At 32.6% G+C, this 144179-nt stretch overlaps 6 protein-coding genes, 1 non-coding gene and 4 pseudogenes across 11 annotated transcripts; 5 read left to right on the top strand and 6 right to left on the bottom strand.

Moving 5' to 3' along the window:
• Positions 1 to 21228: 21228 nt before the first annotated feature.
• LOC142619864 (trehalose-phosphate phosphatase A-like) lies at positions 21229 to 27663 on the top strand. Of its 3 annotated transcripts, XM_075793203.1 has the most exons (14): positions 21229 to 21366; positions 21595 to 21663; positions 24345 to 24391; positions 24483 to 24979; positions 25078 to 25218; positions 25330 to 25401; positions 25540 to 25665; positions 25792 to 25848; positions 25957 to 26058; positions 26190 to 26267; positions 26390 to 26459; positions 26564 to 26634; positions 26713 to 26805; positions 27186 to 27663. In XM_075793203.1, exons 4-14 carry the CDS (start codon positions 24686 to 24688, stop codon positions 27237 to 27239), a joined length of 1158 nt encoding a protein of 385 aa, XP_075649318.1. In that variant the 5' UTR covers positions 21229 to 21366; positions 21595 to 21663; positions 24345 to 24391; positions 24483 to 24685; the 3' UTR covers positions 27240 to 27663. The 3 variants fall into 3 exon arrangements, with proteins under 3 accessions (XP_075649318.1, XP_075649316.1, XP_075649317.1); XM_075793201.1 differs by having other exon boundaries at positions 25792 to 26058; XM_075793202.1 differs by lacking the exons at positions 21229 to 21366; positions 21595 to 21663 and adding an exon at positions 23754 to 23895 and having other exon boundaries at positions 25792 to 26058.
• Positions 27664 to 53555: 25892 nt separating this feature from the next.
• LOC142619556 (beta-fructofuranosidase, soluble isoenzyme I-like) lies at positions 53556 to 59558 on the top strand. Of its 2 annotated transcripts, XM_075792694.1 has the most exons (7): positions 53556 to 54103; positions 54359 to 54367; positions 56015 to 56871; positions 57506 to 57667; positions 57890 to 58113; positions 58566 to 58653; positions 59130 to 59558. In XM_075792694.1, exons 1-7 carry the CDS (start codon positions 53686 to 53688, stop codon positions 59355 to 59357), a joined length of 1986 nt encoding a protein of 661 aa, XP_075648809.1. In that variant the 5' UTR covers positions 53556 to 53685; the 3' UTR covers positions 59358 to 59558. The 2 variants fall into 2 exon arrangements, with proteins under 2 accessions (XP_075648809.1, XP_075648810.1); XM_075792695.1 differs by lacking the exons at positions 53556 to 54103; positions 54359 to 54367 and adding an exon at positions 54447 to 55640.
• Positions 59559 to 77686: 18128 nt separating this feature from the next.
• LOC142620286 (F-box/kelch-repeat protein At3g23880-like) lies at positions 77687 to 82696 on the bottom strand (annotated as a pseudogene).
• A 1775-nt stretch (positions 82697 to 84471) lies between these two features.
• Positions 84472 to 85529, top strand: LOC142618246 (putative carbohydrate esterase At4g34215). The gene is made up of 2 exons (XM_075791150.1): positions 84472 to 85120; positions 85266 to 85529. Exons 1-2 carry the CDS (start codon positions 84539 to 84541, stop codon positions 85473 to 85475), a joined length of 792 nt encoding a protein of 263 aa, XP_075647265.1. The 5' UTR covers positions 84472 to 84538; the 3' UTR covers positions 85476 to 85529.
• A 17793-nt stretch (positions 85530 to 103322) lies between these two features.
• TRNAC-GCA (transfer RNA cysteine (anticodon GCA)) lies at positions 103323 to 103394 on the top strand. Its single transcript has one exon. It is a non-coding gene; the product is annotated as a tRNA-Cys (tRNA).
• A 5232-nt stretch (positions 103395 to 108626) lies between these two features.
• LOC142618745 (monocopper oxidase-like protein SKS1) lies at positions 108627 to 113582 on the top strand. Its single transcript, XM_075791754.1, has 9 exons — positions 108627 to 109041; positions 110200 to 110309; positions 110411 to 110681; positions 110761 to 110899; positions 111435 to 111801; positions 112156 to 112521; positions 112604 to 112682; positions 112884 to 113083; positions 113180 to 113582. The coding sequence occupies exons 1-9, from the start codon at positions 108892 to 108894 to the stop codon at positions 113277 to 113279; spliced, it is 1782 nt and encodes a 593-aa protein (XP_075647869.1). The 5' UTR covers positions 108627 to 108891; the 3' UTR covers positions 113280 to 113582.
• A 2077-nt stretch (positions 113583 to 115659) lies between these two features.
• LOC142618454 (B3 domain-containing transcription factor VRN1-like) lies at positions 115660 to 117727 on the bottom strand. 2 transcript variants are annotated; one of them, XM_075791391.1, is made up of 3 exons: positions 117574 to 117727; positions 116144 to 116656; positions 115660 to 116038 (listed from the first exon to the last, which is right to left on the bottom strand). In XM_075791391.1, exons 1-3 carry the CDS (start codon positions 117700 to 117702, stop codon positions 115781 to 115783), a joined length of 900 nt encoding a protein of 299 aa, XP_075647506.1. In that variant the 5' UTR covers positions 117703 to 117727; the 3' UTR covers positions 115660 to 115780. The 2 variants fall into 2 exon arrangements, with proteins under 2 accessions (XP_075647506.1, XP_075647507.1); XM_075791392.1 differs by having other exon boundaries at positions 116144 to 116641.
• Positions 117728 to 121116: 3389 nt separating this feature from the next.
• Positions 121117 to 121828, bottom strand: LOC142619369 (B3 domain-containing protein At4g01580-like). Its single transcript, XM_075792452.1, has 2 exons — positions 121391 to 121828; positions 121117 to 121284 (listed from the first exon to the last, which is right to left on the bottom strand). The coding sequence occupies exons 1-2, from the start codon at positions 121826 to 121828 to the stop codon at positions 121117 to 121119; spliced, it is 606 nt and encodes a 201-aa protein (XP_075648567.1).
• Positions 121829 to 123676: 1848 nt separating this feature from the next.
• On the bottom strand, positions 123677 to 126296 carry LOC142620285 (B3 domain-containing transcription factor VRN1-like; annotated as a pseudogene).
• Positions 126297 to 126512: 216 nt separating this feature from the next.
• LOC142620284 (B3 domain-containing protein At4g01580-like) lies at positions 126513 to 128527 on the bottom strand (annotated as a pseudogene).
• A 651-nt stretch (positions 128528 to 129178) lies between these two features.
• Positions 129179 to 142857, bottom strand: LOC142620283 (B3 domain-containing transcription factor VRN1-like; annotated as a pseudogene).
• Between the last annotated feature and the right edge of the window lie 1322 nt (positions 142858 to 144179).

Raw genomic sequence — 144179 nt, 5'->3', positions numbered from 1 at the left:
ACAACCTCCACCACCTAAAGGAACAGGGATACTACTTAAAATCTAGGCATCCCGAAGTTAGATTAATCCAATGCCTCCCTGATTCCAACAAGAGTTTAAAAAAAGACTTCCTAATCATATCAGGGAAGTGGCACGATGGTCTTCCCTGTCCGACAATGGAGGGGAAACCAGGTGAAGTTTTGGATTCAACTGACCTAATAGTTACTCTTTTTTAAACTCGGGTTTATATATAGCAGTTACTTACTCTAACCTTATTTTTTCTTCTTAACGCCTTTGTAGACCCACACACAGCAGATCGCCATTCCCATCTTGTCGATTTCACACAATTAGATAGAAATACTACAGGCTGAAGTGTTTGTGCACTCAGACGGCCAACTCTGAGCAGCCCATTTGATCCTCGGCTATGATCCCATCTCCAAAGTTTTCTAGGCGCCGAAGTGTGTGATCAAAGCCAAGGACCCACGTCTACACCGAATAAGCGTTGCCGTTGAAGGCTTTCTGTTACCTGAGAGAGCTCCTATTCCTCAAGTTACCTTGGTTACCCAACCCATACAACCCCTACAACCCATACCAGGCGGTGTTCCCCTAGTCCCTATTCCAAATCAGCCTACAATTGGTGAAGTAACCTCTTCCCAACTTAATATAAAGGAAGAAGAAGAAGAGTTCATTGGGGTGTCAGATCCCTCCAAGGACGAATTTGAGGTCTTCGATCAACCCCTCTCCACTAAGGATCAAGATACTATCCTCAGCGATACCTTCGCAGCCTCCTCTCAAGGAGAAATTCACTACTCTGAGGAAATAGGTATCCAGCGCAAACCCAGACAGAAGTTGAAAGACCTAATGGAAGCTCCAGTAGGAGGCCAAGAGGTCCAGAAGGCTGCTCAGAATAAAAATGCCTTAAATGAAGCACAAAGGCCCTGAGAAATCTGCTCAATCAAAAACCCCTCTTCCCCCTCCTACCCAATCCCTACGCATTGATCCAACAGATCTTAAGTGAAAAAGGGATCAGCACAAGGGGAAAGAGGTAATCGAGGGAGAAAAAGACCTTCCCCTCAAAGATGTTGGGCCCGAGAAGGGAGCTAAGCATGCTCGCATAGCGCAGACAAGGTCAGAGAAACGAATCGAGACCCGTGAACTTGTGTCTACCCCCATCTGGGCTCCAAAAATGATGATGGATGATCACGCGGTTACTGCCAACGCATCCATCAGGAAGTCTGATGAAGGAACTGCTGAATGTGTGGTAGATGCGCTTGAGCAATCTCTCTTATGGCTTGAGGACATGCATGAATTAAGGATGATGAGAGATCAAAATGTCTTCATAACATTAAAAAAGGAGCTCGCTATGGTAAGAATCTTGCTTAATTATCTCTCGTTTCTTCCCTTTTTTACCCTTAAATTTTTTGTTTTAACCATCTTCCTATGTCTCGAATATTACTTGTAAACAGGTTGTTCAATCTGCTCATAGGGCTGAAGAGATTGCTATTAGTTCCTACAAAGCCTTAAGGAGTGAGGAGATAAGGTGTAGCAACATTTAGAAAACCCTTGAGGTATCAGAGAAAAAGCTACAATAGGTCACCACTCAAATGACCAAGGCAGAAAGTGACTGGAAAAGTGCCAAGGTGGCGATAAAGACGACCGAGAAACAAGTCGAGACCCAACGTTTGCAACTCCGCCAGGCCGACGAGGAAAAAGCAACGGCGAAAAAACAAATAGAGGATCTAAAGAAAAACCTAATGGAATCTGAGAAGGCTAGAGAGGAGGCCAACAAAGAAAAAGAAGAAGCTGTAACGGCCAAAGAAGAGGTAGTGGATAAGGCTGAGCAAGCCGGATACGAGGCCGGTGTGGCTGAGACAATGGAAGACCTCAAATCACAATTCTCGAAATTATGCAGAGACTATTGCCTCCAAGTATGGAATGAGGCACTCAGCCGAGCTGGGGTTGATGCCTCTTCTGCCCTCTGGGAGACAGAGAACGTCTATTATCCACCAGCTATCCGAGTCTCTGCTCCACTCAATGCCAATGATGTCACTATTAGCCAAAGGCCAGACGTTGAGCAGAGTAATGCAGCTGAAGACCCTGCCTCTACTGAAGGCTAGTCCAAGGAGGTTGAGCAACCTGAAGCCCCCAAAGAACATCCTAAACCAGTAGGAATGGCACATGAAGGTATCCAGCCTCTTGAAGCTCCTAAAGAGTCTTCCAAAGAAAAAGGGTCTGACCAGACACTAGAGCTTGTCCTAGCAACCATTCTCGTGATCCTTAAGGAAGATCCAAAAGACAAACGGACTAATTCTGACTCTTCGGCCCAACCTCAGCTTCCAAAAGATCCTAAAGGCCCTTTGAAGATAAAGCTGAAGCAATGACTGCTCTCCTCTTCTTTATTTTCTTTTTTTCCTTTGTTCTATGTAATTTTGATGACTTGAAAGTAATTGTACTTCCAAAGAAACTCGGATCAATGAAAAAGCAAGTTTATTTCTTTTACTTGATATTTGCTTTGTTATCTTGTTGATATTACCTGATGCTTGTTTACTACACCTAGAACAATAGTCTATTTCCTTTCATAAATTAATTAACAATTCTGAGGAAGAAATTTGGAATGAATTTAGGCAATAAATATGTTCAATATGCTTGTAAATGTATTAAGTGATGCTCATGGGCTTCTATCTATTTATCACTATACCTGGGGAGTCTTCAAGTTTTACAAGCAGAAGCGCAAACTTAGGCATGAGATACACGGATAAAAAGAGGTGATAACCTCCCCGAGGTAAATGATCTGAGGACCAGACACTTAATGAAATATCAATTTAGACGAGGTATATGGTCCGAGGAGCCTGGCATGACCAAGCTTCAGTTTGATACTTAGAAAAATGAACTAGAGTGCTAATTTTCCCAAAGTAGATGATCTGAGGACCAGATATAACTAAGGTTCTGTTCAACACTTAATAAAATATCAATTTAGGCGAGGTATGTGGTCTGAAGAGCCAAGTATGATCAAGCTTCAGTTTGATACTTAGAAAAATGAACTGAAGTGCTAATTTTCCCAAAGTAGATGATCCTAGGACCAGACATAACTAAGGTTCTGTTCAACATTTATTAAAATATCAATTTAGGCGAGGTATGTGGTCCAAAGAGCCAGGCATGACCAAGCTTCTGTTTGATACTTAGAAAAATGAACTAAAATGCTAATTTCTCCAAAGTAGATGATTCGAGGACTAGACATAACTAAGGTTCTGTTCAACACTTAATAAAATATCAATTTAGGCGAGGTATGTGGTTCGAAGAGCCAAGCATGCCCAAGCTTCAGTTTGATACTTAGAAAAATGAACTGAAGTGCTAATTTCCCCAAAGTAGTTGATCTGAGGACCAGACATAACTAAGGTTCTGTTCAACACTTAATAAAATATCAATTTAGGCGAGGTATATGGTCCGAAGAGCCAGGCATGACCAAGCTTTAGTTTGATATTTAGAAAAATGAACTGAATCAACGCAATATAGTGTTAATGGAAATGAAAATAACAGTAGTGCCTTTCATTTAATAATAGTACCTTCGTAAGTTATTTACATTCCAAGGACGTTATACAACATATTCATCTAGATCTTCAAGATTATCAGCCCCTATGCCCGCGACTAAGGTAATGCGATAAGGTCATTCCCAATTGAGCCCCAGCTTTCCCCATGCTGGGTTCTTTGTAGTGCCCAAAACTTTCCTCAGTACCAGATCCTAGGTGCAAGTAGCCGTAGCTTTACATGAGAATCATACCCCTGCTTGAATTTGTGTTGATAATAAGCTAGCTGAACCATGACATTCTCTCGTCGTTCCTCAACTAAGTCTAGGCTTTTTTCCAATAAATTGTCATTATTACCTGAAGTGAACGAGCTCGTCCTTAATGTTGGGAACCCAGTTTCTAGAGGTATTACAGCCTCGACTCCATAAGTCATAGAGAAGGGGGTTTCTCCTGTGAACCTTTGTGGTGTAGTTCGATATGTCCACAAGACAGGTGACAATTCTTCCACCCATTTTCCCTTAGCATCATCCAACCTTTTCTTGAGACCATTGACTATAACCTTATTGACCGCCTCAGCCTGCCCATTCCCTTGAGGATAAGCTGGAGTAGAATATCTATTCGTGATGCCCAGATCACAGCAATATTTTCTAAAGGCCTTACTATCAAATTGTAGGACGTTATCTGAAATGAGAGTATGAGGGGTTCCAAACCTAGTGACAATGTTTTTCCAGACAAACTTCTTCGCCTCCATATCCTTGATATTCGACAATGGCTCAGCTTCAACCCATTTAGTGAAATAATTTGTTCCAATGAGCAGCCACCTCCTATTCCCTGCTGCTTTCAGGAAAGGCCCCACGGCGTCTAACTCCCATCGAGCAAAAGGCCATGGACTAGATAGAGGATTAAGGACACTCCCTGACTGATGGCCATGGGAGTGAACCTCTAACATTGGTCGCATTTCCTTGCATAATCCTGTGCCGCTCGTTGCATATTTGGCCACCAATACCCTTGGGTAAGAGCTCTATGAGCTAAAGACCTCCCTCCTGTGTGACTACCGTAAATTCCTTCATGCAATTCTTCTAACAGTAACTCCGTTGCTTCTAGGTTTATACATAGCAAATATGGTCCTGAAAAAGAGCGCTTATACAATTTCTAGTCCTCGCAGAACCAAAACCGAGGTGCTTTTCTGCGTACCTTATCTGCTTCGGACTTTTTTTTGGGCAAGATATCATTTTTAAGGAATGCCACTATGGGATCCATACAACTAGGTCCCACCCGAATTTGATGAATTCGAATGGCGTTACTACTCGTCCCAGTAGGTTTCCACAGATCTTCAACAAGGATGACTCGAGGTAGGCACTGCGTCGAGGATGTTGCGAGTGTGGCCAAAGAGTTAGCATGGGTATTCCCACACCTGGATACATGTAATAAAGAAAAAGACTCAAATTTGGATTGTACATATCTGACATAGGTTAGGTATCCTTGCATTTTTGGATCTTTTGCCTCTAACTTCCCTTCCAGTTGGCCTACTACCAATTGTGAATCCGAGAACATTTGCACCACTTTTCCTCCATTCTATGAACCATGTTCATTCCGGCAAGTAGAGCTTCATATTCTGCCTCATTATTGGTGGCCGAGAACCCTAATCTCAGAGATTTCTCAAAAGTAATTCCCTCGGGGGACACTAAAACTAGCCCCACACCAGATCCTCTTTGATTTACTGCTCCATCAACATACACCTTCCATAACGAAGGTTCTTTGCACGAGATCATGCCAACTGATTTTTCATCCATACTTGATCCCTTAACATACCCTTCTACTGAGGGCTCAGCAAACTCCGCCACCAGATCCGCAATGACTTGTCCCTTCATAGAGGTGCGAGACATATACTTGATATCGAAAGCTCCTAAGATGGTGCCCCATTTGGCAATTCTTCCTGTGTAATTAGCACTCCTAAGTATAGATTTAAAAGGGATTTCAGTTAGATCAACAACTGTATGAGATTGAAAATAATGGGGAAGCCTACGCGTAGAGTGCACCATTGCCAGGATTGCTTTCTCCAATGGTAAATAATTCACCTCGACCTCATGTAGAGACTTGCTCACGTAATATACTGGCCTTTGTACATTATTATCATCCTGTATAAGAACCAGACTAATTGCATAATTAGCCACCGCAATATATGCGAATAGAACCTCACAAATCTTTGGTCGAGACATAACGGGTGGTCGTGAGAGATACTTCTTAAGTTGTTGAAAAGCCAAAGCACACTCCTCGGTCCATTCAAATCCCTTCCACTTATTCAACAACTAAAAGAAAGGCCTACATCTGTCCGCAGACCAAGAAATAAATCGGTTGAGGGCAGTAGTTATTCCTGTCAGCCTCTAAACCTCTTTAGGATTTCGAGGCGGGTGTAAGTTGTTAATGGCCTTGACCTGAGCTAGATTAACTTCAATTCCCCAGTGAGTTACCATATAACCTAAAAATTTGCCCAACCCCACACCAAAAGAACGTTTAGAGGCATTAAGTCGCAACTTGTACCTTGTCAGTGTTTGAAAAGTGTCACTCAGATCTTCCAGATGCGTGGAAACTGCTTTACTTTTCACCACCATGTCGTCCACATATACTTTGATAGTTTTTCCCAGTTGTGGCTTAAACATCCTAGTCATCATCTTCTGATAGGTAGCCCATGCGTTCTTCAAACCGAAAGACATTACCTTATAATGGTAATTTTCCGTAGGAGTGACAAATGCAGTTTTCTCCTAGTCCTCCACAGCTAAAGGTATTTGGTGATAATCTTGAAAAGTATCCAAAAAACTCATCCGAGGATGCCCAATAGTAGCATCCACCAACTGATCTATCCGAGGCATTAGGAAAGAATCTTTAGGACAAGCTTTATTCAAATCTGTGAAGTCCACGCATACTCTCCACTTCCCATTTTCTTTTTTACTACCACTGTATGAGCTAACCATTCAGGATAAAATACCTCTTTGATAGCACCCGCCTTTTTAAGTTTGAGCACCTCTTCCTTGACAGTCTCAGAATGCTCTTTAGAGGAGCGCCGAGGTGGTTGCCTCTTTGGTACTACCGCTGGATTGACATTCAAATGATAACAAATGAAACTCAAATCAACCCTGGGGGCTTCGTAAGCATTCCATGCAAACACATCCACATTTTTCTTCAAAAACGTAACCAGCTCCGCTTTCTCATCATATGGCAATTGAACTCCCACCTGAAAGAATTTCTTAGGGTCGTCGTCTATAAGAACCTTCTCTAGTTCCTCACATGCAGGTTCTTCTACCGATGGTACCCTGGTTGTGGCCAGAGACTTTGATTGCTATAACCTTCCGTCAGCCGAGGTCGAGGACTCTGGTTCAGGCTGATGCAGAATTGTAGTCGTCATGCACTGGCGAGCCATAGATTGACTTCCAAGCAGTTCCTCTACCTGATCCCCAGACGAAAATTTGATCTTGACATGCAAGGTTGAGGAAACGGCACCTAGAGCATGCAACCAAGGTCTTGCCACAATGGCCGTGTAGGGAGAATAGGCGTCTACCACAATGAAATCCACGTTTACTACCTCTGAGCTTGATTGCACAGGCAGCCTAATTTGCCCCTTTCGTACGACAGCTTTTCCCTCAAAGCTTATTAAGGGTGAATCATAAGCTGTAAGATCTTCAAGCTTTAAGTTCAACCCTTTAAACAGGTCAGGGTACATGATATCTGCACCACTACCCTGATCAACCATCACCCTACTCACATCGTAGTCCCCTATCCTTAGGGTAACAACCAAAGCATCATCATGTGGTTGGATAGTCCCGATCTTGTCTTCTTCTGAGAAACCTAAAACTGGTAGAATATTCGTTTTAATCCTCTTCGGCTAATCCCTAGATTCCTCGGCCAGTGTCCGAGCCACAGACATCACCTTGGAAGGATGTGAACCAGTTCTTCTAGGTGCAGCAAAAATAACATTGATCGTACCCAGAGGAGGCCTTGATGAAGTGCTACTCTGGTTTGCCTCCCCTGAGTGGTTTCCCTGCCCATTAGGCCAATATAAGAATTGCTTTAACCTTCCTTCTTTAACCAATTGCTTCAAATGGTTCCACAGAGTCCGACAATCTTCAGTGGTATGGCCCCTCTCCTGGTGATAATGGCAATGGAGGTTTTGGTTGCGTCTCAAAGGGTCTCCCGCCATTTTATTGGGCCACTTGAAGTATGACTCATGCCTGATTTTCTCTAACAGTTGTTGCACTGGTTCCTTAAAAACGGTGTTGACCACCTGTGGAGCGGTAGGACTAGCTTGCCTGGAAAAATCTCTCCCAGGCCTGTTATTGTTGTATCTGTCTGACCTGAAATCCCTCCTTTCCTGAGGGATAACCTTCGCCTTTCCTTTCCCTTGCTGCTGATCTTCCTCAACCTTTTTATATTCATCAATGTGATCCATGAGCCGACGTATGCTTCTGACAGGTTTTTTGGTCAAAGATTTCCTCAAGTCGTGCTCCGCAGGTAGACCGACCTTGAAGGTCCTTATCGCCACGTCATCAAAGTCCTCATCAATCTCATTGAACATCTCCCAATATCTGTTTGAGTATATTCTCAGGGTTTCCCCTTCTCTCATGGCCATGGACAATAATGAATCCAAGGGCTGAGGAACCCTACTGCATGTGATGAAACGAGAGCCAAACGCGCTAGTAAGTTCCTTGAAAGAATTGATAGAACCTGCCCTCAAGCCATCAAACCATCTCATTGCCACAAGTCCTAGGCTGGAAGGGAAGATCTTGCATATCAAAGTTTCATTTTTAGAATGTACAGCCATCCGCTGACTAAAATGACTCACATGCTCCACAGGATCTGTTCGGTCATTATAAATGGTGAACGCTGGTTGTGTGAAGCGCCGAGGGAGCCTCCCTTCTTCCAACTTGCGTGTGAAGGGTGATTTGGAGATTTGATGTAATGCCCTACCCATAGCATCATTTCCCAAACCCCTGGAAGAAGAATTTTTACCCTTCCGTCCATGCAGGTTGTCCTCTTCGTAGGAGAAAGATTCATCCGGGGGAGTCCTTGACCTCTGCCTGTAATTGTCATCCTCCGAGCCCTCAGAAGAGGGACCAAAGAAAGAAGAAGTTCGCCTTCGCCTCTCATCACGTAACTTCTTTTTGAGGTGATCAATTTCCTTCTGCATGGCCTTAGCATTTTCCTCGTGAGGAACTCTGCTTTTTCCTTGTGAATGACTTCTACTTCTGGTAGTGTGCGTAGTATGTACACTACCCTCCTGGTCTTCATCGTGCTCAAGATGCAAGGAATGATCCTCATGCTGGGACCCCACAGACTCCGCACGGTGTTGTGGTCCTGAACCTACCATAATATTAAACCTTTTAAAACACAAGATTCCCACGAACGGCGCCAATTGTAAGGACACAATTCAAGCCTAAACCCACAGTCTGAAAGGGATGGGCCTAGAAGGCCTATTTACAATAGAATTTGTAGAGAGTAAGCTTGCAATCTAGGTTCTATGATATTTGGATAACATGAAAATGATGGGCTTGGATCACAATGGTACACACAAGGAGTTGTTTATAAGAAAGAAATCTTCTCCTCGGACCCAAGCCGAGGATGGCTTATATTACTTCTTCCCAAGATAGATCACAACTATGGATAGTAAGGTCTACTATCTCTTTTTTCTCTTCATCTCTGATCCATCTTACTGATGGTCCCTTCTTTCTTTTATACTCCCTCATTCTTTTTCTCTTCATCTTCCACGTCATGGTTGCTGGTTTAGATACTTGTCCCATCTACCTCCCCTGAAGTCTTTGGAGGTAGGAACAAAGTTTCACACTGATGTTCAAGTCTCACTCTGATGTTCAAGTCTCACTTTCCCATTAATGCGGCCAGAATAGCAGTTGACAGAGTATTCAATGTGGGGGCGGTGGCAGCAGCTTTATCTCAGATATTCTACCGCCCTTCTTCTTATCCTCCACTTTCACCGTGTTTACCCTTACCTATAGGATTTTCTAGAACATAGCCTGTTGATGTTAACTAACATTTCTCTTACTTCGGCTTCACATAGCTGAGGTCAAAATCTTCCTCAGACTAACTTCTTGGGCATACTTGCTCAGACATTATCTCTCTTTTATTTAGTATTGCCTCTATGAGTTAACAGTCATACACCATCGGACAGTTCAGTGTCCTCGGACTGGGCTTTTAGCTCGAAGAATACTCCTAGGCCACCCCACACATATCTCCTGGGCACAATGCCCCTACAGGTGTGATTAAAGCAATCCCAAAAAGAATAAGACTATAAATTTTAAAAATTTTAGTAAAGCAGTATATCATAGTTCAATATGGTTAATTTATAATAAGTTATATTTTGACAATAATAATTATCTTATAGCTTTGTGAAGTTTATTCTTTTTAGACTAGAGTAACCATTCAATCTACTATTATAAGCACACAGAGATGAACCCTACTTTATCATTTGAAAGGCTTTTATGTGGGTTCCAGTTAACTTAACTGATAAAGTCTCTGATGATTGTATAAGAGATCTGAGGTTCAATCCCCGTCTACCATAAAAAATTGATTGGTATCTTAGTCTGATAATAAAGAGCTATCATTAAAAGCGGACTCCATAAGATGAAACTCTCTCAAAAAAATTTTTGAAAGGCCTTCATATATATATACACACACACATAAAGTTTGAAACCGTGGTCTTATAAATGTAGTCAAATACCCCAAAACCGACAGCAAAGCTAGATTGGCTGATACCAAGGGCCAACCATCTAAAGTAAACTATAATAGTTTTTTTTTTTTTTTATATTACATTTGTCTAATTTTGACAATTTAGCTTAACAAAATCTGTTAAAATCGTGATTACGAACTCTTCAACTTAAATGATATAGGAATGATATAGGACAAGTAGTCATTTATCAAACAAAAATAATAATTGCTAATAAAGGCAAACAAGAATATTAAATATTAAGTATATTTTCCATTTTACCATGCCTTCATTACTTCTTGCCTTTCACGACTCGTACTCAAAAGTAAAAAAATATAGAAAACTTGACCAAGATGTAGTCACTCATGGAATATTTGCGTAGGAAGAGTGAAAGGGTCTCTCTACTTGTCGTGAAAATTGGAGCAATATACAATTTGCGTAGATCATTTGATTATTTGTATGAGTTACCAATCATACTTTGGAATGACCCAAAAATTGGGCGGCAAAGAGCAAACTAAAACTAAAAAATGATGAAAATGTAAATCACTTTCAAGTTCTGCGCACTTATGGCTCTCTCTTTTTCCTCAATCCCATAAAAAAATAAGGGTATTTTAGTGTTTAACGTAACCTTAACACTCGTTAACAAGTGCCTATTTGTCTTCAATAAAAACAAGACATGGCTATTTAGTTTGTGTATAAATTATGTTTAGAGTTTATGGGTTAGACCCGAACCTGACGTATATTTTAAATGGGTCAATTGTGACCACCCGAATATGATACAAATCCATTTATAATCTATTTAAAAACAATTTATTTAGTTGAAATTGAATTTTTTTTGCTAAAAGTACTATAAATAAATATAAAAATTAGTTAAAATAGTACAGTGAGATTCATAAATGATACTAAAAAGTGCAGTGGGGCTTATGAATAGTAGCAAAAATAAGTTAAATAGTAAAATAAGCTGACTTTAAACTCTAATCCTAAATGCAACTTAAGTCTCAACCCATAACCTATAAATCTTGTATCGTGTCGTGTCGTGTCGTGTCAAATTCATGAGTCGTGTCCAATTTTAACACCCCTAGTTTAGACCAAATAAATGTATGGTAAACACCAAAATCGCATAAATCAAAATAAAAAAGAATCCACAAATCACAATATGTTAACGTGACATGAACATCAAAAAGGTGAGTGATTTAAGGGGGGCAAAAACATTATTTTTATAATTTTGTAATGATGCAATGCTTTTGAAGTTTAGGTAGCCCGACAAGTTGAACCTTCATCTTTCATGATATTATAAATGGTTCATGATAGCACTGTGTTTTATTTATTTATTATTATCATTGTTAATGTGCTATCTTTCTTTTATACCTTTTCAACTCTATAATTTGAACCATTATTTGCCTATTGGCAAAGATACATTTTATGCTTAGTTTATAAGGAATAGATTCTGTATATCTTAACGTGGGAAACATAACATATAGGCCGAGTCAAACTAAGACAATATAACTTAGAAGTAAAGACTTAAGAATACAACTTGAAATTTTCTTATTTAAATTAAAACCATGTAAAGTAGTTCAAAATTCAGTTAATACATAGTTAGCCTAAACTGCATTCCCCAACAATGGTCAATTTGTTGAAAGAAACATTATAGAATACTATTATATGCAATCTCACCTGAAAAATATGTGGGTCGTGTGATGAAAATTACACGTACTACACACACAGTAAAAGAGGCATCAACCTTGTCATAACTTTCTCAATTATTCTTTAGAATAAGCTTTTATAAAAAATGAAATAATAATAATAATAATAATAATAATAATAATAATAATAATAATTTGATATATAGGCTATTTTGAGAAAGTCCAGACATATCTCCATCATTCTTGATCTAATATTAATTAAAATAAATTAGTTACCTAACAATGTAACATTATTATAAATACCTTTATAGTTTTTTTGTTGGTGTAGTTAGATTCAATTTTAGTTCATGGTTCACAACAGACAAAATTTACCATTTGAACTAATTTAAACTTAGATAAGTACTTTGTACTTTTTTTTTTTTTTTTTGAAAAGAAGTACTTTGTACTTTGTAAGTTGACAGTCAATTTTTTATTTTATGAGTCATTTTTTCATATCCAAATTTTGGAGAAATTACATCAATTTAATTGATTATCTAGATATTAAATATGTATTTGGGATCCACTTATTTAACTGTCGTATGTCTTTTTTCTTCTATGTCAATTATCTAGATTCAGTATGCATTTGGGATCCTACGTCAATATTTGCTTTTTATGGTTAGCACGCTTGTGTTTAGCTCTAGTGTGGGTTTGGGATCCTACGTCAATATTTGCTTTTTTTGTTAGCATGCTTGCGTTTAGCTTATTATTTTGTAGTGCACATATAATTTTTGAGTCCCACGCACATTAGGTCAAGGCAACAGTAACATTATTGTCTCTTGTAATGGTAATATCACTATATATGGGTCCCAAATTTAATATATTTTTATTCCTCTTTTAGATTTTTTTTTAAAATTTTTACAAACGGACTCTTAAATTAACAAATGGAGTAACAAACAAGGTCTTAGTTTTTTAGAAAACAAATAACAAGGGCTTAATGTTATTGGAAAGACCTTGATCTATTTCAAGTTCCCTCCAAGGTCTCTCAACATGTGCTCCAACAAAATCCTAATCCGGATCATTTACTATAAAAACTGCTCCCATCTTTTGTGGAAAGGATAAATTGTGAACATAAAAACTCATCTTTGCTAGTAATAGCAAGGTTTTTTGCTTGTTATATCATAAGGATAAACAAAAGTGGGAATCAACCATCTTACATTCATATGATTTAGCATGATTGAATTAGTTTTAACCCACCCATAAAATAAAAAATAGATTTAACCAATATGATTTACATAGACTAATGTGAAGTTTCTTTAAATGTTTTTAACATAATTACAAATGGTTTATATGGGCCACGCCGTGGTTAATACTTAATAATGTTGGTTGAGGTGGTATCTGGTCTTGGATTAGGGCATACATACATATTGTGCAATGCCAAAATGCTAATTAATAATTTTTAATTCCAATTCCTAAATGACAGTGCTATGCTTATATTTTAATAAAATTGGTGTTGTAGAGATCTTCTCAAAAGATTGGTGTTTTAGAGAAATCTGCCTCGATCATAATTTCAGCTGCTAAAGTCACTACTTAAATGGATGGCTTAAGGTTGCCTTTGAGAACTTGGATATAGATTTTAAATTAATAGATTTCAAATTCATTGATTTTAAGAGTTATTTCAAATCTAATAAATTTCAAATAAATACCTTAAGGTTGTGTTTGAGAACTTAGATTTGAATTTTAAATTAATAGATTTCAAATCAAATCAATGGATTTTAAAAAATCTATTGATTTTATTAGGAGTTATTTCAAATTTAAGCATTTTGAAGGTTTAAAATCCTTAGTGGATTTGTTAAATCCAAATCCTTGACCTTTTTTAAACTTCCCAAATAAGTTATTTGGATTTTAATCACTCAAATTCAAATTCAAATCCAAATGCCCAAATCATGTCATCCAAATGCATCATAAGGGTATAGTTTATATATATATATTTTTAAAATTGGTAAAAAAGAAAAATGTAATTTAATTATTTAAAAACTTTTTATATTTTTAATAAAATATTAAAACTTTTTTTAAATATTCCATTACCAAAACACTCGTTTTCTGCGAACCAATTTTTTATTTACAAGAAAGGTTCAGGGCCTTTATAGTTTACGTAGCAAACATATAAACAACCATGTCAAAGTCAAACTTATTAGTTTATCTCCCTTCTTTAATGCTTGTTGGTTGTGTGTGTTTGTGTGTTTTTTTTTTTGCTTGTTGGTTGCGTTTCCACTGTCCAGAATACACTAGCAAACTGTGCATTAGCTCTTAAGCCAATTAAAGATACATAAATTCGGTAGCTGAAGGCATAGCTCTTGGTTGTTGTGTTAAGACTCTGATTCAGTCATAGATTTATTACACTCAACAACTTTCAGCCTTTTGAAAGTCATATACTATACAACTAGCCTAATAGAGTAATAGTCAAATGACACAATAATTTTATCATTTTAAATAATTATATTGATGTGATAAATTGCCAACAGAATAACTTCACTTTTATATGAACTCAAGTTACAAACATCATTGCCACCCACCAACAACAAAATGCCTCTTAAGCAATATCAGTAAAATAAAAAAAATTTTATTGTATCCTCAATTCCTCACAAGTCATACCTACTGATAAAAATAATGATATAATGGTATCATGCTACTTCATCAAAATAATTTTTGGTTGTTGAGGTATTTGTATCCACCTTGACGACTTGTGTGTTATACCAATATAAGTGATATTAGTATAGTGATATTAGACACAATATCACATCTACAAATTAAAAGTCATTGTAATAAGAAAGATGCTACGTTTACAATATTTTTACAACAAATTACAAGTGGTTAGCTGTTATTGGTTCAAAACACTAAGATTACTATTTTGCCCAAACAATAACAACAAAAAACAACTGCCACTTAGGATTTGTTGTAAACATATTGTGAAAATGTTATGGACATATCTTTTCTCTTGATAATAACTTAAAAGTGAGGGAAATTATTGTGTACTCTTGGAGTATCATAAATTTGTGTTTCCTCCTCTCACATGAATGGTGGGTCCCACTAATTAAATTCATGGTGGGACTCATCATTCATGTGAAAGGAGTATGCATTTATGGTATTTCGAGAATACCTAATAATTTTCATAAAAGTGATAAATTATTACATTAATAATTAGTTACAATAACATATAATTTTCAATTGCAAAAAATGTTTTAATACAAAACTGCCTTAAGAAAATTTGTTATAATAACTTAAATTGAAGAAATCGCTGTAATAACTTAGTACCAATTATTTTTTACAATCTATTACAATGAAAATTTCAAAGTAATAGTTTATTGCGATAAAAATATCATTTAATAACTAAATATGAATTATTTTATAATCTATTATAATAACAAGCATAAAACAAATATCTATTACAATAAAGATATCATAACAAAAACTTAAATTGTAAATACTACTACTAATCAAAAAATTTCAGATAACTATAAGTCTACAACTATTTCAGAATGTATGCATTTTTTCTTTCACTATAGAAATTGGTATGCAAGGCAATTTTACGCTTTTTGTGGAGCCCCCTTCTATGCAATAATAGAGCTGTTTTTCATTAAATAAAATAATTAAAACAAGTTGGATTTATTTATAACGGTTACACACTAATTAAATGAAATTCATTAACACAACTCTTTTTTTTGTACATTCACAACTTTTTTATACCTCATTTGTACTTATAGAGTTTATAAAACCTGATTTTTTAAAGTATAGTCGTACTTTTATTCAACTAAATGAAAATAGATTATACCAAACATACACAAAAATCGGTTGAACCAGTTCCTAGCCTGATGAACACCTACCCATTCCCCAATTCCTGTATTAAACCCACCTACCATTCCAATATATATATATATGTGCACAATAAACTGAGGGAACCAAACTAAATACATGTGATTTGTATGGAGCATAATATAGTAATAATAACAAAGGTGACCAACATATAAAGTGACGATTGAGCAATATAAATATATGTACTTCACCGCTTCACGTGAAACCATAAAAGACTATAAACAATGAAGCATAACTGTGCAACTTTGACGGGATGAATCAGTACCAAGGAAGTCAATTCCGTATCGGAGGCCGTACCGGTTTGGCCACTAGTACGATATATTTCAGATACCAATCAATACCGGTGTACCGTTTCGGGTTTACCGCTATTATATATATATATATATATATATATATATATATATATATATATATTATATACACACACCAAAATCTCTAGAACTATGTTTATAAGCATATAATATTTCACTTATATTATAGTAAATATAAAAATTTATCATAAAACATTACCTCAATTCTAAACAAATTATTCATAGTTTTAGACTTTAGTATCAATTAAAAGGAAAAAAAAAACACAATATAAAAAATAGAAAACTTAGTTATTCATTGCATACTAAGAAAACAAATAATACTAATAAGTTAATGTAAATAAGTTATCATTATGCCCTTACAAAAATTCAAAAATTACAAAACTTTAAAATAAAAAAAAAAAAACTTTTTTCTGTACCGGCCGGTACGCCCGGTATTACCCAAAATTGGCCGATATGGCTGGTATGCGACTGGTACGCCTGGTATTTTTTTCGGTACAAAATAGAAGTGTACCGGTACCGGTGCACTGGCCGGTACGGTATGTACCAGCCGCTACGGCCGGTACCGGTACGGTATCGACCACCTTGATCAGTACTCCTTCCAACCAATTTTCTCATAACTCACTATAATAAATAATAAAATTTTACCAGTATTTAGTTGAAAATTTGTATTGTAAATAATAAATAATTGGAAAAAATTTCTCTCCAAACTAATTTGGAGAGAAACCCTTTAAATTTTTCAAATATTTTTATATTGAGTGTAAAATTTAAAAATCTAACCGTTGGATTGCATGTTCTTATTATATTATTCATGCTTGCAAAATTTCAAGAAAATAAAAAATTAATTGCTAAGTCATCAAACAAATGTTAAAATTTCAAGTTTTTGTAATCTAAAATTTTGTATAAAAAATAAGTTCATTGATCAAATAGTAAATAAAATCAAATTTGAACGAAATTTGATATGCATGTTAAAAACATAAGGAACATGAAATTCAACGGTTAGATTTTCAAAATTTACACCTAAAAAAAAGATATATGATAAGTTTGAAGGATTTCTCTCCAAACTAGTTTGGAGAGAAACTTTGTTTTAAATAATTTCATGGTTTTGCGTTCTTCCTTGTCAATTTATCATCATTACTCACATTATGTTTCTACTTTATGTGAGTCACATGGTAAGAACTATGATATATGTAGGTTTCACTGAATTTCGCAGTGCAGTGTGAAATAATACAATTGAGCATCAAAATACAAAACTAGTGTGTCCTGAATAATTTTAATTAAGTCATTAAACATTAGTAATTGGTGTATCACATATTTCTTTCTAACTTTTTAAGGGAGAAGATTAAATCAAATATGGAAGATATATGTTTAACATTGAAAATGCAGTCACGTATAAGTCAGTTAAAAAAATGACTTATTTATTTGTTTTTGTTATTTCCTAATGCAATAAACAGAATATATTCCCCCTGAACAAAAACATAATAACAACAATAAAACCGAATAAATTCCCCCTAAATAGAAACATAATAACAATAGTTAACAAAAGTCATATTTATAACATTAATTATTACGGTTGTAGATGCATTAGGAAAGTTGAAAACACATTTGTAATATTTTTAGGCAAAAACATCATTTTAGTCCTTACATTTTAAGGTCACAATAAAATTTAGTCCCTTCCATTAACTTATTAATAGAAATGCTTTTGTGACAAACGGCTTACATAGCTAGCAGCATACATGGCTAGTAAAACAATAAAAATACATTTAATTATTATTTTAAAAAGCCACAAATTTAAAAAAAAAAATCACATCTAAAAAATAAAATAAAATAATTGAAGGGCGTGAACTAAAAAAATTTCACCAGACTTTCTTACACTTTCTTTGCAACCAAACACAACCTAAATTTCAAACCCAAATTTTTTTTTTTTTAATTCTTTTTAATTTTGTCCTCTTGTTTTTCTCATCTATGACTGAAACTCATTTTGTATTTCGTTTTCCATTTTGGTTGATATAATGGGTTGGTTTTGTTTTAGTTGTGAGAAATCTTTGATTTGTGCTCGGGTTTACGAAGTGGGTTTAGGCCTTTGGGTCACTGTTAGTATTTGTGTTTGCTTCTTCCTCACCTTCTTTGTCCGACCTTCTATGTTGTTGGAGACGTTGAGCTCTTGGGTTGGGTCCACTTGGTATTCTTTAAGCATATGGATGGTTTGGGTTTTTTGTTTGAATGACTTTTTCAGTGGGTTTTCTTATTTCTTTGATGTGGGTTTACAAATGAAAATATGAAATTTCTTTGGCTGGGTCCGGTTTGCAGAGAAGGTATTAGATGCTGACGGGTCATTTTAATTATAGTTTTAGTAGCCATTCTCATCATCAACTTTACCACCTGTATAAACCGTTTGTCATGTAAATATTTTTGTTAGTGATTTAACAGTAAGAATCAAATTAATTGTATATTAAACAAAATAGAGACTAAATTAACCGTTACCAAAATATAAGACCAAATTGGCTCTTACTTTAAAATATAGATACTAAAATAGTGTTTTGGCTGTATTTTATTTTTATTTTATTTTTTATAAAAAAGAAAAAAAAGCCCTTCCCAATAAAAAAGCTAACCAGTATAAAAAGCAAGTCTTGCTCTGACTTTGACCACGTTTTACGGGGTTGAAATGGAAGATTTCGCCGTGGGTTCCAAAACTAAACGAACCGTCACTGGGCCCCACCTACCCACTTAATTAATTAATATCACACGTACAGATCTAAAACAAAAAGGGCTTTAGTTTTTCTCAAACTTTGTTTTGGGTTCTTTGCTCATTTCCCATTTGTTTCTGATGTCACTTCACCAGTCAGCAATACATAGCATCTTTGACAATGTAAAATTAACAATGTCATCTCTCCCCTGTTCACCTAAAAAACCATTAAAGAAGGTTCCTATCTCCAACTCAGCTCTGTCCCACCAAATCTCCACAAGTCTACCCTGCATTCAATCTCTATAAAATAATCACAGCATAGTCACGTACGCTTGACGTGGTGACTACTCTATACATATAAATATTTATAAAGTATTGAACAGTAAGACTTGGGGATTAAGTTATTACAAGAGTACTTTATGTATGTACATTTAAATTAAATTATAGTAAAATTTTATCTCAGTTTAAAAAATAAGAAAATACTCCTATAAAATAAGTAAATATTAATACTTGAAAAAAAATCATAATTAACTTTTTTCCATTTTATGAAAAATAAAACTTTAAAGATTTGGGGTTTTTTTTTTTTAAAGAAAAGAAAAGGAAATTAAAAAGCAAAGAAAGGGACGTAGAGCCACTTGTGAAGGGTTGAAAAGGACGAAACAGTCAGACACATCCAACACGCATACGTGGGAGGGCCCTGTGAAAGACGTGTCCCAAGTCAGACCCGAGTCGATCACACGTGTCTTGACGCGCTTTGGCCTCCAATATTCCGCTCTGCCACGTCTACCTCCTCTTTCCAAGATACTCCCCCAAATTCAAAAAGTTACAGCAGCCCCCCCTTTCCTCTTATTATAATTGGTACTTTTGGCTTTATCATTAAAAACCTCCCAACCAATCAAAACTACCCATTTTCTTAATACTAGATATCAGTCAATTTCAACATGTCCACGTACTTCTTCTTTTTTTATTTTACTTTTTTTCCTTCTCACACGTGGGAAAACTAGAAAAAGTAATATTGGAGATACTCTCAGTTTTATTAGACCATAGTTATCAAAGACAAACCCAATACTTGGAGTTATGGGCTCAAAAATATAAAATTTTTTTTAGAGGTAATTATAATATGCTGTTGAGTTTCAATTTTTTCCTCCTTAGACTTTCAAGTATTTTGTATATGAAAAAGTATCAATTTAACTACAAGACATATGACAATTTTTTTAAAAAAAAAACTTCAAATAAGCATTCATTTATAAAATACTTGAAAGTTAATTTATAAAGTTAATTTTTTTTTGGGTGTCTTGCTGTTTAGCTACTTAGACCCTTTCTCTTTTTTCTTTTTTTTTTATTTTTTTTTTAAACTTTTTTTTGGTATCTTGTGTGTTGTTAGATGTGTGTGGGTGTTCACACTTAGACTAGTTAGAATCGGCTTATGAATTTTTTTTATTTTTTTATTTATTTTTTGTTTGCCTTGTGTGGGTTTGTTTTGAGGTGTTGTTTGGGCTTAAGTTTATTATTAGTAAATTTTGTTGTTGAGCTTGTTAAATTTATTTCAGATTTTAGATCAAAGAAAATTTTAATAGCCTTTAAAAAGATCAATAATATTGTTGAAAGGGGCAAAGTGCAAATTTATGGAAACAAATTGATAAAATTAATACACACACACATATATATATATATACACACACAAAAAAAAAATTGAAAAAATTTGGGGGCACTATCCCCACGCTCAAGTATAGTTCTGTCCTTGATTTTTATAAATTATTGTATTACTAGTAATAAAAAAATAATTTATACATTTATTTATACATAATAAAACTTAAATACAATTCACGACTACAAATAAGCTAAGAGTTTTGTAGTTCAATTCATATCTTTTTATATTTGCAAGGGGAACAGTCAAGATTCAAATCACTTGTTAATACAATTTATGATTATTAAAAATTAAAAACTTTTATTATTCAATTCATATATTTTTGTATTTCTAAACGAAATTCAAATTCACCTTATATTTCCAACATTTTTATCTATACATATACATTTAACCCTCTTAAAATGACTTTTAATATGACTTTATATAGGTGAAACGTATAAAACCACCTCAACTTATTGATACAATTTATTTTTGTAATTCAATTCGCATCTCCTTGTATTTCTAACGAAAACAACAAGATTCAAATTCACTTAGATATTTTCAACATTTTTGTCTATAAATTTACTATCTTCACATTACTTTTTATAGGTGAAAAGAATGAGGTCAGCTGAAAATAGTAGTAAACTGACAGTATCTAATAAGTTTCCTAAAGCAATGGGATTGAATTTATAAAAAAAAAAAAAAAAAAGACCAGAAAACTCTAACCACGCCCGGAAAACAGCGCGTGGGTTGTAAAAGACCGTGGAGATTTGGTGATGTTTCCCAATAGAACAACCAACCGCGCAGGCTGGCTCAGAGTCAGAGTTCCTTTGCAAACACGTATTTGTATTTTGTATTGTCAATTCCCTTCTCTATATATACTCCTCTCTCTATTTTAAGGTTTTCTTTCATTTTCCTCAATATTCTCTCTCTCACATACACACATTCATTGGTTTTGGCATCGATTTTGCGCTTGATTCTTGTTCCTCGTTCTCTGCGAATCAACTGGGTCTTTCTTCTACCACTCTCTTTCCTCAGGTTAAATGAATCTTTCTTTTTCTCTCTTTTGCTAGTTTGGTTTCAAAAGAAAAAAAAAAAAAAAAAAAACTTCTCTGTGAGAGAACCCATTAAACAAGATTGAGTTTTGTTTTTTTTTTTTGTCAACAAAAACTGCCTCAGCTGGTCTAATGCCTACGTGGGCATTGCTTGCTTTTTGTGGTCTTGGTTTGTATTGAAAAAAGTCTTGTTGTTTTTTGGGTTTTGAAGGGTTGAATATTTGCAATTTGGAGATTGGTGGGTTGGTTCTTGATTGGAGCTTCTTCTTTCTAAAGTCAGGTACGTTTGTGGGTTTTTGTGTGTGTGTGTGTGTGTGTGTTTATTTGAAGGGTCTCATTCAGTTTTCCACACAATGCTGTTTGGAATAGAGTTTGGTTACCTTTTTGTTGATTATGGGTTCTTTGCCTTTTTAAAGTTTTTATTTTTTTGAGCTAATGATAATATGGTTCTTGTTATTGTATTTTTTTTTTTTTTTTGTTTCAATGTTACTTTTGGTAAGGACATAGAATCTTGTTTGTTAGAATTTGGATTCTATGCGAATTTGATTTTGAATTAGACCCCAAGTTTAAATTTTTGATGAGAAATTATGAATTGGGTCCTTTTTGCTCTGGTTTTCCTTTATTTATTTATTTTTTCAAAAGTAGCTTTATCTTATTTCTGGGTATTTTGGGTTTCATTCTTTTCCTTATCCACGAACACAAATATTTGGTGTATGTGTGTATGTATTATTCTTTGGTCGCCTTGTATAATGAATGGTTAATTCAGTTTTTTTTTTTTTCAGTTCTGTCCTGCAATATTGTCGACATTGATTCTAATTAGTCTGCCTCATAGCTGTTTATAAAGTTGATGTGAAATCTTAGTTTGTTTTCATCTTTGATTTTTCTAGTCAAACTTTTTTGGCAACTACTGTTTGTTAATGGATCATATCGCGTCTATTCAATTCGACGTGGTGTTGAACTATTCTAAACCAGAAAAAAGAAAAAGAAAAAAAAAGAAACCGATCCTTATTCATAGATATATATATATATATATATATATATATATATATATATATATATATATATATATATATATATACGTGTACATATGATTTTTGACAAGTAATCCTTATTCATAATGGAAATATTGACCTTAAATTCACTAATTATTCTGTCATGCCAAGAAGATGACAGGGAAGATTGATCAATACATGGTTGCAAAAATAGTATTTTTAAAAAAATTTGGAAATTTTTGTGTTTCTTTCTGGTGGTCACAGTGGATATGGGGATAGCTACAGAAGGATGTGATGTCTGAATTTTTCAAAATTTTCTTTTGGCAGTTATGTTGGTTTATTTCATTGCAGAATCTTTATCTGCTGGGTCCATATGTTTAATTATTTCCTTGCTCTGCTTTGTAGGCCCATAATGTGTGGTTGCATATGGTATTGTTTCCTCTCCACTATGTGGGGTAGAACTTAGAAGAGCCTTTTATTGTATACAACTACCTCACCTATTGCCCATATTTTCTGTACCAAATATAGGTTCTCTGGACTGGTCTCTTTCACTGTAGAATATTTATATTTTTCTCTGCTATATATACTCACAATTTTCAATTTTCTAGCATCCACATGTTTTCTAATTTTTCTGTTTAGCATAGGTTATTTATAGTACTTTCGTCTACAGTGAAAGATATGCATGACATATGTGCTTACAGTTTTTACATATTTTTCCTGTTGAACTTCTTTTTCTTTATGATATTATTAACATACCGGGCCCTTGATTTTTGAGTTTCTGCAAGTTGAGTTTGAAAAGAATTGTGATTGTGACAATTTAAGTTTACCCACGACCATGATGCATGCTGCAATGAAATTTTCTCTGCTTTTATATTTGGTCTATAATTTTAGTAAGGTTTACATCTGAGCAAGCATTCTTTTCATCAGGTTCATTATCAACATCACAATCTTCATCTTTGTAATCAACTAAGGTTTTTTCCAACCCATTGATTGACACTTCTGGCATAACAAACTCACAGTTAAAAGAATGTTTTTTTTTTTTTTTCCTGAATTCTAGTTCATTTCAAAGCTAAGCAAACAAGTGCCACTGTTTGAAGTAAAAAATTGGAAACAAATGCTTCTATTTGTTTTTCGTAAATTATTCATGTATTCAGTGGGTCTTGACCTCAGGACCTCACATTCGAAAACATGTGCCATTAGTTTGTAGTGAAATATCATTACTGAAGATGACTCACAAAGTTGAGATTTGTATATATAACTAATTCCAGTAGCTGCTACAAAATTTTAATCCCCTTAAATTTAACTGCTTTGAAAAAAACTGAGGACTATAATTTTTATTTATATCAAAGCCCTTATCTTTGGAACTAACTTCATTTAGTTGGAAGGAGACTAAACAACAAAAGTAAGCATAGTGAGTGAGAGGCCACATAAAGTAGAAACACATACTTCTTCATTTTACACTTATTCACTACCAAATTCATGAACGTGTATACATTATCCCTGAGGCAAGCATATGCACTGTAAGCTTTTGTTTTGGCTTTCTTTAAGTCAAAATTTTATGCAGTTATGTTTTAGACTTCCAAAGATTTTTCCAAGAAATTGTGACTTTTTTTATAATCTATTGAATTGAGTGGTTCTAGTTCTCTTTTGTTTGGCATGGCTTCATTCAAAGAATCTTTGGCATCCTTGCCACATGATTATTAATCTGGCAACACCAGTTACTATGAAATCCTTCGCTTTTGTGTGTCTCTCTCTTAACTTTTCTTAATCAATTGATTGTTAGTAAATGTTAGGTAAGGCATATTTAATTTTTTATATTGCTACAATAAATGCAATGTGGAATCTATGTCTATAATTTCTTTAGATTTGTAACAACCACAATTCTTAGGTGTTCTGTGGTTGCACTAGAAGGCTGGGAATTTTCTCCTCATGCTAAATCATTCTCTTAATCTAAAATCCTTTTTTGCAGATAACAGTCTGTCATCTCATTCATATGATTTCTAGGGACATGATAAGGTGCACAAAGTTAACCCAGGCTCTGTTTAACTAATATTCTGACATTGCAGTTTCAATTGCTTTGCAATTAACACACTTTTTTGATCATTAGATTTCAAGAGCCCTGTGCTTGATGGACTGCTCGCCAAGTATTAGTGATAAGAAGCAACTGAAGAAATGGTTTTTTATTGATAAAAGGGTTGGGTGAAGAAGATATCTGAGATTAATCTGTTGCCTTGCATCTGTATAAAATCACTCTGCCGTTAAATTTTACATAGTTTTTGCATTATAAGTTGTGCTACAAATCTGGATCCGATGGACCTGAAGTCAAATCATACTGCTCCTGTTCTTACTGATCCTGCACCAATAAACAAGTCAAGACTAGGTGTTTCCAGTATGTTGCCTTATTCTCATACAGCAGCTACAGCTTACTCTGCAGGCCTTTTCCTGACAATCCCTAGGAAGAAGACCGGAATACTTGATGATGTTCGCTCTAGCAGTTGGCTGGATGCCATGAAATCATCATCTCCTCCTCATAAGATAAAAACCAAGGATGTCAACAATGATTATGCGTTGTCCGATGCTGATGTTGCTTACAACACCTGGCTGGTATTTTTTATTACCTCTTTTTTTTTTTTGTCTTTTGGATTTTTTCTTTCGAGAATTTCTTGTTTATGCATTTCTCTGCACCCATTTCAACTTTGCAGGTTAAGTATCCATCTGCAATTGCGTCTTTTGAGCAAATTGCAAACCATGCAAAGGGAAAGAGAATAGCATTGTTTCTGGATTATGATGGGACTCTTTCACCAATTGTAGATAACCCTGATTGTGCCTTCATGTCTGATGCTGTAAGAATCTCTTCTCATTCTTAACATATATGAAAATTTTCATTTGAAAATTATATTTTTCTCTCTTTTTTCCTCCATCATTTGGTCATTCTTACTTGCAACCTTTTTCAGATGCGTGCTGTTGTAAAAAAGGTAGCAAAATATTTTCCAACAGCAATAATTAGTGGAAGAAGCCGTGACAAGGTATAATTGATTGGCTTCTATATAAATGTCTATCTCAATAACATCGTCCTCTGCAATTATTCATTTATTTACATTTAAATATTCTTCTTTGGTGGTCTTTGAGTTTGACAATTGTTTCCTGCAATCCTATGCGTTCAGGTATATGATTTTGTAGGACTAACAGAACTCTATTATGCGGGTAGTCATGGGATGGACATCATGGGCCCTGTTAGACAATCTATATCTGGTGACCACCCAAATTGTATTAGGTCGACAGATGAGCAGGTAATTGGCTAATATATATTTTATCTTGCATCCATATGTCTCTCTCTCTCTCTCTCTGACACACACACACACAGACACATCAAGATATATATATTTGATTGATTATTTATCTGATTGTGATTATAGGGCAAGGAAGTTAATTTGTTCCAGCCTGCTGGTAAATTTTTACCAATGATCAATGAGGTATGTAAATGTCTTGTCCGTAATTGTCTATTAGGAGTGCTAGAAAGCTGTTCCAATCTTTCAGTATCTCTCATAATACAGCAGTCTGACTTTTTAATGTTTGAGCAGGTTTTTAGATCCCTTGTTGAAAGTACCAAAGATATTATAGGAGCAAAAGTTGAGAACAATAAGTTCTGTGTGTCTGTACATTACCGTAATGTAGACGAGAAGGTATGGCTTTTTACCAAGCAGACACTTTTTGATTTTTTGTTCAGTTGCTTGTACTATTTACTTATTTGGAGGGAATTATATTTGCTGATTTATGTACTCTTTTGTTGGAACTTTTGAATTTTTATATCCAGAATTGGAATGTAGTAGCTCAATGTGTCAATGATGTTCTGAAAGACTATCCACTTTTACGATTGACTCATGGTCGAAAGGTATTCTTTAGAGCCAACATCCAACCTGATCAAATTTGATTTATTTTTTTTCTTGAATATTCTGCTCGAGCCAGGAAGCCTTATATGCCTTTAATTTTTGTTGAATTTACCTCATGTTTTAGGTTTTAGAGGTCCGCCCTGTAATCGATTGGGATAAGGGGAAGGCTGTGACATTTTTACTGGAATCACTTGGTGAGTTATTTTTGGCTATGGATGTGAACTCAATCCATTGTTTAATACATTTTGCAGATCTATGATTCCCATCCACTCTGTGTAACATGAAAAAATTGTTCTAGGTTTAAGCAACTGCGATGATGTGCTCCCAATATACGTTGGAGATGACCGGACAGACGAGGATGCATTTAAGGTAATATCTAACTTACCTTAAAGTTAATGCTCTTAGGAGTCTTGAATTGTATAACAAATCAAATTGAACTTGTCATAGGTTTTAAGAGAGGGAAATCAAGGTTATGGCATTTTAGTCTCTTCTGCGCCAAAGGAAAGCAATGCAGTTTACTCTTTGAGGGACCCATCAGAGGTACACTTTTTTTTGTTTATCTAATATATTTCCTATCATCTTTGGTATCAGAGATGCTTAATACTTTATTATGAAATTATTAACATCCATCATACATTATAAAATAGATTATAGTTACAATATTTTCTATAAACTTTACATTTTGAGAAACTGGCTCTTTCTTTGGGAATGGTGAACATATATACTTTGAATAGTTTGCATTGTGCTACTACTTCAATTGCATAGCACTCTTACTTTGCAATCAATTAGCATGCTTATCTAGGTTGATGACTTGATGCTGCCATTTTGATTACATCACCTCCTGTTTTAATGAACATAACCTTAATTTTTTGTTTTTTTTTTTCGGGGGGGTTTAACCATGGTATTTTTCTGGTATGCAGGTCATGGAATTTCTCAAGTCACTGGTGGCGTGCAAAAACTCAAGTGCGCTATGAATATTTTATGGAGTAGAATAAAAAGAAGAAGAAATTCATCTGACATACATATACGATAAAGACAGCCTACTGCTACTACTACTACTACTACATGTTTTGAGTTTTCTAGAGAATATACGAAGAGGTTTCGGAGCATATTTTCATAGAAAACTTATTTCAGTGAGCAGTGTTGGTCCATAGTTAATTTCTGCCAAAGCTTCTTGTCTTAATGTATATTCCTTCTTTGCTCTAATTATCTTTCCCATTTTTGGCACTAAGGATGCCTTCATATGCTCAAATATGAGTCTGTATCAATCATTTCTTTTTTCCCCTTCAGTTTTGGTCTGTACATGTACATCTCCTATGGGGGTATGTATAGAATCCTTAAACCTTAATCATTTGTTAATTCTTTTAAATATAAAAATATATTTAAATGTTCAGAAAATTATCTTGGCTATCAATTTCAAGCATATGTTAGACCCCTTTTGCTGTCCAGCTCATTGCTGACCAAACATTTTTTGTAGATTTCTATGTAGAACTTTGGAACCTTTTGGTTCTTGTGGCATGGATATTCTCAACATGATGGAAATTTAGCCAGCCACAATCTCAACCAAGCATCAGCTTTTTTCATATTTAAGGCCAATAATTTCTAATGTCATGTGATAAGGTTGTGTGTCACCATCAATATTCCCTTGCGCCTAATTCTACACAATGCTAGAGATTTTTTTATACTGTCAGATATTGAAGTACTTTCAGTTTAAATGAGAATCAGTGATTGCAATATCAGCTGCTAATAGTCCTTTTGAGATCTAGTACCACACTCATTTATTCTAGTAAAGCAAAATGATTTTCTTAACTAAAATTCATTTCCCCACAATGAAAAAAAAAAAAAAAAAAAAGGCATTGCAATTTGCACCCCATAATGATTTAGATCCCAAACCCTCTTCCTGAAGAGAAGGAAAGATTCCATTTTACTACAAAGACAGTATTATACAAGCCACTACTTCAATCACAGCATCTCAGCTCAGTTGTAGGAGTTGCTTGTAGATAGGGATGGGAAAAATTTTCAGCCTCAACTTGACCAGCCCCATCTAGTCTAATAACCTTGGTTTTTTCCCAATAAAAGATGAGATATATAGGGATGAATGCGCCTTTCTGGCTCGTTCCGTATTGCGACAATAACAATAACAATAACCATGCCTAGTCTTAAAATTTGGGGTCCATTATGTGTGCATATAATTATTATTTTAATTATATATAAATTTAAATTAGCCAAAATTTTCTTCTAAACCAGTTTGAAGGAAAGTTTATTCAACCTACTATATGACAACTTAATATATATGACTTGGTTCAAATGATTTAATGAATTATGTAATTTAATTTACTTGAATAGTCTTATGATTTACCACGTAATGAGTTGAAATAGATTTCTCCAACCTGATTTGGAGGAAAAACTTTTTATTTAAATTATTAAAAAATATTATTTATTTATTTATACATATTCTATTACTATTTCTAACATCTTCCATAACCTCTCTCTCTCTCTCTCATCTGAGTCATATCGGTGTTGGAGCGATTTCATTGAGGATGGCAAAAATGTCTTCATCTTGTTTTGCTCGTATTCCGCACATGTTTCCTTGTGCCAAAGAGACAACATGATGGAATAAGATATATACAATCCGACCATCAAAATAAAAATAATTATAATAACATAATGTCGTAGGAATTAGTTAGATGAAATGAGATTGGTTAAAAGTTTTAGTAGCATATTGGGCTCTTGTGAACTTCACATGAAACTTGCCCTTATTTTTCACTTCCGATTCCCAAAACAACTTCTACGATTTTTAATTTTTAATTTTTTAATTTTTTATTTTATTTTTTTGAGATTGTGTATTTAAAATAACTCAACGAATATCACATACTGATATATAGGTTGATATATGAAAGTGATGTAGCTCTAATTAAAAGCGTACCACTTTAACATATTATGAAAAACGTTGTCTCCCTAGTATTGCTTGACAAACATCCTCAACAACCTTATTAAAAATGTTGTCTCCCCACTATTGATTGACAAACATCTTCAACGACCTTAATCTTTCCGTCTCTCACATGCATCAAGCATCCCCAGCGCAATAAGAAATGGGTTTCACATGCATATGCTTTGAGGTCCGTCCAACAATATGAATAAGTAGGCGGAACTTTGTGATTGAATGAGACCTGACATAAAGAATAGCAAGCTAGTTAGCCCTTTTTGTGTAGTACTTCTAGTTCTGGATCAATTCCCATTTTTTCATCTCCTTTGTGGTCTGCATTCTTCTTGATTTTGTTGAATCAAAATTACTTAAATAACAAAAAATAAAGAGAGAGGATACATTATATCAGGATTACTAGTCCTAATGATTATCCAAATGAAGCAAATTCCAGTAGTCCGGCATAACAACCAAATAATTTGGGACCATAAAACATAAATCTTTCAACAAATGAGTAACTATATAGAATATAGTTATATTCTACTTGGACAAAACTTAAGTACATTACCTTAGATGTTATTTCTTAGATTCTTAACTAAAAAATACACTTCATTCTCATGAAAAAAAAATTTCACATAGCAGAATCTTAAAAAGGGAACCTAAGGAATAACATCTAAGTACTGTACCTAAGTCTTGCTCATTCTACTTTATATTTCACATTATTTAATGCATATGTGTAATACATGCATATATTTATTGTTTGAATTTATTTTTCTTTTTGTCAAAAAATTAATTATTTTTCTAGGTGCTAGTATGCAAGGGGTAGAGAAAATAGTGTGCATCCTTCTCTCTCTCTCTCTCTCTCTCTCTCTCTCTCTCTCTCTCTCTCTCTCTCTCTCTCTCTCTCTCTCTCTTATTTATTTATTTTGTTTTGGTTTTTGAGAATGGGCATGGATTCTTTCAATGGAGGTTGATTGATGCTTCCCCATACAATTATGAAGGGACTTTGACAACATATCAAGAGGGGATTTTGCCCTAGCGTATCTCATGAGACGGTCTCATGAGATTTATGTCTCAATGACATGTGGGTTCTACGTGTGTGAGACCCACATGTCATTGAGATATAAGTACCCAAATGTCATTGAAACATAGGTCTTATGAGACTATCTTATACAAGAACTTTCTGTTAATGTGGTGATCCTTAATTAATGTTGAATGTGATAAGGGGTATCATTCTGCTGAACACTCCTTTAAAGCATATGAGATCGGCATCCGATCTTTATATAAGCCTTCCTGATCTTGGCTCAATGTAAATTGCATCAAAAAAATTAGAGGGGTTTGGTTATTTTTGAGCGAAGTCTGGTTATACTTGGCTATTTTGCCTAAAGGATTATGCTTGGAGATTTGATCCTTCTTAAGATTAGCAAAATGCATGGGAGGCGCCATGTATAGCTCAGGGGGTTCAAATGAACCTCCTGAGCTAGCAATATATATATATATTGTTTTTTTATTTGACTCTCCTAAATAAAAATTTGAACACTCTTAGACTCTAAATTTTTTAAAACCAACTTGAAATAAGTTTAATTATGATTCTCTTAACAATATTTTTTATCTTTTTAAATACAAAAAAAAAGTCTAATAATAATCCAATTTTATCTAAAATCTGGGAAAAATAGTAAGCCCAACAATAAAGTAATTTTTTTCGTCTAAAATCTTTTTAAAAAACCCATTTAGATCTTAATAAATTTGAAATAAACTAATGAAAAATTCATAGTTTACATTGTACTATTATTGTAATATTTACATTGTTTCTAAACAAATGTGTACAATATTGTATAATTTTTGCAAATGTATATAGTATAATTATTTATAATATAAATCTTACATTGATAGTACAATGTAAACATATAATAGTCCTAAACTAATAAATAAAAGTGTTTTAAGTAGTAATAATTTAAATTCACTTAACAGCAATAATTAACATGTTCATTATATTAAGAAAAAATATGTCAAGTGAACCTATAGTTTATTTTTTATTCTATTACTAGTATCTATTATAAACAAATTTGTAACAAGGAAATCATGTACACCGTAAGATTTATATTTGACCTAAAATGTATCTTCGTACAGACTCCTTTACAAAAAAATCACGGAGCCTCCACTGGCAAAATGCCTTCATGTCAACCAAGGGTTATATTGTTTTGGGCCATTCTCAATGGGCTTAGGCTTCCTAGGATTGGGCCTAGATGAGCCTTCTTATAAGCCGAAAGTTTTCACATCATATTCCTTTGATGGTTCTCATATAGTTTAGGTTTTGGCTGCCCTTGCAACCACCCTTCAAAAAGAGATAGGTGGTGTTAGAAGTGAAGATTGACACGCCTTCAATTATTGTTAATGGTTTTCTTTCTTCTCTATATCTATTTCCTCCCAATTTTCTCTATTGGTCCATGTTGTATAAGATATGAAAGACAACTGATGAGGAGGCAGCAATAGGATTAGAGGCCCCATACTTCTGTTTTGTGATCATGAACATGACCTACTTAAAGATTTTCCTCTTCTGTTCTTCAATCTTTTACCCACACTGTTACTTTTTGTAGGTCCATTCAATGAACCCCAATATAACGAGGATCAGGGACCTTATATAATGTACAAGATCTTCATGAAGCATGAACAACGTGATGAGAGAATAATGTAAAAGGAATATACAGCATTCCAGATGTATAACTTGAATGATATGATATGACCAAAATAATGTGTGTGTGTGTGTATATATATTGTGAATTTATTAAATATGAACTTCTTGAATATATAGAATGATCACCTCAATTAGTGAATAGATAAGACCTAAAACTAAATGATATTGCCAAAGGTTTGTAACTGAATTAACACATTCCCATGCGCAAAGTGCTTAAGGGTTTAAGGAGAAAAATGTTTTGAACTGTAAATGATTAACTACATATTGTAATTATCTCTAAAAAAAAAAAAAAACTAAGTGATGTTATAAGAATCTAAGAATAAGATTTAACCTAGCTTTGAGTTAGCTCAACAACCAAAAGACAAGTCTTATAGTTCAATTCTTGAGTGCTTAACCATTGATAAGAATAAGATCCAAGAGAACCGTAATATAGAGAGTTCAAGTATATAATAGGGAATTTTCAAAAGAAAATTATGATTAGTGGAACATGAATTGAATTGGATTTTCACTAACAACAAGTCTCGTATCTATCAAAAATTCTTAAACAAGACCCTTGTGATTATTATTATTATTTCAAAGTCTTCTGATTGTTTGGTGCAACTGAATCTATGGTTGTTTTTTCTTCTTTTTTGTTGGTTTAGGTAAGCATCTTTTTAACAGTTAATCAGCAATTGTCATGAATACCCCCTAGATGTGGGGACTAATGACGGACAGATAGCTGTCATTAAGAGCCAAATTTGTACCTTCAACGATTAAGATTGGACCTCTGTATTTTTTTACGTCAGTCTACCTTTCCAATCACGGACAGTACGACATGTTGATATTTATGTTCGACATCTACAATGGAATCATCGAATAATCTATGAACATATGCTTGTTCTGTACTTGTTATGGAGGTCCAAATTTATTTTAGATTTATGTATTAATAAAACAAATAAAGTGTGAGTTCTAGTTATCTTTAATCTCTTTTCCTCACTATTTAAACAAGGTTAATACATAATAGAAGTTGAAAGGGAGTAAATTCACTAAATTGAAAAGAAAAGGTAAAGGATAATAATTGTTTTTTTAGCCATCGGCCAAGAAATTAAAGAATCAAAACATTTTCTTTATCTGTAAATTACATTCATAAAGTTTTGAGGTATTTGAATTTTACACCTTAAAATTTCACAACTTAGATTTTAGCCTATGAAATTTGAGAGTATTTGGATTTTATAACCTAATATTTCTGAATTTGAATTTTACCTTCTAATGAGGGTGTTTGGATTTTACACCCCAAATTCTAAAATTTCAGAGTGTAAAATCCAAACAAACTCAAATCCTAGAGTATAAAATCCAAACATCCATAAAATTTAGGGGGTAAAATCCAAATCCTGAAACGTTAGAGTATAAATTCCAAACACTTCCAAACTTCAAGGGGTAAAATTCAAGTTCTGAAACTTCATGGTGTAAAATTTAAACACCCCGAAACTTTAAAGAGTAAAATCCAAACACTCATAAAGTTTAGGAGATAAAATTTAAATTCTGAATCGTTATGATGTAAAATCCAAATATTCCCAAACTTCAAGGTATAAAATCTAAAATTTGAAACTTTAGGCTGTAAAATTCAAATACCATATTGAATATATTAGAAAAGATGAATAACCGAAGTATAAAATATAGAACAAGTGGTTTAGCCACGGAGGAGTCCCTAAAGGGTTGTATCTTTAATATATAAGAGTGTAGTACAAATATTGTAATGTAATAAATCATAACATGAGTATATATAGTAAGCTAAACCCTAGATTAATTGACTTCTAGTATAAGTAGAAAACTTGGCCTGCACAAATTGAAAAATTGGGCTTGAGCCTATTACATTAGACTAATATATCTCTAACAATATTAAATATTATAATTTAAATATTTATTTTTTTTTATTTCTTAAATTGTGCCTTTAGAATGCTCTTAATAATTAATAACAAGACTCGTATGTTTCAAAAAGTCTTGACAAGGTACTTTCAAAAAAAAAAAAAAAAAAAAGTCTTGACAAGGCCTTTATTATGATTATGATTATTATTATTATATCAAAGCCTTATTATTGTTTGGTGCAACTGAATTTATGGTTGGTTTTTTGGTTTAGGTAAGCACATTTTTAACAGTTAATTACTAATGGTCCTGAGCATCCTAGCGATGTGGGGACTAATGAAGGAAAGATAAATGTCATTAATAATTTGCCAATATTGTAACTTCAACTATTAAGATTGGATCTCTGTTACATCATTCTGCCTTTTTCAATCATGGACAGTACGACATGTTGATTTATGTTCTGACATCTACAATGGAATCATAGAATCTTTTAACATGTGCTTGTTCATCTGTTATTGTTATTAGAGAGGTCCAAATTTATTTTGAGGTTTATGTATTAATAGAATAAATAAAGTAATCATAATCTTTTATATATATATATTAGACAAAATTTAGAAAAATTTCAATTTGAGTTTGAAATTAGGTTCTAATTTTGTGTCACGTGTCTAAATTTATGTGAAAATCACATCATAATTATTCACTTAAATTTGTGTCATATGTTCATTTAAGTTTTTTAATTTTTGTGTCAGTGAGCTAATGGGTACAAAATACTAAAAATCTAATATTAATGAACTATAATTTTTTTTGAAATCAATCACATATATTTAATAAAAATCACCACACAACAAAGATCACCACATGTTCTATCTTATTAAAAATCAAAAAAAAAAAAAATGATCATAAACAGTATTAAATTTAGGTAAGAATTTTAATATGTGACTAATTACCTTTACTTTTTAAAAAAAAATTTCTCAAAAAATTTATATTTTAAGTCCAAAATTGTGTTTAATTTTAAATGTATCTATACGTATGCATGTGTTACATGTTATTGTTTTTAATAATTTGACTAATTATTTATATTTTTATAATAAAAATTGTGTTTAATTTTAAATGCATCTATGTATTTTCATGGGTTACATGCTAGTTTATAGTAATATGTAACCACTAAGGTAATGTTTGGATTCAAATGAACGCATCCATGTTTTGCCAAAATGCGTTTTAGTTTTTTTTTTTTTTTTTTTCTTGGACAACACCTCTTGCACTGTTCATTGTCCATGAACAGTTCAAGAGGCTTATGAACAATGCCAAGCTGGCGTTTCAGCCTTTTTTTTTTTTAACCGTAATTGTTGACTTTTCTGCACACCAGTGGGTCCCTGCACTGTTCACGAGACCCACAAACCTCACTTTTTAGCAACTTTTTTTTATTAAAAATGGATCTCACGGCCTTATTCACACATTTAAAAATTATTTTGTTACAATATTTTCAGTTTTCAGTTTTTAACTGTATCTAAATAGACCCTAAATGTTTCTATTGTGTACGTAGATAATCAAGCCAAAAACATGTCAATTCTTGCAGTACTGAAGCACAGTAAAGACTCTCTTGCTCAATCTCCTTCCTAGTGTTTTGTTTTATGAGACATTTCAGCTGATTATAATAGAATTTATGATGTGATTAGTACCAACATACAAGTACGCTCATTGAAAATTAATTAACGACAATTATTCAATTATAAAGGAGAAAGCTAAAGACAAATAGATATTCAATTATTTATTTAGTTTTACATTCTTTCCCAGTAAGCGTTGTTGGCAATTGCTACATCATCAAATTTCATCAAAAGTAACAGAAATGCCTCATAAAGCAAACCAAATAGGCGTAAATGTCACAAATAAACGAAATAGTCGTTATGTATTTTAACTTTTAAGAGTTCCCCACATGAGTGGTACATGTAAATTAATGAGTAATTTACACAAAAATTAGAAGAAGACACGTCCATATGCTTTCTGCACAAAGCTAGATCTGTGCCTTTGAGCTTGACAAAGATGAAAAAATAAACAGGAACAAGTGCTATTTAAATAGGTTGTCGTATATTTGTCAAATAATAGACAAGACCTTATGTCGTCTATATATGTATGCATAATGAAATTCACAGATCCTCTTTACAGGGGTCTTTTTTTTTATAAGGAAAAGGTCATCGAAAACTTTTTATTAAGAAGCTGGTAAATCAGATATAACAATAGAGTTAATATTTGGAGGAATAGTCTACATTTAAATAACAAGTGGAAAAGACAATCTTACTCTCCTAACTAAGACATGAGTAACAACATTACTTTGCCTAACAAAATAGAAAGAGAACAACTTAGCATCAAGCTAGAAAAAGACAAAGTATCTCTAATTATAATTTATATGTCCAAAATAAGAAGAGAACTTATTGCCGCATCGTAAGGAATTTATGACAATTTCTGAGTCTCCTTCAAAAGATGAATGATTGATTCCTACTTCATGAGGAAACAACACAAATCTCCTAGCCCAAATTTGTTTTAAAGGGATCATTCTTAATGTCTATCTTTGTTAGAGAAGTGTAATCAATTTTATAACATTGAATTCTTGATGTTTTTCTTCTTCTTCTTCTTTTTAATTTTTTTTTATAGGATATAAATTTTATTCTAACATAATCTAAGTATATATGTGTGTAAAACTCACTCTTAAATAATTGAATTCCGGTCCTTACCTCCCATGCACACCTCACAAGCACTTATACTTGTGGAGTAACCATCGTATCAAAAGTGCGTGGTGGTGACGTTGTTCTAACATAGAATTTTTTCATAAGACATTCAAAATCATAACAAATGTTTCTTGTTCAACCCCATGAAATCACTATTATATAGCTTCATTTTCAAGCTAATGCAAATTGCTGAAGGATACATTTTTTTTAAAATTAAATTGTGCTTTAACAAAATAAAAAAGATTAACAACCTCGAATTATTGAGCAAAAATATGAGAATAAAAAACTTTTGAGTTTATTTTCTATGCAAGATTTTGTTCAAATTTCATTGTTTTAACTTCAAAGCCTTTGGAGGATATATTGTACTTAAAAAATGTTAGAAATTAGGGATTTGGTCTGTTAAAGTATTTGGAGATTGAGATCCACAATTGAGAACCAAACTTGAATGAATTAATCCGAAGTCATGAGATCGGATGTCTGGGACATTCAAGGATAGTAATTTAGTTAAGTCAGCTAACAGAAAGTAATTCGTACATTATCATAACAAGAAGAACCAGCTAAAGTGTCGGACACTCTAAAAATCTAATTTATATTAATGGCATTCTCAACCACTTCTTTAAACGATTGATGGGCTTGAGGGCATCTAATTGTACAAGGGTAAAATCATAAGAAGAACGATTTCCAAAGACTTTGGAACATGAAAGATTTCGCAAGACTTTGGAACCAAAAAAAACATCAAGGGAGATGTATGCAATTTCATAGCTGAAAAACTTCACAATTTGTACCGTATATGCTAGCTTTGTTATCAGTCTGCTAGACAGTCCCTCATGGGATTACCAAGAAGGAACATAATGATCCGTCTATACTCACAGGAAATCACAATAGACAAAATGTTAAATCCCAACAATCAAGTCCTTCAAATCCTCTTCTTTGCAGGGGGTTTATCATTTTTTTTTTCACTTAATTTGCAGGGGGTTTACCTAATAAAAGAAAATCTCACCACCCACAGGATTATTTATTTTTATTTTTTATTGTACAACTTATTCCATTATAAATTTCAATTAGATCAATTAATAAAGTTGTGACATTTTGGTCCGACCTACTGTCAAGATAGCAAGAAGAATGACAGAGGCAAAGATAAAGGAAAGAAGAAAATCATCAAGTCAAGCCTAAACGACAGAGTTGATTTATGACTATTATGTAAAATGGCATGTAGTTTTAGAGTACTGTATATATGTTAAGTGTTAAGTGTGTGAATGGCATGTGTGAAGAGTTTGTTAGCTTGGTTAAGTTTTGGAGGGAAAATCAGTCAGTTAGTTACTCCCTCTGTTTTCCATCTCTGTTGTATATATATATAATTGTACCATTTCGTTTCTAATCAATACAATACTAAATTTCATTCTAGAAACTTCTCTGTTTTCCTAATATGGTATCAGAGCAATTTTTGGCTTCCGCTTGGTTTCTCAAAACAATTTTTTTAGTTCTTCTTCTCCAAAAGTTAGGTTTTTCTTCTTCAAAGTCCCGAAGCTTCATCAATGGCTTCCATCGATCAAGCATCACCATAGATGAATCACATCCATTTTTTCTTCATCACGCTGAGAGTCCTGGTGCGATACTTGTATCCCAACCACTGATTGGAGGAGAGAATTATCCTACATGGGCACGATCAATGGAGAGAGCCCTCAGAATCAAGAACAATTTTTGGTTGATTGATGGATCTGTTTCTCTGACTTCAGCTATGGAGAAAGTTCCTCTCTTGGTCCAAAGCTGGGCACAATCAATGACATTGTGGTTTCTTGGATCATCAACTGTGTTTCCCCTAAAATTGCAACTAGCATGGTATATCGCAAGATGCTAAGGAAATTTGGAAGAAGCTTCAAAACATGTTTTCTCAAGGTAATGGACCTAGGGTTTACCAATTGCAAAAGGATCTTGCTAACTTCTCTCAAGGAGAGCTCTCTGTGAGTGATTATTTCACTAATCTCTCAATTTTGTGGGATGAGATTGTTGGAAAATTTGGTTTTGCATCTCATACAAAACACACAGCCGAAGTAACAATCACGGGTCTACTTCATTCATGAGAGTTAACATGTAACCTTGAATTCTAGAACAAATAATAGAAAGCATACCTTGATGCAGTGAAATTCAAAACCAAGACTTGAGAATACCTTTAATCTTTATCTCAATTCCATATGGTGCCTGAGAAGAGTGGTCTCTCAATCAGTCTTTTTGTATGTCGATTCTCAAAGAAAAATCCTTCTTCTTTTCCTTGTAGAGAAAAATTGCTTTTTTTCTTTTCATCATACGCACTACTTAACTACCTTGGTAGTTACTTTATTAAATAACTCTTATTAAATAAAAATTGATTATCTAATTGGGTTAGCCTTTTAGGGCATACCCAATTAGGCTTAGGTTTGTGGCTTGAGATGGGACAAAAGGGAACAAATAAGACTCTAGCTCCAATGGGCCTTGGACTTTTCTGTTAACTCTTGACAAGTCCAAAGTTATCATTAATTATATTTAATACCACTATATAAATATAATTGCACTCTAGGCCTTATTAATAAATTATATCCCAAGACTTTAATGATATCATTTGACTCCTCTATGAAATATCCATAGTGAACAAAGTCATAATAAAATGTCACTTTGTAAACAATTATTTTATCCTTAAATACCCGGTTTAATCTTTTAGTTATTCACATATATTGAAATCCAATTTCAATAAATATAAGCTTTAATAACTTCTTACTAAAGTGGGCGCCCTAAATAACCAGTTCCCATTAAACTTATCTAAAGGGGATATTCCGTGTCTCTACAAAAGAGATTATGAATTCCATCTTAAGAATATGTGTTCCCTCAACACTACATGTGGTACCCAACATATTGAGCTTTTGACTATGAATATTAGATCTCACTTTTGATATATCAAAGCAACCTACATTTCATAATCGTGTTTACTACCCTCTCAGGATTAAGAGTCTATGAAATTAGAAGTCGTGAGATTAATTATTCGGGTGACAGTTGTTAATTGAATAATAAATCTCACAGTGATCCAATTCAATATGTCTTGACTCTTAAGACACATCAACATATCAACTAGAAGTCTCCACTTCCATAATCAAGACAAATCATCTTAATTGATATGTTATAGTCTTCGCAGATGAAACGTTCAATTTTATCACTGACTATGAACTACATTTTGAGTTTACAAGGAACTTGTGATTTACATCTTTTGTAACTAAATCACATAAATTACATACAATGCATCTCATGGACTATGATAATGTCTCATTAGTTCATTTATAAGTAGTCTCATATAATTAAACAATTTAATTATATATGACATGCTAATAAATTGGATTTTAGAACATAAACCTTAACAGAGATACAAAATTATGAACCACTTCCTCTCTATTCATGTGAGAAGTGTGTGTGTGTGTGTGTCATGTGAATGAGAAGATTTCTAATCTTCATCATAGAGAAGCAATTGTATAGCTTCTGTTGGGTCTCAATGATTCTTTCTCTCACATTTGAGGCCAAATTCGGTTAATGGATCATATTCCATTAGTTGACAAGGTGTACTCCTTGTTGATTCAAGATGAAAAGCAAAGATTAGTTGGAGAAGGCAGCAACAATGGTCCTTTTGTTGAATCCATAGCTCTTGCAGCAAAGGCAATGAATTTTGATTCCAAGACCTTTAAGAAAGGAAAAGAAAGGCCTACCTGCAGCCATTGTGGATTGCGTGGTCATACTGTAGAGAAGTGTTACAAACTTTATGGTTATCCTCCTGGATACAAAACCAAGCCTAAGCTCAATCAAGTCTCATCTCTTGATGCTACTCAAGAGCTTGTTCCTGCTACCATACAACAAGCTTTTCCTTTTACACTAAAGCAATATCAGAAGTTACTTGCAATGATTAGAGGCACTGATGCTCAGAATAACACTGTTGCTATGGCTAATAATGTCTCCTTCAATCAAGCTCTAACTTCTCAGTCCATAACACTAGCAGGTAATCTCAAGCATTCTATTTTTATTTTTTTTTTGCTACACTTGAGAATAGAACTGCTTTTAGTAATGATACATGGGTCATGGATACAGGAGCAAGTGATCATATAGTATGTTCTATTTCTCTTTTTCAATCCTACACCACTGTTTCTCATTGTGTTGTTGAATTACCTAATGGAGAATCAGCACATGTCACTTACATTGGAATTGTCAAGCTTTCCAATTCTCTTATTCTTGAACATGTTCTTTGTGTTCCTTCCTTTTCTTTTCATTCAATCTTCTATCTATCAATCAACTCACTCAAAGATTTCCCTTGTGTCTTATGTTTTAGTCTCAATTTTGTTTCATACAGGACCTTTCTTGTTGGAGGACGATTGGAGTGGGTGAGGTCCAAAATGGTCTGTACTTGCTGTCCACTTCTAGGATTGCACCTTCTCTGTCAGATCATCTTTCCACCACCAAGCCTTTCAAGTCATCTTTTTCAACTTCCATATCAAATAAAGAAATTTCAATTTTGTGGCATTTTAGATTAGGGCATCCTTCTTTGAGTAAAATGACAATTTTACAAAATGTATTGTCTTCTTTCTCTGCAAAGTGTTTAGATGTTTGTACCATTTGTCCTTTGGCTAAGCAAAAGAGATTGTCTTTCCCTTCTCATAACAATTTGTGTAATGAACCTTTTTCTTTGAATCATGTGGATGTATGGGGTCATATTCTATTTGTACTCATGATGGTTTTGAGTTTTTCCTTACCATTGTTGATGATGCCACTAGGTCTACTTGGGTGTATCTCATGAAAGCTAAATCAAATGTTAAACAGCTTTTAATCTCATTTTATAACATAATTTTCACCCAATTTAACACTGGTATTAAGGCAATTAGATCAGACAATGCTTCTAAATTTTCCTTACCTAATTTCTATAGTGATCATGGCATTGTACATCAAAAGAGTTGTGCTTATACACCACAGCAAAACTCTGTGGTTGAAAGAAAGCATCAACATCTTTTGAATGTTGCTAGATCTCTCAAGCTACAGTCTAATCTCCCTTCAACTTATTCGGGTGATTGCATCCTCATAGCTACCTACCTCATTAACAGATTGCATGTACCCTTGTTGAATCATAAATCTCCTTTTGAGCTTCTTTTTCATAAACAGCCTTCTTTCTGTCATAGGTTTGATTCTAGAGCTATTCATAGGTTGCACGTACCCTTCTATTCATAGGTTGAAGTTTGATTCTAGAGCTATTCCTTGTGTTTTCCTTGGTTATCCTTTCAATATGAAAGGTTACAAAGTGCTTAATCTTCACACTAGGAAAATTTCTGTCTCTAGAGATGTTTTTCATGAATCTATATTACCTTTTTCTCCTTCTTACAAATCCTTGTTATCTAAATCACCTCCTTTGTAATTACCCTTATCTAGTTTTTTTGATCCTATTTTTTAACCTTCATTTTGTCCTATGTCTGTTTCTACCGATATTCCTCTCATTGAACCTCTTTCCCCCACATCTTATGCACCCAACCCTTCTGCAGACACATATACACCTTTATCTTCCATTTTAATTGGTCCTTTACCAATTTCTTTGGATTCTACTACTCCACCTAATCAGTCAAATCCTCTTCCTGTTGTTCAACATAATCAGTCTAATAAATCTGATCATTCCTCTATTCCTATTGATCAGTCTACTCCTATTGTTTAGCCTGCATAGTCCACCACTCCTCCTCCCTCTATACAACCTCTTAGAAAATTCACTAGGATTAGTCATAACCTGCCTACTTAGATGTCTATCAGTGTCATCAAGTTTCTTCTAACCTAGTGTCTCAAGTTCCTTCCAGCACTACTTACCCTATATCTTCATGTTTGTCCTCCCACAGACTGTCACCTAAACACTTGCATTTCTATAATGTGATTTCCTCAATTGAGGAACCCAAATTCTATCACCAAGTAGTTCAAGATCCCAAGTGGAGGGAAGCTATGATAGTTGAGATATCTGCTCTTAAAGCTAACCATACTTGGACCCTCATATCTCTTCCACCTCATAAGAAGACCATTGGATGTAAATGAGTGTATAAGGTGAAACATAAGTCTGATGGGAGTGTGGAAAGGTATAAGGCTAGATTAGTAGCTAAAGGTTTCACTCAAAAGGAAGGTCTTGATTACCTTGAGACTTTTTCTCCTGTTGCAAAACTAGTTTCTGTCAAATGCATTCTTGCAGTGGCTGTTGTGCAAGGTTGGTATCTTTGTCAACTTGATGCCAGCAATGCCTTCCTTCATGGTGACTTGAAGGAAGAGGTGTATATGGATCTTCTACCAAGCTTCCACAACAAGGGGGGGCTGGTATGTAAGCTTGCTAAACCTTATATGGTCTGAAACAAGCTTTCAGGCAATGGTTTGCCAAATTCTCCACTGCTTTACTCCTACTAGGATTCACACAATCCAAAGCTGACTATTCTTTGTTTACTAAGAAGAATTCTACTTCTTTCATTGCCCTTTGGGTGTATGCTGATGATATTTTAATTGCTAGTGACAATTAGCAGGCAGTGGATGAATTGAAGGTTTTACTAGATCCACCATTCAAGTTGAAAGATTTAGGTGATTTGAAGTTTTTCTTAGGTCTTGAAGTGGAAAGGATAGCTGATGGTATCAATTTGTGTCAAAGGAAGTACACACTGGAACTATTGAGTAATGCTGGCATGCTGGGGTGTAAGCTAGCAAAGATACCAATGGATCCAAACCTCAAACTCAATAAATATGAGGGAAAAGAAGTACAAGATCCTAGTTCTTATAGGAGGTTAGTAGGAAGACTCTTATATCTAACTATAACTAAACCTGATACCACATTTGCTATGCACAGATTAAGCCAATTTACGGCACATCCTAGAAAACCACATTTAAATGCAACCAATAAGGTCATGTAGTATCTCAAAGCAACACCAAGTCAAGGATTGTTCTTTTCAAGTAAGTCAGAATTGCATCTAAAGGCTTTTATAGATGCATACTAGGCTTCTTGCCCTAACTCTAGAAGATCAGTGACTGGCTTTTGTGTTTTTCTTGGTGAATCTCTGATCTCATGGAAGTCTAAGAAGCAATAGACAGTGTCACGATCCTCAGCAAAATCAGAGTATAGAGCCAGGGCAGTAGCAATTTGTGAGGTTATTTGGCTTCTATATTTGCTTTGTGATATCCAAATAAAGCATCCTCAAGCAACTCTGTTATTCTGTGACAGCTAGGCAGCTCTTCACATAGCTGCAAATCTGGTTTTTCATGAAAGAACCAAACACATTGAAATTGATTATCACCTTATGAGAGACAAAGTTTTGGAAGGTTATATCAGAATACTACATGTTAGAACAAATTCATAATTGCACATGTGTTGACAAAGGCTTTAAATGCACAACAGTTTTCTTTGCTTATGTCCAAGTTGAATATGGTCAATATACATGCCAGTCTTCCACTTGGGGGGGGGGGGGGTGAAGATAGCAAGAAGAATGACAGAGGCAAAGATAAAGGAAAGAAGAAAATCATCAAGTCAAGCCTAAATGACAAAGTTGATTTATAACTATTATGTAAAACAGCATGTAGTTTTAGAGTACCGTATACGTGTTAAGTATGTGGATGGCACGTGTGAAGAGTTTGTTAGCTTTGTTAAGTTTTGGAGGGAAAATCAGTTAGTTAGTTACTCCCTCTGTTTATGTTGTGTGTGTGTGTGTGTATATATATATATATATATATAAATAATTGTACCATTTCGTTTCTAATCAATGCAATACTGAATTTCATTTCAGAAACTTCTCTATTTTCCTAATTCCTAAATTAAAAATGAAATCCATTGCTATCATAAATTTAAATCTTATCATATCTTTTTGACATCTCTAAAATATTTAACATCTCCAATTTGTACTTCACAATTATTTTTTTAGAGATTAGCTTGAAACTCTCTTCCATGACCGACTTTAAAAATCAGTATTTGTTATTCTTTTTTATCATATCCAAACCAATATCTCTGCAAATTCATTCATTTTGATTTTTGATCATGACTAAACAATGCTGGAAATTTCTCTGCAAATTAGTACAAGATTGTTGGAAAAGTTTCAACGTAGGCATACATCAGCCACATATAGCTCAAGCTCACGGCACGCATGGTAAAGTGGCTTTGCTAATTGAAACAACCCCACAAAGATTAACATTGCTACATCATCAAATTTTGTCAAAAATAACAGAAATGTCTCACAAAGCAAACCAAATAGGCGTAAATGTCACAAATAATGAAATAAACGACATAGTCGTTATGTATTTTAAGAGTTCACCACATGAGTGGTACATGTAAATGAGTAATTTACCCAAAAATTAGAAGACGACGCATCCATATGCTTCCTGCACAAAGCTAGATCTGTGCCTTTGAACTCGACAAAGATGGAAGAATAAACTCCCATAAAAAAAAAAGAATAAACAGGTGCAAACACTATCTAAAAGGGTTGTCATATATTTGTCAAAATAATAGACAACACCTTATGTTGGTCCTAGGATCCAATGATTCTTTTGCTAACAGTCTTCAGGGCTTTTTACACCTACCATTCCTCCTGGAGCTTTGCAATAATTTGAAAAGGAGCTTGAGCATCTTGTTTGGTTTCTAAATGACAGAACAAATACTTGACTTAGACTGGCTTAGTCAAGATATGTTACATCTTTTTTGTGCTTTAGATCACAAAAGGAATACTTGATTTAGACTGGTTTGGTCAAAATATTATTAGACATGTCACATGCCCCCATCTTACCTTAATTTCAAATTCAGTTGACAACTATGCTGAACTTATAGTGTTTGCATCAAGTTGAAGTCTCCTATATACCTTGATTTGATGTATCTCCTCCCTTAATTAATGAGAAATGGTGGGTGAAATCACATATTCAATCTTGTATTGATGTTTACACACACACATACACACAAATATTGTACAGATGTATAAGTTGTGTTATATTATATGTACTCATTAAAAAAAAAAAAAAAAAGGAAAAGAAACAAAAACTTCCCACCTCTAACTTGAGAAGATATTTTATGTTTCCGGCATATGCATAATCTCTCTCATAGGATGTAAGTCTTAAAATTATATGAATTCACATGTTATGAGAGAGATGATACATATATTAAATATATGAGATATTGTTCTTCTACATTATAGGTACATTTAAGTCCACAACTTCAAGTTTGCAACTTTCTTGTCTGTGCTTGCTTGTTGACATATTGTTATATTATATGCATCCAAACTCCAAAGTGAAATCGTGTGGTGCTTCTTATATGCATCCAAGTGAAATTAATATTGAGCAAATATGATAAGGCATGGTGCTCTTTTCGAAAGTGATTTTTTTGGGGGGTTTGTATTGGCTGAATACATTTTGGGGTTTGATCTAAAATCTTATTGTTCTTTTACTTTTAGTCACTTATTTAGACCACTTTATTGAGTAGAAAATACCATTCTTGTAACAAAAGTTAAAAAAAAGAAAATTGCTTCTTTTTTTTTTTTTTTTTGTGTGGCTAGGGTCGCTCTAAAGTGAATTGGATAGGTTTCCTTGCTCATATTGATCAAGCCACCATAACGTAATCGATAATTTTCCTTATTCTTCAATAAATAACAATTGTTATTAAAATGTTAAAATTAAATAAATTAATTCATAATTTTTTATTATCAATTCATCTAAACATTGATTCAAATTTAAGTTAAATCAAGCCATATTAGCAACAGGAAAAAAAGAAAAAAGAAAAAAAGAAGATAAATCAAGTCATGGTAATTTTTTGGATTTGACCAATATGAATGTGGATTCTGTCTCCATGAGAATGGTGGCAAAAACCGAAAGTGAAAAGGCAAAATCTATAGAACTCCAGATCTTCTAGGCACAAGATTCCACATGGCCAAATGAAGAAACATGAAAATTCATATATATATATATATATATATATATATATATATATATATATATATATATTTATTTATTTATTTATTGCAAATGGGAGAGAGTTCCTATTCAGTTCTCTTCGTCTATACATGTATGTATAATGAAATTCACAAATTCTCTTTACAGGGATCATTTTTGTTTTATAGGAGGTCATCGAAACTTTTTATTACGAAGTTGGTAAATCAGCTATAACAATAGAGTTAATTATTGCTAAGATATGAGCAACTGCATTACCTTGCTTAATAGAATGAGAGAAAGAACAACTTGACAGCAAATTAGAGAAAAATTATCTCTGTAGGGTTGATAGGCCCAGTATTACATATTGGGCCTAGGGCCCGGTCCGAGGATGCCTAGTTGTCTGAAGACGGGTAAACATTGCTATGGAGGTCGGCATTGATGAATAAAGGAAGAAGTCTGGTTGTGATGGTACGAGGAGGGATGCTTTCTTAGTGGAGTGAAGCAGAGTCAAAAAGTACGGTATGCCATCTAGAAGCAACGTTCTAGGAGATTCTATTGATAAAGATATACATTGTGAGAGCACATGAGCAAGGAGAGTTATGAAATATATAAGAAAAATATGCTACCACCGCATTGAATACTTTGTAGATAACTCTCTGACTACATTAATGAGGAAGTAATATCTGAACAATAGTTTTTCAGCCTTACAGCTACTTCTTAGGGCTTTAGGAAGGGGCTAATGGGATAAGAATCAACATGAGCAATTTGATCTACAAGTGGAGGGTAGAAATAAAAGAAGGAAGATAGTATAAAATGAAGGGAAGACCCTGAAGGAAGGGGATCGGAGAAAAAGAGAGAAAAATACTGTAGAGTCAAGAACAATACTTGTAATCAATTCCCAAAGATATAAGAATCAATCTCCTCGGATTGTGTCCGAGGACGATTTTCTTTAAATAAACTCAATTCATCTTTAGTCTATTGTCATTCTGATCTACTATGATTATTGTCTGAAACCATTAGAACCTAGTTTTCTAATCCACTCTCTACAAATTTTCTTGTGTTGGCTCTTTAGGCCTACTCCCTTTTCTACCTTGGGCTTAGGTACCAAAACCAGGTCTCTACAATCTCTAATTGTAAGACCAAAATAAGAAGAGAGCTTATTGTCACATCGTAAGGAATTTATGACAATCTCTGAGTTTCCTCCAAAGTAGGACTGATCATTCTTTGTTTCTAATATATATATATATATATATATATATATATATATATATATATATATATATATATATATATATATATATATATATATATATATATATATATATATATATTCTCTGCACTATTTTGTAAATAAAAATAATTAAAATTAAAAAAAAAACCAACTTCCTAAAATCCTTATATTTCTCTTATTTTTATAAATTTAAACATTATTTTATTTTTTCTACTTTAACAATTTTAATATTATTCCCTAAGAATAATGCTAGAGATATAAACTATTTTATAAGAAATTTTACAAACTGCTGATGTAGTGAGTGATTATTGGTAAATAAAAAGTGATATTAATGATGGGTTTAGATGAAAACTAATAAAATGTTGGCCATATCAATATTTTATAAAAATGTTGTAAAATAGTTTGTGACGGTAGCATTACTCTATTTCCTTTATTTATTTATTTATTTATTTTGACCGAAAATGATAGAAAAAATGAATGTGACTCTATTTCCTAAACTAGTGCCTTACTTATAATAGAAAATTAAAGTAACCCCAATTAATTAAGCAGCCCCAATAATAAAGTCCATTTATTTCTTTGCTTTTAAGGTTGAAATTAAATGATTTTTTTTTTTGGGAGAAAGATTGACATTAAATGCTTAAAAATAATAAGTAATGGAAATTTTTTCAAATCTAATAAATCCCAATAACAAGGGAAAAATTTGTAAAATAATATCATTTTAATCATTATTAATTATGTTGGCATCATTTTGAAACTATTTGGGTTCTAACTTCTTTTTCTTTTTTTATTTTAAAAATCGTGTTTTGAAAACATGATTTCACAAAAAAAAAATACATTGCTTTTAAGTGTTGAAACGTTTTTTTTCCAAAATACGATTAAAGAAAAACCCTAGATTCACATTTAACTTCAAACCAATAACAATTCAAATAAATAATAAAAATATATATTATTATGCAAAATTTTCCCAATAATAAGTAAGATTGTAAACTTCAAGGAGTTAGCTTAATGGTTCTTAAGGTTTTATGATAACTATAAGATTTTAAGTTCGAAACCTTTTGTCAGCATCTTAGGGCAACCTTTAAAGAATTTATACTTGTGATAACTTAATGCGTATAGAACTGAAAAACTGCATATACTCAAAAGAAATCTAGATACTATCATTCATATATATATATAACTGTCTAAATCTGGTTGGATGGATGGTCTTAACTTTTTCATGACTTGATTCAAGGAAAAAAAAAAAATTTCTTTTCCCATGACCATTTTAATCACGTGGGGCACATGAAAGGGTGGTTGTAGATGAGTCTACAATAATTATGAAGAGACAAAGTCACAAAGATGAACCTTATCTTTCTTTCTTTTTTTAACAATATTTTTTGAAAATATTGTTAGAAAAAAACAATATTTTTAGAAAATACTATGAGTTCATCTAACTCGGATTACTCCAAAACCAAATCAACTTGTCCACAAGTTGTTAAATGTTAGAGTTTTATACTTTATCATTATGCCTCATTACTTGTACTCATTTTTCACAAATAATCAAAATCAGTTAATCAGTCAATCACTCAATTGAAATTTGAAAAGAATAGCTACAATTTCTAGAGCTTTACAATTTGACCACCCAACTTCGTGACTGTTCCAAAATAACATGACGCTCTTTAATTGGTATAACTTTTTGAATGCTCCCATTGATTTTCGACATGTCTATACACAGATAATGGCTGTCTGTGCCTTATGATGATTGAGAGAGTGGAATTGTAGAAACACTGATTGATTAAGTGGTTCACTGTTTTATTGAAAAATACAAACTTCAGTTGTTGTCCGGGCTTTACTAAATGCAAGGGGAAAAGACAAGCAAGGCAAGCAATCCAAGTATGTCGACCACGAAATCAGTATGTCATAGCTTCATTTTCAAGTTAATACAAATTGCACAAGGATACTTTTTTTTTATACAATTAATTTGTGCTTTAACAAAATAAAAATGAATACTGCAAAAAATAAAATAAAAGAAAAGAAGAGAATAACAACCTCGAATTATTGATAGAAAATATGAGAATAAAAAACTTTTGAGTCTATTTTCTATGCAAGATTTTGTGCAAATTTCATAGTTCCAACTTCAAAGCATTTAGAGGATATATTGTACTTAAAAATGTTAGAAGGGGGAGATTTGCTTTGTTAATGTATTTGGGGGAGTTTGAGATCCATGATTGAGAACCAAACTTAAATGAATTAATTCGAAGTCATGAGATTGGACATTCAAGGATAGTAATTTAGTAAAGTCAGATAATAGAAAGTGATCCGTACATTATCAAGTCAAGAAGAGCCAACTGGAGTATTATTAGATACGCAAGAAATTTAGAGGGGTGTAGTAGAGTAGTTTAAGATGAAATTTCTGTAATTTTTAAAAATACGTGTAGATGAATAAGTATGTGAAAATATGTATAATGTTATTTAAATGTAAAAATGTGAGTTTGAAAGGTTAAACCAAACCGGCCTAATCTACCATAATAGTATTTGCAACCACTTCTCGGAATCATTGACGGGCTTGAAGAAATTTGATTGGATAAGGGTTAAATTACGAGAAGAACGATTTCCAAAGACCTTAGAACGTGAGGAATTCAAGAGGACCAAAGCCCTTTATAAATTTGAACCAAACCTCAAGGTAGACGTACGCAATTTCATAACTGAAAAACCTGAGTATTCATTTTATAAATGCTGACTTTAGCATTACAGTCTTCTCAGCAATCCCTCAAGGGATCGCCAAGAAGGAACATGATGATCCATCTATACTCATAGGAAATCACAACGAACAAAGGGTTCAATCCAGCAATATTCAAGTCCTTCAAAGCTTCTTCTCTTCTCTACAGGGGTTTCTTTAATAAAAGAAAATCTCACCACTCACAAGATTATCTCTCTTTATTATTTAACTTATTTCGACATATCACTTGGTTCAATTAATAAAGTCTTTTATTACCTTTTTTTTTTATAGAAATAATTACAACATACTGTTAAATTTGCAACTCAAACCCTTTCTTCTTAGATTTCAATCACTTTATACATGAAAAAGTGTCAATTTAACCACGCCTTTAGCAAAGTCTTTAATTACTACAAACAGGTGTTTTGGCATTTTGGTCCGACCTACATTAAAATGAAATCCAAATTTATCATGAATTTAAATCTTATCGTATCTTTTTTACATCTCTAAATTTAGCTGATCTTCCGACATGGCCATTTGTACTTCACAACTATTTTTTTTAGAGATTGGCTTGAAATTCTCTTCCGTGACCTACTTTACAAATATCTCTGCAAATTCATTCTGTTTAATCATTTCAAAACAATAAATATCTCTGCTAATTCATTCTTTGATCATATCCAAACAATGTTTGAAATATCTCTGCAAATTAGTACAAGATTGTTGGAAAATTTTCAACGTACGTAGGCATACATCACCCACATATATCTCACGGCACCCATGGTAAAGTGGGTTTTTAGATAAACGAAACCACCACCGCAAAGATTAACATTACTTGTTGAGTGGAGCACACAAACTGGGAATTTTCACGATCGACCCTACTCCATGTGCACGTCTTTGCTAATGATTGCTACAAATCCTCAGCGTATTTGTCTGGTGTACGAAACTGAATTACCCAACTCTTTGGTCTTTGCCTGTGGCCAATAAAAAATATTTTAAAATTTGAAAATTAAAAATAATTAAAGAATAAATTAAATATAAAATACAAAAGCAGTTTTTTTTTTTTGGCTAAACAATATAAAAGCAGTTTAGTCCTTCCACGTAATAAATCAAAAATATATATGATTTCATTTTTTAATTAAATCTTATAATTTTTAATATAACAAATTAAAAATTGATATTTTAAAAGTAATAAATAAATTAATTGTAATCCATTTAAGTGGAATAACATTGTGTTTGGGGTTTAAATAATAAATGCTGAGGATTTAATTTGTTACTTTTAAAATTTTGGGATTTAACTTATTAGTTTTGAAGTTTTTTTTTTTTTTTTTTTTTTTTTGAGGGGGAATTAGTTTTGAAGTTATAGTGTTTAATTTGTTACTTTAAAAACTTTAGGATTTAGTTTATTAATTTTGAAACTATTGGCTCTATTTTGTTATAATCCAAAATCATAAGGTTCGATGTTATTTTATCAAAAAATAAAATACTTTTTTAGAGGAAAAAAATACTTTGAAAAGCATTTTTTTAGTTGAAAAATAAATATGTTCTTTTTATGTTTAAAAGTATAATATATGCATTAAATTCTTTCGCAAAATATTCTTTCAATTTCAAAACAAGAGCTTTTTCAAGTTATGACAAATATATTTTGTGAAATTGCAAGTGTTTAATACTTAAATTAATTGAAGCTATAAAAAAAATCACTTTATATGAAATAAGAGATAAGACCTCACAGTAGCACCTCAGTAGTTAAAATGAGTAGACCTAATAGTCTAGTACAGTAGTACCTCAGTTGTTAAGGTTTGTTTTTTTTTTTGGAGGGGACCTCAGTTGTTAAGGCGAGTGGACCTATATCACCATGCATGATAATAATTGCTATTGGACCAAGTGTTTTGTTTTTTTTTTAAAGAAAGTTTTAACGTATGACGCCTGATGGTGTTTTTTATTATCAAACCAAGATATTGATCAGTTTTTGGTATAGACGAAAATTAAACTGTAGATATTTCATTCAACCATTAAAGATTTTACCAGTTGAGCTAACTGGAAACTCACAAATGATTTCAGAAGAACATAATTATTTTTATATATTTATTTACTATCATATTAAAACTCTCTAAAAAATTTGCCCTCTATCTATCAACCATAAAATGAATGGATTAGAATTCACCAAATTATCGACAATTTAAATAGATAGCAAATTGGTGATAACTAACTAATTGAAATTTTCCCAACTATTTAGCAAATTAAAAAAAAAAAAAAAAGTTCTTTTTTTTAGTTGTTAACATAGTAAAATTCAAACCACTTTCATTTCAAAATAAATTGATAGGATTTTTAAGAACTCTATGATGCAGGTAGTGTAAGAACTCTAAAAAATAAAGGTCCGTTCTTCTCATATTTTGTTAATTAGTTCTTTTTACTAGGAGGGTAATAAAGAATGTATTCGTCAAATAAAAATAAGTAATTTCTATAAGGCTTTATGAGGAAGCTCAGGTTCTACCTGGTTGATTAAGCTCGATCCAAATTTGTTGGTCGCACTGTTTAAAGGTTTAGATTAATCAACAAGATCTAGATAAGCTGAGACAAATAACAGGTCAAGACAAAAAAGGTTTGATTACAAAACGATTATTTGGATCCCACTTATATGTTTCAATGTACGAAATAAGCCCTTAACTTTCTTCCCCCCCCCCCCCCCCCCCCACATGATTTAGCGCTCTCTCTCTCTCTCTCTCTCTCTGTCTCTCTCATATTGGATCTAATAAGTATTTAGACTATTGCATTATTTAAAATTTGTTAAAAGTTAACAGATGTTCTAAAATATTGATTTAAGAGTTATTTTTAAAAATATTTTTTGAAAAAATGATAAAGCAATTAATTATTTTAACAATTTTTTATATTTTTTATAAAAGTTGTATTAAAACTTTCTTAAAATAGTTTATAAACAATTATCCTAAAAATATCAGTTAATATAAACTTTAAAATTTTAAATGATACGGAAAACTATTTGATAAACTCATAAAAAAAAAATCGTTTTTATAGTTTTTTAAATATATTTCGGCGGGCTTAAGTCTATTTCCTCTCTCTCAATAGCGCTTTTAACTTTAATCCATAAACAATTAGCAAAGCGCATACAAAAATATACTATTCAACAACAAACATTAGAATTTTCCTCCAACCTTAAATAAAAATTAAAGAAAGAAAAAAAAAACAGAATTACTCATTTACACCATCCACAATTCCCTATATATAGTCCTTCCCTAGCAAGATCTAGCAAGCAAATGAGCTTTTTAGTTTTTACACACCAACCCACATATCTTTCTCTCTCTCATCTCTCTCATACCCTCTCTATTTAAGCACCCCCATTTCGTTTTCTTATCACACTCTATCTAGTCCCTCAACTAGCTCAACATGGAGACCAATCCTTCCCATACAACCACCTCTCATTATGAACATTCCTCTTATTACTCTCCCTTACCGGACCACTCCTCTCAACCAAGTCCCCGGAGACCCTTAAAGGGTTTTGCTGTGATCTTTGCCTCCATGATTTTCCTCATGTCATTAGTGACATTAATCATTACCCAAAGCCCTGAACCAGCAAGCTTAGAAAAACCCGAAAAAGACCAACCATTGTCGACAAAACCTACGTCGTTTTACAACATTTCGACGAGCCCGGTGGTGCTGCCCAGAGGGGTAGCACAAGGAGTATCAGCCAAATCAAACCCGTCTCTTTCCGGCCATCATGGAGTTTCTTACAATTGGACAAATGCTATGTTTTCTTGGCAAAGAACTGCCTACCACTTTCAACCTCAAAAAAACTGGATGAATGGTAGGTACACACACACAATATATATATTTTCAAATTGATAAAAAGTGCATATATTCACGTTGATTTTCAATGCTTTCTTTTTCTATTAATATTGGTAGGTAAGATTTAGCTTTATGCATGATTAACTATATGACTTACTTCCAAGTCCAACCTTTATTATCATTATGATACTAACCCTTCAATGTTTTTTTTTTCCTTCCTATTGTCATTTTCTTTTGCTGTTTGTTCGGGGATTTCTCGTTGGTCCTGCTTCAGATCCTGATGGTAAGCCTTTACAGACCCTTTTTTTTGTTATCATCAAAGTCATTATTTTATCATCTGCAAAGTCCATATTAATCAAAACACATCTAGTTCTTTGAAGCTAGCTTATCTCTCTTATATTATTATTGTACTTATTATGAAGTTAGTTGGAAATACACGTGAATGTGTCGTGGCACCTTCTGATCCAATAAAAGTTGATCCTATTAGCTTGAATGGTAGGTTGATCTAGACCGTCCAATTGATTGATTCCCTTTATAGGGTAATGACTTTCCCGTGAAATTCAAAAAAAGTACACCAATCGTTCGGCTGGGATTACCTGATCAGTTGAAAAAAAAAAAAGGGCACGTATGAAATTTTGCCACCAATGCCATAAATTTATAGTTGTATCTGAGCCTTTTTTTTTTGGATAGAAAGTTTGGTAACCTCTCTGGCCCATAATAAACAAAAATGAAATGAGTGAAAAGTTATAATTATTAAAAAACAATTTTGCTAGAAATGGAGAGTACTTTTAGGCATGTGGACAAATAAGGAGAGCATGTCTTGCCCTGCCAAGACTAGCTGGCCAATTTCCTGGCACGAGGGTCTATCTGTGCCCTTGTCTATTTGGCAAATCATGGATGTTGGGATGGACTCACTGATTTTGTGGCTATGGATGGTTGAATATTGATATGAATGTGGGGTCTCTTTTAGTTTGATTGGTCCAGTAATTTCAAAAACATGTCTTATCATACTTAGCTAGCATTTTGAAATTAAAACATTGTCATGTATTCCACGCTCATTAAATTACTGTTTAGATCAGGACCAAAAATCCATACAATTGGAATGCATTAAATCATACTAATTTAATTGGATTGGATTGTTTGAATGAGTGTTATGTGGGCGTATACCGAATTCCTTATCGGGTATTTACTAGGTGATTATTGAGTTTATAACTAATTATAAGGAGTTTATACAATTTAACTAATCATTCTGGGATGTAAGCGGGAATGTGACTTACCTTTCCTCAAGTTTATACAATTTAGATGAGATTCTATAACTATTTTTCCTAAGTAAGCATAAACATATTAAATTTTATTAGCTTCAAAACTCTATTGATATAGAATATTAGGTCAAACTCTATGTAAAGTTGAAAAATCTAATACTCTATGTCTACTCTGACTTCTTGGTAAGGGTTGGTTGGTACACAGTCCGGTCTTTTAAAGCATTATTAAAATGACAAGGATGATAGCTCTAGTCTGGCACGGTGGTTTATTCATTTCTTGCATAGGATTCCAAGGTAATCATATGACTCATATCACATTACAAAATACTATTAGGATCTATCATATAAAGGATCCAATTTAGTAGACATATAATAAATTAATCATGAACTAATTATTAATTAATATTGATTTATTAAATGAGATCCATTAGATAGTAAAATTCTGATTTTTCTAGTAGTAGGGACAAAATAATTGGTCGGTCTAAATTAATGGATCTGTCAATTTTGTTTATTTATTTTTAAAAAGCACCAACAGAACTTCAAATGCAGTGTTTACATTTTTTTTTTTTTTTACTTTGAACTCAAACAATGCCACTAGGATACTATTTTTTTTTTCGTGTTAAAAATGTTTTTAACTCTAAAAGGTGAATAATGTTGTGTGCTTGCAGGTCCATTGTATCACATGGGATGGTATCATCTATTTTACCAATACAATCCAGATTCAGCAGTGTGGGGCAACATCACATGGGGTCATGCCGTATCAAGGGACCTGATCCATTGGCTCTATCTCCCATTCGCAATGGTCCCTGATCAATGGTATGATATCAATGGTGTGTGGACCGGGTCCGCTACGATACTGCCAGATGGCAAAATCGTAATGCTCTACACTGGTGACACTGTTGATGCTGTGCAGGTGCAAAATCTTGCCTACCCTGCCAACCTATCTGATCCCCTTCTCTTGGATTGGGTCAAATACCCGGATAACCCGGTCTTGATCCCCCCAATTGGAATTGCAATAGATGAGTATCGGGACCCGACCACTGCATGGCTTGGACCCGATGGAATGTGGCGGGTCACAATCGGGTCTAAGGTCAATGGAGCGGGTGTTTCACTTGTATACAAAACCACAAACTTTACCACATATGAGTTATTGGAAAATTACTTGCATGAGGTCCCGGGTACGGGTATGTGGGAATGTGTGGACTTTTACCCGGTTGCAATTAATGGGTCAACGGGTTTGGATACTTCAGTAAATGGCCCAGGAATCAAACATCTATTGAAGGCAAGCTTGGATGATACAAAGGTTGATGTTTATGCACTTGGGACCTATTTTGTAAATAATGATACATGGGTACCCGATAACCCGGCTGAGGATGTGGGTCTCGGGTTGAAATATGACTATGGGAGATACTATGCATCAAAAACATTTTATGACCCGAAATTCGAGAGGCGGGTCCTGTGGGGTTGGATTAATGAAACTGATACTGAATATGAAGACTTGGCAAAGGGATGGGCATCTCTTCAGGTAATATTAATAAATCCTATTTCAATTGAGAACTTTTCATGGTTTATTTTATTTAATTAGTTTAATTGAGATACTAATTAAAAGAAACATTAATATAATAAGAGTTCTCAATATTATATTATATAAAATAAGAGTTCAAATACGGTACAGCAACTATAAAAAACCACGTTTATTGATTGAGAAATTAGTCCAAATAGGTGATCTGGAATTCTAGACCATTTGGTACAAGAAAATGTTCTCGTCAAGTTGAGAGAAAACGTCACGTAATGTATGTCCATTTTTCTTTAAGATATATTATATTATATTAAGGTAATCATCTTTTGTTTTTGTTTTAAAAAATCAATAAAGGTCATCTTCTTCTACAAGAATATATATGCACATGCTACATGTATATAAATTAAAAATGCGAGGAAAGTCAAAAGCAATATTAGAATTGATCTCTTTCAAGTCTTGGTCATAAAATGTTTACTACCAATTTTACTATAAAAAATAAAATTTTAAATTACATTTTTTGTTTTGTGTTTAAAAGTAGACATATCAGTTTAGTAAGAAGGATTTTAAGTTTTATACAATTATTACTAGAAATGAAAGGCAAAGTAATTTGATGTACACAACTTATTTCTGAATTCTACAGACCATTCCAAGGACTGTGTTGTTTGACAATAAGACCGGAACCAATATACTTCAATGGCCTGTAGAAGAGGTGGAGAGCTTGAGACTGAATAGCACAGACTTTGAAGGTGTGGTAGTTAAACCTGGATCAGTAGTGGAGCTGAACATTGGCACAGCAACACAGGTTAATTAATCAGTCTTGCTTTTACGTGAACTTGTTACACATAATTTTAGTTATATGGTAATAAAAATATTTCCCTGAATCGCGGAAAAAAATATATGTGGCCAACCTAATTAGTCTGTTGAAAATTCATGGCCGACTCAAAAAATTTTGGACTAGACTTGTTTATTGTTGTTGTTAATAACTTTTTGCTCACTAGCGTATTTCTTCTGAACATGTTGACAGTTAGACATATTCGCCGATTTTGAAATAGAATCATTAGGATTGGAGGAGACTAATGAAGCCAATGGAGGTTGTCGTGGTGGTGCCGTTGACAGAAGCAGTTTGGGACCATTTGGCCTTTTGGTTATTGCTGATGAAACACTTTCTGAACTAACCCCTATTTATTTCCGTCCTACCAATACAAGTGATGGTGGTCTGCAGACTTATTTCTGTGCTGATGAAAGAAGGTATGCTTGTTTTCTTTGATGACTTTCTCCCCTAATAGCTTGATATCCATTTCCAAGAAAATATTTTATTTACTGAGATTTGAAAGTGATAAAATTTGCATTTGGATTAGCTTCTTGACAGTAGCTTATTAAGCTTATTCCCTTAGTACAAATTTTTAGAAGTCTTTTTTTTTTTAAGGTAAAACTGTACATTTAATTACTTTCAACAAATTAGTAAAAGCTAATTCAAACGCACAGTTGATTATTTCAAATAGAAAATTATAAAAAAAGAAGTAAATGATGACATGTGTTATCTAGTATGGATCATTAACAAAACTTTGTTCATATTTTTTAGCATTAGGTATATGGTTAGTAATTTCCTTCTTAAATCTGCAGCTTGTGTTATAATCAAATGTTAAGGATACAGCTTGTGAGAAAGAAATGTAACATGAGATTTTGGTTAATTAATGCAGGTCATCAAAGGCAAATGATGTTTTCAACCAAGTTTATGGAAGCCAAGTTCCGGTGCTTGATGATGAAAAGTTTTCTATGAGACTACTGGTGAGTGAGAATCTTTCTCATCTTAAAGCTGAAAGATTCACTTTTGAATTGGTTACCAAGAAAAGACAGAAAAAAAGAGTATCATTAGGAACTAAAAATTTGGGTTCTATAAGTAAAATATGTTTCATAGATGCATTTGCAACCAAGGTCCAGATAGAATGTCATCAAGAACACTTTATAGAATGTTTAAAGAGAGCAAAACTGAATCCAGATTTCACAATATAATGATATACATCAGAAAGTATTTGTAGGGAACCTAGACTACCCTATTATGATCCTAGTAGGACTAAGTAACTTGTCCTGCAAAACAGAGATGACTTGACCTGCAAGTACAAGCTTACAAGTCTTGTGCTTACAACACATTTGGGCTCAAGGCCCCTAATTCATGTAACACAGAAAACTAAGAATGTTATGATGAAATTACAGAACACAAACCTAATACTTTGTTTTACTTTGGGTTCTTGACGCTAAATCAGGTTGACCATTCAATTGTGGAAAGCTTTGCTCAAGGAGGGAGGACAGTGATCACATCAAGGGTTTATCCAACAGAAGCAATTTATGGGGCAGCAAGATTATTTTTGTTCAATAATGCAACTGGGGTGAATGTTAAGGCCACACTCAAGATATGGCAGCTGAATTCTGCTTTTATTCACCCTTTTCCCTTGGACCAGATAGATACAGTGAAACCATTGCAACCCTTTTGAACCTATAGTATTAAGTTCTTTCATTGCCCCATTTTGGTGGCCAAAAATGTGAAATCTTGCAATACAGCAATCAGATGAGTATTAGTTTATGTTATTTCATTTATTGGTTGGTTTGCGAGTTTTGTACTTTGTAGCCTACAAAGACATGTTTTGGAATTGATCCAAATAATGATTTTGAAATATTAAGAGTTTTGCTATTTAGTTGTCTCTCTGCAAGATTGTTCACTATGGCTTCCGTTTCCTTAAAAGAAATGAAAAAGAAGGAGCCAACCTAAAAGATGTACAAAAATTATTGGGAAATTCTAAAGTTATTCCCAATTATATTAAAAGAAGCTTACAAATTAATTTGATAATAAATGTGATTGTTGTTATCTAAAAAATATATAAATAAATTTCTTAATTACTTTTTTGTCTTGTTTTTAAAAATTGACATATAAGTTTATAAGGTTTATGTAGTAAAAATTTGTAATATCTCTAGCATTACCCAAAATTAACTTCTCTGATTTTTCCTGGGTCAAGCTGAGTATTATGTCTCAAAACACAACAAACATTGTTATTGGAACACCACAGAAGTTGGCATTCCTACTCTAGCATGTATGCAAAGAACATCAACTAAGCTCATTCCAAATGTCATTTTAAGTTGCGCTTATGTAACAGCCCTGTTAACTGGTGTGCCAAGCACAGAAGCAAATAAACTTATTTCCTTTTCTAGTTTGTGAAAATACTTCTTCTGTAAGCTGCATTTCAATCATAAAAACATGGTATCATAGTAAGATATGAGAGAAAAATGGTCTTTGTGACCCCTGTGAGCATGTTGAAAAGGAAGACAGTAAACCAGTGATACATTATAGGGAATGCTACATATGCATATTCCAGGCTACTATTACTTGCCTATTGTACAACTTTGAAGATCACATGAGAAAAATTCCGAGGAAACATTGAACACTCCAATATGGGATTGTCCTTGCAGCATCCCAATCAAAGTCACAGAAGAAAAAGTTCGTGAATATCTAGTGAAATAACAGAGCTGAAATTGAAATTATCAAACTTCTTGCTTAACCAAGATTTAGGATTTGTCATCTAATGGACAAATTCTTGCCAATGAGCTTTAGCTCAAGGCAATTTCTCTCCTCACAAGAGTTGGTGGAGGATGAGGTTGTGGGTTCAAAACCCACTGGTTGTGTGTGTGAGTATAACCATTTCATGAAAGAATTATTTACAACCTCATTTCTAAGTTCTAACTTCATCACCATGAGTTGTATTACCTGTGTCCTTTACTCCTTTTCAAGTTTTTCAGCTATTTGGGCAGTAGTTATGAAGTCCGCTAACTCATTTATTAGAGCATCTTGACCTCAGACATACATAATGAACAAACTGATTAATGCTGTTACCAAGTAAGAATGAAGTTCTTCTATAAGAGAGAGAGAGAGAGAGAGAGAGAGAGAGAGAGAGAGAAAGAGAGCATATATCCAATTTTTCACTCCAAACAATGTCAACTATTAGCCATTAAAACTTCTATAGCAAATATCGGACTAATAGCCTCAACATAAACAGTAATTAAATTGCCTTCTAGTCTTGTAAGATTTATCATAGCAAATTGATATAATTAAATTGTGCAATTATCATTTGTTCTGACCACAATGATCAGATTACGGAAATTCACAAAGATTGACAAAAATTATCAACACGGTCCATTAGACAAATCAGCTAACACAAAAATACAGTTACTATTTAGAAGACAGAATAAATGGAATATGGATAATAAAGAAGTTAGAGACACAATGATAAAATCATAATGTAACATACGAAGAAAAGAAACACAAAGTGTTAATTTAGTATATAAAATAAAGACGAACAAATGATAGCATTTTGGGTGAAGTATTAATCGATGAACAAGGATAGGGAGACAATGAAAGTGGAACAGAAACACATAGGCTGATATCAACATGAACAATATTAGTGGAAGAATGGAATTGATAAACAACAGAGTAGATAATACGAACAAGTATAAGGCAGAACAACCATACAAATAAATTGAATATATTGAAGATGACTGAAAGAAAACAAGGTTCTTCAATGGAGGAATCACACGAAACTAGTAGAGAGAAAAGTATAAAACTATATTTGAGAGAAATATAATCTGAAGCACTAAATCTCCAAGAGAAAAAAATATCTGGAACTTCAGAGAAGGTGAAGAAGAACAGAGGAGAGGAAGAAGACTGGGCTGCTCGTGTTGTCAATACGGTGTCGTTGCTTTGATTCAAACACTGTCGTTTGCGTCACAAACATAACAGCCACTTTAGTACTTTACTAAACCAAACGACGTCGCATAGAGACAATTAAACATAACTCTAAAACGACATCGTTTGATAGTTACCATTAGCAGAACAGATAAACTGAGGAAGCAGAGAAAACCCAATAGGAGAAGAACTAAGAAATACAAACTAGATATTGGTCATTGACATGAGCTTTAAGCCAAGGAAAAGGAATTGGAATCAAATACAAAGTCGAAAACCACATATTACACTTACAATTTATAAGTAACCAACTTTTTTTAATGGAACTGATTTACACACTACAAAAAACACGAGCTATAGCCACGTTTTTAAGTGTGGCCTATTCTCTGGGACTATAGGTCCAACAGGTCTATAGCCACGTTTCTTCAAACGCAACCTATAATCGTATTTTTTAAAAACGCGGCTATAGTGTGTACATTAGCCATGTTTAAAAAATGTTGGTTTAGTTCCTCAACCTACAGCCGCATTTTATAAATGCAACTATAGGGTTTTTGTTTTTTATAATTTGGTTATAGTTGCATTTTATAAATGCGGCAGTAGGGTGTACATTAGCTATGTTTAAAAAACGCAATTATAGTTCCTCAACCTACAACCACATTTTATAAATGTGGCTATAGGGTTTTTGTTTTTTTTTTTTCCCTAGGCAAATCACAAATTCCTGTATACAATATTCAACCTATTTCCATTCAAACCAACATGAAGTAGCATATAGGAAGTTGCATAAGTAAAGGGCTATAAAATTAAATAGATAGAAGTGCCATACATAATGCAGACGAATACAATGTAGATATTTATAAGACACAACAATGATACATGTGGATAAAGCTAAGAGCTACATGTCACAATACATAAACCAAGCTTTAATAGACTTTCTTGTGGACAATATGTCCTTTTTGTATTAATAATCAATATCAGCAGCCTGCAAAAAACATAACAATATTGCAGTTAATACATTATGGAATGATGTATACACAAATGAGTCAAACAAACAAACAAACAAAATTAATGAAAAATATTAATGTTTTAGATGGGAATTACAAGACTCTAAAGAGAAAAATACATATATTTATTACAAGAGATACCTTCATGAGGAAACGAGCTAAGATATGTAGAAATGTCATTTGGATCTCTAATTTATACTAACATTTAATTTTTTGGGGTTTAGTCATGATAATTTTTACATGCCTGTCAATACACATAAGTAATTGTCATCTAAGTCTATATAAGAGATCTCATAAGTCATAACTATTTTTTTTTTTTAAAGGAAGTTTTATGAAACTTGCCATTTTCCTTGAGGTTACTTGCCATTTAACATGATTCTGTGAGTGCATAATGTATTAATTTGTGGTTTAGACCAACATAAATACAAAGGTTAGCTATATAGCCTATATCTTGCTATGTAATTCGTTAACTAATTTTGCAAGACTAAGTGTGCGTTTGGCATAGATGAAATTTGCTAGCTTGTTTTACTATTCAGCTTATTTTTGCTACTATTCATGGATCCCACTGCACTTTTTGATACTATTCATGAGTCTCACTATATTATATCAGTTAACTTTTACCTTAATCTATAGTACTTTCAGCAAAAAGTTTTCAGTTTCAGCAAAATAAGTAGATTCCAAACATACCATAAAATACACTTAGGCCTCTTTCAAAAAAAAAATTAATAATTACGCCATTCATTTTCATTCTTCTCTGTATTTGTTATTAAAATTTTTACTATTGGCCTACAATTGTAGGGACAAGGGGTACTGTTGGAGAAAAAATTTATCACACAATTTTGAACTAAACCTTTTTTGTGGCATGTCTGCAAAAACAGCCATGAAATTAAGAACTAGAAAACATTAAAATCCACCTAGTATTAGAATTCACCCAGCCACACTTCTAGAACACGGCTATAGACCTAACCTATAGCCGTGTTTTCTAAATGTGGTTGTAGGTTAGCTATAGCCCCAATTAAAAAATGCGGTTGTAGGTTAGCTATAGCTGCGTTTAAAAAATGCGGCTATAGGTCCTCCTTTAAGAAGAAAATAAGTATTATTTGGCAAGACCTATAGCCACGTTTTATAAACGTGACTAAAGGTTAGCTATAGCCACGTTTTTTTAAACGCGGCTATAGGTCCTCCTTTAAAAAAAAATTTTATTTAGCAGGACCTATAACCGCACTTCTGGAACGCGACTTTAGACTTTACCTATAGCCGCATTGTAAAAACGTGATTATAGGTGAGCTATAGCCGTATCCTCCCTTGAAAAAAATATTATTCAAATGATCCTATAACCACGTTTTTGAAACACGGCAATAGGCCCCATCCAAAAAAACGTGGCTAGAAACACTTAAAAATGCAACTATAGGTTAGTTATAGTCGTGTTTTTTGTAAACGTGGCTTAAAAACGCCGCTATAGCCCGCATTTTTGTAGTGCACTACAAAAACGCAACCAATTGCAAATAAATACTCACCCCACCAGGACACCACCCTCAGATTTCATGCATTAGGTTTATTCTTTAGAGAACTTCTTGCTCTGGTACTAAACAAGAAGTTCACATTTTCTTTTTCTTGAAGATTATGGTTTTTTAACCCTCGAGAACTGTTTTTTCTTCTCTACTATGGCTGATCGAGGGGTCCGATACCCATCAACTTCTGGTTCCTACAAATAGATTAGTATAATTTCTAATAGTGCTAGCTCCACTGTTTACATGGCCGAGTATTTGAACACTGAAGTGCAATCAAAATAATTCATCATGAAAATTCGGGTTCAAATTTGGAGTGTTTTACGTGATGCAATGAGTATCTCACACGAAAACATCCTTCTGCCAACTATTTCTTTAAATTTGATGATTGTATTTGGGTGGTATTGCCATTCATGTATTCTTTAAGATTATATGTGATTACTTGCCTCATGGGTTAAAAGAGCGACAGATTGCCATTATTTTGAAACCAATTCTTAAGGCATTGTCTTTTCCTCACAAAAAGAAGAATACAGTTCATAGAAACTTGAAACCATCTAATATTTTGATAAACTCGAATGGATTTGTTAAAATCTCTGACTTTGGTAGCTCGAACTCAAGTTTCAAGTATCTGGAAGGCATAGACTCAGTGCCATATTGGACTGGACCAGAGGTAAGAAACTCACGACAACGTAATAACGACAATGCTAAGGTGGATGACATATGGAGTTTTGGAATTTGTGTATTAGAATCACTACAAAAGGCTGGACCTATAGTGGCGTTTTTGTAATATGTCACTATAGGTTTGTACCCTATAGTGGTGTTTATAAAACGCTACTATGGGCCAAATTCATTTATTTTTTTAATTAGACTATATTATAGATCCATAACCTGTAGTGGCATTTGTAAAACACTACTATAGGCCAAATTTTTTTTTTAATTAGGCTATAGCAGCGTTTTAGAATCGCTACTATAGGTGCATACCCCATAGTGGCATTTGTAAAATGCTGCTATAAACCCTTCTGTTTTTTTTTTAAAATTTTGGCTATAGCAGCGTTTCAAAATGCCATTATAGCCAAAAACCACCAACAAAAATTAATTTTTGGTAATCAAAAGTTTTTTTTTCTAAAATTTTAAAGGACCTATAGTGGCATATTCCCAAAATATTCTATTATAAAAATAAAAAATATTTAACAAAGGAATTTTTTTATTTAAGACTAGAACCTACAGTGATAGGTCTTGTGTCTTCATGAGCCTATAGTGACGTTCTTAAAACGCCACTACAGGCCCTTATTTATTTCTTTTTTCTTTTTTTTTTTAAAAGGATCTATAGTAGCGTTTCATAAACGCAATGTCACTATAGGTTCTAGTCTTACAAGGGCCTATAGGTGGCATTTGTAAAACGCTGCTATAGCCCAACAAAAAAAAAAAATTTTGAGGGACCCGTAGCAACATTTTATAAACCTCACTATAATACAAGTGCCTATAATACAAATGCCACTATAGGTCCTTTAAAAAAAAAAACTAACCAAGAAAAAAATAAAAAGGACCTATAGCAGCATTTCATAAAACGACACTATAGGTTATGGTCTTACATGGGCCTATAGTGATGTTTGAAAAACACTACTATAGCCCAACAAAAATAAATAAATAAAAATTAAGGGACCTATAGCAACGTATCATAAACGCCATTATAGGTCCTTTGAAAAAACTATATATATATATGAGGGATCTATAATAGCGTTTTACAAACACCATTGTGGCGTTTTAAAACGCTGTTATAGGCCCAGTGTTTTAAAATGCCACTATAGATCCCCTGAACGTGGCTATAGATATGCCTATAGCAGCGTTTTTTTGCAGACACCACTAAAAACAGACTGCAATAGGCAACTTTTTTTGTAGTGAATTATTCCATGGTTGTCCTCCTATAACTTCCCTTCTTAAGTCAGAGCATTTGCTACAACAAATTACATAAAGGATTGGGTTACCAGATAGGTATAAGAATTATATTAAGAAATTGAAAAGATTGTTTGACAAACTCTGTGGAATAGTGAAGAGTTGCTTGAGTCCAGATCCTAAAAGCAGGCCCACAACTGAACAATTGCCAAGTTACTCATTTTTTGAGAATCGGAGGAATAGTGAGGATTGTCTCAAAAAACTGGTGAATGAGATTGAAGGCAAGGTTAGGGAGATCAGCGAACAAAATATTACTAAGTCACAATTTGATGAAACGTTAGGGTTATTAAGATAGAAGGGTTACTCGGCAAATTCGAGAACCTTCTTGAACACACACTGAGGTAGACTTTTGAGTTTCCATTGCATTTAAAATTTTGAATTTTATATTTGAATTCATTGTCGCAACAAGCTTGTAAGAGGAAGTGTTAAAACGAAGTCTCAATGATATGTGAGAATTTATAATTAGATTTCAATGTCTATTTTGAATGGTTTAGACCACAAGAAGGAGTTAAATTGTATTCTACAATGTTATCTAATATTTGTTTTGTGGAGTTCATTTAGTTTTGTTAAACTCGAATTAACTGTAATAACATAGGACAAAGTTTAACTACAAAATTGATTGTAGCCTTAGGTTACAATCTTATTTAATAAAATGTTAAACATTACTATATATTTTGAAAATCTAAACGTTAAATTGCATATTCTTTACGCTCTTAATACAATGTCAAATTTTGTGTCAATCAGATATTATTTACTATATGATCTATAAGCTTATATTTTATGCATAATTTTAAACTATAAAAACTTGCAATTTAAACAATGTATTGATTACATAGTTGTTGATCTTTAATTTTCTAAAATTTTTGTAAACATGGAAGATATAAGAAGAAGATGTAATCCAATGGTGGGTTTGTCAAAGTTCACGTCCAATAAAACAATATTGAGTAAGGTTGTAGCTTTAAGCTACAATCAATTTTGTAACCTTAAGCTACAACCAATTTCATGGTTAAACTTTGTCCAATAACATATCCCATAAATTTAGGGAATTAATTTTAGAAAGGCGGGAAGGGGAATTTGGATGGATATAAGCTTAAAACTTTAAATTTCTTGACCTAAATTTGACTTGGCAATAATTTAGTGAAATTTCCTAATCTATGATGTATGCCAAAAAAATGGGATTCAATTTTTTTTTTTTTTTTGAAACAAATGGGATTCAAAATTTGGAATCAATGTTTAATAGAGGAAGACCTGACTAAAAAGGAAAGTTTAATTCCAAAAGATTTGCATTAGGAAAATTTCAATAAATGATTATAGACGGCAAAGAATTAATAAAATGTTGTAGCTTTTTTTTTTTTTTTTTTTGTGAGAAAGTCTCTACCTATGGCATTCATTTTTAATGATAACTCTATAACATTGTAGCTTAAGAAGGAAAGATATATTAAGAATAATGTTTTCTACCATTTTCATGTCAAAAACCTTAAAATACATAATATGTTCATAAATGAGCAATATTACTATTCTTTGACCAATTACAATAAAAAAAAAATATATATATCCTCATATACATTCATTTGTTTCTATTTAAACAAATTAATTTTATTTTCATTTCTTTCTATTTAAACAAATTTGTTTTATTTTAATTGCAAGAAGAATGGTAGACCCCTAATTAGTTAATATGCGTATAGATCATGTACGTCTGTAATCAATAAAAAACTGGCGTCTCCCATCATATTTGCAATGTTACGGAACTTTAAGCATTATTTTGAGACTAAAAGTACAGTAAGCCTTTATAACAGAAGATGTAAATATCGGTTTGTCTAATATGACTTGATAAAATATAAGGTTTATATTTCAGAAAAAAAAAAAAAAAAAAAAAAAAAAAAGAAGAAGAAGAAGAAGAAGAAGATAGAGCTTGCTAAAAGGTAAAACTTATCCAATGAAAACTAATGGCTTCTAGCATCAAAAGTCAAACACTAAATATTAAATATTAAAAAACAAAACTCTTCAAAGCTATAGTGGTTACTTATCACAGCTTTTTCTCCTTGAGCGATTACAATCTTACCTTACATGCAAATCAATAATAGGTTTTGCTACTTATTGAATGAAAGTTCTGTTGTGGTTTTTTTTTTTAAATGTATTCCACGTTTACTATGTTTATTTGATTCTAAAAAAAAGTTTAATAATCTACTTTAAAATGGAAAACTCAAAAATAAAAACAAAAGCTTGCCAAAATAACCATTGTTAATTTGTTATTTCTTAAAAAAAGATTGAATTATTAAAAAATTTAGTATAAAAAGTGTAAGTTAATGTGATATTGAATGTGATTAATGTCACTTCAATAGGATGATAGAACAGTGGTTTCTTTAAGGGGAAAAAAAGATACATGAGTGTTTGAAACTTTGAATTATCTTTCATGATAGGTGACACATAAATTTGTTAGATCTATAGAGTAAAAATTTGTAATATACTCCCTAGCATCACTCTAAAAAAAAATTAATTTTGTTGGGATGTTTTAAGGCTTAAATCACACTTGGCAAGAGTTAAAGCTTAAAGGTCATGAAACAAAAATTATTGTATTTATCTTTAAAAACTATAGGTATATGTTTCCATATTTTTGTTACAAATTTTTTACAAATAATCGCAATATGCCCGTATTACACGTGTAACGTTCTTTCTCCATTTCCATATTTTTATGCCAATTTTTTGAAACGTGCTTTTTTGAAAGATGCCAAATCAAACTCATCCGTATCTTTACCGTATCAAACATGTATTGTATTTTACTAACTATGGGTAGACCTGATAAAGAATACCTTAATTACATATGGAAGCTTAGTAGTTGTCTCTTCCCATGGTGAACGATTTTCTAGATATTATTTTATTTTATTTTTATATCAAATTGCTCTATTTTTAATTGTCCATTTAATAATTTATGGTACTATAAATCAATTAATGACTTTTTAAATTTCACTTATTTCTATATCAAGTTACTCTCTTTTTAGTTGTTTGTTTAGGAATTTTAAGAGTTAAATCAGTCATAATAGCAAAGAACATAGAAATTGAAGAAGAACAAGAACTCTATTCATTCCACTTTTTGCTTTTTTTCTTAATCATTAACTCTTACCCAAACACTTATTAGTTATTATTCAAGCTCTTAGATTTGCTTAACAACTCAATTGATCTGCGTTATGTTGGTGGTGGTGTGTGTGTGTGTGTGTGTTTTTTTTTTTTTTTTAAGATCAAGCAGATCAGGCTAAACTCGAGATTGACCCAACACCCGTAACAAACATGAATATTTGGCCTAGGCACGACCCAAGCATCTCTTCAACCTGCCCAAGACCTTTCAAGTTGAGCGGATGGGTTGGTTGGCTGGATCCACGCTCAGCCTTACATGGAAATTTTGAGGGGTAAGATATCTTTGCCATGTATTGATCGATTTAGTAATGTTGAGCTAGTTTATATATATATATATATATATATATATATATATATATATATATATATATATATATATATATATATACATATATAAAGAAAGTGCTAAAGTCAAAATTTTTTATTTATTTATAAATTGCTGATGTAATGAGTAGTTATTGATAAGTAAAAAAATGATGTTAGTAGAGGGTCTAGATTAAAATGGTAAGAATTTGCCACATCAATAGTTTGTTAAAATGTTGTAAAATAATTTGTCGCCATAGCATTACCTTTTTTTGTATGGGATAAGTATCATTTTGGAATCATTATCAATTTGGTCATTGTATTTTAGTAGTAGTCTCCGTCAACTCATTAATGGAAAATGGCTACAAAGCACACGACATGCATAGTTGACGCATTTGAAACTGAGGTTGCTAATAAAATAATTGAAACAAATTAAGATATTTTTTAAAATGTTTTCATAATTGGTCCACTTCAATCTATTGAGTCCACTTTGGTTTACTTCGATTCACTTTGATCCAATTTGGTCAACTTTAGTTAATTTTGGTGCACTTACTTAAGAATGGGTAAAGACGGGTTTGGGTTCAAAGTACTTATTTTAAATCCTAATTTTAAAAAAATATAGATCTCAAGCTTGTTCCAAATTCTATTAAATTTTAGCAATTTTATCTCAAATTGGTTTCACATGTATTTAATGAATACTGTAGATACTCATTTTTTAGAAGCTCAACAGGAGGAGAAAGCCCAACAACGTGGGCAGAAGAAAGTGGGATAGAAATACCATTAAACCCAAGTAGCAGGAATAATGGATCATGGGTCCATAAAGCAAACAAATGGACCCTGAATAAGTAAATGGGCCTAAGAAGGCCTGGAAAGAAAGAAATAGCAAACTCATGGGCAATATGGATGTAAAAAAGTGAGAATGTGCCACAGCTGTCACAGCAGGCCCAAAGCAATGTAAGTAAAGAGAGTAGGGGCAATAGAGAATCTATAAGCCCCAAAGATGAAGTATGAAGTACTTGGGTCAAAGAAGCCCAAAGAGTTAGTAAAAGCCCATGGGAAGCACAGGACTGGAAACGGACCAAGGATGCCCAAAAGGAAGTAAGCGGGACGCGGGAGCCCGCAAGTAATAAAAGGCCCAATGAGTTTATTGGACCATTAGAAAAAGGATGAACAGCAAGCCCAAAAAAGACCAGTAGCCCTGGGTCAAGTAAACATCACGGCGGGCATAACAGAATAACGCTACAGGAAGTAATAGCAAGGCTACCAATAAAACACGGAAGAGGGCGCAAAGGAAAGGAAGCCCACAATCAGGCAAACCCTAGCGAGCCATAAAGAACCAGAGATTAATAAAGCAGCCCACATCGTAAGAAGTTAAAAAACAAACAAAAGGTTGGGTAGATCTTCAGACCACGGCAAGCAGCAGACAGATTTTAGACAAGCATGGAAGTAAGGCACGCGCAAGACCTAGACACCACCAGCATATATACCCAGCCAATACAAGAAGTGGTAAGTCATGGATCAGAGGTAAGAGGGCATGGTTTGGCGGTGGGGAGGGGGAAAACGTATTTTCTTGTTTCCTGCTCAGGTTCTTTTGGAGGTAGTGTCCTGCTGGGATGACATACCACCCAAAAGAGGCAAAGCTAAGTTGAAACCACTAGGTGCATGCGATGAGGGACAGAGAGGAAGAGAGTACTTACACCGTGGTAGGTAAGTATGCCACGACAAGCAAACAAAAAAAAGAGTCTTCTTTGTCTAGTGAGGTGGAGTGGCACTGCCAGCACTGGTAAGTGGCGCTGGTTGGGTGACTAACCAATTAGTAATGGTCGGCAAAGACACCTACACTAGACTAAAACGGTTAAGGAGTAAAATGGTAAAAGCTAGCCACGGCTGACATTATATAAGGAGCCCTTGCTGTGCACGGTGGAGGCAGAGTGACCTCTGGGGAGAGAGTCACGATAACTAAGAAAAAACATTGAAAGATAAAATGAAGAAAAAAGAAAGAAAGGAAAGAATTGGAGAGAATAGAAAGAAAAGTAAAAACGGAAAGAACGGAGTGGCAGGCATGCACCAAATAGGTTGATCTCCCTCTCCTTCTCCCTCTCCAACCCATGCCTCTGATAACGGCAAAGGATATCTCTAAATACAAGTCATTGAGGCCCCCCCTTCAGAGCAGTTAATTTCTCCTTCAGAGAGATTAGTCGTGTTGAAGAGATGGTTCATCTTTTTTGACTTAGACCTAGCAACGTAACTTGATACGGAAGACTGTCATTTCTTTCCTTTAATAAGCTTATTGCTATTCATTCAATACTTATCCTTTGATGCTTTTTCCATAAAACAAATATTCATTATCAAAGCTCATTATTTGCCTTTGTCTGGATAGCGAAAGTATTTCTATTATTATCTTTGTTTTATCTGCCTACCATAACTATTGCAACAGTTTTGCCTACCACGGGCAAGTGATAAATAATCTTGGCAAACGGGGGCATCGTTTGTGCACAAGCTAGACCAAGGAAGGTTGCTATTGGACCGATCCCAACTCCTTGATCCAGAAAACTTTGGGCCTAGTGCAGCAAGTGACAGCCCAACCCAACATTTGCAAAAAATGCCCCCACAAATACAAACTCATTTCAAACCCATTTACTTATTTATTTATTTTGCTCAAAAAAAGACAACTTAACTTTACAAATAATTTCAAGAATTTTACTGAAATCTATAAAGACTATGTCTTGTCTTAGGAAATTAACCCAATAGTTGGTATGAACTTTGAAAAACATATTTAAATATTGTGTAAAACTTAAATACCCACTTCCAATAACAACTAAATATTAAACAAAACTCTAAGGGTCCGTTTGGTTGGAAGAGTGAAAAAGTGGGAAGATAGAAAATATTTGGTTTTCCCTCTTATGTGTTTGGTTGGAGGGGTAGAAAAGTGGGAAGGTGGAAAAATCTTTTATTTGGTTGGAGAGAAAAATGAAAGAATGGAAAATGTAATTTATATAAATTGACTATTATACTCTTGTTATATAATATGTGAGGGGTAGGTAAGAGAGTATTTGTGTAAAATGGATTTCTTATCACTTTTCTCTCCTCATTTTCCTCCCAATTTGGGAGGATAAAAAAAGTGGGCCCAGGAGGGAAAACTTTCTCCCCTATTTTCTGTCTCTCCTATTTTCCTTTCTCAACCAAACAGTGGAAAACAGCATTTTTCACACTATTTTCCTCTCCCTATTTTTTATCCTTCCTGTTTTCACTTCAACCAAACACACCCTAAAAGTGTGTTTGTTTGGAAGTAAAATAGGGTGAATGGAAAACTTTGGAGAGAAAATAGGGAGGAAAACATTTTTAGAGTGTGTTTGGTTGGATGGAGAGGAAGGAAAATAAATGGTGGAGCCCAGGTATTTTCTCCCCGGGCCCACCAAAATGTTTTCTTTCCAAAATGGAGAGAAAACTGAGTGGGGATTAATTTTTTCTTAATTGACAAAACTGTCTATGTGCACATGCCTTTATTTATTTATTTTCTTCTATTTTGGCAGTTGGCGATAATGTTGCCTCTCTTTTTCTTTTCTTTTTTCTTTTTTTTGGGCAACGTTGCCTCTCTCTCTCTCTCTCTCTCTCTCTCTCTCTCTCTCTCTCGATTTTCTGGGCCTGGGAGTGGGCATTCCTTTTTCTTTTTCTTTTTTCTAAGCAGTAACTTGCCTCTTCCCTTTATTTTATTCTTTTTTTTTCCTTTGATTTTCTAGGGCTGATAGCTGTTTTTTTTTTTTAAAGACTTGCTTTTTCTTTTGGGACATCATTTTTATTTTTTAATAAATTTGGGTGATTGCTCTTTTTTTGTGGTTATTTGTCACTTTTTTTTTTTTAAATTGGACATCATTCTTTAACAAGGGTATATGAGTAAATTTGTTCCAACTTATTTTTTTCATCCTTCCACTTTTCCACTTCCAACCAAACAAAAAGGAGAGAAAATAAAATATTATCTATCCTCCCACTTTTCCATTGTCCCACCATTTTCTATTCTCCCACTTTTCCACCCTTCCAACCAAACGGACCCTAAGAAAACCAAACTGATAAAAAGAGAGAACCTGTGATCATGAATGTATTTTAATATGATGAAAATTGTACTTTGGTAAGCTGTAATTAAGGAAAGAATCATTTTAGGGGGGGAAAGTAGAAACAATGAAAAATCTACCAAAAGAGTAACAAAATAGAAGGAAAAGTGAGAGTATTGTTGTGACCACATTGAAATGCATAACAAACTTCGATAAGGGTGGTGTATCGGATGACAATCTTTTATCCTGAGAAGCACATCTCAATATTACAAAACCAAATTCAGATTTTCATCATTTGTTTCTTTTCTACTATTGTTCTTGTTTTCAAATGAAAAACACATAATATATTATTGTATAAATGTTTATAGTAGTGTTTTCAATAGAAAAATAAAAAATCTTAAAGTAGGGGAGTAGTGGAAAGGAATTTAACGAATTGGGCAAAGGATTAAAGGAATTTTAAACTCATTTCAATATTGAGGCTTAAGCCAAAATGCGATTTTGACTTTTTTTTTTCGTTGTGGGGGGGGGGGGGGCACTATTTTGACAAATTAATTGACCACCAAACTAACAAAGGGTCCGTTTGGATACAGCTGAAAACTGAAAATACTGTAGCAAAATAATTTTTAAATGTGTGAATAGTGCTGCAGGTCCCATTTTTAATTAAAAATAGGCTGAAAAGTGTGTGTATTGTTCATGAACAATGCATGAACAGTACACGCACAGTGATAAACAGTATCCAATGTCTCCTGGTTGAAACCCGTGCGCAGAAGAAAAAAAAAGAAAAAAGAAAGAAGTTGGAAACGCTGAACGCTGGACGCGTTCAGCTATCCAAACCAAGCCAAAATGTCACTAAGGTAGCTGAATGCTGAATAGTTGGTAAGGTGGTGGTTTATATTGTATAAAGTCTAACTCCTGCCATTGTAATTGTATTTGTAGCAAGGAAGAGGATATCGTATCGTACTAGCCAGTATGTACCGGTACCGAAACTCCAACATTTCGTACTAGTTTAAATACAGGCCGATTTCCAGTGTTTTTGCCGATACCAGGTGTATTGGTCTGTTTAGAAAAAAAGCCTTTTTTTTAGTAGTTTTGTAATTTTTGAATTTTTATAGGGGTAGAATGATAACTTATTTGTATTATTTGTTTTCTTAGTATGCAATGAATTATTAAGATTTCTGTTTTTTATGTTGTGTTTGTTTTTTTCTTTTAGTTGATGTTAAAATCTAAAACCACAAATAATCTGTTCTGAATTCAGGTAATGTTTTATGGTAAAGTTTTATTTTTATTATATATATGTATGTATGTATGTATGTATGTATGTATGTATGTATGTAATAGCGGTAAACTCAAAACGGTATACTGATATTAACCAATACCGAAATATATCGTTCTACTAACCAAACTGGTACAGTCTCCGATACAAGATTGACTTAAAATAGTTGTATGTAGATATTAGTGATTATAATTTTTTTTTAACGAGTTTAAAACTTAAAATGTGAAATGTAACCAAATAGTTGTATGTAGATATTAGTGATTGTAATTTTAGCTATTTCAATATTAATAATTTGTAAACTTAATGATGTTGTATGTATATGTAAAAATCAAAGCAATTGATGTACATATATCTTAATGATTGTAATTTTTAATGTTTCAATATTAATAATTTATATATTTAGTAGTGTAAGAAAAATTAGAAAGAAAAAGATAATGATGACACAATCGCTGATATAGTTCAATAGGAATGTAACAACAATAAATGTTATGTTTCAACTTTTAGATATATTTTATAAATAGCTTATTTAACGAGTTATATGACTTATTTAAATAAGAGCAAATTGCAATTTACCCTCCTATAGTTTGGCCGAAATTTAAGTTGTCTACTTGTGATTTGAAATTTTACACTTTACCCACCTGATATTAATTTAGTTAGAGTTTCGTAATATATATCTCTGTTAAAAAATGGTTAAATATGTAATTTTGATATACTTTTATGTCTCTCTACTCCAAAAACACAAAAAGAAAACATAAAATACAAGATCAAATAAGATAAAAAATGATCCAGCGGAACAGTTTTATCATAAGATTTCAAACTACAGGTAGACAATTTAAATTTCGGTCAAACCTCATATGTGTAAATTATAATTTGCCCTTAAAATAATATACGTAAATGATTTTATGAGTTGTTGCGTAATGGTTTGCATTGTCATTCTTCCTTCAATCTCATTAAGTGTGCTTAGTGGCCTAAAACAATTTACCTCAAAACATATATTTATTTAAACATAAATTAAGTTTACTTTCACTCTTCTTTGCTACTAATCATTGCGCTAAACATAATTCAAATATCAGATGTTACACTTTTGACTTTCAACATGATTGGAGGATTGAGTGTCATGCTCGAGCCCAAACGCAATAGCAGTCGATTTGTTGTCAATATGTGTTTCAACTTAGGCCTAAGTAAGCAGATCCAGAGCTGCTTGGGCCTTCATTTTCTTATTCCTTTTATCAGTCTCAACTTTTGGAATGATCTATTTATATCCCGTAAGCAAAGCTCATAGGTCCCATAAAAAACATCATTAATCTAAACAAATGTGTGGTTTGAGATTTGGGACAACCCCTAAGCTTATGAGATTTTTTTTTTTTTTTGGTGCTAAGCAAGAATAAATTTCTTTGAAAGAGAAACATAAAACATATTGATGAAATATCAAACCCATCTTTATCTTGATATCCACAGATAAAATCTAGTAAAGAAGAGAAGATTTAATCCCTCAAAAGAATTCAAAAGGTTTCATTTAATCACATTATGGATCATAATATTAACCTATATGGTTTACAAACTAATCTAAGAATGAATTTAAAATTAGCTTAATTTTTTGAATAGTGTTTATTTGTTTAGGCCCCTTAAACCAGATTGTTTAACTTAATATATTAGCCAAGTGATTACTTAGGTTAATTATTCAAATCTAGGTTAAACAATAATCAATCATATCATGCAAAGCAGCGAAAAATAAATAATGTCATGATATGATAACCTAGGAAAACCGATAAAACGAACCGTTTCAACGTAAAAACTTGGAGATGATTTGACCTAACAATCTTCAAGGTAAAGTAAATCTACTATAAGAGAATCAAAGTTTTTACAATCAAATTTAATCATAAATCTATTGCTACCACAAGTAGTAACTTACTAACACGACCACGTGCAAGCTCCGAATCCACGGACTCCTTCTCTTTTGGATTTGCTTTGCACAAACACCCACATTTATGACTTTGAGATCTCACTCAAAGGTTTAGCAACACAAACTCTCTAGTTTGTGACTCCAATGCCACCCTTGAAGGTTTAGATCATCAGCAAATGTTGATCTTGTTGCAACAACTTCAGATCTACCGGTTATAAAGATATGAGAATGATTTCCGGTAGCAACTTTTAAAGAGGAAGGCACAATACCTTTTAGATCTTATAAGAGTACCTCCAAAGTCTTTTCAGATCTATGAAAATGTAGTTAGGGTGTTTCTTTTTATACCTAGTAGTGCTGGACTAAAACCCTAAACGTTTTCGCGAGCTTGAGCCTGATTTAAATTCTGCAAAAAAATCATGCCTGCGATTTTCAATCGGTTGAACTCTTCAGAACTTGAATTCTCATTTCCGCAGCTTGAATGTTCTTGTATTCTGACTTGTAACCCTTTGATCATTGTCTAATCAAACCTATAGATTTAGGAATTTATATTTGGACAAGTTTGTGCTCATGGTTTGCCAATTGCTCTAAAGTTTTAGAACCTAACAAATAGTATGTAGCTTATGAGATTATTGTTCATCATAGAAGGGAGGCAATGATATGATTCTATCCTTATGTTTAGGAGTGGGTTATTAATTTCCAATTCCTTTGGGTGGGCCTTTGGGGTATATGTGTCGAACGAAGGACATCAAAGCCTTTAATAATATGTAAAAGTGCAATGATGTGTTCTTTCATTGTAGCCGTTACATTATTTCAAGGACTGAGATTAGAGCTATTACACCCCATGCAATACCCTAGAACAGGTACGACTTTGACAAGTAATATATTATTTTGTTCTAAAATCTAAAGTTAAAAAGTATCACATGCTATAGTATTCACACTTATATATTTTACCTGATCAGTTTTCTAGCTCTTAGTTTCCCACATCAAATCCATCATTGCAATTAACTGAATAGAGGCTTTCAAGATATGTGGTTTCCTCAATTCTTAGCTTGGGATCATAGAATATTCTTCTATAGGTGTGTTCTTTCAAATTGCAGACATCAATTTGACATTGCATAATAAATTCATTTCAACACGCTCAACTTTTGTCTCCAGCATTAAAACTTTTTCACCATTCTTTGACGCGCATATAGGCCTCAAACAACTGCTCCAATATGGAATGGTCGCCAATCTGGTCCAAGACTCCTTCATCACCCATAGCTGAACACAAAAATTATTGCAGGACTCGCCAGTGCACACAAATAGACACAGGTGTTCTCCAAAAGTCCCTAACTCCCATAAAGCTGACATATCGTAATATTCTCCTTATGATTCATCTCGTGTTATAAGAAACAGATTCTGGTCATGGCAGCTCATGAAATATCTCATCCGCTAAATCAAAATAAATGATTGACGGTTGCATATAATGGCTAGCACTCCAATAAATTGCCCCATTGCAGCGTATAGTCCTTGGGCTAAATGGAACGATGCAGTTAAAAATATCGTCCTCATCCAGCAGAATTGTCCTCCAAGTAAAGGTCTTGAGTGAAAAGATCTCGATCCGCAATCTATCGAAAGGGAAAATCTGGTAGGGCCTTACTATCTTGTGACCATCAGTGGAATAATAGTAGCCAGAACCAAAACCGTAAAGCCAACAGGAAATTGAATCAGGTGTTGATGTTGGTCTTGGTATGTTTTTGTAACTTCTTGTAGATGGGTTCCAAACCAAATATTGGGATGTACATATGTCCGCATTATATAATTCAAAACATACCAAGCCATTGCAAGAAGCCAAGTTTGTCTCAACATCTTCTTCACCACACAATGGAAAACCATGAAAATCAACATCAACAAGTTGACTATGAACAACACGACTTCAAAACAGTGCTCGATAACCTACTGATAGAACACAATTGTCAGTCAAAACAAGGACGTTCATGCGGTTGGGGTTTTGAGATGCTCTCTGACAGTGGGATTTAGCGTATTGGCGACTACTGATCAAAGTGTGCCATGTTTTGGATACGCACTTGAATCGCATGAGAGACTTCACTAGTAGTCTTGAAAGTATGAGGTCATTTGGAATTGTAAAGCTTCGCGGGCACTATGCCTTGCAGATTCGCAATACTTCAGTTCAGGTCCTTAGCTCTCTGCAATCAATATATAAAGAGAGAAACAACAACTGGTTAAAGAGTTACATTTAAACCCTTTAATTAGGAATGTAACAAATCAAAAGTATTGAAACCTAAAAATTCAAAAGGTAACATATTAAACCATCAACTCATTAGAGGCAAAATGGCAGGTATAGCAGCAACAAATGAAAGGGTACATCCATCCTAAACAAAGTTGTGTGTGTTAATTTGGGGTATTGAGAGGACATATTGCCTTTAGTTGAGAGCCCTTAGCTGATGGTTACTGTAGTATCTTTTTTTTTTAGTATGTGAGCATTCTAGTTTCTCTAATGTTAAAAGTGGTCTCTCTCTCTCTCTCTCTGTAACTGACCTGTAGTTTCTGCAAAAATGAGGCTTTCTCTGTTGCTTCTGCAGCAGTTAGGTTGTAATAATTATGCCCTGCATTGCATTTTAAATTACCAATTGTCTCAATAATTAATCGGTAAACTTTTGAAACAATCGGTAATTTAATATTGCATTTGTTCTTGCGCAGAACTAGTTGTATTGTTAGTGTTGAAGGTTATAATGCTCCAATGAAATCCCATATATATATATAGTACTTACTTTTGTGTTAATATCATTCTTGTAAATATATATCAATTTTTTTTTTCCTTTTAATCTATCACTGATATTCTTAAAAGCTACCACTACGCACTTATCAAAATCTAAAAAAGTTTTACGAGATGATCCAATCACAAACACGAAAAGGAAATAGAAGAAGGGAGTGTTTGGATCTAGCTTATATTTGCTGCATCCACGTTTTGCTTTTTTCTTTTTCTTTTTTTCTTTTTTTTTTTTCTTTTTTTTTTTTTTTCTGCTGTGGGGGGACAAGCGCATTGTGCGCGTACTTTTTAAGCAATTTTTTTTATTAAAAATGGGTCCCGCAGCACTATTCACACATTTAAAAATTATTTTGCTACAGTGTTTTCAGTTTTCAGCAATAAGTTCTATCCAAACGGACCCGAAGAAGTCTACCTTTTAGAGTTTTCAGTGAAAACTGGTGATGTGTTGCACATTTGGCGACGGCATTCAACTAGGTATCAGGTATGGCCTTTCAACAACACCACACAAACCACTTGCACCACCGTAGTGAAATCACAAACCCAATAAAATAAAAAAATAAAATAAAAAAAATTCACAAAACCCACAAAACCCAAAGCTTTGAAACCCACCAATCAAGGGAAAATTTCGAGGGGATCTTTTACCGTAATTAGAGTATGTTTGGCAACAGTTTATTTAGCAAAAATAAACTAAATAGTAAAAAAAACTAACTTTTGAAGCCAATAAACTATATATATATATAGTAATTGTAATTATCCCTAAAAATTATTATGATTAGATCAACCCACTGCTTAAGTTCTAGGTCTAATTCACTCTCTCTCCTTGACACATCAATTGCACAAGTAAAAAAATAAGGATGCTGAGCTAATCAAATGTCTAATTTCTTCCGCAAGTAGGGAAGAAAAGGAAGATGATTAAATGTTTAATTTTGTTTGATTTCTTCCCCCCAAAAAAATACATATAGGAAAATAATTTTTCGTTCTTATCTACCTTTGCTTTTTCCTTCCCTTTAATATTATCCAGCCAATATCTTCTAGTATACCTTTACAACATGATCATGGAGCAAGCAAAATGAGTAGTATGTTTATTATCAAACAACTATAATTCTATTTTTCATCATATTTCAAAATTGATTACATTTTGTATGTATACATAATCATTAGATACCAAAATTTTATGATTAGAATGAAATTAGTATAAAACCTATTATCATTTTCACTAATCTATTGAGGCCTTATTGGGTTGAAGAATTTACTATTTTTCTAAATAGATAATTACATATTATTTTTTGCCACATTAAATTGGAGAAGGAGATTCAAATCCTAAACCTCCTAATAGGGCAGATTAAGAGATGCCAATTGACCTAAAGGTGGATAATTACAAAATTGATTATATAGTCAATTCTATTCTCATATTATATTCTAATTAATATTGCATTTTAACCACTTTAAAGAGATCAAGACCTCCCTCACAGTCTTGCTTTTCCAAAGAGTTTAAGATCTTATTTCGAAAAAAGAAAAAAGAAAATTAAGTGACTATTGTATATAAATCTATATTCTTAATACATAAAATCTTCATTAAAAAGAAATCTATTCTTCAAAGGCTCTGCAAACTGTTGAAGAAGCTCTAGCATGGAAGTATAGCTTTGCTTTCTTCAATATATAAGTGACAGATTTTGTTTATGTGATAAGGTACAAGAGAGCTAAATTAAGTAGGTCAAGTTAATTTAACCTGAAATAAAAATATCTAGAATATTATTTAACTAAATTCAACCATTATAAAATATTTTTACACTACACAAAACCATTTAAAGCATAGTCTGCCTAGAAAGTAAAAGTAAAAGAGAAGAAACACAATAGGATTTTTATGATTTGGTCGTGTTCTCAATATGTACACACCAGAGTCACCACAAAGCATGTGAATGGCATGATTATAAACAACTCTATTAAAAAAAAAAGAATATGATTACAACAACCATGACAGATTTATTAAAACTACAATATATTAAGAAAACTAAAACAAAAGAAAATTACTCAAAGAGTGGATTAAAATAACTTTTACTATTAATGAGAAAGAATTACATAGCACATAAATTCATTAGCGAAAAAAATAGGATTTTTATGATTTGTCATGCATATGCACTCATGTTTTATTATGAAAGCATGTAATTGATATGATTATAAACCACTTGATGGACATTTCATACTCCTATTATAAATCCATCCTCCTACTTTAATAAAGCAAAAAACTCAAAAAAAAAAAAAAAATTCCAATCATTGTTTCAAGATGGTGAGTATTCCATACTATGTTATGGGGGAAACGTCTGATATATGTGCTGAAACTTGATTTAAGTGGAGGGGCTGCACCAAAAAAAATTAAATAGAGAAGGGGTATATAATTTTGATGTGGGGGTTATTTTCTAGGGTCCAAAAAATGGCCTAAAATGTATATTGATATATGTCTACTAAATAACTTAAATGTGGAATGATGATTGGACTTTCAAGCAAATCAGAAAAATGTCAAATATATTATCAAGCAATATCATTATATATTTTATTTCATTATTTGGAAGAAAGTAAAACTAGTACTCTACTGCTTGGAAAATAGTTTCCACCTCACAAACATATACCCCCTTCTAACCCAAAAAAAAAATAAAAACTCCTAATGTCTAAATGAAGATTAATGCAAACATTTTCATGATGCTAAAATGGTGTATACAATGAATCGATGACATGAAAAGTCTAGCTAGTTCAGCATTAAACTGTTTGAAGGAGGAGCAAACAAGTGTAAATTACAACCATTTAATATATAGTAAAATGTATCAAAATTTGTTGATTGATGACGTAAGATGATATTTATTGCATATGCATTATACATACACACACACCCACATAATAAGGAAATGACTTCTACAAAGGAGAGGAATTACTGATAACTTGTGTGTAAATTAAGGTAATTAATACCCACATTATAGAAACTTACTTCGTTGATGACTTGCATTAAACTAAGATGTAACATAATGCAGTTTAAAACCAAAAGAAATTATATTTCTACAAATTAATTTCATTTTAAAAATCTCTCCAACCAAAACAAGAGGGATTATCATTTTCATTCACCATGTCATCAAGATCTTATAGCTTCATCGTCTTACTGGTCTTATTCTTGGGTAGTGAAGCAGCTATGGTGGTACATGGACTAACAACCGAAGACATTGCTAATGAGAAAAAGTATGCAAAGTGCCCAGGTGTGGACATATGTGATGATACTGTATTTTTCAATTTATTTAGGGATCAGAGGAGACTTTTCACCTATGAGTGTTGTAAAAGAATAGTGGATAGGGGATGACGTTGCTTTGATAAATTTGTGGCTTCAAACCTTACAGGAGATGAAACAATACCCACTTATTTGAAAAAATTTCCTATCCAATTACCCTTGAGTGAGAGAATATGGGATAAATGTGTTTTGGCTGTCGAATCAAATTCATTTGCTCCATTTTTTGTTTTTTGAGAAAGAGAATCACTTGCTCCTCCAAAAGAATATTAAGTTATGCTATGTTTTTCTAGTATGTATGACTACTATACTCAAATAAAGTATTAAAATTTCTAATATTTGTTTTTTTTTATCAAAGTTATCAACAGAATAGACATATTCTTATGATTTAATACCAAATATTACACTGGTGGTTTTTTTACCTTTTCTAATCAAGATAAAAATCTTATAAAACCAATAGTTTATTTTTCATGGCATTTTAACAAATGAGATGATATTTATCTCCTAGAATATTCTAGTTCTAGGTTAGGTTGTTGAGGGAGCCAAGTGAGAGAGTGAAAATTTGGTAGTAGAGATATTCATTCCAAGTTATACTTGTCCTATTTTTATTCTGAGTTTTTGCATTACCATTTATGAATAAAACAAAAACCCATCATGGTGGTATTTTATCTGGACTGATTTTGTCGATTGGGCTCACTCACTGGATAGGCCTTACCCAAGTATGGACTAACTCGATGCTTTATAAGCCTAAAGCTTCCTTCTCAAAAAAACAAAGCCTAAAGCTTCCCCATCCAAAGATAAACATAAAAAAGTGTCACTTTTCTGTCCAATTAGGTTGTAGTCATGCCAGCTGCTTCGTACATCATTGATGGAGAGGAATGGAGGAAGCATTGAGCAGAGAGAATGACATTTTTCGAATTCATAAATGTTACATGTGACCTCATTAACTATAACGTCCCCTTCATCACTTTAGTAGTAGTAATATTTTTATTCTTTTTAAGGTGGAAATTCGGGCTATTTTGTCTGCACGTTAATTATGATTTTTGAACGTATTTCTTACCTAGTCCGGGACGACTAGGACTACAACAAGGACACCAAGCTTGAAGTTTGTAGTCCAAGCCAATAGATTCAAGACATCTCGCTGAAAAACCCATAAATGCCATAGCTTTTGAAAGAGACCAGATCAGCACAATCTTCAAATTCCACAAAACAGAGCTTACATTCCTTCTTTTTTTCCAGCGACCAAAAGAGATCATTAAAATAAATTAATTAAAGAAAATGAGAGAGAGAAACAGAAAACTTACTGGCCAGTGACGTCGGCAACAACGCAGGTGGTTGGGTAAATTGAAGAGCTGAGAATTGAATTTGAACCTATCATAATAGCGACACACTAAACGCTATTAACTCTATTGCTGATTTAGTTTCCTGTTAAATGATATTAGCACTTTTTCTTAGATGTCTCATTTTAATTACTGACCTTGTGCTTGTAGTCCTGAAATGCTCATTTAAATAGACCAATTACCAACTCTAACCAAAAAATGCAAAGCTGATGGAGGACCACTATAGGTCTTTTAATTGGTGTTGGTGAGTAAATTTTCACGTTCCAGAGTTTCGTAAATACAAAATATTAAAAGCCGCTTTGCCAAACTCTCCTATAAGAAGCAAAGCAGCTTTGCTTCAAAGTTCCAAGCTTTGAGAGCCTTCTGCCAAAAGCCTTGTACTTCTTGGTTCGCCGAAACCTCTTGAATTTACGACCTTTCTAGCTCCCTACTCTCTCCGAAAAAATGTCTCTTAACATTTTTCTAGCATTTCTTCTGGCCTTCTCTATTGTTCAATCCCAAGAACTCAGCCCCACAAAGATATTTCTTTTGGCTGGGCAAAGCAACATGGCTGGGCGTGGTGGGGTTAACAACAACACATGGAACATGATAATCCCCCCAGAGAGCACTCCCAGGCCTTTCATTCTGCGACTCAGTTTAGACAAGACCTGGGTTGTAGCTCATGAGCCTCTTCACAAAGACATTGACTATACAAAGGTCTGTGGAGTTGGACCCGGCATGCCTTTTGCTCATGAGCTTTTGGCAAAGGACCCCAACTTTGGGGTGATTGGTCTTGTGCCCTGTGCCATTGGAGGTACTAATATCACTCAATGGGCCAAGGGTTCTGAAGATTACACAAAGTTGGTGCAAAGAGCTGATGCTTCCTTGAGGAGTGGTGGCAAAATCGAAGCACTTCTGTGGTATCAAGGGGAATCTGATACTGTTAGTCATAATCAAACCGATGGCAATATATATAAGGAAAGGCTCTATAATTTCTTTACTAACATCAGAAGTGATCTGAACTGTCCTAATCTCCCTATAATACAGGTATAAATGGTTTTTTTTTTATTCCATTTATTTATTTGCTTTTAATTTGAAGCAAATCTTGTTTGAAAGTGGGTATATTTAGAGTTTGGCAAAGTCATGTGGTGTGGTAAACTTATATATTTTATTTTGTGTGTTGGATGTATAGGTGGCTCTAGCTTCAGGTTTTAACAGCACCCTAGAAGAAATTGTTAGAGCAGTTCAGCTGGAAAATGACCTCCCAAACCTACAAACCGTTGATGCAAAAGGTCTGCCACTTGAAGGAGATGGGCTACACCTGTCAACCCCAGCCCAGGTTCAACTTGGAAAAATGTTGGCTGATGCATTCCTTAACAACTTCCCAAAGCCCATCCAGTGACCACAACTGATGATTCTTTTTTTTCTTTTTTTTTTTAAGAAGACAAGTTTATTTAGTTTGAGATATATATTCTAGTGAGTTGCAAAGGAACTCAGTTGTGGTCACTGGTTCTTGCAAAGGAACTCAGTTGTGGTCACTGGAACCAGTGACCACAACTGAGTTCCTTTGCAACTCACTAGAATATATATCTGACAAACTAAATAAACTAGTCTTCTTAAAAAAAAAAAAGTTCCACTGACCACAACTGAGTTCCTTTGCAACTCACTAGAATATATATCTGACAAACTAAATAAACTTGTCTTCCTAAAAAAAAAAGTTTCCTTTATGGATATGCTAGGATTTGAATTTCTGTTGTCTAAACTATGACGATGGTTCTGTATCTTTAAGATAAATGAATTTCAAGTAGACCATCGTCCGTTATTTAACTTTTTGAGCAATTTATGTTAGAGCTTTATAAAATATTAAAATGCTGTATTGTGATTTGTGTCCAAATTACAGATGAAGTTGCATACTCCACGGTTACATATACAAAGAAATCGAATCTTTGTTTTTGGTTGTTTCACCGTTCTTTTAATTAAGCTATACGATATACGACAGGGATAATTAAATTGAATATAGTGGATTTTCAATTAATGTATTATCAGTTTATCATATTCCTAATAAAGGGAATGGTTTGCTTGAGGTTGAGGGATTATGGTAATCATTGGGTAGAAATGGGAATAAATTCGATTTATAAAGAAATTAGAGCCAAATTTAGAGCTTATATATGTTATAATGTCTATGCATATTGGAAAGAATTTTTCCTCAAGATATATATAAAAGTTGCTAGCTAGCTAGAATATAATAACAACTTAAATGAATCAAAATGAAATTATTAAAAGAAAAGGAAAATCGGTAGACTTTTATATATATATACACACACTAAATAATAAATATGGCATAATTTATTTATGAGGAAAAAGTACTTTCCTCCTTTATTTTTCGGGTAGTTCTCAATTTCTCACATTATTTTTAAAACTAACCAACTTTTTCCTCTATATTTGGAAAATGAGCAAATACTCCAATCTATTAACCATTCAATTAAATCCAACAGAATCCTAATTTTACTAATGTAATCTAAGAAAATAACAATGCAATTCTCAACCTTTTCTTTTCCTTATGATGTAAGACTAATAATTTCTTCAAAAAATGGTTATCTAGTGATCTATAAACAATCTAATCAATTCTGCACTATAATGAAAAAAATAATAACATTTTTTATTTTTGAATCAAGAACAATAATATTATGTTAACATTTTTTTTTTTGATAAACTAATTTTATGTTAACATTTGTTTGACGGTAAAAGTACTATTAAATATGTCATTTTCAATTTTAGGAAGTCTGTTTTCCCTATGGGTGAAAAAGGGGGGAAGCCATAAAAAATACACTAATTTTCATAAAATTTTGACCTTGATTAGAAAAGAACAAAACTGCATTGTAAAATTAGAAGAGCATATACATTATACATTATTAAGTTGATAAGACAAACAAATTCTAATGGAAATTTGTATAATTTATTCGAAGACGGTAGTGATAACAAATAGTGATACATACTCAACAAACATAAATAATTTAAAGACCCAAATACTGAACAACCAAGACACACTTATCCCATATTTGCTTACTCCTGGGAAATTGGACAGATGGGTTCATCCAATCAGTGGGCATTTTTTCATCCTCTGAAAGACTTGAAATCACATATTCATCAAAACAACGTCTTCCCCTATCCACTATTCTACGACAACACTCATTGGTGAAAATTCTAGTCCCATTCTTAAATACATTATCAAACACAGCATCATCGCATACATCCACACCTGGGCACTTGGCATACTTTTTTTCATTGTTAATCTCTTCGGTTGTTAGTCCATATACGATCATAGCTGCTCCACTAGCCAAAAAAAAGACCAGGAAGACAGTGAAACTAGCTCTTGCCATGGTGAATGAAGATGATAATCCCTCTTGTTTTGGTTGGAGAGATTGTTGGAAAGGAATTAATTGTGGAAATGTTGTGTATTTATAATGGATATCCTTTGCCAAGATGGATTTCTTTTGGTTTTAATTGCATTAAGTTTCATCTTTACTACACTTCATCAATGAAGTAAGTTTCTTCAATGTGGGTGTTAATTCTTATTGATTTACACATAACTAAGCAATAATTCCTCTTTTTGATTGTGCTAGACAAGCTGTTATTGTAATTAGTATGGGAAAAGTTAACGGGTGCCTTAAAAATTTTGATTTAAAAGATATTTTAGAAATTTTTTATGAGAAAAAAAAGCAACTAAATTTTTTTTATAGCTTTTTAAATTTCTTTCCTATAAAAGTGGTATAGAAACTTTTTGAAAATTGTCCATTAACAAATTTTCCAAGGGCATCCATTAATAGAACTTAGTATAGGTAAGATCAATACCAAGGGTCTTGTAGCTCACTTATATCTCTTAATATTTTCAATAAAAATATTCATGATTCAAATCCTCTCACACTCACTAGTAAATTTTAATGTATTTCATATTTTATAATTAATGCGCATGGTTTGCTTGAGAGGCTATGGCATTTCTTGGGGAAAAGTTGAAATAAATTGGTTTTAAAGCAATTAGAGTCAAAATTTGAGCTACATAGGTGATGTGATGAAAAATTACCTATTTTTTATTTTTATGTAGAAAAAATAGATTCTCCAATAATAAAAAAAAAAAAAAAAGAAGATGAGATAGGATTTGGACTTACTATGATTGCTCTAATCTCACTAGTTGAGCTAAAGTCATTAAGAAATAATCAGGAATATATATTATATTTTCCAAGGAAGCAATAAGATATTCGTTAGTATTTAGTTTTTGAGCAATATTATATTAAAGGTTTTTTATAAAAAGTTCCAACGATTGTGTATGAAGCTGCACTTTTTTTAGGTTGAAGTTTGTTTTCCAATTATTAATCCCTCAAGCAAAATCATTCCCGATATTAGGAATATGATTTTACGATAATACATTGATTGCAATCCATGAAACCTAAATTCAATTTTCCATATCATGTAGCTTGAAAAGAATAGTGAAGCAATTAAAAATATAGATTCCATTTCTATGTATATTTACAATGAATTCGAATAAATGTGATTCTCCAAGCAGTTAGTGATGTATAGTTGTATACTTTTTTTGATGAACATGTATAGTTGTATACTAAATACTAGGGACAATCATAATTTGGCTTCACCCACTTGTAGAATCGAATGTTTTTTGTTGGCCAATTGGTTATCAACTTATCAATAACAAACCCTAATTAATTTCTTAATATGGTACAAACCTGAATATTACCAATTCTTTGTACATAATCAACTTGATTTGAGAAGAAATTGTTAGTTAAATAAATAGGTGGCTAATGCAAATCAAATTGAATTATGTTTGGTTAAATTTTATCAAGAGTTTTTTTTTTTTTTTTGAGGAAAATGCCAACTCGGCAATTTACATAATACTTAAAGAATTAGAAACATAATGATGTAGGTAGAGGGGGCACATGCAAGGCAGCAAGACCCTGACCATGAAAGAATTGTGAGTTCAATTCCACTTTTTTGTTTCTTAAAAAATTGAAAATGTAGGTAGAGCATACCATCAGTATTAATTGTAATTTGGATACACACTTACTAACGTACTTGGATTAGTACGAAGTTTGGAGCAAGAGTTTTTTTTTTTAAAAGAAACAAACATACACAAAGGAGAGTGAAATGAGATTTGGAGCAAGATTTGCTACAAACTATTGCAGCAACTCACATTCTAAACAACATATGGATTCAAAACTCAAAAGTATATTAAAATTGTTCCACGTTTCTAAGACATTGATCACAATTAATATTATCAAGCAACAACAAAGAAACTAAATGCAATTGAAACTAAAAAGAAATCCTTCTTTAACACAAACAATCTGTTCAACCATTCTTAAAACACTATTCAAATAATTCCAAACAATATCTCCTACCAATACAAGAGGAATAGCTATACAGCCTATACTCAATCATCCATTTTTAAAAAAAAATAAAAATAAAATAACTAAGCATTTCATTTTCAACCCAGTAAATTAGAGACACAACACCCATTTTTTAAATTAACTGCTATTTTTCTTTTAGTGTTACAAAAGTAAGAAAAGTTGAACCAAACCCCAGCAAATTACTTAAAATTTCTTAAAACAAGAAGAGCTGACCAAATCCACCTGCAATCTATAACAAATTCTGAAATATTAGGAGAACTGCAATCTAAACCATCAAATTTAATTAACTTTATATAAATCAATCTAAACCAAAACAAATAAAACAATAAATAAATAAAATCAAAGATGCTTATACTGCTCCATACAAAAAATAATTGATTCTGACACATTTTAATAGATCCTTTTCTTTTGGACAGTTAGTACGTCACAAAATTTTCACCCATCAACAATGAAGACCCTTTGTAAATGATATTAAATATTGATGTCTCCTATTCAATTAAATGAATGTTGAATTCTTTAGAAAAATATTGTTTGTCAAGATTCTAACACATTATAAGTCTACTCAAAGTATCAGTGTGGAAAATTAGAAACAATTTTTCTAAATTGAAAAGATCTGCCAGCGTGAGAGAGACTCTAAAGACTCTGAACAATGACAATGAAGTATCCAAAACTCTTTTTTTTTTTTATGCATCAAGTATTTTTGGAAACAAGTTTTGTGGACCACCTCTTACTGATAATTGTTCTATAAATGGTGTAAGACCCAACAATGAAAACAAAGGGGGTATGGCACTTGGCTTTGTGGTTGGGTTTTGGAGTGTATGTGGTCCTTTACTATGGAATAAGCAATGGAGAATTAGGTATTTTCAATTCCTAGATCACAAAAGTCACAAACTTAAGGGTCTTGTTTTGCTGTGAGTAAATATTGTAAGATTCTTAATATTCAATACAAATATCATGTGATCATGTTAATAAATATTTTGATGATTTCTATATCATCTTTGTGCTAGTTAATATCTATATTATTAGTTAATTCGCTCAATTGACATATATGAATATGGTGTTTCTTCATATGACCGTCCAAGGCAATCCAATTTGTAATTTTATTTCATTCTTTTAATATTGTAAAATCAAATTTTAGTTCATGAAAATAATTGATTCATTAAAAAGTAGTATACCATATCTGGAAATGTACATTACATTGATCAATCTCCCTGATAACAATTGATCACAATGCATCCATGGAATTGAAAATTTAGAAGACGTTGATTGTGTTCAATCTAATTGTTTCAAGGATCTACTATCACAAAAATCATTTCTCACTGATCCTAATTAATATGGTACCAACTTGAATATTATCCCGTCAAATTATGAAGCAATCACCAATTATTTGTACATAATCAACTTGATTTGAGAAGAAATTGTTAGTTAAATAGGTGGCTAATGCAAATCAAATTGGTTAGATTTTATCAGGAGTTAATTGCCCTAGGTTTCAGCATGGATTTCAAAAGTAAATCAATATTTTTCGATGTTTTTGAAAAATTGAGTACAAATTTTATGTATATATTATATGATGTACCCATTATAAATGATTGAGACTTACATATGTATCTTTGGTAAATCTCATTAAGTTCTCTTGCATAGCACATGCAACTCAGCAAGACCTTGAACATGAAAGAATTATGAGTTCAATTCTGCCTTTTTATTTCTTTAATTAATTGAAAATGCAGTTAGTCCATACCATTAGTATTAATTGTAATTTGGATACACACTACTTGGATTAGTATTAAGTTCATGGACAATTTTGAATCTCTTAAAAGAACTCCCAATGAATTTAGCTGTCTCTCACATTCCAAACAACATGTGGATTCAAAACTCAAAGTATATTAAAATTGTTCCACATTTCTAAGACATTGATCATAATTTAACAGATCTTTTTCTATTGGACATTTAGTACTTCAAAAAAATTTCACCCCATGAGCAATGAAGACCCTGTGTATACAATGTTAGATATTGATGTCTCCTATTCAATTAAATGAATTTTGAATTCTTCACTCGTATGTCAAGATTCTAACACATTATAAGTCTATTCAACTTTATTGTGGAAAATTAGAAATAATTTATCTAAATTGAAAAGTTCATAAGAGAGACTCTAAAAACTCTAGATAAGGAAAAAGAAGTCTCCAAAACTCTCTTTTAAGACTTTAGAGGTGCAAAGTCTCTAGATTATATATTTATAATTTTTTAAGGTATTAAATTAAATTTATCATATTTGAATAATCACGAATTCATAAATTAGAATCATCGTATTGTATTTTGATCTCAATCACAATGGAATCTGTTGATTTTTATGTGAATAAGCTTTTAAGACTTATGAGACTTCTCTATCATTTTTGAGCAATTCATATTTCATCCTCCTCCTAGATAAAAGCTTCAACTGATCCTTAAACAAATACCTTAATTAATCTAGTCATACAAATGCAAACACGGGTCTTTTTAACTTGATTTTAGTGTGAAATTGAGTTTCAACAAAATTACAAAAAGAATGTAAGATTTTCTGTGTATCAGATTTTTATTTCATTAAATAGACCCAAGTACATCTACTGCAATCGTCAACAATAGTAAGGAAATACTTGAATCCATTAAAAAAAGGTATAGAAAAAGGGCCCCAGATATCATAATGAATAAGATCGAAAATTGAACAACAAACATGATTTTCATTAGGAAATGGAAGTCTTTTCTGTTTTGCCAAAGGGCAAATAGTACATAAAGGTACATCAAAAGTAGAGAAAGACACATCAGAATTCATAGAACTCACTATGTGCATTCTAGAAACAGATGGATGTCCTAATCTTTTATACCAAAGCATGGACTTATTATCAACACTAGAAGCATTACAAACTGAGAAAGACAAAGTTTGCAGAAACTGTTTGAGGAGAGTAGACACCAGAAATGGAGAGGACAAAAAGCAAGAAAGATGACAGTTAAATTGGTGCAGAAAGCTGCTCAAAGTTGGTTTGCTGTAGGATGTACCGACCCCGATACTTTCTACCCAATCCAATCGTCTTCCATCGCAGTAAGTCCTGAACAAAGTAGAAATGGGACAAAAAAATACAACAGCACCTCAAATGATGTGTCAATTTACCAATAGAGATGAGGTTAAAAGAAAAGGAGGGCACACACAGAACATTATCAAGCATTAAATCAGAAGAAAGTTGAACTTGACCAATGTGAGTAACCAAAACTGATTCACCATTAGGAAGTTTGACAAATATATGGGCAACTGAGGTTATTTTTGTGAGCAAGGAAATAAAGTGAACCAGGTGATCAGTGGCACCACTATCAATAATCCAATCTTGTTAAAAAATGTCAGTAGGGACAACAAGATTTGATGAAAAAACTGAATGATCTAGGCTAATTGAAGTACGTAAGCAAAGAGTAGTTTATCCAATGAGGTAACTTTATTTTAATCATTATTCTCAGTCACAAAAACAGTACCATTATTCTCAATCACAGATACAGTACCTGCTGTATTGAAAGAAATAGAAAACTGAGATGCATTGGGAGGCTGAGTGATGAGGGTGGTTGCTTGACGATGTCCCAAGAGTTGGCTCCAAACCAGGTTGCACCTGCTGTGATGTCATGCTATGAGATGAAATCATGGACATAAGTTGTTGGCACTAAGATGAAGTGAGAGTCACTGTGGTGACCTCTTCCATACCATCTCCAAAGTTGGTTGAAAGAAATGAACTTGATTTGCTGAGTGACCCTTTCCCTTGGCTTTGTATCTAGGAGAATAGCCATGAATCTTGTAGCACTTGTCTACAACATACCCAACAACACTACAATTTCAACAAACTAGATGATATCACACACGATGCATGGATAATTTATAATTTTATTTTGAAATAATTTCTAACTAATTCTTATGATCTATAAAAAAAAATTAATCTTGTGGTATAATATTTACGTAATTAGCATCAATTATATTATATATTAAAAAAGAGGAAAATAAAAAAGAAACATGAATAACTATAACATAATTTTTTTTTAAAATACTGTAACATAATTAAGAATATGTGTGTTGCATGGGTGAATTCACAATTATTTAATTATTTCGGTTAAGTTACTTGCACAATTATTATTTTTACATCCTTTGAAAGAGAGCAAGCATATAATTGGTTTGGTTTGTGAGTATTAACCTAACTCCTATCTAGCAATGAATGGTTTGAGAAATAGACATCAAAACTATATATTTCATCAAGATGGGGCAAAATTTCCCTTAAATTGCCAAATCATTATGAAGTACATTCTTCCAAGTAATTCTTGAATCTTTCAGCTAATTACAACAAAGATACACCAAATTATGCCCAACACATAATTTTCCAATCATTGTATCACTATGGAATAGAGTCGAGAAGGAAGATAATTTTCCTTAACCACAACCATCTTTATAAAGAAAATGAAAGGGGTGATATCTCCTCATTGTTCAACTTATTAATAGAAGTGTAAGGATTCATTTATAATGAGTTTTCAGCACCCTTGAATTTACTGAATACATACCAAGACCTAATACCCTGAAAATGCCCTACACATAAGGGATATTTTTGACACCATGAATTTTCAATCCAAGTGTTACAAATATGTCATTAGTTATTGAAAAATTGCCTTTGTAGTAATGTAGTTAAGGCCTAAAAGAAAATTTTAAAAAGCAGACTCTGTGAGTCCATAGATCAACTTTGTTAAAATCATGATCCAAGTTGGAGAACTAATAAATTCAAAAAGAATTTCATATAGTCAAGAGAAGTAGCGTTAGTGACAAAATTTGGCAGTAATTTTTTGAAACATATTCAAAGAATGTCATAGGCTAAGTTGCAATTTCTAATTTGAACTGATTCAAAGTCTAGAACTAAAATAATTATTAAAAAAAAATTTAAAGAATCAGTAGTTGCATAAAAATTGTAGGCTGCTTGACTAAACTTGAGAGAATAAAAAACACGAACCTAGTAACCTTTAGTGGATAGGCATGCCAACCCTTCAGTGAACACATATACCTATGCACATGTTGTATTGCACACACTACCTTAAGTCTTAAATATCTAGCTATGTCCCTACACTTATTTTACGTGACTAATGTTACCTGGACCCAAGATCACTGCCAATTACTTGGAGCCTTGGACAACTACCCGCACCAAAAGAAACTCAACTCAAGCCTTTACATTAATCTTCTTGATACTTTCAAGTAATTGTTCCTCAGTTTTTATATTTCACGAGCAAATTATGTGTTTGGCTTCAATCCTAAATCTATGGGATCCATTTCTATTTACATAAATTTGGATATGGATTAAAAGTTAACAGAATTTTTTTAAAGAATTTAACTACACCATGCAAAAAGAAAAATTATATAATATAATAAAAAACTCAAAAGTAGGTTATTTTTTTACCTTGACTGTTTGGCTTGAGGTTGATCTTCTGGGTCGGTCGGTCCTCAATTCCTAGAATCATCATTCAGAATGTTAAAAGACCACATAGAAACTCAAGAGTATGTTTGGCAACAGTTTATTTAGCAAAAACAAACTAAATAGTAAAAAAAACTAACTTTTGAAGCCAATATCAATGCTCTATTTGTTTTGCTGGAAAACTTTCTATAAAGATAGTTTTCCACATTTTCCAATATTTGGTAGCACACAAAAAAAAACTGGTCAACGGAAAACTATCTTTAGTCAATAGAAAATCCTACTAAAAATAAGGCTTGTTTTTTATAGGTTGTTTTCCAAAAACAAATTTTGGGAAACAATCTCTCTCTCATGGGATGCTCTCTCACTCTTTCTCTCTTCCCTTTTCTTTTTCTTTCATCACATCCTCATTGTCACTAACTCTGGTCTCTCCTCTTCCATAGATCTCTCTCTCTCTCTCTCTCTCTCTCTCTCTCTCTCTCTCTCTCCATATTTCTCTTCCCCTTTATAACATAGGTCTTTGATTAGATTTTTTTTTCTCTCATTGCTCAGTAATTATTTCATTCCTCTTTACCAACTTGCAAAAGAGAATATATTTGCAACGGTAATTATTTCATTCCTCTCTACCAAAATCTCAATTCTTTACTTTGAATTTCAAACTTTATTTTATTTTTTCTCTAAGAAATTTTTGGTTTGATGGATTCCAGGTAGAAGTTTTTTGCACATAAAAGTACTAAAAAAATAAAAAAGAAGAATGAATGAATGAATGAAGTAAAAAACGAAAATTTTAAACATAATACCTATATGGCTCTAAATTGCTTTTACATAGGATAATCTTTTTTGTTGACAGATACATTATGCAGATACTATGTAATGATGATATATTATGTAGATACATTATATAAATACATAATTTTGAGTACTATAAAAGACTTGTGGTTGACCATAGTAGACAATTAGTGTACCAATAAAAAGAGTAGACAATTAAAAGTTATTGTTATTTGTACTTATTAAAGATGTATTCCCCTGTCAATTTTATGTATATAAACAAATGGTTGATATATGTGTGTGTGTGTGTGTGTGTGAGCAAGATGAGTGATACATTATGTAGATACTATGTAGTGATGATATATTATGTAGATACATTATATAAATACATAATTTTGAGTAATATAAAAGACTTGTAATTGACCATAGTAGACAATTAATGTACCAACAAAAAGAGTAGACAATTAAAAGTTATTGTTATTTGTACTTATTAAAGATGTATTCCCCTGTCAATTTTATGTATATAGACAAATGGTTAATATATATGTGTGTGTGTGCGCACGCGCGCGCGTGTGTGGATGTTCCTATCCATATATATGAGCAAGATGAGTAGTAGAAATCATGAAAATTTGACAACTAATTTTGATTGTATCTATTGTCAAAATTTTAGTATGAAAACCAAATTCATTCTTAGTTTTTTATTATTATTTATATTGGTTACATTAGTTGGTTTACATAATACACACGTTTTAAATTACACAAGAAATATAAAAAATAAAAATAAAAATTTGCATACCAAATACCAGAAAACATTCTTAAGTTCATTTTCAATGTTATTACCAAACACTAGAAAATGATATAGTTTTCTAAAAACAGTTATTTGAAAAATGAACTATTTTCTAGAAAACATTGATGCTGAAACAATCAGTGCACAAATACAACTTCAATGTATTTGATAGATTCAGCTGATTTCTTGAGAGGGGGGGAGGAGATTAAGCCCAAAACAAATAGCAGCTGATATGTTGTCAATATTTGTTTCAACTTGGGCCAAAGTAAGCGCATCAAGAGCTGCTTGGGCTTCCATTTCTTTTCCCTTTTATGGGCTTCAACTTTAGGGCTGATTACCTTGTATCCAATTAGCAAAGCTCATAGGTCCCATCAAAAACATCTTTAATTTAAACAAATATGTAATTTGAGATTTTTGTTTTTTTGGTGCTAAGTAAGAATAAATTTCATTGAAAGAGAAACATAAAATATATTACACAATGATGAAATATCAAACCCATATTCATTCTGATATCCAGGGCAAAAATCTAATAAGTAAGAGATGATTCAATCCCTCAAAAGAATTCAAAAGGGCCCATTTAGTCACATTATGGACCATAATATTAACCATGAGAATGGATTTAAAATTAGCTTAATTTTGTGAATAGTATGTAGCTTATGAGATTGTTGTTCATCATAAGACCGATATGATTCTATCCTTATAATATAGGCACGGATCCAGGATTTTAACCTAGCAGGGCCGGGGTACAACGAAAAAAAAAAACTCTAAATAGGCATCCATATAATATTACAAAATTATAAATACACAAATCGTTATTTCTAAATACATTAAGAGGCAACCATTTACCAACAAAGACAAAAACAAAAAACAAAATAATGTTTTTTTAATAGTAGGTTGGTTAGGATTTTTTTTTTTTTTTTTTTTTGAAATTAGAGCATTCACGGTGGTATTGTTACAAATTTTAGCTTTTAACACCTCAAAATTAAAAGTTATTTTATCTATTTTCCACCTCATTTTACAATACATTCAATATCAAATGTTCTATTTTTTATCACTTTATTTAAAATAATATAAAAAAAACTCCTTAAAATAATAAAGGAAGAGGGAGAATTTAAGTTTTTTAATTGAAGGAAGATATATAATCTTAACAAAATATTTTATTTTATTTTTAACAACTTACTATAGTCAACTAATATTTATACCGGTTTACTGTAGTAGCAAAAAATTTAGTTTTAGCTTCTCCAATAACATATAATTTTTTGGTTTTTTGGTAGTAAAATAGTTTTTTTTTTTTTTTTTTTTTGCTAAGATACAATCACCATTACGATTTTTTTTTATTTTTAAAGTTTTAGATTGGATAGTTGTCATTTGGGTGAGGCTAGCTAGGCTTATTAAGGAAAATAGGGGACTTAAGGTTTTAAAAGAGGCCAAAACTAAAAAAATTAAAAATATAATAACTAAAAAAAATAGTTTGGACCCAGAGGGGCCCGGGCCCCCTTGAGCCCAGAGGGTCCGTCCACTTTAGGAGGGAGTTGTTAATTTCCAATTTCTCTAAGGTGGGCCTTGGGCTACATGTATCGGAAGAAGGACATCGAGGCCTGTAATAATCTATAAAATTGCAATAGGAGGCAATTTAAGATTCAATATCCACTTAATTTTAACCATTATGCCATATGTATTATATTCTCAATATACATAACAAAAAGCTATATGGTAGAGAAGAACTTTCACCCATCCATACCTTTATTTTCCAATTTATTCACATTTAAATCTCCCCAGTTAAAGAAGATAGTCATGTCATTTCACTAAAAATTGGAGATAAAACAAATGAATAATAAGATCATTTTTTGGCTGCTCGTGTAAAAGTAAAACAACCCACATTCAATTAGTGTACTTATTGTCTTGATTCACAGACTAGCATAGAAACTGAAATTCAAATAATTTGTCTTCTTGTTCTTGTACTATTTTTTTGGGTGCCCTTTTGAAGGCAAAGCTACAAAATCCTTGCTTCATTTCAAAATTCTTGTGCCCTTGTCTGGGTCTGATATATGTTGGTCGATCATGTGCTAAACCTTCTGTGTGATATTCCATGTTCTATTTAATTTCTTATGTCCTTGCAACAACAATGGAAGTGGAATTCGACCGTTAGCTTATTTTACAAATTTTTTATTTAAATATTCTAAATGGATTTGACTTTGCTATAATGCTTCCTCTCTTTGGACGGATCAATGCAACCAATTGTTTCTAAATTTATGGACTATTGCTATGCTCCAAATATATAATAGTACATATCTTCTAGGGTTCTGCATGGAAGCCCTTGCTTTCAAATTTTTAATCACTACTTTTTGTCTTTTGTTTCTTTGTTTTTTTTTTTTAATGTAATTATTTATTTACATTCTTATCCATAACTCTTAGTTTCTCTTCTCTAGGCATCCAAAAAGCTCACTATTTTACACCCTTTGTTTACATTATATTTGACCCTTCTTCGGATGCTCATGAGGCAGCATCCGATGTAAAAGAAAATCTTTTTATTCAACTATAAGGAGATAAGTCATAAAACAAACCCTTGTACTTTTGAGGAATATTTTAACACTAATGTCTTAGTGGTTGTTTAAATGTTGGACTAAACAGTGAGAGATTTCGAACAATTTGGAGTTAAGATAGTAGTAATGTATTATATTTTCCCCCATCTTTATTAGCATTTGAACACAAAATTAAGTGACCAATGCTATATGATCACTTGTTTATAGTCGAGGCCTTGAAAGCAACAAATGTTAAATGTCTTGTTTCCAATTTTTTAATTAACTGAATACTATAATATGATATTTAAGACTACTAAACAGTTGTTTGATACCAAGATTTTAATTTAACATGCATATTAATAAGATTCAAGTGATAGGTCAATAGTAATAACATTTTTTTTTGGTAGTGTCTCATGTGTGATATAATTTTGTAACACTTTTAAAGGTAAAATTGTAATTTTGTCCACTTTTAATAAATAAATATAATTTTTTTAATACCTTTTTAAGGTGAAATTGTAACTTTGTCCACTTTTAATAAAAAAAAATAGATCAACAAAAAGCTCCAACCGCTTTGTTTACAAAAAAGCTAGAAGGCAAGACTCATGAGTGACATGATTTTTTTTTTAGTATTTTAGGTTGCTGCGGAAGCCGGCCATGTATAAATTATACCATACCATTCTCTAGTACTATGGCTAAAATTATATTATACTTCAAAGAGTTTGTGTCATTTTGAAGAAAAGGTTAGCACGACATAGGACCAGAAAATAGGGACACGCATGCTGAACCCTACAAACAAGGAATTCAAAAGAATACATAACCAAATAAATATAAGAAAAATGCTAAATATAATATATATTTTATTGTAAAAAAAAAAAAAGAACTTACAAATTAATGTAATATTGAATGTGATTAGTGTCACCTCATTTGAATTATTATTTTTAATTGATAACACATTAATTTGTAAGAACTGTATAGTAAAATGTGTAATATTACTTGTATCATTTTAAAAATATAGGGGCTGTTTGGTAGGGTGTTTTGAGCAACAGTTTTTAGTGTTTAAACAACATTATACATATTTTCACACACTTTTTCACCGACACTTCTTTTCAAAAAATACAAATAACGTTACCAGATCAACATTACTAAACGACCCATAATAATAATCCAATTTCTTAAATAAAGGAATTCTGGGCCAACATTGAAGAAAAGAGAGCGGATATGTGACCACAAATTCTCTAACCTGCATGTGCCAGTTGGTAGTTGCTCCAAAATTCAAAGTCAAACGCAAAAGTCAGTTTTCTTAGTTTTATGCTGAATAAGAAAAGTTATGTACAGTTGTACACGTTGAGGGCTTCAGAGCTAAATTGGTATCTTTTCACGCACAAAGTTCTTGAAGGTTTAGAGGAAAAAGGTTTTGAGTTAATAGATTAGCAGCATATTGTAATACTTTATAAAAAAAAATAAAAAATTACGTACACTTCTTTATTTGCATTATATTAGATTCCTTAATTATTAAGGGTCATTTCCTTCTTTTGTTTCCCGAATAAAGATTTTGTTAAATTAAAAGGAAACAATAGCAAGAGGGATTGTCCCTTACCCAATTTCAACATTTGCCAATGGAAGAGAGGGAGGCAAGTCAAGAATAAGGATAGAACTCATGGAGGCCATTCTAATACAGCTGGAAGCCCATTGGGCTTATTGGTAGGTGACAAAATTAGCTACTCTGCCAAAATAATAAAAAGACACTTCCCATCAAATAGTTTTGCAAAAGCTATTTCCGTAGCCTGCATATTGGTGTGTGCGACACATTAGGAATTTCAATATCTTATCACCTTGTTGTATTCCCAATTCCCAAATGCTATCATTGATTGTCCTTTGAATTGGCTTAAGAAGTTGCGTTGAAATGAAATGTCAATTTGTGCTCGAGTGTTCCAAAGCACTACCCCATTAATGAGCACTGCCATTGACAGCAGTTTTGTAAGTCTTTGATCACATACATTGTCTCTCTCTCTCTCAACAATGGAAGATGGTCTTTGAATTGGAAGCTTCCTTGTATTATCTCTTAAATGGGAGTTGATATTATCATATATCCATTATATGATATCATTTTTCCTTAAGAGAGACAACGTTAATCAATATGAAATACTATTACATATTATGAAATACTATTACATGATTTTTGATGAGATAAATAGATCTTTTCACCGTTCCATCGGTTTGATAAAATAACAAAAAAAAAATGACGAATTAGAGTCATGAAGAAGGATTTATTCATTAACCTTGATTTAATTGATGTTAAAACTTTGTAGAGTTGAATTGTAAACACTATTATATGAAAAGAGAAATATAAAGCATTATTATAGTGTGTGAAGTTCACTTCTACCTCAATCCCTTTCAAAATAGAAAGGGTTTGACATATATAAACAGACACAACACATATTTTAAAATAGTCACGTGTAAACCTACCCAAAAAGAATTTAAAAAAAAAAAAAAATTTATGAAAGAAGTAGTTTTACGTTGAACATATTGCCAAAAAAAAGAAGAAGAAAAGACATAATGCATCAAGGGTAATGTAATAATATACCCGAGAGAGAGAGAGAGAGAGAGAGAGAGAGAGAGAGAGAGAGAGAGAGAGAGAGAGAGAGAAAAAAAAACCAAACCAAGAGTCTTCCAAGCACCCACCAAAATCATTTGACAAAGGGCATGATTGTGACTTTTACTGACTCTTCATTAACATTTCTAAAGCAATATCAGTAAAACCAATCACGATATGTTTTCATTACCTCAAATCATAATGCTCTTTATCCACTACTATTGGCCCCCATTAAATTTTATTGCTTCAGCATTATATTGCAAAGTGCAAACCCATCATCAGATCCTTGTTGCCCATATATTGGCTACATTCCAAGCATAATCCTTTCTCTTTTGGTGGGTGCCAGAGAGCTATACTTCAAATATATTATAGTGAAATCGAAGAAGAATTCTGTATATTTTATAATACAATTGCACATGCCACCACAAAACCTTGGTCTCCTAAGTACTCTGAGAACATGTAATGTTCACCATAGCCTTTGTTGTCATATGCGTAGTACAAATAAGACAAATGTAGGTCAAAAGCAAGTTACAGAAAATAATAAAAGCTCGTTTGTGTATTACAATATCAAAAAAAAAAAAAAAAATCATTGGTATTGATAATGCGTATCTCTCTTTTGCTTCCTCTTTCTTCCTCAAAAGGCTACAAAATGCGATCTCAAATCAAAAGCCAACAATAGGTAAATGGTCACCGATTTCCTAGATAGATCAGATGATCTTTATGCCTGGATGAATCTTGAATGTACATTGCTTATGAGGGGATTGATGTTCTTGGTGAAGACACCACTTGATCTTGTTTAAAACTCCCACACAATAAAGTACATTATTCCAATCTTTGTGGCCATCATTTAACCATCAATAACACACACTAGGGTATTGTCTGATTTTTCCAATAAAAAAATAAAATAGTTTTGAATTTCTTTACCCACTTGTTGTAAGAAAAAAAAGATTATCTAAGATGATAAATTGATTATGTGATTGACCTAGTGATAGAGTACCGGCAAGACATAGAGTTCAACTTAGGAAGCAGCGATGTTTAAGACAATAATCTTACTAGAGAAAATACTCTTTTAGTGAACAGATTGTGAGACCCTAAATTTATAGGTATGTTGATGATTTATATTATTAAGTATAACTGTCACCTTAGTTGTGGCCACCATTATAGACGAGATTGAGGAATTTCCTTGTTCACCCACACCACGTGAATTTATCCAAACCACATTATCATGATGGAAAACCTAACACCTTAATTATGGCCATTATAAACGAGATTGGGAGAATTTCCTTGTTTACATCATAATATGAATTCATCCAAACCACGTTGTCATGATAAATGACCTAACATGGCATGGTCAGACAATCTCTTCCGCCTTATTTATTTATTTTTTTAAAGGCTACTAATATCTAACAATACTTACTTTGACCGAGAGTTCAAAATTGGGGCCTCTCATTGGATGGCCTACCTCTAAGCAGCATGCAGTTAAAAAACATATTAATTACATTAGGATTGTCACGTTATTTACATGCATCAACATGTAGCTCATACCAATGAAAAGATTTATAAGATCTACATATGACGGCAATTTAATGGTAACTTATTTAATATTTGTTGCCAACTGGTGATTTTGTGGTATCCACTAACAATTTAACTACACATGCATGGCAAATAAGAAATGTTAAGAATATTCAATGGAAATTATAAATTATGAAATTGGGTCCATAACTCAGTGGTAGAGTGTTTGACTGCAGATCAAGTTGTCACCGGTTCGATCCCGGTTGGGCCCTTTTTTACTATTAATTTTCATTAGCAATTCTAATTAATGATTATAAAGATCTACGTATTAATGAATTTGAAATCTTATTTTACAACTAAGCTAACCAATTTAGTCGTGCTATTTGTCAATAAGCATTTTTTAGATGCTTTTTAATAAGCATTAAAAGTTGGAAAATCATAATAGGGAAGGCAATCTTCTCAATAATGATTATTATTATTATAACACATGTGTATAGTAATTTTTTTTTTTTAAATATATGAAAATCATTAATCATAAAATTGAGTCCATAGCTTAGTGGGAGAGCATTTGACTGCAAATCAAGTGACCACCGGTTCAATCTCGGTTGACCCTCTTAGTTAATTTTGTTATATTATAATCAACCAAAATGGATAAGCGATTTATTAATTTCTAATTTCCTATATTAATAAATTTGAAAATCTTATATTACCATTAGAAAAATGAAAAGTTTATTGTTAGAGGTTTAAGGCATACAAGAAGAGCATATTCCTAAGAACATTACAGATCAGGACTGTATATGACAGGATGGCAAGATAAAACTAAAAGGTGGAAGGGGCATGACATTTCCTGTTTCATATTGTCTCCAATTCCATGGCACTTATTCTGAGGTGTAGCCGCGTAGACAATTCCTGTCAACATTTAAGTCAGTTACTTAATCATAACAGAAATAATTATTCCCTCTAGATATGGTTTATTTTTACTATGTCAAGGAAAAAAAAAATTAGTGCACAAGCAATAAATAGAAATAGCTATTCTCAAAAAAAAAAAAAAAAAAGAAAAAAAAAAGAGAAGAAGATAGAAATATAGCTACCCTCCTATTCTACATGAATAATATTCCACTTCAACATTTTTTTTCCTCTAAAAGAATAACTCTAAAATACAAAAAATGTAATAACTATCAAGTTAGCATATTGTTAATAGGAAATTATAAAGTGATGACAACAGTAGAATCAAGTGAGAATCAATAAAAGTCTATTAACTCGAATGTTTTTAAAAATAACTATGTATGTAGCATTACAATTACGCTTTATAAAATGAACATAATTAACACATTTTTTTTCTATTCAAGTAATAATTATTCCATGACTGTGTGGAGTGATGCGCTTGCGCACACACACATATATATAACTATGGACTGATGCCATCAAAAAAAGAATAATTAGGATATTCTAGAGTCTTTAAGCTAAGTTCCTAAAATAATATCCATATATTTTAAATGAGTAAAAATGGATTTTGACCCATCGACATATTTACTTGTTTCAAAATTTGCATGAATTTGATGATAGTTTTTTTTTAGAGAGAAATGATAAATATATTTGAAGGGTTTTATTGGATCTAAATCTAAGAAAAGAAGAGAATAACTTTAAAAAAAAAAAAATCTAAGAAGAGAATATATTTCTTAAAAAGAAAAATCAAAGAGAATATTTCGTATAGCACTTATTCCAGTGCATAAACAACCAAATCAATTGAATCTACAAATCGGGTCGGCCATTAATCCTTATCAAAGTTGAAAAACTGCATGAATTGCTCTAGACACACACACACACACATATATATAGTCATTTTACTTTGAATTGATCTTTTTTAATATTAATATTGTAACAAATAAATTTTTTAAGCCTCACAATTATACATGTTTTTCTAATATACATTTTAAATTGAATTTAAATTTTATTCTATATTAAACTCTTAGTTAGAATCTTGGTACATTAAATTTTATTTAAATAGTATATTATATAATTTCATACACAAACACAATTGTAATAAATACATAAATAATGTTAGAATATAAAGTTTTTTGATAAATGTTAGAATATATAGTTTTGAGTAATGTCATAGACACAACAAAAATTGAAAATAAATATCTATCATAATAAATTTTTATTAATAATTATTATAATTATCAAATTTAATATTTAAAAAATGAATAAATACTAAAAAATTATATTATGTTGATTTTTTTTTTTTTTTGTATATTGCAAGAATTTCGGATTAGTTATTTAAAATTTTCCAATTGTTGTGTTGGACAAAAGTGCAAAAAATGTTTAGTACAAAGTTGTAAGATTTTGATCAACCTAAAAGGAAAAACATCCCCAAAAACAACCTAAACCTAACCCATTGATTTGGTGGGGCACTTTATACAGATACTTGCCAACTAGGCAAACAAAATTTTGAAAAGAGACTAAGATTTTGGGGCCCACATCAAGGTGGGGTCTCAGGCTGTGGCGCTGTGCATGTGGTTGCTTTTTCAGAGAAAAAAAATAAAAATAAAAAATGAATAAAAATAATAAAAATGTGAACGTTAGAGAAAATCTAGAAAGAAAAGTCTGAGAGCAAGTAAGGCGCCGAAATTTGTGCAAAGAATACAGTGGAAGCTGACTCCTCGTTGCCACTCCTCACTCATGACCCATGATCCTCACCCCCTTCTTCTTCTCCACCTGTCACCGGCTGTAGCCGGTGAATACAACAATTTAGTGTCATTTAAAATTACTTGTAATACCATACCTAGCATACCTATTTTATTTATTTTATACCTTATAATTTGGAAAATGCAGTTGTAATCAAATACGTTTTTTTTTATATCCTAAATCAAATAAATAACAAATTTTTTTAGATTGTAGATTTAAAAATGGCAAATTAACCCCTAAGGTTTAAAAAATGTAACAAATTAAACTCTTAATCTATAGCCACCATGTAACAAATTTAACTTTATAACGGAGAAGAACTTTTTTTTTTTAGTTTGATTTACAACTTTCTTATTTAATGTTTTTTTTAAGTATAATGTAGTTGTAATCAATTAAATTTTGTTGTAAAAATGTTGTGGATAAATTAACCCCTAAGGTTTAAAAAATATAACAAATTTAACTCTATAATGGAGAAGAACTTGAGTTCGGTTTACAATTTTCTTATTTAATGTAATTTCATCCTTAGAGGTTTAATTGATTAATTTTTAATATATAGGTTTAATTTGTTGCGTTTCTAAACTATAGGGTTAAAAATTCATTTTAAATTTTGTTTTGTTTATATAGTACTTTTAAGTCTTTAACAATTTTAGGTGAGAACCAATGTCACTCTTTATTTGTGATATGAGATTATATCATTTGCATGTCATGGACTCATGGTTTTGATATGATTGGTTATTGTACATAAACATGGCTTATTGATTAATAATTATTTGTTTGTGTGCTTTCTCTTCGCCATAGATACAAGTGTGAAGGGTCAAGGGTATATTTTTAATATATAAATACATGGTGGTTTTAGAAACTATTGTTTGGCTAGAGTTATTGGTTATATCAAAAGGAAAAAAATTATGTGGTATCTTGGATTGTTGGTCTGGTATTTGCTTGGCTTATATATATTTTAAGTTTCGAGTTAATTTGTAATGGTCCTAACTAATAAAAAGTGAACATTGAACATTAGGATGGTTTAAGCAAAAAATATATATATATAATTTTTTTTTAGAGATAGTTTTAACCTGTGGTATCTGTTCCTGATAATTGCTCTTTATTATCAGACCAAGACACCAATCAGTTTTTGGTGTAGGCGGGGATTGAACCCCAGATCTCTTATACAACAATCAGAAACTTTACCAGCTGAGCTAACTGGTAAACCTTACTTTATTTAAGAAAAAAAGGATGATTACTTGTTAATGTTGCACAATAGACGTGATTGGTCTACTAACTACTTTTTGATGTAAATATTGATAATTTGAAGGACAATGAACTCTTTCACCTAGATTGTGATATTGAAAAAGATACAAATAAATTAAATATAGGAATTAAAGCCCTTTTTTCCTAAAACGAATAAGAAAAGATTATTTTTTAGCTGTTGTTGTACATATATATCTACAATATTGAGGGTGGTTGGTTTGCAATACAGTAATATAAAATGTGACAACACCATTTTAACATTGTGCATACATACCAAAATATTTATACAAATAAGATAAAATGTTTGTAAATTAGTAGTTAGACAATGACAACTTTGAACCCAAAGTCACAAGTCTTTAATCCCACACCAACGGGATATATATCTTTTAAATTTTGATTACTACTGCATCATATCATAAGGCATCTTGACCTTAACATTTTTAAGGTTCTTACTCTCTAAAACCATTGTAAATTCATAATTTCTATTATCCAATCATTAGACTCCACTCGTGTCTATGGAAAAGACCCCAGCAAAAAAAAATGCTGCTAATTTGATTTGAATGATCCTTTTTATTTTCCTCTAAATTGTAATTTTAGTTCCTAAAATTTGAGACAAATTTGGTTTTGATCCTTAAAATTTTAAAATTCCAATTTGATCCCTAAAATTTTAAAAAGAGAATAATTTCGTCCCTTCATGTATAGGCTTGTTTTATTGTTAACCCTTTAAATATGTGGTTGGTTCTATTTGGTCCTTGAAAATGGTGTTTCTTAAAATCCCGTAAATCATATAAATATAAAAATATATGAAGGAATCAAATCACCTTTTTTTTTTTAATGTCATGGACGAAATATGAACTTTGAACAATTGAGAGACCAAAATCTAACTTACTCCAAAATTTAGGAGCTAAAAGTATAATTTACCCTCACCCCTCTTTTAATAAAATTAGAAAATGAAAATTTTCACAACATTTTACATAACTTATTAGGAAGCCAAGTTGTGATTAGTGCAATATTAATTTCATAAAAATCAGCCAATGATACTATTTTAATTACATACCAAATACAAGTATAATATTTCATTTCTTTTAAAATTTGTTTTGTTACTTACTTATTATTATTTTTTCTTTTCTGTCATTATTATTATTATTTCATTGTAAACTAAATTAAGATAAAAATAGAGTGAGATAGTTAATTTCAAAGAAACCTTAAGAAGCTAACTAAAGTCTTATGATATTAATGAAATCTTAACATTGAAACCTGTTGTCAACATCTTAGGACCACTCTCAAGAGATTTCTCTCAGTAATATCCGAGTGTAGGATGGAAAGATTATATACATTTGAAAGAATAGTCAAATATTTAAAGAAATCTAAATACTCCTTTCTATAAAAATAAAAAAATAAAAAAAATTCAAAGAGACCCTCCTAAAAAAATAAAAAATAAAAAAACAAACAAAGGCACTAGAGACTGAACCGGCTTAGCCAGTACCCTGTCACCATACGCGGACTTCGCTCAAAACTTTCCAAAATTAAAGAAACGTTTTAAAGACTAACGCCTTGAGTCCTCTCTTCACATTACTCATTACTCTCTCATTCTTTCTTACAGACTAAGAAGTAAGAACCACGCTCAGACAAATCAAAAAACAAGAAAAACAAAAACAGAACAACTCTCAGAAAATACTATCATACATTCACACACAAAAAAACACACACTTTCTCTGTTTTGTGAGTCTTTGTTTGCTTATTATGTAAACCCCAAACTAAAATCTTTATAGAGTATTTTTTTTTCTTCTGCTCTGCTTATTACTATTCCATAAACCCAAGATTTTGCATTCAAATTTCATGGCTCTGTTTGGAGTCTCTCTGTTAACTCTGTTTTCATTGCTACTCATTGCTCTGTTTCCAAGCCTCTGTTTTGCTGCTGACCCAAGTGTTTTCTATGACCTTCGTCTCTCTTACATCACTGCATCACCTCTCGGCGTTCCTCAACAGGTTCACTTCTCAGCTCTCTCTTTATTTTATAAAGATTTGTTTTTTTCCATGTGGGTGTGCTTTGTTTTATTTGTAGATTGTAACAATGGGAGTCTATTTTGATTTTTTTTTTAATATAAAAAATTTGGGTTTTGTTGTGGCTTGAATCTTTTAGAAGTGACATTAGAGATGGTTTTTCTATGTGGTCTTGTTTATTGTTAGCAATGTATGGTTTAGGCTATGTATATTGGAGAATGAGGCTTAAGTTGATTGAAGTAGATTAAGGTCCAAACATGTCATTACAGGTGGTTTTTCTATATTTGCTTTTAGATTTTATATATGTGTATGTATGTATGTATGTATGTATGTACATGTATGCTTTTTTCTCTTTCCTATTGTTAGCTATGTTTATATTGTATATGTTTATCTGATAGTGGGAATTGATTATTATTGAAATTAGATTAGGATACAAAAGTGTCACTGTAAAATTTTTATTTTTGTATGGTTTTGTATATATTGTATATATTCCCTTTCTTTGGGCTGTTCTTTTTTTTTTTTTTTTAAGTTGATTACTTGTATTTAGTTCTATCAGATATTGTGCTTTGAGTAGTAGGTGAAGTAAATGAACAATCCCCAAGAGAGAGAGAGAGTTTATTGGTGAAGTACAGAAGTAATCTAATACATATACAGACGATGTTTACAATGTGGGGCTTGTGTTTTTGTTGTTATCCACTCTTTCTGCAGTTACCTTTTGTGATTTGGGATCCTTTTGTATTTTGATGGATGCTATATTGGTTTCAACTATTCATTCTTAATTATCAATTTTATTGTGGAAATCCTTTGTGATGTCTCATGTATGTGGTTTGAACCCCATTCCCCTTCCCCCACTATCTACAATCTACCTATAAAAAAAATTATCAATATTATTGTTCTTGTCACTGTTGTTATTATCATTCATTTGCCATTATTATGATTCACCATTCAAGAACTGTACTTGTGTTGGTGTGATTCTTTTCTAATTAATATTTGTTTAATGTAATTACATGATTTTGTTCCCTGCTTCCTTTTATATTTTCTTCAAAGGTTTATGACCTGATTTTTGTTGAATTAGAAAGAGTAAAGTTGAAGTTGATCAAGATTTGAGTGACTTTACCTATTTTATTAAATTATGGTTTGCAGGTTATTGCGGTTAATGGAAAGTTCCCAGGTCCCCTAATCAATTCTACTACTAATGACAATGTTAATGTCAATGTACATAATGATTTGGATGAAAATCTCCTGATGACCTGGTTGGTTTCAGCACAATATAATATTATTTTAGTTTTTTTTTTAAACATTAATTTTGGCTTGGAGTGGCCTTTGACATATTTGGGATTAATGTTTGTGGCAGGTCTGGGATTCAGATGCGGCGTGACTCTTGGCAGGATGGTGTTCTTGGCACAAATTGTCCAATTCATCCAAAAAGGAATTGGACTTACCAGTTTCAAATGAAGGATCAAATTGGGAGCTTTTTCTACTTCCCATCTCTCAATTTTCAGAGAGCATCTGGTGGCTTTGGTCCTATCATTATTAATAATCGGGTTATAATCGCAATTCCTTTTGCACAGCCAGATGGGGATATCACCATTACAATAGGTGACTGGTATATCCAGAACCATACGGTCAGTATTTGTTTTTATGTTGGTGTTTGCTTGTGGACATTGTAGTGGGATTGTAGATTTAACTTTTTTCAAATTTTAGGCACTGCGATCAGCTCTTGATGCTGGAAAAGACCTTGGAATGCCCGATGGAGTTCTCATCAATGGAAAGGGGCCTTACAGATACAACAACACCCTTGTACCTGATGGCATTGATTATGAATCCATTCAAGTTGATCCAGGTAATGTTTTTTCAGCATTGGTAGGGAAAATGTGTTAAACCATTTGCTTTCTTTTTATTCTTGTTTTTGTTTTCACAAAAATTTTGTTTTCCACGGCATATCGGTCTTTATTTTCTCTTGGGTAGCTATTGTGTATCTGGTCATCAGTTAATGCCTGAGTTCCTCTTTTTATTTAATGTTTTCAGTTTAGTGATTTTGTTGGAACTTGGAAGTCATTTTTCTCAATCAACTTCTTGACATCTTGTTTTGTTTAATTTTTATGCCTACTAAATTTAAATCTTTAAGTTCATTGGTTTCCAATGGTCCATAGTAAGCCCAATCTAGTGCTACTTATAAAATTACTGGTATCAGTTTGAGATTGTAGAGGTTTGTAGAACACACAAAGACGTGCATATGGAGAATGGCCATACTACATCATATTATTTTAGTTCTTCATTTTTGATTTTATGATATGGATTTCTTTGTTGTTTATGTTTCCTTGCAAATGGTTTTAGCAGTTTGAGATATTAATTGGCTATAGCATTATGTTTTGCAGGCAAAACATATCGAATTCGTGTGCACAATGTTGGAATTTCAACTAGTTTGAACTTTAGAATTCAAAACCATTTTCTGCTTCTAGCAGAAACAGAAGGATACTATACAACGCAACAAAATTTTACTTCCTTAGATATTCATGTTGGGCAATCTTATTCGTTTTTGGTTACCATGGACCAGAATGCAAGTTCTGATTACTACATTGTGGCAAGTGCTAGATTTGTGAATGAATCTCTTTGGCAAAGAGTGACCGGTGTTGCTGTTTTACGCTATTCCAATTCTAAAGGACCAGCAACTGGTCCTCTCCCTGACCCACCAAATGATGTTTATGACAAGTCATGGTCAATGAACCAAGCATTAAGCATCAGGTTTGTTTTCATAACACCTTGTTCGTTTAGGAGTATGATGTCTTGGATAGCTTGGTTTCTCATGAGTCATGACACATCACAAGCAGTAATCAAGCCTAATATAAATGATGGGGCAGTTAGTGTAATTCATGCCCAAAAATTACAGAATCTTCTTTGAGTATCTGCCTCTGCAGATGGTGCAGTTAGGTGTAATACATGCTTTAAGTCGATGCAGATAAATCATAAATGACGGGGCAGGAACTTTAGTTGCACTCCCCTTCTTTTCTTTTTGATTTATGTTTTAGTGAAATTCTTGTAATAGAAGTTTAATTGTTAATATGCTTATATTTAAAGATTCCATTCTATATTGTTTAGGCAAAATGTATCTGCAAGTGGAGCTCGCCCTAATCCTCAAGGTTCCTTTCACTATGGTCAAATTAATGTGACTCAGACCTATGTGATAAAGACTGTGCCACCAGAAATAATTAATGGGACGCTTCGAACCACACTTAACGGGATCTCATTTGTCAATCCTGACACACCAATCAGGCTTGCTGACAAGTATAATGTGACGGGTGCTTATAAGCTTGATTTTCCTGATCAGCCTCTTAACAGAACACCCCGGGTGGACAGATCTGTTATTAATGCTACATATAAGGGATTCATAGAAATCATATTTCAGAACAACGACACTGTGATGCAGAGTTTTCATGTAGATGGCTATTCATTTTTTATGGTTGGGTAAGAATCTTTCCTTTGTTTATATAATATCTCATTTGCCTTAAGGTATAAGCATTGTAAGAAATTGATTGATTGAGTGCAGGATGGGTACTGATGAGTGGACAGTAGACAGTAGAAGTAGATATAACAAATGGGATGCAATTTCTCGCTCCACTACACAGGTTCGTTTTTCATGTAATACAAGGGAATCATGGAGCTAATGTGAATAAATTCCTTTCAACTGCTAGATTCATAATTTTTAAAATTTCTATAAGAAATTAAGGTTCTTAGAAGTGAGAAATGCTAGTGTACTTATATTGTTAATGATGGTTTCTGTGTGGCCCAGTTGTATGTCTTGTGTTGAAAGTTTTTTTGTTGTGTAGGTTTTCCCTGGGGGATGGACAGCAGTCCTTATTTCTCTGGACAACGTTGGAGTGTGGAACATTAGAACCGAAAATCTTGATAGATGGTATCTAGGCCAAGAAACTTATATGAAAATTATCAATCCACAGGAAAATGGTGCAACGGAAATGGGACGACCTGACAATGTTTTATATTGTGGTGCCCTCCAATACTTAGCAAAGTATGTCTAGAAACTTAGAAACTCGTTCTCTCTTTCTAGTGCACTCACATTCATACACACTAACTTCTTTAATTCTTCTTTTGTTGGCACTTTTAGGGATCAAAACAATTCTGCAGGATCAGTTTTAAGAGGAAACTCAAATCTGCTTTTCATTTTGCTGGTGGCGTTCTTTGCTTTGATTAACATTTCAAGCTAAACTTTGCTGCTGATTGGTGAGAAATATGATACCAAACTGTGACGGCTTTGTCCAGACTCTGTTGCAGGTGTGATGTTAGCGTTGGAGATGTTTGTGAGACATTTAGTTTAGGTGTGCAAACCTTTGTCAGTACAAAATTTTCTGGTCCAAAGGACAACTATTTTCATTTTCTTTTCTTTTATTCTTTTTTTTTTTTTTTTAAAAACATATTGGGCTTGTAATTTAGGCAATCATTTCTTCTAGTCTTTTAAGTCACACTAATTATGATTAATTCATTCTTAATACCATTTGACTTTTTTTTTTCATACTCTAAATCTGATATGTCCTCTGTTAAATGATTGTGCTGCTGAATTGAGAAGAGGGTCTACTGAATTCATAATATACCACACAAATGCAATGCTATTTGATTTATTATGGACATCTTTTGTCATCATTTGGGTAATAATTCCATTCAATATGGGCGGTATGTGCTTCAAATGACAGGGATAAATAAATTATAATAAAGTTTCTAGTTTTTGCTCACATGCTTTTCCAGTGTAATTGTTTTGGGGCAGTGGACTGCAAACAGGGGACATTTCACCATGGGTTCTATTGAACTATGGATATGTCATTATTTTAGAATTTTAATTGTGCCATACCCCATGCCCCATCACCCTCCAACTCCTCCCCTCCTCCACTTCAATTTTGTATTGAAGCCTTATAAGTTAATTTTCCAAAAAGATTTCTCACTCACATGACATATCTGCTTTTTCCACTATCCCGTATTTGGTTGTCTTAAAATAGCAATCTATTTCGTTTGAAAAGGTGTATATGCTATATTTTATTATTTTCCTAAGTTTTAAAAAATTTGTAGATTTTACCTTATTTATTGAGTCATGTGATTTAATCTATGCGAATAATTTTATTAATTGAGTTGAAGGACATTCCTCTACATAGGTTTGGACGAAAACATTGTCTATCAAGAATTTGCTCTCATTTTTAAAATTGTTGAGTGCCCAAATTAATAGGAAAATTTTGGTAACTTATTTTTAGGGATGCACAAAGAACAAAATTGATCCTACACTGACCATTGAATTTTATAGTTCCAATGATACCTCCGTCTCTCCCCAAAGAAAAGAGTATAAATTTTGATCCAACAAGGGATATGGGGCATAGTCCCCTGAAACAAGGAGTCAAAAAACCCACAGCAAAGTCATTCTAGCTCAGTTGCTCAGCTAAGCTAAGGAGACTGTCCTGCAAAATCTTTCTAGTATAGCTAGTGGACTGTCCTGCAAAATCTTTCAATTCAGTGGTTAAGCATCATGGTATTCTAAAGCCTATCACATCAAATCGAGACACATAATTTCTTAGTCATTTTTGGAAGTTTATATATCTATATATGGGATGAATACTCTATGGTCGCCTCTCTACTCATTTTTTAATTCAGCAAAAAATAAATAAAGGGAATGAATAGAAATATTTTTGGTATTTGGTAGAAAGGCCTTAAGGAACAAGAAATGAAGGAATTTGTTCCTTAATCAATTTACAAGAATTCTATATTAATTCAAGGCACAGTAAAAGTCTCTTTCCTTTTCATTTTGCTCCTAATTTCTCCTATCTCAGATTTCAATATGTCTAGAGGCACATCAGAATTGACAACAAATTTCACACATATTTGAGGTGGCAAGTTATTAATGGTGAATGATAACGTAATGTCAATGTAGGGCCTATAAAAAAATCAATAATTAATTGTGAACTCAAGAAGTGTGAAATTTGTTGTCAAAAGTGTTGTGTCTATAGCATTGCTCCTCAGATTTTGGTTCTCTGTCAAATTTTAGGGTGAGCATACTAATCTATTTATCTAAAAAGTGACAATGACCCTTGTACATGCGACAAAGATTTGAATCATGTGCAATATGTGACAATGTCTAATCTATTTGTCTCAGAATTCAGAACTCTTTTTCTAGCACCATAATTTCTCTACTAATCTAATGCTCCTCGTCTATTTTGCTCTCTCATATATATTACATGCTCCGCATACCTTCTCAAAGCTTGTTAGAACAAGATATATTTGGTTTGGAGTAGATTTCTGCATCATCCACATTATTTGATTGTACATTAATATATAATTTCTGAAAGCAACAATAATTTCACCATCTAGTTTTTTGCAAAACTGAGCTATGGTTCCATAGCACTTTCTTTAATTTGGTTATGTTTTGATGGAACAAGGATTCTAATTGCCTTCTGATAGGCTAATTCTTCAAAGATTGTATGGCATAATTCCCAGCTTTCCACAGTCTAAAGTGGAGGCAATTACAAAATTTAGCTTAGGCATTAATAACAATAGTTTGGAATTACAAACTTTTTTCAACAAGATCTAGTAAAGGTCTTGGCATTAAGATACATAGTCCTTCTAGTAATCAAAATCCCAAAAAGAAAATAGGTACCATGTTTAGTTTCACATCAAAATCACCTACCACAATTTTAGGCAAGTTGTCCAAGTCTGAAGGTTGGTTTACTTGTCATGCATACTCAGCTACGCGATATATTGAAACTTTCAGCACAACATCCATCCTGTTGATCAACTCAAAGACACACACATCCCCTTCCTTTATACCATTGTCTCTAGCAAATGGTTTCCATCCCTTGCCGATTGTCTTAGGTGAAGTTGTATCATTTTTGAAACAAAACTGGCAAGGCCACCATTTTCCACTAGAAGCCTGAAGCTTGACATTTTTTTCCCCACAAGCATACTTTTTTGCAAATTCAGGACAGACATACTGCACAAGAAAATAAATTGCAAATAAGCATATTTCAAGTTGACTTTTAAAATACTGTCAAGAGCTAATCATATATATATATATATACACACAATAAAGGCTCACCACAAAATTGCGTTTTAAACTATATGCAGGAATGACACGGATGAAAGAAGGATTTTTTGGCTTGAACGTTCTGGCTGCTTGCAATGCCCTTTCTCCTCCTCCAGATAACACAGATCGTCTTGACATGGGAAGGTTTTCTATGACGATCAATTCAGTATCTACTTCCTCTTTTACACACGACTCTTGTGGAGTAGACATTTCATTTTCATTCAAACTGCCCTGCCTTTTCTTATCCCCATTATATGGATACTTAATCTCAGAAGTAGTCATATCAAACACAAGAACATTGAATTTTGAGTTCCCTTTGTATTTGAAGACTAGGAAGTACCCATAATTGATAGAATGATACTCGACAAAATCCCTCCAGCCGCCATGAAACCAAATATTGTTGTTAGCCTTCTCCAACCTCACTTGCCAAGTGCAGCCATTAGGAACAGCAAGTGTAGCAACACCGGAAAGTTTATCCCCATGTTCCCTTACAAACTTTTCAGGAAGCCTCTGCAGGCACAAAATCTAGTAACATTTTCTTAATTCCAATATAAAATTAAATCAAGAAAACTGTGCTTCCAAGGTTTACATCAATGGCTTCTGATCATCACAATTGCAACATTAGTGATCTTTGTAGCAATGCTACACCAAACCATAACTTGAATGAAACATTTTAGAGGTTGACCAGGCTTTCAGGCTTTCACCCTATTTCTAAGTTTTATCAAATGTCCTTGTTTTTAGTCCGATCAAATACTCAAAATTGCTTTAATGAAATCAGTTACAGAACAATCTAATCAATAAAAATTTGGCAAACACATAGTTCAACAATGATGTAGTTATAAGGAAAACATGTGATCTAGAGAAACTCTTTAACTGTCTCATGGTTCATCATTTTCTCCAACATTTTAATCAATGACCACCACTCTGGCTTTTTTTGATAGTTTAGAAACTTTGGTTAGCCATATATTTGAAATTTTGCATAAGAAAATCAGTTGTTCTACCATAAAATAAAATCAGAACGATGCTTCCAAGCTCCAATTCATTATCACATGCAACATTGAATTTTGTTAGAATAAACTTTCCTTGTGACAGGTCAAGAAACTTGGCTTTAATTTGACTCACTTTAAATGAACAAAACTCCTAACCATCATAACATTTCAAACTAGACAACCAATATATTAGAAATAGCAACATATCTAACTGGATAGTGGATACATTTCACTTTCTAAGGTGTTTCCTACGTTACAAAGCAGAGGTCAGTGACCAACAAGAACCAAGGTACCCGTTTTTACAGTGGTGCTGCTGGTGCATACAAAAGCACAAGCCTCGTGTATAGCAACAAAGAACAGTAGGGAAATAAAAAATAAAAAAGAAGAAGCAAGTGATTTCAGATAAACTTTTAGCCAAAAGAAACAATGTTACATAGTACTGCAATACATTACCAGTTTCATGTCCTGCATGGTGGAAGGGAGTATTATCTTGAAGAAGTGTGAGTGTATACACCTTGACGGCCGGTGATGGTCCCAGTTGGTCCCCACTCTACTCCGGCGAGTCCTTGCTTTTGGAGCCATATGAATTTTCAGTGAATGAGTGATTAATCTGCGTGGTTTGGATGAGTTCGTATGTATTGTATCTATATAAAATAGTACACTAGCAGAGCTAAGATAAACGGATTCGAGTATATGATACAGTAACTCCACTATAAGGGTAGATTGAGTAGTGAGCACTCCAGTCCATTTCCTTGTGCATCTTTACCAAATCTTCAGTTTTCTCAATTCTCTGTGACTGTTATATCATATCTAAATGGTGTACTTGACTACTTGTCATTTGTCAAGTCTCCATAGCTTTTGGGCAGTGATATGGAAGAACACGCAAGTGCAGTACTCTTGGGAAGATGCAGGATCTCATACCTGTTGAACGAAATAGATATAAAGATTTAAAAAGTAAACCTACGAAATGTTAGACTAAAAAATGTCTACAGATTCATACCATCTATTTTAACTGCAGATATATAGAATTTTATTAACGTGTACTCTAGGGACACGTAAAAGTACACATTTTAGGAAAAAGTTTTAGTAAAAATTGAAACAGTTATAAATTTTTTTTAATTTTTTATAAAACTTTTTTCAAAAATGAATAACTTAACTGGACTCAATAGCATCGATTTCAATGACCCACTATGTCTGCTTAAAAACAATTTATTTAATTAAAATTGACAATTTTTTGTTAAAAGTGTAGAAAATAAGATTTAAAACTAATTGAATAATACAATAGAATTTATAAATAGTACAAAAAAAAACTAAAAACTCAAATAAACTGAAACTTGTAACATACCCCAAATGGGCTCTATATAAACATTTGAATGATTAATACATCAATTTGTAAGGTTATTGTAGAAGAATTTAGTCAATTTACACTACCTCTACCCAACTCATTTAAAAAATAAATAAAATCAAACCTCTAATTAATATAAGCACAACAAGAATGACACAATATATAAACATTTCAATGCTTTTTTATTTATTTATTATTAACTCATCAATTTGTAAGATTAATTTAGAAGAATATACGCTATCTCAACCTCACTCATTTAAATATATATATATATATATATATATATATATATCAAACTCGTCTAATATCAGCACATTTTTTTATTGCAATCTTTTACATAATTAATTATGAAAATGAATTGTTGTAATTGGTGCCTTTAATCATAGCTTACAACAACAATTGTTAAAAAATAAAAATAAAATTACGCCTAATGTTACATTATACTCTTATTTCAATTCTCATGACTCTCAAGAAAATATATAAACAGATGATATTAAAATAGCTACAAAAACTTATGTAAAACAAACTTTTGGTAAAATTAAGGATCAAAATAGTATTTTATCCTAAAATTTTTAGTTTCCACAAGTGTCTCATTCATAAATTTTGCCAACCAGATGAAAATGCCCATCACAACAAGTGACAAAAAAAAATGCCCATGACAGATATCATTGTGACAACTCCTGTAAGTTAAAATTCAACAATGCCCCAAACAACAATTCAAAAAAAAATTCCCTACGTTTATTACTGTTAGTTTATTACTATTTATTTAGGGCCAAATACATAGTGTAAAATTGAAAGATATCCCTAACACCCTAGGTATGTATTTAGACCTAAATTCCAAAATTTACCACCTAATCACTTTTAAATATACACTAACTTGAATTTCAAATGTAAGTGATTAACCAATTTCATATTGCTTGGATATTCATAAAACCACTAAAGCAAATAAAATAATATAAATAGTGGAAAAGAAATGCAAAGCTTACAAGAACAATGACGTGTTATCAAAGAGAAAAACCTAATAATCAAGTTGAAAAACCTCTCTGCGATAGTGATATTAAAACTTCCACTAGTGAGTAATTGTAGTACAAGATACATAACAAGCCTCCAATCATAGAGCTTTCCTGGTACTCAAGCCCTCTAGGCTCCTACTAACAACCGACTTCATCAAGTCCTTTCTTTAACTAGTCTCTAAAAAATGTGGTATTGCTCCAAATGATTCCAAGCTCCGATCAACTCTCAAACACTCAAGAATGATTTTGATAGTAATGGATACAAGATTTTGATAGTAATGGATGCAATCTCCTCTCATTGATATGTCAATAGTGAAAGGGAAGGCGAAAAGAGAAAATGGTACACGAGATTTGGATTGAAATTGAGCAGGCCAAAGGATAAAGAATAAAATAGATGTTGTGACCTCAACAAACTCGTGGCAGTGAAACATCTCATGAGTTGCCCACAAGTCGGTCATCACAGAGGCTGATTCTTTTTTGTCACGCGGACATCACAGGAACAACATGCATTTCGCATGAGCAAAATGCTTTTGCACCAGTGACTATGGCTCAAGCACATTTATCCAATCACAATGTAATCCCAAAAATTCAAAGAAATGAGTAGAATTAGAAGTAAATTTGGCACTAAATTAAGTCAACAGATACAATAACTTAACAAATACAAATTTTAAACAAGCTTTCAAGTTATTTTTAACTTGTATAAAACGGATAAAGTTTTTCTCAAAATTATTCCAAAGGAATTTATGTCATATCCTGTCTAATATGTGACTAATTATTCACTAATCAGTTATATGTATTTTTAATTGCACAATATTTTAATTATTTATAAACAATGAACGTGATCATTAAGATCAAAACTAACATTTTCTTTTTCAGAGAAAAGATAATAACTAACTTATAATATTCTTCTTTCTCAAAAAAAAAAAAAAAAAAACTTATAAAATTGTTTCTCAAAAAAAAACTTATAATATCTGTATATATTATATACACGGATCCAAATAAGAATAAAGAAGCAGTGCCCTTTGCAAATTGCAACAACTAATTCCAATATTCATGGTGGAACACGTGACACATTCAGGAGTTGTGCTGGTTATTCTGGGTTTTGCCATGGGATGTGGGCCGGAAAAAAGCCCAAATTCATTAAGGTCCCGCGGCAAAAAGCAATAGGCTGCTTATATATCAGGTAAATTAGAATAATCACAATTAAAGTCTTTATATATATATATATATATATATATATATATATAAGCAGCAAGAACTAGTTTTAACTTTTAATATAACATTTATCAGAAGTAGTGAAAATCAATGTGGCTTTAACACACCATTCATTGACAATAGATTTAGAAATTTTGGCAATTTGTGCAAATAGAGTTAATCCTATATATATAAAATAAATTTGAATTAAGTATTTTATATTTTCTAAGTTTAAATGCACAAATTTTCTTATAAATAAAAAATAATTTACTCAAAATTAGATTATAACTGAAAATATGGAAGGGCACTTTGCATGAATCTAGTTACAAAATAGCTGAAGACATAATTAATTGACTGCATGGTCATTGACATGAAATATTGAGACCCTCATGAGCAAAACAGGACTTGTCTTGATAATCTCGAAGACACAAACATCTCTTTCATCTAAATATTTTTTGTTGAAAAAGCAGCCCATCCTTTCCCTATTCTCATGGCTGAAGATGTAGCAGTATGACAATAGCACCGGACACGCCATTGTTTTTCTCCACAAGTCTGAAGATCCACAAATTGATTCCAAGCAATATGCTTGTCAGCAAATTCCTTAGGCACATACTGCACAAGAAAGAACAATTGCAATAGTTAAGCACATATATTTTCAAGGCCGCTCATATTTAAAGAACTACATAATGAAAATCATGTGTATATACACAAGACTTACAACATAGTTAAGCCATATATTATACGATTGCATGACAGCCATGAAAGAACGACCTTTAGGCATGAATATTTTGGTTGCTCCGATTGCTCTATCCCTTCCTTTTGAAGAAGTGTCAAAAGGCTGTTTGTACTGCCTCGAGATGTTTATCTCATCTAATTCGGTCAAGTCCACAGTATCTTCCAAATTAACATTATTGTTGGATGGATATTGAGTCTCAGTGGCAGTCGTATCAAATATAATAACATGAAAATTTGAATTTCTTTCATATCTGAAGACCAAAAGGTGCTCAACGAAAATAGAATAGAACTCAACAAAATCCTCCCAACATTCACAAAACCAAATGCTCCACTCAGCTTTCAACAATCCCACTTTCCAAGTACCACCATTGGGAACAATGAGTGTAGCTGAAGTGGAAAGCTCATCTCCAAAATCTAGCATAAACTTTGGAGGGATTCTCTGCAACCATCAAATTAAGTATTACTTCTGATTACATATAGTCAAATCAGGAAACATGTGCATCCATGAGGTAGATAAAAGGGATTCAAATAATTAAAGTTGTAAAACAAATGAAGTTCAAGCAATATGGAGTTATAAGTTCCAAAAAATCTTGTCCTGTAGTAAAATAAATCTTGAAAAGATAGAATTGGAGTAGTGTGTAGATTTCAAGACCAATTTCTCATGATAGCTTGAAGGATATGGTGTGACAGAAATCAAAGTGGTGTTTGAACAATGGAACAGGCCACAAAGTGATGTAGCCAGATCGAGAAGCAAGTGACTATTTTAATGAGTTTAAGACCAATTTTAATTTGATACAACAACTTTTAAGGATTAGGACTGTTCTTGCTAATGTGATTGTAAAGAAAAAGGCACTTCATTTTTGCTACTAGGAAGTTGGCTACAGAAATAAGGAGGGAGGCCAACAAATTAGCTCATACATTTGCTAGATATATATTCATAGTGTAATGAAAAGTTTGTATGTAGAGAAGGCCTCAGGCTATCTAATGGACCAACTAAATGAAGATGTAAAAGCACTTGAGTTGAGACAATAAAATATTAATATATCTTTCTTTAAAAAAAAAATTAAAAAAAGGAAAAAAAAAATATATATATATATATGTATTTATTTATTTAGAAACAAAGAAAAATCATTGTAAAGAGCAAAATTAGCTACGATAAATTAAATTATAAACTTTGTTCACAATAATTTATTTGGGACTAAGTAACAAACTCAACAGGCCCAACCTGTAACACAACAAAGATGGATCTCTTGAAAAAAACCATACAAATTTGAGGAACTCATTAAAAAAAAGGCAAAAGCACAAAAAAAAAAAAAAAAAAGAAGATGGATTTGATGACAAAAGCCAACAATTCGATGAACCCATCACAAAAAAAAAGTGCAAGCACATGAAAAACATACAAATATAACAAGAAGAACACATTCCACAGTGAAATTTAATACTTTACAAAATCACAAAGCAAATAATATGAATTCAATACCCTTTTATACAGCCAGTGGAGGCTAGGTATATACATTACCAATTTCTTGTTTTCAATGGTGGAGGGGAGGATGATCTTGAAGAACTATGAGGGTGATTGGCTAGTACTCGAGCGAGATGGACTTGCTTTAGGTTCCATGGGAAAATAATGAGTCTTGCTAGCTCCTTGCTTATTTTTGTGTTTGCTGTGGTGGTAAAAATGGGTGACTCTAAATTCTAAAGCTCTATGTGATTAGATTTGAGTAAATGAGCTAGTGGAGTTCTATACATATACAACTCAATTAGTAAATGAGTGAGTGGAATAGCAATTCTATGTATCTATTGCTTAGTAAAAATGAGTGTGTTATGAGCTCCAAAAACGGTTCTATAGCTCTAGATGAGTGATGATGTAAAAAAGAGAGAATATGTGAATTATTTTAGTGTCACAAGTCAGTGGCAAAACTTGCAGGAGAAAGGACAAAGATGTCAATTGTATCTTGTTAATTTTGTGGGGAAAATGCTAGGATCACCACTTATTGTACAATTTTTGGGACTATTTGTCATGTTGCAAGTTATGAGTTGTCGAAGAAAAATAATGAGTCTACATTCAATCATTCATAACTTGTCACATAGCAAATTGTGACAAAATAAGTTGTAGTCCTTGCATATTATGCATAAGTACGTAGGAACAGAAATAGAAATAAGAATTAATATCCCTTTGTACAGTTTCCCTAGTTTGTTCTATTCTGTACCTATCTATGTCTCTATCTCTGCAATATCTACATGCTATATATTTCACTACTAGTTAAACTCACCCTTGCCTTCTGGGACGTGGCATAAGAGTAAAGCTGTAGAAAGATTAATATTCCGTTGAGGTTATAATAAATTGTGACTAATGGAACATGACATTTTTGTTTTTGTTTTTGTTTTTTTTTGGTTAAATGGAACATGACTTTCACTAGAATCAATGTGGACATCATGAGCAAAACAAGACTTGTCTTGATCACCTCGAAGACACAAACATCTCCTTCGTCTAAATGATTTTCCGTTGAAAAAGCAGCCCATCCTTTCTCCATTCTCATGGTTGAAGATGTAGCAGTATTGCAATAGAACAGGACGCGCATTGTTTTTTCCCACAAGTCTAAAGATCCACAAATTGATTCCAAGCAATATGCTTGTCAGCAAATTCCTTAGGCAAATACTATACAAGAAAGAACAATTGCAATAGTTAAGCACATATATTTTCAAGGACGTATTTAAAGAACTTCATGATGCAAATCGTGTGTATATATACAAGACTTACAACATATTTAAGCCGTATATTATGTGATTGCACGACAGCCATGAAGGAACGACCTTTAGGCATGGACATTTTGGTTGCTTCGATTGCTCTCTCTCTTCCTTTTGAAGAAGTGTCAGAAGGCTGTTTGTAATGCCTTGAGATGTTTATTTCATCTAATTTGATTAAGTCCACTATATCTTTCAAATTAACATTATTGTTGGATGGATATTGAGTATCAGTGGTAGTCCTATCACATATAACAACATGAAAATTTGAATTTCTTTCATATCTGAAGACCAGAAGATTCCCAACAGATATAGAATAGAACTCAACAAAATCCTCCAAACCATCACAAAACCAAATGCTCCCCTCAGCTTTCAACAATCCCACTTTCCAAGTACCACCGTTGGAAACAATGAGTGTAGCTAAAGTGGAGAGCTCATCCCCAAAATCAAGCACAAACTTTGGAGGGATTTTCAGAAACCATCAAATTAAGTATTACTTTCTCATTACATATAGTGAAATCAAGGAAACACGTGCTTCCATAAGGTAGATAAAAGGGATTCAAATCATTAAAGTTGTAAAATGAATGAAGTTCATGCAATATGGAGTTATGAGTTTCAAAAAATCTCTTCCTGTAGTAAAATAAATCTTGAAAAAATAGAATTGGAGTAGTGTCTAGATTTCAATAGCAATTTTTCATGACAGCTTGGAGGATATGGTGTGACAGAAATTAAAGTGGTGTTTGAACAATGGAACATGCCATAAAGTGATGTAGCTAGATCGAGAAGCAAGTGACTATTTTAATGATTTTAAGACCAATTTTAATTTGACATAGCAACTATTAAGGATTAGGACTGTTCTTGCTAACGTAATTGTAAAGAAAAAGGCAATGCGTTTTTGCTACTAGGAAGTTGACTATAGAAATAAGGAGGGAGGCCAACAAATCAGCTCATAAATTTGCTAGATATATATTCACAGTGTAATGAAAAGTTTGTATGTAGAGAAGGCCCCAGGCTATCTAATGAACCAACTAAATGAAGATGTAAAAGCACTTGAGTTCAGGCAATAAAATATTAATATATCTTTCTTTAAAAAAAGAAAAAAAAATAATATATATATATACATTTTGATTTAGAAACAAAGAAAAATCTTTGTAAAGAGCAACATTAGCTACGATAAATTAAATTATAAACTTTGTTTACAATAATTTATTTAGGACTAAGTAACAAACTCAACAGGTCCAACCTGTAACATAATGAAGATGGATCTCTTGAAAAAACCCTACAAATTTTAGAAAATCATTAAAAAAAAGGCAAAAGCAAAAAAAAAAAAAAGATGGATCTGATGACAAAAGCCAACAATTCGACGAACCCATCACAAAAAAAGGTGCAACCGCATGAAAAACATACAAATATAACAAAGAAGAACACATTCCACAGTGAAATTTAATACTTTACAAAATCACAAAGCAAATAATATGAATTCAACACCCTTTTATACAGCTAGTGGAGGCTAGGTATATACATTACCAACTTCTTGTTTTCAATGGTGGAGGGGAGGATGATCTTGAAGAAGTGTGAGGGTGATTGGCTAGTACTTGAGCGAGATGGACTTCCTTTAGGTTTTCATGGGAAAACAATGAGTCTTGCTAGCTCTTTTGCTTATTTTTGTGTTTGCTGTGGTGGTCAAAATGGGTGACTCTAAATTCTAAAGCTCTATATGATTAGATTTGAGTAAATGAGCTAGTGGAGTTATATACATATACAACTCAATCAGTAAATGAGTGAGTGGAATAGTAATTCTGTGTATCTATTGCTTAGTAAAAATGAGTGTGTCATGAGCTCTAAAAACGGTTCTATAGCTCTAGATGAGTGATGATGTAAAAAAGAGAAAATATGTGAATTATTTTAGTGTCACAAGTTAGTGGTAGAACTTGTAAGAAAAAGGACAAAGATGTTAGCTGTATCTTGTTAATTTTGTGGGGAAAATGCTAAGATCACCACTTATTGTACAATTTTTGGGACTATTTGTCGTGTTGTGAGTTATGAGTTGTAGAAAAAAAATAATGAGTCTACATTCAATCATTCACAACTTGTCACATAGCAAATTGTGACAAAATAAGCTGTAGTCCTTGCTTATTACGCATAAATACGTAGGAACAGAAATAGAAATAGGAATTAATACCCCTTTATACAGTTTCCGTAGTTTGTTCTATTTTGTCCCTATCTATGTCTCTATCTTTGCAATATCTACATGCTATATATTTCACTACTAGTTAAATTCACCCTTGCCTTTTGGGACGTGGCATAAGAGTAAAGTTTTAGAAAGATTAATATTCCGTTGAGGTTATAATAAATTCCGACTAATGGAACATGACTTTTTTTTTTTTGGTTAAATGGAACATGACTTTCACTAGAATCAATGTGGACATCATGAGCAAAACAAGACTTGTCTTGTTCACCTCGAAGACACAAACATCTCCTTCGTCTAAATGATTTTCTGTTGAAAAAGCAGCCCATTCTTTCCCCATTCTCATGGCTGAAGATGTAGCAGTATGGCAATAGAACCGAACTCGCCATTGTTTTTCCCCACAAGTCTAAAGATCCACAAATTGATTCCAAGCAATATGCTTGTCAGCAAATTCCTTAGGCAAATACTACACAAGAAAGAACAATTGCAATAGTTAAGCACATATATTTTCAAGGCCGTATTTAAAGAACTTCATAATGAAAATCATGTATATATATACAAGACTTACAACATATTTAAGCCGTATATTATGCGATTGCATGACAGCCATGAAAGAACAACCTTTAGGCATGGACATTTTGGCTGCTTCAATTGCTCTCTCTCTTCCTTTTAAAGAAGTGTCACAAGGCTGTTTGTAATGCCTTGAGATGTTTATTTCATCTAATTCAGTTAAATCCACAATATCTTTCAAATTAACATTATTGTTGGATGGGTATTGAGTCTCAGTGGCAGTCCTATCAAATATAACAACATGAAAATTTGAATTTCTTTCATATCTAAAGACCAGAAGGTTCCCAATGGATATAGAATAGAACTCAACAAAATCCTCCAAACTATCACAAAACCATATGCTCCCCTCAGCTTTCAACAATCCCACTTTGCAAGTACCACTGTTGGGAACAATGAGTGTAGCTGAAGTGGAGAGCTCATCCCCAAAATCTAGCACAAACTTTGGAGGGACCTTTTAAAACCATCAAATTAAGTATTACTTTCTCACTACATATAGTGAATCAAGGAAACATGTGCTTCCATGAGGTAGATAAAAGGGATTCAAATCATTAAAGTTGTAAAATGAATGAAGTTCATGCAATATGGAGTTATGAGTTTCAAAAAATCTCTTCCTGTAGTAAAATAAATCTTGAAAAAATAGAATTGGAGTAGCGTCTAGATTTCAAGAGCAATTTCTCATGACAGCTTGGAGGATATGGTGTGACAGAAATCAAAGTGGTGTTTGAACAATGGAACAGGCCACAAAGTGATGTAGACAGATCGAGAAGCAAGTGACTATTTTAATGAGTTTAAGACCAATTTTATTTTGACACAACAACTTTTAAGGATTAGGACTGTTCTTGCTAACGTGATTGTAAACAAAAAGGCACTACGTTTTTGCTACTAGGAAGTTGGCTACAGAAATAAGGAGGGAGGCCAACAACTCAGCTCATAAATTTGCTAGGTATATATTCACAGTGTAATGAAAAGTTTGTATGTAGAGGAGGCCCCGGGCTATCTAATGGACCAACTAAATGAAGATGTAAAAGCACTTGAGTTGAGGCAATAAAATATTAATATATTTTTCTTTAAAAATAAAATTAAAAAAAAGGAAAAAAGGAATTTTTTTATTTTTTATTTACAAACAAAGAAAAATCATTGTAAAGAGCAACACTAGCTACGATAAATTAAATTATAAACTTTGTTCACAATAATTTATTTTGGACTAAGTAACAAACTCAACAGGTCCAACCTGTAACACAACAAAGATGGATCTCTTGAAAATAACCCTACAAATTTGAGGAACTCATTAAAAAAAAGGCAAAAGCATAAAAAAAAAAAAAAAGATGAATCTGATGACAAAAGCCCACAATTCGACGAACCTATCACAAAAAAAAGTGCAACTGCATGCAAAACATACAAATATAACAAAATGAACACATTCCATAGTGAAATTTAATATTTCACAAAATCACAATGCAAATAATATGAATTCAACACCCTTTTATACAATTAGTGGAGGCTAAGTATATACATTACCAGTTTCATGTTTTCAATGGTGGAGGGTAGGATGATCTTGAAGAAGTGTGAGGGTGATTGGCTAGTACTCGAGCGAAATGGACTTGCTTTAGGTTCCATGGGAAAACAATGAGTCTTGCTAGCTCCTTGCTTATTTTTGTGCTTGTTGTGGTGGTCAAAATGGGTGACTCTAAATTCTAAAGCTCTATGTGATCAGATTTGAGTAAATGAGCTAGTGGAGTTCTATACATATACAACTCAATCAGTAAATGAGTGAGTGGAATAGTAATTCTATGTATCTATTGCTTAGTAAAAATGAGTGTGTCATGAGCTCTAATAACGGTTCTATAGCTCTAGATGAGTGATGATGTAAAGAAGAAAAAATATGTGAATTATTTTAGTGTCACAAGTCAATGGCAGAACTTGCAGGAAAAAGGACAAAGATGTCAGTTATATCTTGTTAATTTTATGGGGAAAATGCTAGGATCACCACTAATTGTACAATTTTTGGGACAATTTGTCCCGTTGCGAGTTATGAGTTGTAGAAGAAAAATAATGAGTCTACATTTAATCATTCACAACTTGTCACATAGCAAATTTTGACAAAATAAGCTGTAGTCCTTACTTATTGTGCATACGGACGTAGGAATAGAAATAGAAATAGGGATTAATACCCCTTTGTATAGTTTCCCCAGTTTGTTCTATTCTGTCCCTATCTATGTCTCTATTTTTGCAATATCTATATGCTATATATTTCACTACTAGTTAAACTCACCCTTGCCTTTTGGGACGTGGCATAAGAGTAAAGCTGTAGAAAGATTAATATTCCGTTGAAGTTATATTAAATTGTGACTAATGGAACATGACTTTTTTTTTTTGGTTAAATGGAACATGACTTTCACTAGAATCAAAGTGGACATCATGAGCAAAACAAGACTTGTCTTGATCACCTCGAAGACACAAACATCTCCTTCGTCTAAAAGATTTTCTATTGAAAAAGCAGCCCATCCTTTCCCCATTCTCATGGCTGAAGATGTAGCAGTATGGCAATAGAACCGGACGCGCCATTGTTTTTCCCCACAAGTCTAAAGATTCACAAATTGATTCCAAGCAATATGCTTGTCAGCAAATTCCTTAAGCAAATACTACACAAGAAAGAACAATTGCAATAGTTAAGCACATATATTTTCAAGGCCATATTTAATGAACTTCTTGATGAAAATCATGTGTATCTATACAAGACTGACAACATATTTAAGCCGTAGATCATGCGATTGCATGACAGCCATGAAAGAACAATCTTTAGGCATGGACATTTTGGCTGCTTTGATTGCTCTCTCTCTTCCTTTTGAAGAAGTGTCAAAAGGCTGTTTGTAATGCCTTGAGATGTTTATTTCATCTAATTCGGTTAAGTCCACAATATCTTTCAAATTAATATTATTGTTGGATGGATATTGAGTCTCAATGGCAGTCCTATCAAATATAACAACATGAAAATTTGAATTTCTTTCATATATGAAGACCAGAAGGTTCCCAACAGATATAGAATAGAACTCAACAAAATCCTCCAAACCATCACAAACTCAAATGCTCCCCTCAACTTTCAACAATCCCACTTTCCAAGTACCACCGTTGGGAACAATGAATGTAGCTTAAGTGGAGAGCTCATCCCCAAAATCTAGCACAAACTTTGAAGGGATATTCTGAAACCATCAAATTAAGTATTACTTTCTCATTACATATAGTGAAATCAAGGAAATATGTGCTTCCATGAGGTAGATAAAAGGGATTCAAATCATTAAAGTTGTAAAACGAATGAAGTTCATGCAATATGGAGTTATAAGTTCCAAAAATCTCTTCCTGTAGTAAAATAAATCTTAAAAAGATAGAATTGGAGTAGTATCTAGATTTCAAGAGCAATTTCTCATGACAACTTAGAGGATATGGTTTGATATAAATCAAAGTGGTGTTTGAACAATGGAACAGGCCACAAAGTGATGTAGCCAGATCGAGAAGCAAGTGACTATTTTAATGAGTTTAAGACCAATTTTAATTTGACACAGCAACTTTTAAGGATTAGGACTGTTCTTGCTAATGTGATTGTAAAGGAAAAGGCATTGCGTTTTTGCTACTAGGATGTTGGCTATAGAAATAAGGAGGGAGGCCAACAAATCAGCTCATAAATTTGCTAGATATATATTCACAGTGTAATGAAAAGTTTGTATGTAGAGGACACCCCAGGCTATCTAATGGACCAACTAAATGAAGATGTAAAAACACTTGAGTTGAGGCAATAAAATATTAATATATCTTTCTTTAAAAATAAAATTAAAAAAAGGAAAAAAAGGAATATATATATATATATATATATATATATATATATATATATATATTTATTTATTTATTTAGAAACAAAGAAAAATCATTGTAAAGAGCAACATTAGCTACGATAAATTAAATTATAAACTTTGTTTACAATAATTTATTTAGGACTAAGTAACAAACTCAACAGGCCCAACCTGTAACACAACAAAGATGGATCTCTTGAAAAAACCATACAAATTTGAGGAACTCATTAAAAAAAAGGCAAAAAAAGAAAAGAAAAAAAGATGGATTTGATGACAAAAGCCAACAATTCGATGAACTCATCACAAAAAAAAAGTGCAACCGCATGCAAAACATACAAATATAACAAGCAGAACACATTCCACAGTGAAATTTAATACTTTACAAAATCACAAAGCAAATAATATGAATTCAACACCCTTTTATACAGCTAATGGAGGCTAGGTATATGCATTACTAGTTTCATGTTTTCAATGGTGAAGGGTAGGATGATCTTGAAGAAGTGTGAGGGTGATTGGTTAGTACTCGAGCGAGATGGACTTGCTTTTAGGTTCCATGGGAAAACAATGAGTCTTGCTAGCTCCTTACTTATTTTTGTGTTTGCTGTGGTGGTCAAAATGGGTGACTCTAAATTCTAAAGCTCTATGTGATCTGATTTGAGTAAATGAGCTTATGGAGTTCTATACATATACAGCTCAATTAGTAAATGAGTGAGTGGAATAGTAATTCTATATATCAATTGCTTAGTAAAAATGAGTGTGTCATGAGCTCTAATAACGGTTCTTTAGCTCTAGATGAGTGATGATGTAAAAAAGAGAAAATTTGTGAATTATTTTAGTGTCATAAGTTAGTGGCAGAACTTGCAGGAAAAAGGACAAAGGTGTCAGTTGTATCTTGTTATTTTTATGTGGAAAATGCTTGGATCACCACTTATTGTACTATTTTTGGCACTATTTGTCACGTTGCAAGTTATGAGTTGTAGAAGAAAAATAATGAGTCTACATTCAATCATTCACAAGTTGTCACATAGCAAATTGTGACAAAATAAGCTGTTGTCCTTGCTTATTGCGCATAAGTACGTAGTAACAGAAATAAAAATAGTAATTAATACCCCTTTGTACAGTTTCTCCAGTTTGTTTTGTTCTGTCCCTATCTATGTCTCTATCTCTGCAATATCTACATGCTATATATTTCACTACTAGTTAAACTCACCCTTGCCTTTTGGGACGTGGCATAAGAGTATAGCTGTGGAAAGATTAATATTCCGTTGAGGTTATAATAAATTGTGACTAATGGAACTTGACTTCTTCTTTTTTTGGTTAAATGGAACATGACTTTTACTTAGGGCTGTAAACGAGCAAAGGTTTACCGAGTTGTATGTGTTTGAACTTGGCTCGTCAATAAAAATTAAATGCTCAAACTTGGCTTAAGCTTGAGACAAGTCTAAAAACAATGTTTGAGCTTGAACTTGCGAGAATGCCAAAAATACTTGAGCTCGAATTCGTTTAGCTTGATTAATTAATCAAGCTAAGCTCGAGTTTAATATCAAGTTCAAACTCAAGCTTAAGTCAAGTTTTTAAGCTTGGGATCCAAAAAAATTGCAACATCAAATGCTTATATCACCAAAAATCAAGTAAACAAATGTACATACAGGCATATATATATATATATATATAATATAATATAATATATATAATATATTCATTTAATCATGCTTCTAACACCCGTGATTAGAATTTGTTCACATCATAACTTTACATAATCAAATCCAACCATCATCATTTATTGTCTATAGCTTGAGTAATTGTTCAAAACACAATTTTTACATCCACATTTGTCATTTGTACAACTATAATTTGCACAAATCTAAATAAATTAACATTCCAAAACACACACACACACACACACACACATATATATATATATAAACAAGCTATAAATTAACATTGCAAAACATGTGTAATGTCATAATAATAAGTTTATTTAGTAAACATATATCAAGCTATAAACAAGGTTAATCTTCGCGTGTTTTGTATTGAGCCCTATTGTTCACAAGTTTGTTCACAAACAATTTTTTTTGCTTGAGCTCGACTTGTTTATTAAACAAGCCTAAAAGTAAGGCTCAAACTTGGTTTATTTGTAAACAAACGAACATGAACGAGTTTTTTATCAAGCCAACCCGAGTTGTTCATGAATGACTTGGTTCGTTTACAACCCTACTTGACTAAAATCAATGTGGACATCATTTTAAAGTGGAGTATACTATATCTTTTTTTTTTTGCTGAATAAGAGTATAATATATCTTAATCTTAGATAAAAGAAAGTTTATATAAGTTATTCTGAAATTAATATATATTATATCATATATATTTGATACTTAAAAAATATCCTAAAAACTAATATAAAGTTATTTAATAGTAAATGGTTGGATGGAGTTGGTGAAGAAAAAAAACAATAAGAATAATGACTGTTCTTATTGTTCTGGGTTTCTGACAAAGAGAGAAAGAGGGGATGGCAGAGAGATTAAGGGAAAAAAAAATAAATAGGAAAAGAATGAAGAGAGATATAGTATATAGGAAAGACCAAATGGCCGAGAAATGATGGTGATGTGTCAAGGAAAAGGAGTTCTAATATAAGGATCGAGATTCTATAAATTAAAAATGCAAAATGGGCAAGCCTTGGGGTAGTGATATATAGGCAACCAATAACTTCAATTTGATTTGGTTTTTGGTTTCCCCCCATATGCGAATTTGTAACAGTTTACAATCCCAAACGCTTTACATGAGGGAAAAAAAGATAAAGGAAAAAAAAATAAAGCAAAAAGCTAAAGCTATACACAAACATGCCTAAAGTGGGCAACCGAAGATTAAAATAATAATAATAATAATAATAATGTTAACACAACAAAATATTCACTTTTATTTATATTCCCAAATTACTGTATTAAAAATTTTTAAATTGAAGACTATAGTGAGCCCATCATTGTTGTATTCGCACAATAATATTTTGAAGCTCATACTGTGAGATTAGATATGTCGGAAGGTAATTCTCCCAGGCAAATTAATCACTCACACATATTACTGTGCTCTTAAACAAAAAATCTATAAAATGACATCACCCTCTCCTCATAGGTCATTTGATGTATCTTATTTAGTATTCTTTGGTTTCTAAAAAAGACATGAAGAATTCAAGTCCTAAATTAGTAGAATTAATCAATATTTTTTTTTAAGAGAAAATATTTGGACATGTCACAACTTTAATGTGACTAGTTGTAACTTGTAAGTGGTGGAGAAAAAAATATTTTCAAGTTTTTGAATTTAACCCAAGTGATCATTGTTTTAAATTATATATAGATTGCCAGAAACATTCATTTAATTTTACTGATAAAATGTTAATGACCGTTAAATTTATAAATTAAATTATTTTGTTAAGTACACACCCTATTGAAAATTTCATCTTTTTAGGTGTAGTTTATGAAGTCTAATTTGTTTTTTCCTGATCAAAATGAGTTATACTAAACATACACTTGTCTTAAGGTGTTTGGTAAATCAGTATACATATACTTATCATTTAAGCCGCCTAACACCACTTAAGCATGCTTTTGATGGAATCCATCAATATAGACAATTAGCTTCTTTGATAAATAAAAGAACAAAATTGGAAGAAAAAATGGACAACATATTTTATGCCAGAAACATGCCTAGCAGGCTGTAAAATTATGCGGTAACAAAATTGAAGCTACAGACCCAGTTCTCCAAGACTAAAAGCAATTAAATCAAAGCAAGCCATATGCAATTAATATTTAGGAAAATTAGTATTTGTGTTCCTTTGGTTATTAGAAAAAACTAATTGCAAGTCATTTGAGGAAATATGTCAGTTCATGTTAAATTTAATTGTGTTCAATGTAGTTAATTGAGTAGTTACAAACAGTCCACTTCACTTAAAGATAAATTCTTCAGTTAATTTCATTTATGGCGGACTTAATCACCTACGCTATGTATATATACCACCGGAACCACTGTCACAACCATAACCTTGAGTTCATTCATACTTGAAAAGAAAAAAAAAGAAAAAAAGAAAAAGAAAGATGGCAGCCTCTAATGGAAGCAATAAATTTATGTTTATTAGCCATTTTCTAATACTGCTTATTTTGGCACTTTTCTTTGTTCCCTCGGACGGCGGAAGGGTGAACTTAGGTTACATACCGCGTCGAATTGCATGGTTTGGAAGGGCGTACATAGGGGCTATACATGATGGGTGGTATCTCGCAAGGAGTATGTTCCAATTTGTAAAATCTCGTTTCTCCAGATAAAGATGGAAAGAAATGAGTACTTTGTACGATGGAATGACAAGGGGATCAAATAAGAGGAGCGCCTGTAGACTCTCTCAATTTGGTTAATTAGGTGTTCATAAGGATAAATTATCTTTATGACATTTTTTTTTATCATACTTATTTCTTCTTCTTTTTTCCCACAATAAACTTCATTAATAACTCTACTTTCTCTTTACCAATCTTGTTATATTTAGTATGAATAAAGTTACTGAAATTGTCCCTTTTATTTTATTTTATTTTATTTATTTATTTCATGCATGGTTTTTTTTTTAAGGTGTTCCGGCATGAGTCCTTAATTTCTAAATAAGAAATTTTCTATTTCTACCATCCACACACACACACATATATATATGGATTTTATTTGCATTTTAATTTTTTTCTAAGAGAGGAGGCACATCAAATCCACAACATGTCATAAAAGCTAGAGGGGTAAGTGCTATTAGGCATTTAGGCTACAAGGCCATTGACAATCATTCTTTTAATATTTATGGATTGTGGACTAATAATGTTTTTCATTATGTAAATGAGATAATTATTCATCATTTAAGTCTCTTCTTCTTTTAGACTGTTCATGCCAATCAAACTTGAGATTATATTTATTATCGAATATATGATTTTTTTATTTAATACTCTTGTTTAGTCAATTAATGTTAAAAAAATCAATTAAAAAAACCCTAATATTTAATTTATAAGACCATAATATCTACTATAAAAATTAATGAGAAAAATAGCACATACTATTGTTGGGAAAAAAAAAAAAAAAAACTTTGGATCAAAAGTAAAAATTATTGGGTTGAGATGGAGACATGCCACAATAATTGCCCTGTCCCATCTCAACCCAATGGGTTCCTAGGAGTGTTTTGTCCACATCACAGTAACATTTCAACCAATGGAATTGGCACATTAACATGGTCGTTCTTATTCCTTCCCTATGCCTATAGCAGCTAGTTTCTGCAAAAAGCTAAAAAGAGATGTGGAAATGAGGCATACCAAATGCATAGGAAAAAAGAGAAAAAATAGAGAATAGACTATAGACTTGTGAGAGAGTTGCTTCTTGTGTTACCAACTCACATTTACTTCTTGAGTTTGTATAAGGTGTTTTGTCATGGAATTGCAAAGGGTAAATAAATAAAATTAAATTAAAAACTTCAAATTAAAGAGCTGTTCCTACCTCCTATTAAAGGTGTAGAAAGCTGTTCAACATAGGAGAATCAGCATCAATAAATTGTGGAAAATAAGGTCAGCTAATTTTTAAAGGGATCAAAATGTTAAATTTTATTAAATTTTATTTAACGTGTTTGAATGTTGTGAACTTGTGAGACAATAAACTTCCAACTCCTAGTGACAGCAAAAGAATACTTTTTTTCTTTTCTTTTCTCCATTTTGTTTATTATTATTTTTGTAATTTTTGGCAGCCAAAATTTATAATTAAATATTATCCTCACTTTTCGTCCAAGTCTTTTACCATTATGGTCTTCAACGGGTGGGATCCGAAATGACTTATATTATTTTCACACACAAAAAATATATATATTTATTTATTTATTTATTTATCACGCATTCTAACCTTTTGTTTCATATACTACTTCTTTTGATATAAATAAAAGAACAAAAAAAACAAAAACAAAAATTCTTAAGTTTATAGTTCGGTAATCAATTCTAATAGTTTACAAGTCTAATAATTCTATAAAAGAGTAAAATAAAACGCATTTATATGTTATACATAAAACATCAAATAAAGTTGAAATTGTTTATAAATTAAGATTGATTTTGAATTAAATTTTTGTTGAAAGTTGGCAAAATTATAATTATACTTAAGATTTTTTTATCCTTACATAACAAATAAGTTAAAAATTTAAAAGAAAAAAAAAAACTAAGGCAAATTACCATTTTGGTCCCCACATTTGCTGTGTGTTTCAAAATGTTTCCTAACATTTTGAATGTGTCAATTTAGTTCTCAACATTTTGTTGTGTCAAAAATCAAAGTAGTCAATATCATTAGGTGGATGATGAAAAAAGATGACGTGGCTAACAATGATATTAAAATATTATTTTTTTTAACACCTAAATTGCTACTAGGCTACCACACATCATTTAATTTAAAAATATAATAACATAAAATATTTGAAATTAGTTTATTTTAGAGATTTTCATTTTTTGTTCCTTTGCCTTCTCGGGAACCAAACAGGGTTTAAAAAACAAGAATTCAAAATACAATAATATGGTTGTTTTCTCTTTGATTCGACTTCTTTAATTTTAGTGTTGAAAGAAGAATTTAATTTTTGTTAAAGAATTAATTTACATTCTTTGTCAACCAAACACTAAATTAGAAATTAAAGTTTTGTATATAGGCAGGACTAATAAGGTCTGGTAATTTCATGCGAAGTAGAAGTATTGACTTATAGGCTTGGTAAATTTCATCCCAAGTGGAGGAACTGGCCTACCTAATAGTCTGTTAACATCAGGAATATGTGATAGTTCATTTAACTTTTAAGGCTAAAATATGCAACTTTGGAGTATGTGTTTGGGATTTGTGGAAATGTGATAGTTTGTGAGTTTGGCTTATGTTGATGTTGATGGAATGTGTTTATGAGGACTTATGAGTATGTATCGTTTTCCTCAAAAAAAGAAAAAGAAAAAAAAGAGAGTATGTATCGTAATATAATTTGTATTATTAGGGTCCGTTTAGATACCGTTTATTTTGCTAAAAATAAAAAACAATAAAAAAAAATTAAAAAATTACTGTTCACTCTACAATTACTATTCATATGCCTTGGTGCACTGTTCGTGTCCCATGAACAGTGCACCAAGCGTTGGTCCAAAAAAACAAAAAAAAAGCTGAAAACGCAAAAAACGTCAGACCAGAGTATCCAAACGCTACCTTAATATCATTTTGTCAATATCATTTGTAATTTTTCTTGTGAATATAATTTGTATTATTAATAACGTACAATTTTGATTGATATTTTTGTTGATGTAGATATAGATAGAGATTACGTGTGGGTTCTAATTAACTTAACTAGTAATGTTTTTTTGTTGTTGAATAAACAACTGAATTTAAATGATTTTTGGTTTGATAATAAAGAATAATCATTATATAATAAATTCTATGGATTTAATGAATATTATTTTGTTTGATGAACTCTATAAAGCTCAAATTTCAACAAATTAACCTGGCCCAAACCAGTAAAAGTTAAAACTGGGATTGTTCAAACACCCGGTAAACTTGACTAACCTGGCCCAACCCCCAATCCAATGTTATAATGATTCAAGAAACTTTAGAGTAGTGTTTAAAGTTTGGATGAAATATATTCAGCAACATGGCCCAACCCGTACGCTTGACTAACCTAGCTCTTGATGCAACATATAAAGTCTTTATATATATATATATATATATATATATATATATATATATATATATATATATATATATATAATTTGATAGTGGGAGAAAGATTAAAACTTGATAGGCCAAGAATGTATCGAACCATTGTGATAAATTAACCAATTAATTAGCCAAGTTAATTAATTAATTCAATTAAAATGCAAAATGCGTGGTAGTACAAACAAATCACTAAATAAGTTAATATGCAGCGGAAAATAAAATTGACACAGTGATTTGTTTACGAATGGGGAAAACCTCCAAAGTAAAAACCCACCGAATGATTTTAAGGTCACCACTTTTGAGAATCCACTATTATCACAACAAGCAGTTGCAAATAAAAGAATCTCAGTACCTTATATCAATTTACAGTTGAACCCTTACCCCAATACACAATTGGACTTGTTCTGAAGTGACAATCTCTCATTTTCAATGCACGGCTTCCAGTACGCGACTTACTCACCAACTTCAAAAAGATGTTGGCTGCAAAGTTCTTCAATTGATCAACGCGATGAAGATCACCAAACTCCTTGGTCACAAAACCCAACAACGTACAAACGCAACAGCTTCTTCAAGAGAAAGATGAACCAGGGCAAATTCTGTCTCCTATCACAATTTGCATGAACAAAACTTTGCTTCATACTCGCGCTACCTTTGACGGTCCTTAAAATAATCCTTATATATGTTTAGGGTTGTGAGAAAAGAAAACCTAAACATGTACACACAGATTGGAGTAAAATCAGATCTAAAAAACCGATTTTCATAAATCTCGATAGATAGGGTATCTATCAAGCAGTTGTCGAGTATCGAGCTAAACAAGCCTTTTAAACTTCGATAAATGCTATTTGTCGAGTTAGTTGTCAAGCTTTAAAATCCAACACTTCTTCACTTGTTTCTTGGATAAATTTGCATGATTTCAATACTTGGACTTGAACTCTTGTTCCTTGAAGTATTAAACACATCTTAGATCTACCTAATTACAAGTAAAGTACGTTTTGTCAAAGGATTAGCCAATTATAAATGACATATGTTCTTAACATCATTCACATGTGCCCTAACAATCTCCCCCCCCCCCACCTTTGGCAATCCGTGACAAAACCACAATAAACAAATGAACATATAAGAGAAGTCATAAATCACTCAACTCATACTCACTTGTTGAATACAATAAAATCTATCATAACATAAACTCTTGAAAAACTTTGCAAGAAGAGAGTTTATGGAAATAAAGACTTTGAAAACCTATATTTCTGAAACACTTTAAACAAAACTCATCACGGCATCTTAGTGTGAAATAGAAATAAAAGATTGCATACTAGTATAAGAAGCATGTGCATAAAAAGAGAAAAGAACCAACACATGAAGAGACATGAGCTTTAGCAAAGGTCGAGCAACGGGTGTTTTGACGACCACCCCAAGAAGAAGGTGTCTCACAAAATAGAGAAATGAGTTCGCCTTTAGACATAGTCTTAAGATGATCACAACCGGGGTAGTCAGGATGCGCTACTCTTAGTACGTGGAGCACATCGGATATAAGATCCGGAGTGACTACAATGTGCATACCTCGAATGCGAGTGATGAAATAAGGTACAGAGTAATCAAATCCGTGAATATTGGAGTAAAATTCATGTATGATCATGGAGGGACAAGTGACCGGGACGTCACACAGTGACTCCCAACCCCTACTGTAGATGACAGTGGGAAGGTTAGTATCAAAAAAGTCTGATAGGATGACTTGGCGTTCCGAATGAATGCCTCGTTGAGAGAAGTTCTTTAAGAAGTCCTTGCGGGCTTTCTCATCACAAAATTGAACGTGAGAGGGGGTAGAATCAGAAGTTGATGCCCCGGAATGAAAAGGGTTCCAGGGCAGACTGGATTTTCATTTAGGTGCCATAGAGCAACTAACCGAAAGAGAGAGAGAGAGAGAGAGAGAGAGAGAGAGAGAGAGAGAGAGTTAAGCAGAAAAGCACCAAACACGATTAATATAAAAAGATAGAAAAAGGAGGTACGTATGCATGAAGAATGCCTGAACATGTGACATGCAACAATAAAAATATCATGGGCTTAGCCCAATCCAAACCTACCAGCACACATCATTTCAACAAAGTAAACACACATCTAAAATACATGAAACATTGTTAAAATGCAATTATGATGCAATGCATGAACATTTAAGATTATTTAAACAAAACTCATCCTAAAAATTTTGCAAAAACTTCATCAATTTTGAAAAACCCCAAAATTTTTCAAAAACCCCAAAAGTTAGGTCAAGAGAGATGAAATGCATGATATATGAAGGAATGAAGATCATACCAGATGAAGAAAACACCCTTGAGACCGAAGATTGAGTGGGGAAGATGAAGAGGTTGGGTGGGAAGTGTTTGGGAGAGAGAAAAGAGAGTTTCTGTATAGAGAAATCGGAGAGAAATGAGAGAAAATCGTGCTGAAGCCTATATATAGAAATCATAAAGCTCGGTGGATCAAGAGGTGTCGAGCTTTAAATTACGACAGATGGAGCTATCGAGAGGTGTCCATAGCAAAGAGTCCTTAGATGGATCGAGAAGCTATCGAGGAGACAGAAACTTTCTCGATAGATCAAGAAGCTGTCGAGAAGCCATTGAGACAAATTCTCAAAAACTTCGATAAATCAAAATTGCGATAATAGCTATCAAGAAAGGAAGATCAAGCGGCTCGATAGATAGCCTAGCTGTCGAGAGGTATTGAGAAGCTGTCGAGATTGCTCAAAAATAGTTTTTCAAAAAAGAGAAAACATAGACATGAATGCAATTAAACTTGCTACTCAACCAAGGATCCAAACAACATTTTAAGCTCTTAAAACATCTCCCAACAAAAAAATGTCAAGCATATAGATCCAAAACACACACACATATATATTAAACAAGTCTAATCAATTTTATATTTTAAAAACAAGTTAAGACAGTTTAGTGGGCATACATTAACACATGTATTCCTTGTGATGGTCAAATCACATTGTACTTGCACATGTATCAAAAGTAGCAAAGAATGTTGCGTGTGAAAAATATCACAAAATTGCACAAGTGTCTACGTTATGATGATTTGAGACATAAGCAAATCAATTTAATTCACACATAATCATAACTGCTTGATTGAAACTATCACATTCGAAGTACATCTTATAACTCCCACATCTCCTAGAAGACACACTTACAATCATATATAAAGCATTTTGATTCTTTTTGCTTTAATTTTTCTTTGCATATTTTATTTTAAGCAAACCATGCATGGACATATAAGAGAGAGAAAAGAAATACCTAATGATGTTAAGTTTTTGATATTGTATTTTTGATATGCCAAAGCATATAGATGTCATTTCATGATTTGTGAGCAACAGTGATGAGATGGTTACTTAATCTGTCAAAAAGAATGATACGAGTGTTAGGTACAAAAGATTACTTAATCTTACTCATCACAAACACGAGTCACAAAGCTCACTTGCTTAGTTATGCATAAATATACTCATCTAAGTTACAAAAGATATAAAGTTTAGAAAACTTTGTTTCGATGGTCATTTAAGGTACACAAGTACCAATATACACAAACACACATTGTTTTTGTATTTTTCTAATTTTTCATTTTTTTTAATTTTTGAAAAATAAAATAAAGCAAAATTGAAAATAAACAAACAAAAACGTGTTAAATAAAGCACAAAATAAAACTAGATGCAAATGCACGAGAAAGGAAGAGAAGAAGAGAAGATCAATCCATGGAGATAATACCGTTGTTTTGACGAAGGAATTCAAACCGTTTGCTATCAAGAGATTTGGTGAACAAATCAGCCTTCTGATCATCAGTGTGAATGAACTTAAGAGTGAGGGTATCATCTTTAACAAGCTCACGAATGAAGTGATGTCAAATCTCTATGTGTTTAGTTCGAGAATGTTGAATAGGATTTTTAGAGATATTGATGGCACTAGTATTGTCACAATAGATAGTGAGATGTTCTTGACGAATACCATAATCAAGGAGGAGTTTTTGCATCCATAGAAGTTGAGTGCAGCAACTATCGGCAGTGATGTATTCAACCTTTGCAATGAATAATGAGATGAAATTTTGCTTTTTGCTCGTCCAGAAGATAAGATTATTACCCACATAAAAACAACCCCCCGAAGTACTCTTTCTATTATCAGCATTCCCAGCCCAGTTAGCATCAAAATACCAAGTTAATACACCATTTGTGTCCTTGATGTACCACACACCAAAATCGATAGTGGTTTTGACATACTTTATGATTCTTTTCAAAGCAGTCATATGGGACTCTTTGGGATTAGCCTGATATCTAGCACAGACTTCCACACTGTAACTAATGTCAGGTCTACTAGCAGTAAGGTAAAGAAGACTACCTATCATGCTTCTATAGAGAGACGGATCAACACTTTTTCCTAACAAATCAACTGTGAGTTTAACATTTGGGCTCATAGGAATTCTAACAGAATTAACAAATTCCAAACCAAACTTTTTCACAAGATTTTTAGCATATTTAGATTGAGATATGAATATACTTGACTCTTGCTAATGAATCTGTAATCCAAGGAAGTGATTTAACTCTCCAATCATGCTCATCTTGAACTCGGCCTGCATGAGTTTGGAGAAACCATGTGCAAGTTCATCCTTTGTTGACCCATAGATGATATCATCAACATAGACTTAAGCAATTATCAACTCGCCGTCTTCCCTTTTGATGGAGAGAGTTTGATCAACTTTTCCTCTTGTGAACCCATGTGACACCAAGTGTTGTGTGAGTCGATCATACCAAGCTCTTGGGGCTTGCTTTAAATCATAGAGTGCCTTCTTGAGGTACAATACATGATCCGGAAAATGGGGATTAATGAATCCTTTTGGTTGAGCCACATACACATCTTCTTTAAGGAACACATTTAAGAAAGTAGTCTTGACATCCATTTGGTAAAGCTTGAACTTCAAATGGCATGTTAGGGCTAAGAGAATCCTGATGGACTCTATACGGGCTACTGGAGCAAATGTCTCATCATAGTTCACTCCTTTCATTTGAGAGTATTCTTGAGCCACAAGACGAGCCTTGTTGCGAATCACGTTACCCACCTCATCAGTCTTATTGCGAAAAATCCACTTCCTGCCAATGATGTGATCACCCTCTGGTCTAGGTACTAGAGTCCAGACATCATTCCTTTGAAACTGAAGCAATTCATCATGCATAGCTTCAACCCAGCTTTCATCCTGAAGAGCTTCCTCAACCTTGGTGGGTTCAACTTGCAATAAATAACAAGAATATGACACAAAGTTAGCAACACATTTATCAACTATACATTTCCTTAGTGTTAGTTCATTCATGTTTCCCATAATAACTTTAGGAGGATGATTCAACTTAATTCTGGAGGAGGGTCCTTTCTTTTTATGAGATTTAGAATCAGGTAAGGTAGATATGTCTGCTGAACCCTCTACAACACTTGGAGTACCGGGAGTACTTGGAGATGCAGGCTCTTAATCAACAAGTTCTTGAACATCCTTGGGCTTGGGAGGAAGAATTTCTTTGGCGATTTCCTCACTAATTTTCTTAGAACGGACTCTGAAGCTTCATCGAAAACAACGTTTATAGTTTCCATCACCTTCTTGGTTCTTTTGTTGTATACTCGATAAGCCTTGTTTGTAGAGGAGTAGCCTAAAAATATTCCTTTATCGCTTCGGGAGTCAAA

This window comes from Castanea sativa, chromosome 12 (assembly GCF_040712315.1).
Source record: "Castanea sativa cultivar Marrone di Chiusa Pesio chromosome 12, ASM4071231v1".
In the NCBI taxonomy this organism is placed as follows: domain Eukaryota; kingdom Viridiplantae; phylum Streptophyta; class Magnoliopsida; order Fagales; family Fagaceae; genus Castanea; species Castanea sativa.
Note: the sequence above shows the minus strand (reverse complement) of the source record. Positions and strands in the feature narration are given on the sequence as shown.

Bases quoted from the DNA above. Each gene is read 5' to 3' on its own strand.
- LOC142619864 (XM_075793201.1), top strand. From the start codon at position 24,686: ATGGACCTGAAGTCAAATCATACTGCTCCTGTTCTTACTGATCCTGCA. The intron at 26,460-26,563 runs GTGAGTTATTTT...AAATTGTTCTAG, and splicing joins ATTTTTACTGGAATCACTTG to GTTTAAGCAACTGCGATGAT. The intron at 26,806-27,185 runs GTACACTTTTTT...TCTGGTATGCAG, and splicing joins CTTTGAGGGACCCATCAGAG to GTCATGGAATTTCTCAAGTC.
- LOC142619556 (XM_075792694.1), top strand. From the start codon at position 53,686: ATGGAGACCAATCCTTCCCATACAACCACCTCTCATTATGAACATTCC. The intron at 57,668-57,889 runs GTTAATTAATCA...ACATGTTGACAG, and splicing joins ACATTGGCACAGCAACACAG to TTAGACATATTCGCCGATTT. The intron at 58,654-59,129 runs GTGAGTGAGAAT...ACGCTAAATCAG, and splicing joins AGTTTTCTATGAGACTACTG to GTTGACCATTCAATTGTGGA.
- LOC142618246 (XM_075791150.1), top strand. From the start codon at position 84,539: ATGTCTCTTAACATTTTTCTAGCATTTCTTCTGGCCTTCTCTATTGTT. The intron at 85,121-85,265 runs GTATAAATGGTT...TTGGATGTATAG, and splicing joins CTAATCTCCCTATAATACAG to GTGGCTCTAGCTTCAGGTTT.
- LOC142618745 (XM_075791754.1), top strand. From the start codon at position 108,892: ATGGCTCTGTTTGGAGTCTCTCTGTTAACTCTGTTTTCATTGCTACTC. The intron at 111,802-112,155 runs GTTTGTTTTCAT...TATATTGTTTAG, and splicing joins AACCAAGCATTAAGCATCAG to GCAAAATGTATCTGCAAGTG. The intron at 112,522-112,603 runs GTAAGAATCTTT...GATTGAGTGCAG, and splicing joins TATTCATTTTTTATGGTTGG to GATGGGTACTGATGAGTGGA.
- LOC142618454 (XM_075791391.1), bottom strand. From the start codon at position 117,702: ATGGCTCCAAAAGCAAGGACTCGCCGGAGTAGAGTGGGGACCAACTGG. The intron at 116,657-117,573 runs GTAATGTATTGC...AAATGTTACTAG, and splicing joins CCATGCAGGACATGAAACTG to ATTTTGTGCCTGCAGAGGCT. The intron at 116,039-116,143 runs GTGAGCCTTTAT...TTTCTTGTGCAG, and splicing joins GTTTAAAACGCAATTTTGTG to TATGTCTGTCCTGAATTTGC.
- LOC142619369 (XM_075792452.1), bottom strand. From the start codon at position 121,828: ATGCTAGATTTTGGAGATGAGCTTTCCACTTCAGCTACACTCATTGTT. The intron at 121,285-121,390 runs GTAAGTCTTGTG...TTTCTTGTGCAG, and splicing joins ATATATGGCTTAACTATGTT to TATGTGCCTAAGGAATTTGC.